The sequence below is a fragment of the Trematomus bernacchii genome, unplaced genomic scaffold (assembly GCF_902827165.1).
Source record: "Trematomus bernacchii unplaced genomic scaffold, fTreBer1.1, whole genome shotgun sequence".
NCBI lineage: Eukaryota > Metazoa > Chordata > Actinopteri > Perciformes > Nototheniidae > Trematomus > Trematomus bernacchii.
The window spans coordinates 3,678,293-3,822,471 of record NW_022988043.1 but is presented as its reverse complement, the minus strand read 5'-3'; the positions used below and the strand labels follow the sequence as shown (position 1 = coordinate 3,822,471).

The 144,179-nt window shown below is 39.7% G+C and overlaps 1 protein-coding gene across 8 annotated transcripts; it reads left to right on the top strand.

Moving 5' to 3' along the window:
* Positions 1 to 50,086: 50,086 nt before the first annotated feature.
* pbx3b (pre-B-cell leukemia homeobox 3b) lies at positions 50,087 to 107,341 on the top strand. 8 transcript variants are annotated; one of them, XM_034117627.1, is made up of 10 exons: positions 50,087 to 51,473; positions 52,077 to 52,156; positions 94,625 to 94,866; positions 95,864 to 96,054; positions 97,085 to 97,220; positions 97,962 to 97,991; positions 101,849 to 102,014; positions 102,620 to 102,697; positions 104,040 to 104,129; positions 105,665 to 107,341. In XM_034117627.1, the coding sequence occupies exons 1-9, from the start codon at positions 51,226 to 51,228 to the stop codon at positions 104,084 to 104,086; spliced, it is 1,218 nt and encodes a 405-aa protein (XP_033973518.1). In that variant the 5' UTR covers positions 50,087 to 51,225; the 3' UTR covers positions 104,087 to 104,129; positions 105,665 to 107,341. The 8 variants fall into 8 exon arrangements, with proteins under 8 accessions (XP_033973518.1, XP_033973525.1, XP_033973521.1 ...); XM_034117628.1 differs by having other exon boundaries at positions 51,226 to 51,473; positions 52,083 to 52,156; XM_034117634.1 differs by lacking the exons at positions 97,962 to 97,991; positions 102,620 to 102,697 and adding an exon at positions 103,119 to 103,231 and having other exon boundaries at positions 52,083 to 52,156.
* Positions 107,342 to 144,179: the final 36,838 nt, after the last annotated feature.

Genomic DNA, 144,179 nt, shown 5'->3' with positions numbered 1-144,179 from the left:
TTCATGGCCTCTGTTTCCTCTGCCTCTTGGAACATCTGCCTCATACATACATCACTGCACTGATAAAGATCGTCGACAGAATTGGTAATACACTGTGAATGGGAGACTGCAGCGCTGATTAAATAACTTCGGTGGCACACTCAAATTGAAGCGGCCGCGGGATGAAAGGGGACTTATCGGGGGCTTTATTAAAGGCAGCGGAGGATGATTTTAGGTTTAGGGTGATGTACACAATTTAAGACACAATGTCCTGCAACGCTGCCAAGGGAGTTATACACCAAAACAGAATTGGCCTTTGTGACCTCTGTCAGTGTTTTTTCCCCCTACAAGCACGCACGCACGCACGCACGCACGCACGCACGCACGCACGCACGCACGTACGCACGCACGCACGCACGCACGCACGCACGCACGCACGCACGCACGCACACACACACACACACACACACACACACACACACACACACACATATACAATGAGGAGAAAGTATGATCCTATATGTGCCGGGAATGGAAACGACTCTCTGGTTAGAGGATATGTAAGGAGGACTTTAAAGTTTTTGTAGATAAGTTCTTAACATCTAGAAGTGTGTTTTGATTGAGTCTTGTTGAACTTTAGTATTAATTACAACTGTGTTTTCTCAAAATGAATCTTGAAGTCAGATTCTCCTGGCAAAAGTGTAAAAATCGTCATCGTTTACGGGTTTTCTAATGCAACTAGGAACTAATTATTCATGTTTTATAGTATCATTTAATAAAAATGACTCAAGTCATAGTCTTGGTAGCAGATTTTGTGTTCCTGGCATTACATCTGATACAGAGTTGACCAGTACCTCGTATAGTTTTGAAACGCCTCCACTGGACTCCTTTTTTGACTTCCCTAAAGAAGTGACATCACTATGTAACACTCATACTTCTATGGGCTAGCACGCCAACACATTGTACATGATAGGCTTAGGGACGGGACATCTCTAAGCGGGCGACCAATCATAACAGAGCCGGGCAGCTAACCAATCAGAGCAGACTGGGCTCTGGTTTCAGACAGAGGGTGAAACGAGGTGCTGCAGCACAGGCAGAAGGAGAAAAATAAAGACCTTTTTGAACATTAAACATGTACACACGTCACAGTAGAGGCACACAATACAAATGTAAACCTAAAAATGAGCATAACAGGGATTCTTAAAGGTAAATAGTCAAAAGGCTCATTTTGGTTAAACTTGCAAATTGACTGTGAATACAATCAACATAATGTGACTCCAAAACTCATTGGATTTTAATATAAAGGACTTTAACAGGAGTTTTTCTTACTGTTCATCTTTTTTTTATTGGACCACTTCCCTGATGAGTTCAAGACAAACCATAAAAGCTTTAATTTTACACTTCTTTTTTTCCTGCATGTGTAAAGATTTCACTCAATTCACTTTCTATTTACATACGACTCAGAGAAAGCCTCAGAGGAATTTACCCGGTGCAGTTAATCTACACTGATGGTCTAACAGGGATTGTCTACGCAGTATCTCCACAGCCAAATCATACAGTATGAAACTGCATCAAATGAACAGATGGCAGTGACACGAATTAAAAGCACGGAACAATAGTAGAATATAAACCAGAAATGACACCCAAAGTGGCTGTTGATTTATAGCCGCGGCGAGTTTGGTACTGGGCTTCCATGTATATTAGTGCTACAAATCTGGGTCCATTTAGCAGGGAGATGCTCATACATACATCACCGACTCCTGCTCCAAGCCAAGGTCAGTCCTTATTGCATCAATCTTTTCAACAGAGGCTACTCCACACAGCAGCAGTTTTGTAACTGTCGCAGCTGTAATGGAATCTTTTTTCTCGCGCTTCATCTTTCTCTTATCACATGAAATATATATTCAACTTCTCTTCTTTCTCTCATTCTCCTGATTCTTTTTATTTTATCTGTAAAACATTCCCCGGGACCTCATCCCTTTTCTGGGAGGAGGGGGCGGGGGGTGGGGGGGACGACACACACTCCAAATAGCACCGATTTTAACCCGTTCAGGTCTCCATTGCAGCGGGTCACTCCTGAATACATATAATAACAGAATGAAAATTTAAAATGCATTACGTAAAAATAGATTTGTCTCATTTATAGGATGCTTTGCGTAAGTGACAAGGCATTTATTAAAAACCTTCCACTTCTCTCTGCTGTATATATTATTCACAAAGTCATTTCCCAAAGGTTTGACGGACGCAAAAGCACTTAACATCTATGCTCCACTCGAAGTAGAAATCGGATGTTTCTTTAAATAGGTCCTTTTTCCAACATGAAATGTCACTTTTCCTGAATTTTTATCTTAAATGTCATGAAAAACCTCCTTAGTGTGTTGTGCCTAAATGTTCAAATTGCATTTATGAAGAAGAGAAGAGTCTGCGTTGCTGATTTGTGAAGTGCCTGTTTTAGACATTCATGCTGAGTCAGTTCCTGTTGTCCTGATTACTCATGCTACAGGCTCACATAGTACTTTAATAAATGAAGAAATAATAAAATCAATCATTTTAAATAGCACTGGACCATTTACAGTGAAGGGAGAAAAAAACACTAGACTTTTAATTGATGAACTTGACCCGCTTTTCCCTGATAACAAATTTCATTTGTTCTATCAAAATTATGCTCAAGTGACATTATTTGACGGGATCTTTATCACCTGCAGAGTAAATAAGAGTAATTTATGCTGTTTAATTTTGAGCATGGATTATAAATCATAGCTCTATCATATATTACGGAGCTTGCATTGATGAGGGAAGAGAGAGCGGGGCCAGCTGATTGGGTTGTTAAGGTAGCAGTACAAAGCAACAGTAACAGCAGAGACTCATTCTCCCAGCGTGGCTCTTTACAGCCGCGCTGATTGATGCACATGATAAATGATGATAAACACCCAGCACAGCCAAGTGGTGAAAGATAGACTTTTAAATAAATTATAAAGTATGCATCATTAAAAATCAGACAACAGCTTGATGCAGAAACAAATTACAGGTGTGTATATTGTCTTCCTTGCAAATAATGTAGTTCAAGTTAATAATCATCACTGTAAATCCAGTTGTGTGTTCATGCTACATTGCTTCTGCAGTAATAACATCATGATCAAATGATACAATAAAGTGCAATGTGTAATAATAATAATAATAAAAAAGATATATTGTGCTTTGATGTGACAAAATGTAATGCAAATTAATACGGACATAATTTCATCTGCGAAGGCTGATTACAGGCATCGCTCTCCTGCAGGTGAAGCCTCGCAGCGCACTGAAGCAGTCACACTGTAAGCCGTCTCTGGGCTGAGAAGACCCTCAGATCCTCTGTCAAAGAGATGGCTTCTGACAAATATCAGTCTGCAGTCATGGAGACATGACAGCTGTCAATCATCTCCTAATAAAGGGGAAGCAGAGCAGCTCACTCACTGTGCATTTGACCTGTGAGGCCAGAGAGACACACACACACACACACTTTGATTTATCTACCTATCTATCAGATTTTATTAGCAAATATATAATACTAGGGGGCGAAACATGAGTAATATGTAAATCAGCAGTTGCACAGTTTAATTTACAGAGTAATATACAGGAAGAATCTTCAGAATATGCTTAAAAGTTTTCAAAATAGGATTATTCACTTTCTTTTTGAGAGTTAACGGGCTCTATTATGCTTTTTGGGGTCTTCCTTTTCCGTTAGTGTGTTACATACAGCAGGTTTGTGTGCATGAATAAGATAATATTACATGAATTTCTGAATGTGTTTATGAATGTTTTGGGTTAGACATCATACTCTACCATTATGGTTTAAAGTTTTGATATTTCGGGTGGTTAAACCACTCGGTAAATGATTGTAAAACTGTTGAATGTTGGCTGGACTAAGCTGTAAATTCAGCCCACATCTCTAAAAACTTTAAAAGTGTCCTGTTAAAGTCCTTTTCCATCTGATTTTTTAAGTGTCCATCATAAAGAACGCCATCTGCAATCAGTTAATGAGATGCAGCATAATACTGGTCTGAAGCCTTGGTGCTATGCAGCATGGAGCCTCATGTATACAGATGAAAAAGGATTAATAATGCTCTTCCTCCTCTCGTCTCATGCTGCAGAGCTTTATGAGTTCCTTCGATCCCTGCTTTCAGAAGCCATTAGCGCTCTTCCTCTTGAGAGATAGAAGGCGATGCCCGGAGCCTCAGTGAGAGTCCTCTTCCTGCTCTAACTAGAAATGACACAATGTCAATAAGTATACTGATTATTCTGCCCATTTGTTTTGCGCAATGCAGTTAACGAGCTTTATTATACAAAGGACATTGTGAAAACCCAATAACCATTCTTTATCATTTGTTTTGATGAGAGTAATAGAGTGGCTCTTGCGAATGGCCTGCTCAGTAGAAACTCCTGTTAGTGGAGCGCACAATGGATGATCTGGCCCATCTGTAGAGGTTGTAGCAGGTATGATGGTGAGCCGAGGAGGAACCCACCACATAGCGTAGCCGGATAGGAAGACCAGCCTCAGTCCACTCTATCGTCTTGAAGTGTTTGTGTTCCGACATCAGCTGTCCTCCCAATTCACCATTTATCTTCCCTGAACTGTCCTAACCTTTTCAAGCTTTCACTTATGACAGATTTCAGATACACTGGGCCAAGCCTCGCTGGGAGCCAGCTACAGTATCATACACACAACTGTCAGTATAAAAGGAAGCCTACACATGGCCTGGCACACTGGATTGGCCTCTTCCTATACAGCCACATAAATCTCAGCAGCATCAGACAGGTGGGAGGAGGCTCTGGCAGATGTAGCCATGAGGAATGGAGGTAGTGATGCCTCAGACAGGTCCTCTTCCAACCTCTGGCCCTGTTTCTCTGCAGAAAGCGAAAGGGTTGTGGGATTCTGAGACAAAGTGAGATTTCGGGCTCTCACTAAACTTTAGTAGCATGAATCCAAATCCACAGTAATCCCTATCAGAAGTAAATAAGATATTTGGTTTCAAGACAGAAAGGCTAACGGGCGGGAGTGGTTCAGTCTGTAGGGGATTGGACTTTGGACCGAAGGGTTGCCGGTTCACATCCCCGATCGGACCAAAAAAATACGGAGTGTGGACTGGTACTGGAGAGGGGCCAGTTCACCTCCTGGGCCACTGCCGAAGTGCCCTTGAGCAAGGCACCTAACCCCCAACTGCTCACTGGCGCCGGCTAGACTGGCTGCCTCCGCTCTGACCTCTCAACTGCATGTGCATGTGTGCATATAACTGTGTGTGTATTTGTATATGTATGTGCATGTTCTAAAAAGTGTGTACTGTGTGTACTATATGACCTGTATAAAAACGCATGTGTGTGTGTACGACAGAGTGGAAACTGAATTTCCCCCTCGGGGGATTAATAAAGGTCCATCTTCTTCTTCTTCTTCTTCTTCTTCTTCTTCTTCTTCTTCTTCTTCTTCTTCTTCTTCTTCTTCTTCTTCTTCTTCTTCTTCTTCTTCTTCTTCTTCTTCTTCTATCTTCTAAAAACACTGGTGGAAAAACAGGAAAGAGACACAGAGAAATGTAATTATACACGTTTTATTGCACAGCAGAAAGCAAGGAAAACATTTCCATATTTGTAACCCTCATTTAACAATCAACTAACATTACAAACATCATTATTAAACGGCACCACAGTTCTATTAATCATTAAAAAAAAACATTACTTTTAAAAACCTGAGAATGAAGTCAACGGAAAATCTTGTTAATTGTTGACATGACCTACTTGATATAGACTCATAAATACAGGAGAATACCGTAAATATAGACTACAGGGTCTATTTATTCCCTTCAAAAAGAAAAATGATTTCAATAATGTCTTAAAAATGCTAAATCATTAACTTGTACTTTTGTTTGGGTTAGATAAATATAGGTTTCTTTTTGTTGTCTTCAGCTGAGTTGGACACGTTCCCTGGTCTTGTCTTTGTGTTACAACAAGCTCAAGGAGGAGATAGAAACATGAGATCTCTTCTTGGATTTGTGCTTTCCTTTGGGGATAGCTGAAAACGTCATTTTCGAAAAACCGAGAGTCTTAAATGAGCAGTTCTGAAGCGTACTTGATTGACCGAACCTTACAGCCTGTCATCTAATCAGCGAGCTAACCAAGTCTCTGCTGCACTTACCTTGCCATTCACTCTCTGTTGTTGTTGGAAAGCTGATAGACCAATTCCCTTTCTTCACAGCTATACAGTAACAATGTCAAGGCACACATGCAATCTGAGAGATCTGGATGATTCAGGGTGCTGAATGAAAACTGACATTTGTGAGTACTTCATAATTTCAAGTAAAAAATATGAACAATACAATTATAAAAAGGGAAAAGATAAGCAAGATCTTAATGTGTGTGGTCATGAAATGTAGTGCTGCTCCGTGTCACCTACATTTGGTTTTCACGACATGGCAACTTGTCATGCCACATAGCTCGAGTCAAATGTACGATCTCCTCCTGTGGGCAAAACAGTGATGTTAATGTGTGTTAGTTACAAGAGACTCTGGATTGTTTACTTATCATATGAGCGATATGACAGGCTGACTGATGATGAGCTTCTGAATTTCGTTGGCCCTCCTTTAGGATGCAGCAACTATCTGACAACCTTGATTAACATTAATATACCCAGCAAGTTGTTTTGCCATGTGTACTTTATGGCATAATGTAAATGGACTGGCTGTAAACAGATTAAGTAGGTTAGACCAAAATACAAAATAAATGTGTGATATTGTTTTACTTCTGAGAAGAAATGTTTAAATCTGTAAGCATAATACACAAGTAACCTTTGCTATAAGTGTCATTTTGGTCGAGATAAAACGTTATGGTGTTCCACAAGGCTATGTTCGTGGTCCCATTTTATTCAGATTAATGTCATCCATAAACATAACAGCAGTTTGTGCTGGTATACATAATAACAGCTATTATTATGTTCCTTATTTGTTACTATTTTTGCTATACAGTACGTATAAAAGATACGCTTGTGAATTACATTTTGATGAATAAAATAAAATGTATCAAAAACCTGCATTATCTCCACCAGAAAGCAACGGGTAAACAACACGGATGTTTGCTCCGATGAACAGTGGGGGTTGTTGGGGGTGTTTCTCAGCCATTTCCTTGATGGGTTTGCATTTCAAAGACCTTGGTCCAATCCATTAGGGGTGTAGGAAAACAAGATGCTCCTTTCCAGTTGGACTAATTAGGTTTTTTTTGAGGGAACCTTCCGTATCTTTAAATTGCTGTGGGGATCCAGATGTGTAACTAGGCTAATGACTGACTGGCTAACAAAGAAAAATGGGCTGTAGTCCTTAAGCAGCGTAATAAGTCACCTTCTGAGAGGCAGCAGTGAATAGTCATTGTCTGCATAGCTCTGCTCACTGTGCCAGCCTACAGTATACAGCCAACCTTGATCTACTCTGGGGTCAAAACATATGCAAGCTTCTCATTAGATTCGCTCTAAATAGAGTGATTACAAGTTCATTTACATGTGGCAACATCCTCTGTGAAGAGACAGAGGCGATGACAAGTGACCATGAGAGGATGGGAGTGGCCCAGGGGGTGAAGGGTGAGAAGGCGAGGCAGTGTTGTGCTGAAGCCGTGTGTCTGATTTGAGGAGAAGTAGAGCTGACAGAGGCCACCTCAAGAGACTCTTCACTCTCCATCAAAGAGCTGAGAAGAAGAGGCAGGGTCTGTCAGGGGTTCCCAATTCCTACAGAGCACCCACATGCTGCACCTCCCACCCTAAACACCTTTAGTCAGTCTCACAAAGCTCCTCACGCCGCCACAAGCCTCCAGACTCATTGGCAATGCATGACCAATCCCCAGCTCAACCAGCCAAACATCACCAGAGTTTAGCACTTAGAACATGACAGACACGTCCAGGGGCTTCATTTCCACACAGTTTGCAAACACTGGGATCATATGTAGACACAGCATGCAGTGTGATAAAATCTTATTATGGAGGGTATCAGATTAAATGTACAGTACTGTTTCACATCATAATTATCAAACAATATTACATTATATCAGATATAAATCTATTGCGACAACTAAGATAAGAATTCTCCCAGTGCAAACAGCCTGACCATATGGACAACCAATTTGACTGGATCCTCCAGCAAATTGAGATTCCTTCACATGCACCCCCTTTTTGAACAAGGGCTATCAGTTTTAATTTCCCGAACTTTCTCTTTTCAGTCAAAATTGGGTAGGAGGAAAAAGGGGAATATAGAGGCACAGACCACCATTCCAAGTTTTATCTGCTCCACAAAATGCCGTTATCTTAGTGCGGTGTCAAGAACTCTATCTCTTTTTTTCCAGGTGACAGGCACAGACGAGAGATAAGATTGGAAAAGAATCCCACTCCACTGAGTAAATAAATAATCAATACTCATCTAAATGTAAATGAGAAAGTAGCCCCCATTGATAGGAGGGTTTTTATCAACCAACCAATTTTCTACAGGCACTCACTGGGCCTCAACCAAATCACCATCATTCAGCTCCCATGTAATGGATAAGAAAGGGGTGGAAGGGGGGCAGCTATGGGCGGCTATGGGGGGCTATGCGGGAGAAAAGAGGAAGGGTCATCTGAGATCAGCCATGTTCAGAGGGCTGCATCAATAGCACCCTGACTACTGTATGCACAAGATGTGTTTTATAGAGAGTTAAACTCACATTGGGATAATCCTGATTATTGTGTGACAAATAATGCTGCACAAGTTTAGGAGATACTAATAATCAAAAACGAAATAATAGTTGAGTGCAGGTTGGAGATATAAAACAGCCTGCACTAGACTTATTGTAGTATGAAGTTCCCCTTTTCTATCAAATGACAGATTTTCTGAACATTTATCACATCACAACTTTGTGTACCTGAACAAACTGTGAAAGAATATTTTCCGACATCCAGCCCATTGCTAACCAATCACATTCAATCCTGTCAAGTTCAATTCCCGCAGAGTTTCCCTCCAAAAAACAAAAAGGGCGAGTCAGTAGACGCTGCTATTATTTCCCACTCTCTCTTGTGTTAACATTTCTGATACCCCTGCACTTTTCTAACCTTTTTTGATGTTTAGTATACAGGATAATATTAGCATTTTATTGTCATCAGAATGCAATGCTCTGACTTTAAATTGATCCAATAAAAACCCTCAAATACTATTTTCCTCATCCTCATTGCATTAGGTTTTATTTCATAACTCATAGATGTCAATAATGGAAACCATTATATAGCAGTATACTCAATAACAGAATTTTCCTGCTTGAAATGCATGCAGTATTGATTTCATGTTTTTCTGGGTCCATAAGGGCAAGTAGCGTGGCGGAGGTTGTTTTACTGTACTCAGTCAGCAATGCAGAAAAAACACATAGAGAGCACACCAAGAGCTTTACTTTTAAAAAATACAGATTTAACCAAACTAATAAAAAATAATGATAAGACAACATTTGTAATGCCCTTTAATATTTCATATGTCATACATTACATTTTACATCCTTACTTTCATTTTTAAAGTAAAAAAACACAGACTATACACAGAGATTTTGATGCTCAATAACATCAAGCAACCAACATTTTGATATGCTTTTCCAGATCTATGCTACTAAAACGATAAACACTACTACTGTATTTTTAAGATTGCTGTTGATGCAGCATGTGAGTTATGTCTGTGTGTCTGTGCAGGAAAATGCTTATTTTTCAATTATATTCCACTGTTTTATAAAGTATCAAATGAATGTGGACAGCAGTATTTTTACAACATCTGTACAATGTCTGAGGCTGGTGTGGTGCTGTGCGAGGCTCCAGGTGAGGCTGTGGTCTGTGGCCAAGCTGCGTTTGATTTTTATTGTGCTGAATTGGAATGACAGAGCAAAGCATTTCACAGAGTGTGTCTTCCATTTCTTCCCTGGGATCCCTCCAAGCCAGCCTCTCGCGTCCCATGGGAAACAGACCCATCCAGCTAATATGCCATAAGCTGACAGCCCTCCTCTGAAATGTGTGTTAAAGAGCCGGGTTTGAAAACAACACAAGGCATTCTTCAGAAGCTGACGCAATTTCTGTAGAAAATCACACCTCCCAGTAAATGCAGAATGCTCATATTGTAGCACTGTATAGGACCACAAGACCACACACACTTAAAACAACAATGTCTATCTGTAATATATTTTCTATGGATGATAAATCATGAAACACAGACAAATTGTTTGAGATGATCTTCTAAATTCAGTGCAGGAAATCCACAGTCACAGTGATGCTTTGAGTAGAAAAAAATAAAATGTCAAGAAAATGGACTTTAAAGTATTATGTGCCTCTGACTCACTGATATTCATGCAATTTAGCAAGTACTGTACATGAAATTGCAAAGTTTTCCAACCTCAGCTGTAATCCGCTCAAGGAGGATTTGCAGACTGTTTCTCCGAACCGTTTTAAATCAGACAGAACTGCAGGGGTGAAAAAAATAACACTTTAAAAGGAAAATCCTGACAGGATAGTGCAATGTTAATGTTACACCACAGCTGCTTTTGTTTAAATCCTGCACATTCACACTTCTTAAAAACATTGCATCACTGCTGCTTTATAATCTCTATGCAATTTCACTCTTTGATGGTCTTAAAGAATAAATATGCGGCTTCCTGACTTATTTTCGTAAGAATTACTGAATACCTAATATGAGCATTTATCACGCCACACAGCCCAAGCTGAACTGCAACCTTTCGAATACATCCACACCTACCGAGACTCCCCTTTGTGCCGTTATTCAATTTACTCAAAAATATTAAAGCCAGAACTTTTAAGTACAAGAGGCAATATTGCTGTTCCATAGAGCAATCTTTCACTAGCACATTGTTCAACAACAGAATCACCAGCCGTTTAAAGACCAATACCAGAGACCATAACGCCTTTATAGTTGGTGTTGTCAACTCAATTTTCAAATTCCGCCCCACACTCGGGCTCTCCTATTGAAGTGTCATCTGATCTGCTGAATTACTGACAAGGCCACAGTCATCACCGTATCGCTCTGCCTCTCTCTCCAACAACACCCATCAGCAGCTGCATTACGGTCACCTTAAACCAGGGAAATAACAGCTCTGTGGAAAAAAAGCTGCTTGGATCCAGAGTGCCATCAAACTCTCAGTGCAGTGTCTTTCATCTGAAGGACGGCATTGCTGCTTCTTGCTGTATTATTGTGCTCAGATAAGATTTGCTATAAGTATTGAGATATCAATAGCACAAATGACGAACTACTGTACAGTACCAACCAGCAAGCTTCATTAAGAATGAAAAGGAAGTACTTCAAAATATTATAATTTGATAAAATATTAGATAAAACCTTTTAAGGATTTATATAGTTTAGTTGTTCAAATATATAAATGTGTGCCTTCCCAGCTGACTCTAACTTAACCTTCGCTACTAAGAAGGTTATCTTCTTGGTTTTCTTCTTTGTTTATCAACAGGATTACAGAAACGCTAAATGTCAGAATTTCATGAAACTTGGTGAAAAGGAGTAGTACGGGCCAGGGAAGATTACATTATTTAAGAGAAAATACAGAGATATATATTTTTTTGCTTATGGAAATTGCCTTGTCCGGGATATACGTTTTTTGAGTACCCTTCTAGTTCTGCCTATTACTTTCTTTATTTATATAATGTCACTTTTTTGAGGCCATTATTATCGCTGCATAGTGTTGTACAGGTGTAACTAGCCTAAAGTCAAATTATCAGCTCATAGGAAGTTTGTTGACTTCTTTGGTGCACATCAAGCAAAAACTAAGACACAATGCTTGGACATGAACATTGGTACTAAATAATCATTAGTTACCACAGTACAATATCTTTGTTTTTTGTATCTGGGTCACCAGAATTTAGCTCACGTTTGCAGTGGTAAGACCAAGATGACCCACAACTCATCACCTCACATTGATAGATTCGGCAACATGGGAACACTCAGGTCCCAGGGGCAGCAGAATGGCTGCGGGAGGTCTCCTGGGAAAATACCAAGTTCACTACATTTCAAGGACATCGAGTATGGCAAGGAGAGGTTTCCGATACGACCACTGTGGTAGAGGAGCGACAGACAATCCAAGAGAAGAGGTGCCATTAGCTGGCAGCGCTCTAACTGCTCATTGGTAAGGCTGTCAAGCATTTGCTGAGATCAGGGAATCAAACAAGGACACTGGGATGTTTGTGTTATTTCTGTATAACGACTGTTTTCCCTACACTATGATCCAGGAGAAAGCTGCCGTATTCAACACTTCAATACCGGGTACTACTCTATAATTTTGCGCCTCCTATGAAGACTGTGTGGGAGCTCATGTTTACCTACCTGCTGTTTTGTGATTGCTTTGTGCTAAATGAGTAAAAGGATTAGAGAAGTGTCTAGCATTTACTGGATGGATTACTTCCCTGTAACTGTCTAGGAAGTCATTCTTACGATTTGGGTAAAGAACCTTTCAAAGCTACAACCATAGTTGCCATTTTGGTAGCAGGTTAGACTAAAGAGAGTGTTGATGAGGGTGATTGGAAGTTGACATCAAATCCTTCAGACCAACATTTCTCAGCTCAGTGTCACATAGTACAAGAACACTATTCTCATTGTGTTCTAATAAAGCCCCGTCTCTCTGAATACAACTTCTAAATATGTTCTTCATAGATTAGGAAGCCCCTCTGTGCTTGTATTCTTTTTTTTATTTTAAGTAATTGCACTTTCTGCCTCAGGCACCATCACACAGCAGGTCATGAGAGTATGCAACTGCTTTATAGACTTAAGCCCCTCGAAGACTTTAGCTCCTCTATTATTCATTATCAAAGCTGAGTTTGGATGCACTTATGCTGAGAAAGACCTTTTGACCTGAAATATGGAAGATCCAAATAAATGCCAGAAATACTGTGCATGCAGTAAAGCCTCTTAAACTTTCTTTTTTTTCAGGACTGTTCTGAAAGAAAGCCTTTTTACTATAACTAATGACTTGACTTTTGATCACTCTCCAATAGTGCCTCTGCTTTGTTTGTTTCAAATGCACACACGGCAATGCTATACACTTTTCTGCAGTTACATTTTCACACACCAACAGTTGGCGACTGTAATTCACCAAGGAACTTTAAAATGTGCCAGTAGGAAAAAGAAAATGATAAGTTACATTTGCAAACAATGCAGGATTTATGTGTAAAAAAACACCTTTGTAATCCTTTTATTAGGAAATAAATGCATTCAATGCTTGTTATAGGTCACAATGCATGTTGGCGAGAGAATTCAAGTCCACACAGTACCTTTAATACGATCATTTCTATATTTAAAGGGCCAGTTCAACCATTTAATCCTCCAGATCATTTCCATTGTACTTGCTGAGGTTTGCACAGTGTGGACTGAGATTAACTCATTTGATTTCCCAACACATAATACATTTCACAGTTGGATAATATCTCCTGAGTTTATCAGTTTGAGCCCCAGAAGTGATATTCAGTTCACCACCACTGTATTAATGCGCTGGAGTGGCAGTTATCTCAAAGCCTCAGCTAATGCAACTGACACTTTCCACATCACCAGGGGTAATTGAGAAAATATTTGATATTCTTTTGTGATTCGAGTGAACTGACCCTTTAAGTTACGTGTGGATCCGGAGCTTGTTTTACAAACTGATGCTCCTCCACACATCCACTCCTGTTAATGCCATTTCCTCGCAGCATTGCTGATGCTCAGGTGAGTGTTCTCCTGGTGTGAATTGCAGACCTTGTGCTGAACATTGATGCACTGCCTCCATTATCGCTCTGCCTCCTTCCGAGGAGTCGACGCTATTGTTTATGACACTGACACATGCAGTAATGGGTATTTCACTTCTGCACCTATACTGAGCGCGTGTTGAAACTGGAAACACAGATAAATATGGTGCGTATCCACAACATCAGTAAATTTCTATTTCATCAACTGAAGCATTAGACTGATGACCAGGAAACCACAGTGTAGTGATAGCATTGCTCATTGGGTACACTGATATAGAAACTGAAATTATAACATTGTTTTAAAAGAGCAGGAAAGAAAATCCCATGGGTAAAACAGTTGCTACAAATTTACTATCACCGGTACCTCTGTTATTTCTAGGACTTAAACGTTAAGGGAATTCAAGGCACAAAACTTCTGAAAAGATTTAACTGGAACCTCTCTTCAGGAAAATCATCAAACATGCAAAGATGTGTCTCGGGGGATTTGAGGAACTTCAGACACACTGTACAAGTCAGACGAATCCTGGAGTACAGTACGTCCCTGCAGACTGGGGAACATGGCAGCTGTCACTAACAAGGAAAGTCACATGCCACTCTTCTCCTTTATGTTCAAATACAAACACAGACTCTGGTGTATTAGTGCCAGATATTTTCAATTATCTCGTGTCAACCTTTATCTCTTCACATTTACTGCCGTGCAGCTGGATTGATGCCTTCCTTTTTTCATATTTCAAGCATTGTTGTACTTCAGAGGAGAAGATCACAACAGTTTCATCCAACTTTTATGTCGGTGTTTTAGATTCGGGTAGCCTCGGGGTATATGGTGCACACGGTTACATTCTTTAACAATGCTCTTAGTAGCACAATGATTAAAAACAACAACGAAAGCTCAGAGGAAGTGTTTGTCTTGAAGAAAGCTTGTTCACACAACAGCTTATTCATTTCAAACACAGGAAATAGCAGTTCCCATACAAGCCTGATCCAGTTTTACTGATAGAGAAAAAAAACCCTGTGTTGTTGCTGTTGATGGTATATATTTGTATTGCAGAGTAGCTGTAGAGCACAGCATGGTTTTTACATCTCCTCAGTAGTTTTCTATTACAGTACAACAAAAAGCCTTTTTCTGTTTACATAGCAAGCTTGCATCAAGTGGAAGATTGTGCACATATAATTACCATAATAGGCGGCCACCGAGTTTGCTAATGGGCTTCTCTGGATGATAGCGCACGCAGAGACTTGCTGAGGGACAGACAATGTGGCAAAAACAGACAAACCCTCAGTATATCCTCATTTTTCCAGGCCCTGTTTAGTACACGGGTGTGCAGCCACCCCAGGAGCAGAGAGGTTACCCCACATCTGGAGAAATGAGTTTGACCCTCTCAAAGGGCACAGGAAGTTGCCCCTGAAAGCTGCAAACAAAAGCAGCAGTGGCGAGCAGGAGCCCAGAGCGCCATTCATCGCGGCTAATGACTTGTTCATTAAGAGTGATGATGGATAAAGACTTCTCACGCTGAGATGAAATCAAGATTTATATGCGTTGTTTCCTCACCCAACTTGTGGGAAGATCATCATCATTTAATTCTATCTCTGCGGCCGGTGATGGGCATCCAGAGAGCGGGCTATCAAACGGTGCAGTCAGCTGGCAAAATCCAAAACGTGCCGTTGGCACATCTGGAGCTTGCCGTCGCAGCTGAGGGTGAGCAATGGCTGCTGGCGGGTGGCCAAATTACAGGCAGAGACGCTTCAGGACTCCACAGCCTCCACCCTGGCTTCTCCTCGTTTGGATCATCATCATTATTTATTTGCTTATTTATTATTTTTTCCATTATGTGTGCTGTGTTGCATTTCAACAGCACTTTTTTTTTTTTCCTCAGCATCAGCGTATTATCACACTGCTCTAGACCCTCGACCCACCTCTCCCTGTAGGTTCTTATCTCTAGCTGGAAATAGGCCCCAAGACACTTCATCAGTGTCCTTCAACCTGCTATCTGCTGCTCCCAACTTTTATTAAAACTTCAGCCTTTATCAGCTCCTGGGTAATTCAGGCATGACAAATTGGGCACCAGATGCCACCTCCATTTGAGGCCGCTGTACATCTCTTGCTCCCCTATCAAGACAATGGGAGGTGGCGGGCTGCAGCGTTGTGGGATATCCACCTTCAGCTCACCACATCAGGTTACTTCAACAAACTTCCTTCATCCATCTGAATGCTGAAAACACTGTGCGCCATTGTAGAAGTTCTTCACTGTGCATCAATTCTATATCAGTGCAGTGCAACTCACTGAAGCTTTTTAATCTATAATCTTATGCAGGAGAATTAATCCAGGTCTCCTTTTTTGATGTAATACCAAATAGAAAAAATGAAAACAAATGTATCCCTTTTTCGCAAATATATATATTTTTTTAAATCTGAATTTACCGGTCATATTTTCTACAGAAGTCACACATAGTTACACATTTATTTTAGAACATATTTAAAACCAACAAACGTTGATTTCTTATCATAATCAAAGTAAAGTATATATAAAGTATGATTTACATCTAACCTTTGAGGCCACACTATGCATCTATGTTCACCAATCCAAATGTTACCACAATGTATATTTTTTAGGATTTACCTTTATGGTTTCTGTGGTAGAAAAAAATAAAAAGCAATTTTGAAGGTGACAAGTGACTTATTTAGCCATATAAATTCTTTTTTTTCTTTCTGTTTGAGTGCTTATGCATGAACTTCTAAGGCATTCATCTATTTTTATCTTGAGGACATGAGGTGTACAAACATTAAAAGCAGTAAATAAATAACACATATTTATGGGGGCTTGTGTTTCTGGGCCAGAAATCCACAATTAGCTTTCCATGGTGCTTTCGAATGCACTCATCTTGATGACATGGACAGGAGGAGCACCGGACAGCTCATATTTACGGTCTCCTCCTCCTGCACATTTCATTTTGGGCATGTTTAAAGATAGGACATAATTTATGATGCATTTAAAAAGAGGGAATGTGGAGCAGAGTTGTACGCTCTGTTAAATAAAACCACAGCAGCTCCAGGATATAGAAAAATAATCAGTCAATGCCGTTAGTTCATTTATATCTCTGAGATTAATAATCTGCAGGGTTTCATCTCACTCTGCTTCCTGAAACTGACAATAGGCATCTACTCACATGTGAAATAACCTGATTTTGAAGTAAAGAGGTTTTCAAGTTGACAGCTTTCATTGCCCTGCTCATGGTGACGCCAGCTGGATCAGTTACTGGAACTCTTGAATAGTATTCATAGTGATAGGGACAGTATTCATGGGATATGGTCTCTACCTAGACCTGCACATCATCTGCTCCTCAGGGGATTCAGCGAGGGTCCTGCCTGTAAATAAGAATCCATGATAGAGGGGCAGCAGGCGTGAAGCATGAGATTGGAAACCAAAGGCATCACACTGGGCTGTTGGATCTTAGTGATGTTTAGCAACACATAACTCTACACATAGACCCTGAATCTGGCATGAGCTAGTACACACTCGTGCACACAGCGGCAGCCATGCATGTGAGCACTCTCTCACGCACTGCATTACAGTGAACTCCCTCTTTCACAAATGTACAATGTCTTTGAAATTAGTTTACAATAATCAAAGCCTGCTCTTGCAAACAGTTGTTAGTTCAGCACAGGGGATGTGTTGGGAAGGAAAAGTGCACAAACACCTCGGCACACATCCACTCTCATCATTCCAACTGGGTTCCATTTTAATTTCGCTCTAACATCCACGTTTGGTCCTTCCATGCCCAACACAGCAGTGCTGGCCAAGACGCCAGCTGTGTTTCAGGGCTAAAATGTGTTTTAAGAGCTGCTGCAGGATGGTAATGTGTTGTGCAACCTGCCAGCCCATGAGCATCCTGAGGCAAATGGGAGAAGCAGTGGTTAAAAAGCAGGCTTTTTTGGGCTGGAGCCAGGGAGTAATCTACCACATAAAGGCATGGTATAACCGGAGGCTATCATATGGGAAATCCTTCCCAAAAGACGCAATTTTCTTTTTAGGAGACCTCTCATTATTTGGTGCCAATGGAATTTGGCACTGAATGCCTCTTTTAGTCAATTAACATTTTAAATTAAAAAGCACTTTACACAGCCATGTTAAGTAAATTAGCAAACAATAGATTAATTTGTCAGGGATTTTGCCATCATGATATAACCACAGCAGAGAACACACCCACAGTGAACAGAACATCCAAATGGAGCCTGACTTCAAAGACAGCACTGGGATGTGCACACATTTACCTATTGGTTTGAAAAATATACCAATTCCCTGGCTGACGAGCCTTTCATTTTGGCAATTTGTTATGTCAAATAAGTTTCCTGGTTAAACCGGACTTGGGTACAGAAGCCTGTGATGAATAGTGTCCATTAAGCAGGAATCTTACAAACCTTAAAGTGAAAACATACCTAAAACAAGAGCATCATTAGGAAAATGAGCTAAGACCTGAACCTGGAGTGTTTCTGAGCAGAGATGAATGATGGCATCACACCTCAGTCCATTATAGACTCTATTTATACACAGGGACACAGAGGAGCAACACTAGTTAGAGGCTTCTCTCCAATTAGGTTATTACTGGACTGGGAGCCTTTTTACTCAAGGAAATGTCAGAATAGAAATTGTGTCTTTAATCAAGAATAAGAAATCTGTCAAGGAGCAGTTGCCTTTTAATGCCTTTTCTTTTAATTGGAATCTAAGCACTAGCTTATGCTATCATAATCACGTATAGGATCAAATATTACATGTAGGTAAATATCCTACTGGTTAATTTGTACTTATATGCATGATTGTTTCTTTATAAATCTGTCACAACATTAATAAATGGATGCCTTGAAAGTCATTAATAGAGGATACAGAAAGAGATTATTTTGTGTGGTCATTTCGGTTCACCTGCACTACAATTACAAAAGATCCCCTGACAATAAAAAGGAGTCTTCCAGTGCTGTGATATCCCTACCAGCCCAGTGTTCCTTAGAATAACATTCATATTAAACAACTATCAGCTCATGTTTCATTTTTAACAATGACTGGTAATGCAGGAAGAAGCAAGTCCTTTATGTAACAATGCAGGAACTCAAACCCCTATCAAAACTCATTTACCATTGTGTTTGATTGGTGTCGAAGAGGTATCAAAACGGACATAAAAACATGTCATGTTTCTTATCTTTACTTGAAGATTAGGGCTGGAATTATTACACATCTTTTCTCATTGTCAGCCATGAAAAGAAGAAAACCAAAAGTGTTTGTCCGTCTCATAATATTTGGGTCTGTAGCTCTAAGTCCAAAGCACATCTGAAGATTTGGTTTGAGATGAATGGACAAGCAGGTGTTTATAGCATTTGTATGAGATGGACTCTGAAAGTGTGGGTGTTCATGGTAATAAAGCAACATGTCGCCCAGTGCAAAGCCGTGGCTCAGTGATATGCTTTTAATAGTGCGTGAACAACAATGGAGGTCTATTACCCCGAACAATAACATATATCACATTGGTTTGGTTTTTGAGGTCATGAGATTTGTTGACAATAAGAAAATAAAGAATAATGTCATATAGTCAATCCTTTGTTTTGAAGAATTATGATAAGGGATATGAGCACCAATGTTTGCAATCAAACAAGGGCCCAATGTGATGAGTAGTGTGGCCCCTCGCACACAGCCTGAGTGACAGGTCAGCGTTCAGCCCTGGAATTCCCCGGCGCTCCTCCTCATCGCAGGACATGGTGGCCTCACTTGAATTCGAGCGAGGAATAAAGGATTGCCTTCTGTATTTTTTCATTAGACTTTTCTTTTGTTACTGAATACATAAATCCATTGTGGCAAGATGCAATATGTATCATGGCGCTCCACCTGCGGACGTCTCATAATGGCTGCCATGTCCCTCCAGTCAGGGATGATAAGTGAACCCCCCGTGAATGTTAATGATAGTGATCATTCTGAACCAGCCCGCCTCTTCGTCTTCGCTCACTGCCCGGGTGTCACACGCAGGGTGGCAAGGTTCAAGGGACTAAAATGAAAACAAACACTGAGGGAGATATATAAATAAATAAAGAGGTAAATGAATGAATGTACATAGCTGCAGCTGAGGGAAAAATGGTCTTGACCAAATACATGCATAGACTTTTGGTTAGGGTTAGGATTCTTTTTATTTGACACACTGTTTTGTTTTATAATGCTTATAAGTTATTGTGTAATGGAATGATTTAATGCTGCTCTTCACATGTAGTTAATGCTGTCTGTTGTATATTTAAAGGTGTTATTTTTACATCATTTGTAATGTTTAAATTATTATTATAAAAGTACTCTTTGTTGTTACGTTATTATGATTATTAAAATTATTATTATTATTTGTATTTTCTTATGATTATGATGATGATGACATTTATTATTATTATTATTATTATTATTATTATTATTATTATTATTATTATTATTATTATTATTATTATTATTATTATTATTATTATTATTATCTTTTTAATAATAATAATAATAATCATTATTCATGCACAGTCCTTGCTGCTGCCGCTTGCTTGTAATGTTTTAATGAGTATTATAAAATTACTCTTTATATAAAATGTATCATTGTTATTATTATTATTTATTATTATTATTATTATTATTATTCATGCACATTCCTTGCTGCCGCTTGCTTGTAATGTTTTAATGAGTATTATAAAATTACTCTTTATTTGAAATGTATCATTGTTATCATTATTATTTATTAATATTATTATTTATTATTATTATTATTCATGAACAGTCTTGCTGTCTAGCTGTTTTATGCAGTCATATGCTGGGTTTCATTATTTACAGGGCCAGTAAACACTGGGGAGCAGGTGTGTTCAAACAGATGTGGCTGTTTACATGACCGCAATAGTCTGGGCTTCATATCTGGTCATTGCTCGTAAACAGCTTTGACAACATGCACACTTGCAGGGCCGGACAAAGGCTTGACTCAGCTAATCAAAACTGACAATACTGAAATCACAATGAGCCTCTTTCTATCAAGCACTATGAGTCAAATGGGAGATGAGCTTAAGTATCCCAATAATCTTGAACAGCACCCCGCACAACAGAGATAACCTGCGTGGAAAGACTCTGCTGCTTGTTACCAGAATTACAGTTCCACCGTCTAACGTGTAATGGAAACCGCATTTAATCACATTTCTACCCCCTTCTCTACGCAACTTTCTCCGTATCTGTCTCCTTCAGCCTTCGGTGGATTGTTTTGACCAACACAGCAGCCTCTCCAAGCAACACACCCCGCTCAAGTAACAGGCAGGGGAGAAAGCAAACACAGAGTCCTTGCCAGCTCATCCCCCTCTCTACATCTCACCGCTTCCTCCTTGTCTAACTTTGCCAAAGTCCTTGGAACTTGCCAAATCCGGTCATGCCTGCTTAGCTTGCTGGACTGATTGTGCCAGAAAAGAAAATAAGACACAGATGTATACAAACTCTTGGTGGTGCCAGTGGAGAGACAGCTAATGGCTTCATCTCGACCCTCCCATTGTATCCGGGCACAGGTGGGGATAATTAGAGATCTTTCTCTTTGTTCAAAGTCGATTCTCCAAGGCTAAGACGCTAGGCTACGCCCCTCCCGTCAACAACCTCCTTACCCCCGCCTCAGAGTCAGCCTTGGTAAGAACAACAAAACATCCTCCTTACAGATTCTCCTTTATAGTCCGTGACACCAGTGGACCCTGTTTGTGCTGGCAACAATGGAGGAAACTCAGAGTTTTCCAAATAGAAATCAAGAAACATCCTGTTGGGAAACAAAAACCTCCTTAGCAGAGCTTCTCCTGTCAGGCCGGGCTGTGTCATGGCAGTAGAAGAAGCACAGCCAAACCACAGGCAGAGGGGCTCATAGCCAAGACGAATCAAATGCTCAAAACAGCTCAAGCTTGGTAGACATGAGCGTTTAAAAAGAAAGCAAAGATATCTAATGTTTTTTCAGCCTTTGGAAATATAATTCCTTTCAAGTGCACCATGAAAAATAGTTAGGTGTCTCAATCCAGATTGCTGCCTCATTTAATAATTTATGTTGCTTAACTCCAGATGTTTGAATGAGCTCCAGAGTGTGACCTCTGTCCTCTCTCTGGGAGACTTTGTAATGAAATAATCCCGCATGAGAGGTTCCTGATGCAAAGCGGAACGCTATCATATAGCCCGTGTGCTTCAAAAGGCTGGAAAAAGCCCTTTTCCCTGCGTTAGCCTGAGTGACAGCAGAGAGACATGTGTCTTCAGATGAGAGGAGGCGAGTCTCATTACGCCGCATTTGGTTGACACTGAGTGATTCAAGTGTTCCTGGACAATTCAGACACACTGATATAAAACACATTAAATGTCTTTCATAGCACTTTACCTGACACTGTTCATCTACGCTCATCTGTTATCCCTGACGAGTCGGCTTTTGTCGCTGCTTTAAGTCTTGGATCAGGACTGTGCTGAGAAGTGAGTAAAACGGAGATGTGATGAAATACAAAAAGAAAATTACAACATTAGAGCGTCAAATTGTAAATATTAAATCTCTCTTTGAAATGGCTTTTTAAAGACAATTTGCAACTTTTATGTTTTGCACAACTGGAAGATGATTCAACTACTCTTGGTGCTGCAATGCACATTTTGAAATATACAGCCAGTATCAGTGAATGTACACCTTTTTCAAATTTGATACACCACATGAAGATAATATCAAACACATATCGTAATTCTAGCCGATGCATATGAGCATCTGACAAGGTAAATATCCCTAAAAAGGATATTTCATGTTGCACAGTAATCATACATGACACACCATGATATTATTTTGACATCCTGCATAGCAAAAAGAAAAAAACAGGAAAGAGTAACGCAGGCAGGCATTTATATGATGTACAGTTCCTCTTAGATTGACAGGCGCAGAGACAAGATGACACAGTGAACCTGAAAAACAATCACAGTGACGATGAGCATCTACAGCTCAGTGAGGATGATCTTCTACATACATATTCAGAAATACTCAATGAATTTTCAAGCAACTTCCCAACTGTTGTGTTGATTTAACATTCATAAAGCATTGAAAATGGTTTTGTTTTGATTACTTTTAGAAAAAACAACATTCTCTGTGAACTGAAGGAAAAACCAGATAAGTCACTTACGTTTAAAGCGAAGGTTTGTCACTTTGTCAGATTGGGAGTATTATCAAAGACAAACAAATAGGAGTCAGCATCCGGAACCGATACTTGTACGTCCGCAGTCGGAAATTGTTAGCCTACATCCCTCCTCTTTGACACCGAGGCGTTGATCCTCATTCTTGCTGCAAAGACTTTGAGGTGAGAGTGAGGCGAGGAATAGAGATATGGCGGAGGCGGTGATGGGGCAGGTGAGTGGAGAGGATGCCAAGCCCAGTGGTCAGCAGGTAACAGAGAGAGGGCGGCTGTCACATCCTGCTGACTTAGCCGAGACAGATGAGACAATCAGCAAGCCGAGGCCCGGACAGTTCTTCAACACGGCCCGCATCCTGTGTCTGAGGGCAGCTTTCCACAACATCTCAAGCCTGAACTCACCTTCCCCTCTGCTGCAATGTGGAGGTGGGGCTGCTGCTCGGGAATGTTCTCGAAGTCTTGTTAAAAGACAAGTTCTGTTGGTGATTATTCTTAAAGATGTCAAAAAAACGACTTATTTCCAAAAGCAACTATGGAATAAATGAGGAAGTGTAATGCATGAATGTGAAAATAACTGGATAACGTTACAGCAACAGGCTTTGAGCCATTTGACATAGTGGCCTTATAGCAACTCCCAGGTCTGTCAAATACATAGATTTTATATAAGATGTAGACATAGTCACTGTGATGTCATCCATTATTATGTGGACTATAGTTTAGAAGCCTTGCATTTGGGGTTTTGCATGTCACCATCTTGATTCATGCAACCATAAGCAACACAAGAGGGTTGAGGAAAGTACAACAACATGCCAAACAACACATTTTCAAGGGCCCAACATTTTCCAATAACTTTTATTTAAACCTTAAGAGAATAAGCAATGTGAAAGGGTTAAAGTTGTAAGAACAAAACACAGAGAGCAGCCAGAAAGGACTGCGGCGTGGCAGAAAACTGTCAATCACAAGGTAGGAACATCGACTCCAGCACGAACGCTGAAATTGCCCTTATTTAAATCATTATGTCATAACGGTTTTAAAATTCAATCCAAGCTATTTTATTTTTTTTCCATAAAGAACTGCTCTATCGGCCAGATGGCAGAGGAAGATCCAGGTTCAGGTCAAACCTTTTAAAAAAAGAAATGGGGTCCTGCCTACTAAACTCTATTCAGTTCTTATTTTTAACATTCATAGTTTCTTGTAGAGACAAACTCGCACAAATGATCCATGAGACAGACTATGGGAAATGTAAACATGTCAGCTCAATATATTGGTTTTCTGGCACAAACTTAACTGTTAAGGTTGACTAATAAAGCTCTCATAATCATGTTTCATGTATGTGTTAATAATAGATCAGTAGTATGAAGTTCAATAACTCAGTGTTGTGTTTTCAGTCGGATCTACTACTCCCCAAAAAATAACAATTATTGCTTTTCAATTTTGTATGTAAAAATAAGATCTAAATCATTTTAAATGGTTTTCCATTCTTACTTTTTTACCCCCCCTTACAGTAGTTACTTTGCTCTTACAAGTAACTGTAAACTCCTCAAATTACCTTATTTATTTAGACACAAAAGGAAATATATGTCTTTCAGAATACTTTATACAGTATAGAAAACAGAAAGCAGTTGCTTTTGTTCCAACACAGATAGAGACAAAGCTTCCTTCTAATAACAGACACTGAAATGCTGATGGCAACATCTGAACCGTGCAGCAAAGGTGTCGTTATCAAAAGGGCTTTATGGGGAATTTGGTCTTAATTTTGATAAGCGCTAACATCAATAAAGGTGATGTGAGACAGGGGCAACCAATCATCTGGACCGTTGTCTCATTTGTTTGCGGTAATTATACCAAGGTGTCACAATTAATTTGACAATGACATATTGACGTTTACAAATGCAACACACTGCACCTTTAAGCAGTGCTTCGGACATTTTGCTGAGTACTTAGTGGACTTTCAGAATTACTGTTGCTAATGATGACCTTGCATGTCCCAAATTAAAAAAAAAGAAAAGAAAGTTTTGTGTGTGTGTCAAAAAATCCCTAAAGACCACACTGGACCCCAGGCTAGCTTCCAGCCTCTTTCCTAATTGCATTGATTTTTAGCTCAGTAAATCTCGCTGTGTCACAATCTGCACTCCCCAGGCATGATGTACTGCTCCAACGCCAGGCTGCACGTCTGCTCCCAAATCGTCTGGCTTAAATTTTGAACTGTAATGCCGTGATTAATGGTTAAATTAATTAATTGCTAAATGTATGCTAATTGTTTAATTGGTTGCCTGATCTATATAAGATCATTTATAAATGAAATGAGTTGATTTACAAAGTTTATTGATTAAATGTGACAATGAGTTATTCGGCTGACTACCTGATTTGCAATTTTCCCAATTAAATTCACAAAGTGTGGTTTTGCAAAGTGTGCCCTATCCAAAGTGATCTATACCAGACCTGACACAGCTGTACTTATTTATGAAATCAGACAGCTGATAATGATGCATTAATATTAATACCAACTGTAAATTTTCGTATTGCTCAGCAGAGACAAATCCAGGAACATTTGTCACTGTAAATCTATCCATATTTCACATTTTCTATGCAAATTAAAGTGGAAGTCCTCGGTAAGGTCAAGTACCTGGGAGGAATCTGATTTTATTTTTTTTTGTTCAATGAGCTACAGGTGAATTATCCTGGGAAGACATGTGAAGGACACTTTTAAGAAAGCGTTCATGATTAAGCTGCATCTCTTTGCGGTGTAAAGTGTAACATATAAGTGAATATATGTTGCCTATGATCTCCTCCAAAGAATGGGTACCACTTTACAATATGACTACCCTTATAAAGGATTCATAAAGTGTTTATAATTAGGTTATGAATTAGGTTGTAAACACTTTATTAATCATTAAGAACCATTTATAAACCAGTTCTAACATAGTTTTCATACGTCAACACAGGCTCACTATTTGGCAAGATGACTAAGGCTTATATTGGCTACTTAGCGAGAATCAACTCAGTGAGCAACAGATACCAAGGATGCTGGCTGATGAAGAAGACGAAGTAAGCTAGGTAGCCAATATAAGGCTTAGCAGTACAGATAAATGTGGGCTCACTATTTGGCAAGCAACCGGTCACAGTTGCCCTGTTTATCTCATGTCTTATAAAAGCTTATTAATGATTTATAAAGTGTTTACAACCTAATTAATAAATGAATTACAAACTATTCGTAAACCCTTATTAAGGGTAGTCTTATTGTAAAGTGGTACCAACAAATGTAAGGAATGCATTGATATTTCGAGCCCATCAATTCCTTAAAAACACCCTATTATGCTTTTTTGGGTTTGCAGTGTGATATATATATATATATTTCTGCATGTAAATGGTCTGCAAAGGCTGCAGAGGTGTTGCAACACAGGCATTATGAGAAAAATAAAGCACTTTTTGAACATTAAAGCATGTAACATGTCACAGAAGAGGCACAAATACAATTATAAACCGGAAAATTAGCAAAGTGTGTTTCCCTAAACATTTCTTCAAACAAAAAACTGATGAAATACATCAAAAACTTTACAACAGCCCCAAACTCATGTGCTCATCTTTATCAATATTTGTCCGCAAGTCCTTACAATGATGGATGTTAAATGGCCCTGGTCTCCACAGATCTGATTCATGATGACTGAATCAAGCGATACACTTGATTCTCTCAAAGAAATAAAGAGCCACTGAAACAGTCACCTGTAGTACGACGGTAACAGGCTACACTCCACTTCCTGTCTGTGAATTACCATTTTTGTTGTTTCTCCCTTGGGGGCTGGAAAGCATTCAGGGATGTTGGGAAATGCGACATTATGGCAAGCAATACAAAACCGCCCCTTAAGGGGTGATCGTGGGGGATGTGCTACATGTAGTAAATATCTGTTCCAAGCCCAATAAGAACCCTTTGACCTCTGAATCCAGGTACTATAGATCATGTGGTATATTATTATCATAAAGAGATTGACTGTAATTCTCAGCATACGTTTGAATACATAGTGCCAGTGTTGGTAAGAACAGATGAGGGAGTTGTGAACAGATATAAGGCAATTTTAAAGTTTTTATTCAACATTTATTTTATCATTTAATTTATTATATGTATTTATTAAATACAATTCTAATTAATTAATTTTTTAATTCATCAAAAACGTTTCCTTTAAAATTGATTTTTTAAAACGAATACATAAATAATAATAATAATAATAATAATAATAATAATAATAATAATAATAATAATAATAATAATAATAATAATAATAATACACTAGTTAGATTTAATGATTAGGTATTTCCCTTTCATAAGAATTTAGCAAACTGATGGAGATTTTTTACTATTTCCAGTGGTCAAGAATTAACCTTTTTAAAATTCATTGTCATGCAGTTATTCAATATGTTAAAAAAAGTGTATTATATTGCTTATCAGCAAGTATCTGTTGTGCTTGTTGACGAATACATTAGACACTTACACATGTCTTTATGTCTTCTTACAATGTAGAATTATTTTATCCAAAACAATTATTCCAACATTACAAACGTTGGACAAATGGATGCCTTTTTAATTTCACCTCTCAGAGCCATGGTTGTGAAAGCTGTGTCACACTGAAGCTGGCAGGAGAACCAAAGGTGATAAACACAGACACATGTTCAAAGAGAGCGGGACAGGAACACTTGGTCCGTCCATGACCAGTTTGGCTAATTTGTTGTGGTCCACAGCCAAGGCTTTCTATATATGCATGAATCACTTAAAAGTGCACGAGCGTCTGGACAAACACTGGAAGTCTTTTTCATCCAAACGGATGGTCTACCAAAAATGAAATCCAGGTTTTTCACTGAATTCAGAACTGCCAAGAATCCAACCTTTCAGACACATTCATCTTCGTCTTTGTCTTGTCTCCCACCGTCTGTTTATTCTGGCATTCATCAGCTCCATTACTGCCATGCCCGTCACATCCCTTCGAGGGAAATGAAAAAGCAGTCATTTTTACGGTGCGGGCTAAAGGTTAGTTCATGTAGAGGGAATCTGGCACATCATTTCTTGTGTGCGTCTCTCCCATGCTGGTATATCCTGTAGTGCAGACCGGAGCCAAAGTACAATCAAAGTTCATAAAAGGCCTCCTAATTTGGTATCTTGGTTTTAGAAAAGGTTACTGCGAGGAATAATGGAGAACATACTAAACCGTTTGAGACGTTTTGGGATTTGATTTTATTGGCTGTCGGGATTAGTTCATAGAGTTGAAATAACCCAAAAGACAATATTCTACCACAAAAAAAGTGTCCGTAACTTTACACTAGACAGTTTAGAAGGGATTTAGTCTTTAAAAGGTTTCCATGTCATATTATCCGTCTCAAATGCCTCATTAGATTATATCCGTCCCTGCGAGTAAATGAAGAGCAATTAGCTCTGTTGAATTCTCCAAAAGGCCACAATGGCCATAAAAAGGAATGATTGTACAGGTGGCAAACATTGCCTTGTCTTAAAGAGAGGAATGCACTTTTGCTAATGTCTGTGGTGTTGGTCCAGGGGTTGCATGGATGCTTGTGGTGATTTTTTTTTCCAGCTTTTTGTAGTTCCTCGGAGGTGATGAATGGCAATGGGTATAGTGCCAGTAGCGATGTCTCTAGAAGTAGCTTATTCTGTGCTGCCAAGCATGATTTATGACAAGAAAGGGAGGGGGGAATCTCTGACTTCACCATTTGCCCTCCTGCACTTTTCCATATCGTCCAAGAGGAGTTTGGGGGTAGAGGATTGACACAGCAACTGCACACATCTGGTTTGGAGATACAGCCAGGCCCTTTACAAGCCAACAACCGTTTAACGGAAATCAGTGGAATTGTAAAAATGGAAATATGACGTGGCAAAAGAGTGAATACTATTCACAACAACACATATTATTGCTTTTTTTAAAGAAACTATTGGATTGTAGTCTTCTCTGACTTGGAACAGATGAATGTGTTGTGCGCTTTTCAAAGGAAATAAAAATCACTGGAATCAAGATACGTCTTTTAAGCCCACGCAGAAATACTGGATGCTGGCTGGTGATTCAAATAATACTGCTGAGCGCAGGTTTTCTGTAGGGTGTGTCATGTGAAATATGACTGAAACCTGACTGAGTGGAAGATTTAAGTGTGTTGTTTTTATTTCAAAGATGGAAATCACGTCAAAATGTGATGCCTTTATGGTTGCGTGAGCCACTCTAAATCAACAGTATTTTCCCCATTTCCTTTTTTCTTTAACAGAAAAGCGGTAAAGTCACTTTTGGCCTTTTTTCTTTTGCCATACATTTTATTGCAAAAGAGAGTCAAATGCTCTTAGTGCAATTCACTCAGATTCAGTGTTTCCCTGCATTGAAATCAATACTTGGACACTTGAGGAAAAAAAGTGAAAAGCTCTTTCCAAAAACGTACAATGTAAAAAGGCAGTTCAATTAAAATGTATATTTCTTTGTTTTTGTTTAGTCAAGAAGTTATAGTTGCATTTGCCAGGCTATACTGCACGTGATTTACTTATTGCCTTTACTGTATGTATAAAACGCTGATTGGGGCCATTTTGTTGAGAATACATTAGTTGAGTAAAGGTTGGAAAACATGACTGTTACTCACCATAAAGTATATGTTCATATTGTGGTGTTGATTTCTTAACTTTATTTGTCCATCAATGTTCATAAAAGGTTTCCCTTATGAAAAGACAGAACATAAAGTATTAGTAAACATTGGATAAAAATATAAAAACTGATTTTGTAATTTCACATTTCTGTAAGTAAGGAAAAAAAGGTATAATAGAGTTATGATATAGATGTGAACTCTGGGTTTACTGCTGTATTCAAACTCGTAAAAATATGGTAAATATCGTAACCTAAGATGCCAAAAAGCTCCTTATCTGCCCGATAAACTTACACAGATTTGTGGCATTAAAGAGGAATATGGTGTCCCTGTAACCTCAGGCCATTAGTCTGTTCAAACAGGAGTAACATTTTACTTTGGTTTGTTTTTCATCCCATCATAAAGCTTATAGACATGAAATGACGAAGCTCGTGAACAATCCACTGTAATATACGGCGGCTATGATGAATGTAATGCTAATGATGCAACTTCAGTCTCAAGTAATTCTGGTTGAGCATTTTATTGTTCAGTCGCGCTTTTAAGGACCTCTGTCTTCCTAAATAATATTCATAAAAAAATCAATGCGGTTAAAATGTTCAAGGAGGATTTTAGCACCATAAGGATGAATTAGACATTCAGAAACTCTATTAATTTCAGCAGATCGTGGCGTCATATTTAGATTTAATAGAAAGTTTTTAATGAAGCAGATTGGAAAAGGGATCCTTGCCTCCATTACCGGATGATGGATAACTGAGAAAGGTTAGCACCAACTCATTAACACTCTCTTAAATTACGAAAGTACTTGCCGCTTTTTTTCCCTCTCCCCACCTTTCATTTTCCCTTAAATGAGATAAAATAATATTGAGAGGATGAGCGTTGAATCAAGTCCAACCATAATTAAATACACTGATGGGGTTAAAGTGTTCTCTAGTGCTGCTGCTGTTGGAAAATGTTGCTGTGAGTAAAGATCATGCGAGGCACTTCAATCCACACGGCTGTCTGTGGGAGGCTGATGGAGAAGTGTAGACTGAGTTTAAAAATAAATACGGTTAATGCTTCTATACGTCGTTAACCCTTCAACACTCAGTGTTTTCGTTGTTTTGCATTTGTTAGTTTTATTTTATTTTAAACCTCTATCATACAGTAGATCTGAAAAAATGATTGTTCTGCTTCTTCTAATCATAAAGCTCCAATTAAAGTCTCTTATTTGCCTAAATATGGGTTTACTTGAACTGAACATATGGATGTATTTGATATGAAAGGTTCCATTAAAGATGTTTAGTGTATTTGTGGAAAATGTATTAAAAAAGTGTCACATATTGCATTTTTTCAGAATTCCTTAGGTGTCAAATATGGTGGATTATAAGATTGCAGAACATTCATTGAATGTATAAGTGATATCTTTGTTTATGGTAAAACAAACTAAACAAACTAAAAAGACTAAAATGATATTAAATAAAACTAATCATTATCATTCAAAGTAACTTTTACTCAGGTTTTATTCAAACATGTTACTGACAATTCTGATTTCATGGGTCAACTCCTAGAATTCTTTACAAAAACAACAAAGATAATACTGTAGCTCTTGATCCAGTCTTTAGAGCATCCTCACCTGCTACTGTAAGTAGCACAGGACACAACCAAACTGATGATTGTATGTCGATAGGAAATAAAATAATATCACACAAATAAGCATTATAACTCTTTTTCCTGGAAGTACAGTACCTGTACCTAGTACCTGAGCCGTAGATATTTGGATGCAGAGAGAGATAGATCACACCAACACCAACTGTTATTATCAAAATGACTCTGGATTTCCCTGATTTCTGACTGTATTTTCATTTAAAACATACAGAATAAAAAAAAATCCAGTGACATTATGCAGATTCTGGAAAATGGGCTGTTTCTAACGATTGATAATATTAAAGGGATATTTAGGGACAAAACATTGTTGCGTTTTGAGTCGGCAAATAGAGTAAGCTGCTCCAAATGTAATATAACACGTAGAAAATATGATGCTTCGAAGTTTTGTAGTTGTAAATGTTCTGAAAAAAGACATCACATAAATTCTTAACCTGTCATGGCAGGTTAAGAACTACAGTACATATACAGAAAAAGGAGCCAGGAGTACCAGAGCATCTGATAAAAATAGAGGTCATAAGGTATTCTTCATTTCGCTGAGTGCCACAGAATTGGAACCACTTGGGATGTTGCTATATAGGACACCCGCTGCTAAAACACCGGCATGCAGCACCATGATTACGACTTGATCCTTCCTCCGCTGAAAGCTCACGCTGGCGGAAATCAAGTACCCCGAGGCTTACAGCTCGCAGCCCAAGGCCTAAAAGGTAATAGCATGAAATATAGATACGGAGGTGACAGATGTTTACAGTGCGTCGCGAGATGGCATTGAGACACAACACAGTGGCTCCCTCCATTGGAGAGGAACCTGATGAGTGGTATATAGTAAAGAGATGGAGTGATATAGGAGGCGCCCCGGCAGTGTTTGCAGGCAGATCATTAGGGCCCCTCTTTAACTCAACCCCCAGTGACAATCTATTGCTCTCCTCCCCTGTCAGCGAATCATTATGGTCTGATCATTAGTGACATCGCCACATGCCCATCACTCAGGCTGGTGCCATATTGGCAGATGAACAGCCTCTGCCCCAGGCCCACTAATCTGCAGACTTCAGACAGGGAGGATGAAGGAATGTCTGCAGAGCATCAAAAAGACTGGACCATCACATCAAATGTGGGCCTCTCAGCATCAGTGGGGAGCAAATATATGTGTAATATTAACAGTCAAAATAAGGAGCACATAATTATTGTCTTGATGGTTTGTGCTTCATGTCATTTAATGTTGTTTTTTGAGCTTCAAAGATTATTTTCTCCTGTGATTTATGATTTATTTGCAGAACTGCATGTGGCTGCCTCCATGCTGGTGTCTTGTGATATGATATAAGTAATCTTTACTTAAGTAAAAGTGACAATAACATTCATCTGTTTGTAACTTATATATATCAATATTCCAATTACTTGTAGACTATTCTGCACAATTTACATTATATTCAATTTTATTTTATTTACTTGCACTATTATTTGTTGTATTGTGTTGCACTGTTGGAGGAGCATTTAATTGTCATAACTGTAGCTATAGATATGACAATAAAAGCCTTGAATCTTTAATCTAAATCTTTAAAAATACAATATTGGATTCTCAATTATAGTGCAGTAGAAGTATAAAGAAGCACACCATTAAAATACTCACATCAAAGTTGTACAGTAATTGAGTAAATGCACTTCACCGCATAAACCACTGCTGATACCTTTTAACAAGTCTCTCTGGTCAGCTGCTACTGTTTATAGCACAGGCTCCTTTATAGAGTAGGTGAGTATGGTGGCCAACAGGGGACAAAACACCCTAACACTTCCAATAGGAGAAATGTTCTGCAGTTTCAAAAACGATGCAAATATAAAAACACAAATGAGCCAAAACACTTGTAAGTAAAGAAACATCAGAAACAAAATGCAGCGCTTTTAGTAAACCTTGCGCATGTTTCGTCAAGTTGGTGAAAATGTTTCTTCATTTGCATGTGTTTTTATACATCGTTTCTCCTGAATCCTACGGGTTTCGGGCCATTGTAGAGCTTTTTCAGGCCTCACCAGGGATGGCACCTTTCTAATCTTTATACTTCACTGACAGCTGGAACTTTATGATCAATTCTAGGGGAGATTCAAAAAGGTCCACAGACACCAAATACTTTAGATCTTAAAAATTCAAACCTCTGATAATATTTCAGATTGATGAGATGGTGCAGCCATTAAACACATGATTTATTCCCCCCGTATGATTGCTTATGTTGTCTGTCCTACTGCCGTGTTTTTAATGTTATGTCTAGTTTTTGCACACTGGGAATCTCGTTTTTTTGTATAATGACAATACAAGGCTTTAACTTAACTTAACTTAATTTTAAAGGCTTTAACTTTAAGTCTGTTTTCACTCAGAGTAAACATCATATAGCTTCAGAGAAGACATTCATACGTAGTGATGTTGAATGTTGTGGAATAAAATGCTTTTTGGTTGGTTTGAATCAATCTGTACACCTTTTTTCATTTATCTCTTAGGTCTGCATTAGTTTGAGTAACACACTTTCAAAAAGATGTAATACCTACTCCTAATCTAATCATTCAATTTCAACATCAATATGGCAGAAACATAAAGAAAGGAAAGAAGGCAGTTTGATTAGTTTGAAAACTGTTGAGATTGAAGACGTATTTTCAGAAGTCCTGGGTAGTTAATGCATTGATAGAAAGTAACAAAGTACATTTACTAAAATACAATACTTAAGTAACATTTGGGATAATTGCACTTTACTTAGTATTTCTATTTTTCTGCTACTTTGTTCTTCTACTTCTACTTCCACTAGACATTTCAGAGAGAAATATTGTACTTTTACTTTGTACATCTATTCGTCACTTAAAGATACTTTTCAAATACACAACATGTGTTTTTAAGATATATATTTACTTTTAATGTACTTAGTACTATGCAGAATTTACTCCATAGTGTCAAATAAAAAACTTGTACATGTATTTTTTTAAAGAACAAACAGAATAATATAATATTGTATAATAGTACATTTTTATTAAACTGTAATTACACCCATGCTACACTTTTATTTCAACTGTAATACACCCTTATGATACACATGTGATTCCCATGTTACATTGTTATTACATCCATATTACAGTGATATTAGATCCATATTACACCCATGTAACACCAATATAGAGTATTGTGGTATTACTACTTTGTCTGAAGTAGAGGCTCTGACTACTTTTTACACGACTGAGTTTATTACACACTTAAATGATGAACCTTCACAAAAATGTAAATACGGACAACCCATTAATACCGTTATCATGCAACTCTTGATGCTATATATAAGTTTTTAACAATACATTTGAAAATATATGAAATCAAAAACAGTGGTTTATAAATGTAACACAATTGTTTTCTAAGGTCTCACAGATAAACATTATTCTCAAATTGCATACTCTGTATTACACATGTATTAATTGTGTTTATCTTTGATTGCTTCTTTCTCTCATCATCCACAATTACAGTTACTAGTAAAGAAACAAACCATGCATCCCACTTCAACATGTAGACTAATAAAAACACAAACAAGTCATTAGTTTTGAACATATTATGCGTGTTATGATTGATTTCATGTTGAGGAGCTGCAGAGATACTCTCATCTCTATCTGTATGTTTTGAAGGTGATGACGCGACAAAAACAGAAATGCATGGCCTCTGCTCTGTGACCTGTAAATAATTGAAAAATCAATTTTCTTGACTAGAACACCAAATAATGAAGCAATGCGATTCTTATCAATTAAATGTTCGTCTTAATTGTTGACTTCACTTAGCACAAAGCAGCACAGCGAAACACCATGCCATTTTTCAATTAAAAGGTCCAGATGTTTTCGGAGGCTTCAGTAGACACAGGCAGTTGTGAGAAATGCTTTATCTGCATTGTAATAATCACTAGAACATCAGCTCCAGGCTGCATTTACATACTCATGTTTTATTCCAGCCCTCTTTCTAATGCACCGCTTAATTATACTGAGCGCAGACAATGTCAGACCCCCATAGCCCCAAATTTATTATTGCACTGTGTGACGCAGGAACCATCAAACCTGGTGCCCCTCATCCCAATATACCACCCTCACTACTGCTCTCAAACTGTTAAATACACATCAGCTCTGAGTACATGTCAGATATTATGATCACACTTAATTCTCATTTCCTTCCCTTAGATAAGAGTAGAATGTTTACAAGAACTATTCAGATATATATTACATATTGGAAAAACAACAACACTTGATCTTTGCAGTATTACACTAAGTAGAAATGTCAGAATTGTTATGGGTAATATACCTGCAGAATCCTGTTTTCTATTCATCTTTAGTCTGTATTGACCCAAACATGCAATGTATAAACCACCTTGATTAAATATAATTCATGATGCACAATGCAACACTATCTCTGTCTAATGGCTAACTGCATGCTTATTAATGTCTATACAGTGTCTAAATAATTGCTATTGAGATTTTCTTTCTTCTAAACTGCACACATTTTTCATCAGAAAGATTACATTGTAGTGAGATTCATAATGTAAATTGGATTCAAGATGAATAATCATGAGATCTAATTACTTTTAAATGCCAAACAGCGGTCTTTTATAGAGCATCTCTGCCTCAATGCTATTTCTTTTCCAAATCATTACGATGTAGCCTTCATATAATGTTGGGTAGTTAAATCTATAACGATTAGATCCTATTTTAAATTTAAATATGTTTCATATCTTAATCTGCAAAGTTGCTCGGAAATACATTTAGTGGGACAACATGTCTGTAGTAAGGTAGAAGTTATGGAAGTTCTTCAATATATACAATTGTTAGTGCAGTGCCAAGGTAAATGTTTTTGTTGATTTTCCAGCACTGATCATATTATACTTAGACTTTATAACATTGAAATTGTATCTGTTATTATTTGTAAGTGTTTCTTTAAGCATTCTTTCCTTCTGTGATTGGTCAATATGCACTTGGGGAGATCAAGGGAAAGATTTTACGACAAAAAAAGGAAACTAAAAATAAACCTCTCTTCAAAGTACGGATTAGTCATTGCAACTCATATAAAAGGTTGATCCGTGGTTTGGTTCTCATACAGGACGGCTTCTCATATCTTAGGGTAAAACAGACATCCTAAGTGCACAGTACATAAAAAAACACTTCTTATGGCAATACAAACCGACATCTCCTGTTTGGTAAGGTCACATGTTCCGTTACAGTGAGCAGAGAGTGGATCCCACAGAATACACTCACACACACACACACCCATACACATACACATACACACACACCATACACGACTCAGCCCTGCTGCACACCAATCCTTCTGAGAACAGCGAAGCATGGAAGAAATATTCCTATTTAGATGAGGGCTCTGCGAGGGGCATAGTATGGCATAACAGAAGACGAATACAATGTACTGTGGCATGCATCGAGAGTGACTCCAATACAGCCCCTTTTACAGAAGGCAATCAAATCTGGCAGTCATGTGTAAAGATACTTATCTGCCTGGAGAGGATTTCAACACCATATTTCTGGGAGAAATGGAAATCAATGCTGACAGCAGCTTGTCAGTGTTATATATTCAGAACATCTGATCTCAATAGAGAAACTTCCTTGAGAAAAATGGTGAATAACGAAGAGATATTTCCGCAGTGAAAGGTCAATCCTCCATTGTGAATACAGTTAAAACACAGAGCAGGAGCTGTAAGTATTCTACAGATGATGATAAATATTTCAACAAAACCCACTGATCTTCAAGCAAGCTCTTCACACTTTTCATCCACATTGCTTCTTGTTTTTGTTTGAAATCTGGCGCATTACACGGCTCCACAAATGAGATTTAGCATATTCCTGAATTCATGAAGAAATACCTTTCTTCTGATTAGTTTTTTAAAGATATGTTGCTGTACAAAAGTCCCTTGACGTATCTATAAATTTAGTGTCAAAAGTAACTACAGTGGGGACTCGTGAAATATCACAATTCTCCAGTAAAAAGAGACTTTGGCATGGACAAAGGCACTTTATGAGCTGGTATTCCTGCAAATGTGGAATTATCGCCCAACAAGCGAAACGACTTCACAATTCCAGCAAGCGATGTTAATCAGATTTTCCCACCAGAGCTGTAGTTCATTGTCATTGCTAATGGAGCCTCCTCTGCAGGTTGTTGCTCTTCACTAAATTAGTGTGAAGTCTTATCCCAAAAACATTGACTAATACTGCACTTAATCTTCGAAACTCTCAACTCCTGAGAAAAATCTTATCTGGAATGACACTGATGCATCGGAGCGTCGCCCCGCACTGCATTCATCACGTTCGTGACAAAATTAATCTTGATAGACTGAAACCAAATTACACCTGAGTTCACACCCATTGCTCACCACAACTGCTGAATAAATATGTATTGATGATATGTGTAATTTCTTCTGCATGTGAAGTTGTTTTAGAAAATAAAGATGAAATAAGAATCAAAATGCAGAATGTATTTGCTTATGAAGAAGACGCTCCCAGGAAGAAATGCAAAAAAGAGCCAAGGGCATTTCCTCAAGGGGGAAAACTTGAAAGACTTTACTGAAGGCAAGTTAAACTGGAACAGTTAAAAACACTATCTATGCACTGTGCCTTGACCATACTGGAAGTTGATTTTATGAATTATTCAAATATGAACTGGTTTCTTAAGACAGTCTTTGATGTTCATTTAATGCTGCATTGTGGTAAAAGAAAAATAAATGTGCTTCTTTCACGATGTGTTTGTTCTGACAGCTCATGATTTTACTCAATATGAGAAACAAGTGAACAAAAGGATGACTGTTGGTCTCTGCATAGAGCCATTAACTAACCTTTCCAACATTTATCAAGTGGCATTGCCCATGATAACAGTGCAAATAATCCTGAGAATGTTTTCAATGAAACGCTTCTACAGTACAAACACTACCATAATATTTGCAGGCTGTAATTTTATATAATCTTAAAGGATTATAAGGCATCAGTGCTCCTCTTTAAGTAGTTTCGTAAACTGTGCAAATGGTGTCTCTCTCCTCTCTGTGAGACTGTGGTGAAAAACACCCGTCCAAAAACAGACAAGCATGGCTCCCATTATTTATCTTCCAAATGAACCCATTTTTCACTCCTAATTAAAACATGTTGAGATGAGGAGGAACATGGAGGAAGGGAAGCATTTGTTTGAGAACTGCACAGTCACTCATTTAGACACGTATGTTTGGCTTCTGTTTAAAGAAAGCAAAGTGATGTACGAACACAGAGCAAGTTGTTGTCACTAATAGCGAGAGGGACTCTCTTGTATTGTTGCGGTGATGCCGAAACCCCAGAAGGATTGACAGGCCTTAAAAATATTTGGAGGTTTGCCAACCTTTTTTAGGCGCCATGTTTTAAAATAGATCATCCCGACACCTCTTTAATGCACCTTAATCTATTAGGAACACAGCAAACCAACAAGAATATTTTAGATGATGGCGTTTTATGGCTTTGTGTTGGTGATTAATTGAATAAAAAGATGGCTTTTCACAAATCATCCCTTTAATTAGTCTGCGAGCGTCAGAGTGACGACGCTGCCTCCGTCTGAAGACACGGAGACGGGGCTGGAGGTACCAGGCAGAGCTCCAGCAGGGGCCGGGGGCCGTTAGGGGGCTCTGGAGGGGGGACATTGTGCTCGGGCGGGGGGGGGGGTCCACGTCGCCCCCGGCTGCCAGTGCTGCACACCCAGGTGCTGTTGTCAGCTGGAGTCCTGCTCCAGCTGCTCGCCAAAGATTGATTTAATTATTTCCATTCCCTCTGTCCCTGCATTTCTTTAATTCTTTGTCTTCTCTACCTTGTTGCCTTTTGGCTCCTCTCTTAGTCTTGACTCCATGATAACATGAATACCTAAAGGTCCATTGTTGTCAAAACAATGCATCATCTATATTCAAATCTGCGCATTTGATTTCATGCAAATGTAAAGCTTCCCTCACTCTGTTCTTCACATTTCAAAGCATCACACAGAACATTTTAAATTGAAAAACACTTGATAACTCCCATTTTCGAGGCCACATTTTGACTCTCGTATCACTTAATCGACTTCCTTTCATTCGCTTCATTTTCACACATAATGAGACAGATTCATTTTATAATTACGGATGTACTGTATTGTTACAGTCCATAAGTGCTGAAGGAGATTTCGGCTCCGCTCGCTGAGTTTGAGGTCGTAGGACTTGTGTTATCAATTCTCAATGATTTAAATTAGTAAAGTTCTTTTTCCCTTATCTGATCTTTTAAAGGGCAATGAAAAGGCCCATCTTTTCACTGAAACCCGTCCTCAATCACTGTTAATGTTAACTCCATGTACACATAAGAGGGCTGATAAAGAATCATTAGTCTCGTTAATGGAATCACAGGTCCAATCCGTCTATCCTTTACTATTGAAAAGCGCACCTCATTTCAAAGTTGTTCTGCTTTATTAAAGCTCATTACCATTTCTCTTTTAATAAGCACTCTTTAAAGTCATTACCTGCAGTGGAGTTAAAGGCTCAGCTATTAAAAGGTTACTTTAATGTGAATAATGGCCTCCCGATATACTCAAGTTAATTACTATTGGATCCTGGATCTAGTTTAATCTATTGGTTAAACCTTAATGAAAGATATGTCACAGCACAATGAAATGGCAAAAAAATTGTTCCCGATCAACAGAAGTGTTCGTGCTATTTCACCACACACACACACACACACACACACACACACACACACACACACACACACACACACACACACACCACACACACACACACACACACACACACACACACACACACACACACACACACACACACACACACACACACACACACACACACACACACACACACACACACACACACACACACACACACAACCAACACTGCTCCATTCACTGATCCATCGCATGCTTCCCTTTATTGAACTTCGATGTGCACTATTTTGCAGAACATCCATCGACACATGGTAAACAGGGTTAAATTGAAGTAAGTTTTATTAACGTTGTCTTCATCAATCACTTTTCGTAATTTTCTGTTACTACCACTAACTTCTCTTTCTCTTTATCTTAAGGTAAATATCTTAATCATTTAAGAAGAAAATGTGGCAAATGCTGTGTTCAAAGGAACAATATTAATTTTTTCCAAGGCTGACATTCCAGTCTCGAAATATATTTTATTATGACATTTATGTATCACGCAAAACAAAGCAAATGCTTATTTTAAACATAAAAATAATGCTGCTCCAATAACTTTTTATTTGACGTTATAGGGAAAGGTTTCCAATCAAGTCACAAAATGTTGTTTTCGTTACTAAATAAACCCTATGTTTCTCAGCCTCTGCTGGAAGTACTGTTTATTTACAAGTTCCTGCACAGTACGAACTTTGGCCAACCAAATCGGTAATTGCTGTTCTATTGTCAGGGAAATGCTGTGGTCTAGGTTATATATTTTATTAAAACATATATTTTTCCTAACGTGAACCAAAGTGTTTTTGTCCAGCTTTAAAGCCTGACATCCACCACCTCCCCCTGACCTCCATACAATAATATATTTAGCTCACAGAACACAAAAAACTCCCAACTGAATAAAATCCTGGCAGCAATTATTTTTCCTTCAAATGTTACTGGGAACAAATTGAGCAGTATATACATATACATAATTTCTAGGGGGTTGCATTCAAGGCAACTAATTAGTGCAGGATGAAAGGCCTGTTAAGCACACCGAATATGTGTGTATATTTGCAACAAAAACACTCAAAACCCAGAGGATATACATCAAATTATTCACCGCTCAGAATTCACTATAAACCTCGCTCTTTATGACACTGTTGAACTCTGTGTTATCTTCCTCTTTAAGGGCAGGCGGTCAGATGATGAAAGCTGACCTCTTTGCTTCAAACAGTTTTAATTCACAAGTGAAAGGCCTAATTGCAGTGAACTGAACAGAAGGCCAGAGGTAAAGGCTCCTAAGAAGCATTAACCTTGAGATCTTAGTGCCGAACACTTTTACAGAGAAATCAGCGCTGCTACTCGGAGATACAATTGAGATAAAGTGGGGAAGACATTTCTCCCAACAGATTACGTCAGGTGCTGCTGGTGTAAATCCACAATATATCAAACAGTGCTGTAAAACAAAACCTGAAAACCTTTTTCTCTGGCACACTCACACTTTCCACATACCTCCATTAAGACTGACATACATAATTGCTTTTATTAATTTCAAGATGCTCTTGCTGACACACTGAAAATCTTTCAAATCAGCAAAAAAAATTCTGATTCGCATATTCTCACAAGAGAAATAATTATAACTACGATGATATCACCAGTTAACAAATGACATGTAGTCCTAATTGCTAAAGAGCAGATTCCCTTAAGATAGAGAAACTAAACGCATCGCTCTTAAGCTCCATTTTTTATTTTTTTCTGAAGTGAAATATGTGTCGTATTCATGCTCAGAATTAATGTGCACCAAATGCATCACATTAGCATTTTCCAGTGATACGTTTTCCTCTCTCTTAAGGTCATGTGGCTTTAACGGGAGTCTTAAGTAAGACTCATGTGCATGTGTATGACCCATTTCATAAATCCCATCGCCTCCTCAGTGAGATAGTGGATACTAAATGTCACAATCCAGTGGGTCATCTAATCCCTTTTCCTCAACAAACTGCATTAAAACAATGATAAGGAATAAGTAGCGGTTGTGTTGGAGGGCTTCACCGTGTTAAGATACTCTGATGACAACAAGCATTTTCCATCATGTCAACAACAAGCGCACATTCATGAATAGGTTTGTTGAGATGTGCTGGAAAGATGTTGTTTTAGTCATTGGTTTCCATGCTTGACAGATTATTTGCAGAACTTCAATGTATCTTTGAAGCCCAGGGGTCGCTCACTGCCATCCAAACAGAAATGGCACTGTCAGAGAAAGGATGGACAAGCGACTTGCAGCAAAGAACGGCATGATGAAAAGACACAACATTGTTCTTTGATCAAGAGCTTGAGGCTTCTATTGAGCATTGGCTTTTAAGATCAAATATTTCAACTGAAAATTGGCTGCAGCACATGCTGTATGGTGGTGTGCTTCATAAATATTGTACTGTATGTTTCACATGAATGCCTGGCTAACAAGACGAACGGGACACATACAGACATGTTCACCTTGAGGTGTTTGAAGAACGCTGACAATAAAAAGTGTAATCATGTGACTTCATAGGAGCTAAAAATAAAGAATTTTTGCTTTCAGCATTTATTGAAAGGCTCCTGATTACACAAACCAGGCTGACTGCTGAGATGCACCTGATCTTTCTCTTGCTTTCTTTTTGTCTTTATTTCTTTTGTCTTTGAGCTCTCCATCCAGGACACTTAAGAGAAAAAAAGACAGCTTTTGGTGAGTATGGTCACATTCACACTACTGCTTGTCAGCAGTCCAACATTAATGAACTCACTGTTGAGTTGTACAATGGGATTATTTTTTTATCTGCCGTGTTCAATGAGAAATAATGGATGACAAATGTTTGGAAAGGAGAAAAACAACTGTCTTCACTGCAGCCTGACATGTGTGTCTGTATGTCAAAATGAGGAAAATTAGGAAGTAAACCTCATTACTTTAAAAGGATATTCAAAGCAAGAGTTCCTTCATAAGAATCTGGAACAAATTGTAAAAAAAAGACTATTTATCTTATGTTGGCTCCTTTTTATGATGCAGAAATGTGTGGATTGGGAGTACAATTTCAAAATATATGTTTCTCTGTCTATTTAAAATTAAAATCAGATTACAAGATGATATGGCTCTACTAGTTGCATGGTGTAGTGAAGTCATGGTCTGTAATGTTATCAAAACATCTCATAAGGTTAAAATGATCAGATGACATTATAAATACAAAGATTGAGTAATACTAAATGATGTGGTTAAGTCGGTTACATGTTTAAAAAGGTTTAAAAGCTATTTCATTGTTACTTGTTCATGTTAGTGTGTAAAAGTGTTGTGATCTACAAGAAAGTCTCAATCCAGGATCGATTGCTTTTGTCTCCGCCCATATTTTCGCGGAAGTCGCGGTATTTCTTCTCCATTAGTTTATAGCGGCATCTCTTTCTAAAGCGTTGGAGGAAACACGCTTTCATTATCAGGTATGTTGTTAGTGTTGAAAAAAAGTTCAGATGGTTGTAGTCAATCGTTTTGGTAGAGTTTATTGAAGTGTTTGTGTAAGCTAGGTCCCTGCTACACAAACTGTGTCAACTCACCTGTTTAACCACATGTACAGCTTTTATTGCGTATTCTGTTATCTTGATAAATAATATTTTGAAAGTGCTTTAATCACTTGTGTAAAAGTTAACAGATGTTAATTAGAGAAGTATAGAGAGGCGAAGTCCCGCCCTTCTACTTCCGCCCCATGGGACCTTATTTCGGAAAAATTATGTATTGAAGTCAATGGAGAGAGAAAGATTATCTTTCGATCCCATTTGAATTGTGCCACGAATTACACATATGATGTTTGTCAATCTTAAATAATAATTTCCATGTCAAAAAAGTCACAGTTTGTCGTAAAACTGTTGAAATATAAGATCATGAAAATTACGCAACTAGAAAGACTACAAATCCCAGAGTCGCGTAAGTGATGTCATTAACGTTACACATTACACTCGTGTTACTCACCGAAACCTTGTAAAGCCGGTCTCGCATGCTGGCTCTTACGGCCCGTCCACAAGGCGGCGTGCGTTGAAGCTTCAACGCAGCTTCCCATTCACTTTGAATGGGGTGACGTCAGGCTTTGCCGAACTGCATTGCGGTTCCGCCGCGTCGCTTTGCTTCGAAAGTTGAGAAAAGTTCAACTTTTCAAGCTTCGACGGAAGCGTCAGCCAATCAAATCATATGCCAGTACAAGCTCTAGCCAATCAAACCGCGTGCTTGTGTGTCCGGGGCGGGAGAATAATGTGATTGGTTGTTGGTCGCGCTCCAGACCCGCCCACCGGCAAGCTTCAACACACGCTGCCGTGTGGACGTACCGCTACGCAACCGACTAACTCCCCTTTTGTGGAGTACTCTCATGTATGGAGGTAGATTTGTCTTCATATTTTTTTTGCGAACACATCAATAATCCGTGTGCAAATGTGTAATCTGTAAATGTAAAACACCTTCCTCAAATGCTAAATATTATTTGTACACTCACAAACATGTCAGGCATTTGTATTACATTGTGTATTTGTGGATTGAAAATGTGTATGTGTATATGTAACTTTCAGCTGGTATGAACTCGGGTCACCAGAAATCTAGTTCTGGTGACACTTTTCCTATTATTTTATGTTTTATTGCATTATTTTGTAAATGCATTTTAATAGAAGCAGCTCTTCAATAAAAAATATATATTTAAAGTGTCAGTAAATAATTCAAAAGTACAAAATATCCAATATGCCTCCTTATGCTATTGTTTTATCATATTTTGATCCAGACTGTTTGGACCCCTTTTCAAAACGTTCAATACACTGACAGTTTTATGTAAGAAAAACTATTTCTGAACATTGCTCAATACCAAACTTGTTTCTACCGTGTAGACAAAAGACAGTACCACTGCACCTCAACAGGAGCCTCATAAAAACAATGCAACCCTGATGCTAACTGCTCTGCCTACTTCCAGCAACACTACATTTGAACCGCATGTCGACAAAGGAACAAAGTCATCACTATCTACAGCGAGCGCTTGCATTTTGTTGATGAATTGAGAGCCCTGCCAGATTACTTGATTTGATAAGCAGTACAACCCATCGGTAACATAATACATCACAAATTGTTTTGTCAACAATTTATGATACCATTTATCAAATGACCATCGCCGTGGGCTGAGTTATGGTGTCATAGCTGGCATAATGTCAATACTCAAGCTGAGTTGAGGGCAGTCTGGCCACAGTGATTTAGACACGCTACACCCTGACCTCTTCTGAGATTTCCTCTTCATTACCAGACAAATTGATGTTGAAGGGAGAAAAAAAGTTGTAAAATGTAATGTTTTAATCTTTACAATTAGATATATGAAGAAGAGTAAGTGCCGCAATTTGATGAACACTTCAGATTCATAAAACGGGGCACACAGTTAGCTTAGGAATCAATTATAAAACTGATTATGCTCAAAATAAATATAAATTAAGATATTTATTCTTATAATAGTCGATATTAATGGTTTAAATGAAACGGTTCAAATTTGTTTGCAGATATTTTCATGTATCAATCAATTTCCAAGACATCCCTTTCCCCCGCAGCTTCCTTAAGGTAATTGTGAAATAAAATATCTAAGAAATCTACTGAACACACGTGAATTTTCTCTACAAAAGCACTGCAATCAAGGTCTGATTTTATTCCACCCTAAAGAATCAATCTGGGCTGCAGCCTGGTAGACAATTAAAATGTAAGGCCTTAAAATGCCTCCCCAAGTCAATCCGTGTCTCTGGTATTGACCACGATATATGGCCCGTGTCCAAGCCACCACTCACTGGCCAATCTTAAAGGTTACTGCGACCACTACATGTACCCACATTAGCAGGACACTCACCTCTCTGGGTTTATGGCCTGTGTAATAATTTTAAGCAAAGAGAGAAGTGCATTCAGTGGAGACAGTAACAGCGAGCGAGTCGAGGGAGGACAAGTATAGTATGATTGATCGTGGTGAGCAGTGTAGCTGTGTACCTCTCACCTCCCCCCCTGATTACTGCCTGCTCCTGATCTCTCACATCTGTCTTGACTTCCTAAAGAAACAGATTCCTCAGATATGATACTTTTCACTCTTGGGATTTCAACTTTGTCAAAAGGTCGATTTAAAAAAAAAAATGTTCAAGGAACATCCTTGGATTCATGGATGAATTGTAAGTTACAGTAGTGTATTGATTAAGGGCATCTATTTTAGTGGTTAAGGGAGAGGATGCTTCTCCATTTGGATGTTTATCACCCCATATTTTTTTCCAGCATGTCCACACAAACTAACTAAAATGTCCCCGGCTAAATTTACTCCTGTCCAACAAACATGTTGGAGATGTATCAACTCTCTAATTGTGCATTTAACATTCTTAACAGTTTATTAGTTTACCTCCCACACTAACACTTGGAATGATTTAATGACCACAGAGGGAGTTAACACTCATTAGCAGATGCAATATTTCCTACATAGTTATCTACCTTTCATGCACACGACTGTACATGCAATCCGTTCATTGGTGCATATATCTCAGTGCAATTTAATTGTACTTGTACTTTTTCTCTTACTTTATACTTTTAGTCTTAGCAATATAGTACATTACATGACATGTCATGTCACTTGTTAGACGCTTTTATCCAAAGCAACTTACATACTCAATACTGTGGGCAATCCCCACAGGAGCAATTTGGGGTGAAGTGTCTTGCCCAGGGACACAACGACATGCTGACTGCAGTGGGGTTTGAACCTGTGACCCCCTGATCCGAACACCAATGCACAACCCACTGCACCACACGCCTCCCATGTACATGTTTAATCCATTGATACTATGCAATAGCTAATATTTCATGTATGACATTCAAAGATATTATCAGCTCATAAAATATGACACATTACAGTATATTTAACTACTTGCCACTATATAAACCATTAAAAAATAGTTCCTTCTTGACCCCCATAGCAGTTTTATTATAATTATACTGAGTACTTTTAAGAATTTACATACATTTTGCTATAAAACTTCACTCTAGACTTTGCTTTTGATATTCTGGTATAGCGATATTTGTTCTTAGAGCACCAACACAATACACCTGCTATATTTAACATTTTAAAGCCACCTTTCCTTAGATATGAGCTTACTGCTCTAAACCATGGAGTAAAATCTACAAATATCCATGCTCTCTCTCTCTCTCCTTTCACATGTGCAACTTTAATGAAGACAAAGTGCATCCACACCAGCGACAAATACCAGGAAGTAAATAAGAATAGTATCCAAACCAAATGAAAGACTGTTCATAATTGGGTTAGTAATATCTCTGGCACCGTCTGCTCGGTCATTTCCTCCAATCTCCTCGAGCAACAGGGGATCAAACAGGCGACACTCAAACCAGGAGGTATCTCTCCACCGCGTGACAGGCTGCCGTCACCGGGCTCCAGGATTCTTTCACCGTCTCCAGCAGCAACCAGGAAGCTCAAGAAAAAGGACGAACATCATCTTCAGATGTAAAACACGCAGCGATTCAACAAATCTTTGAATGATTTGTGACCCCTTTTGTGGACAGCGAAATCGGGAAATCATGCACCCATAACTTCTCACTTAATCTGTATTACTCTCATCACAACAGAGCAAGCCACTCTATCAGTAAATGCTAATCTCCTAATTAACAAGCTAATTAGGCAATTACAGCTTTGCAGAAGGATGCCTAAATGAAATATGACAACACAGTCACTTTCTACAGCACCTGTGGGTCTTTTCACATGTCACAATGAGAAGCATGATGACAAAGTGTTGTGTCTACACTCATAGGTGCTAATTCTTATGCCTCGCTTAACTCATTTGTTAAAATATTATCATTTTATTAACCCTATTGCACAGTTAATGTGGATGCACTTGTCAAATAAGATGTTATTTATTTATCTTTAAAGAAACTCACCTACTGCATTTTTCTTTTTACAGAAATATGATTTTTCAAATTGAAGTCTACAGAAAACAGTGGATAGCACAACCTCTTGGTTATGTAAACAAGGTTTTGTGAACTAGTAGTGCCACACTGTCTTACTGTTGGGAGCTGTCACATACGGAAATGAATTATGTTGACATATGGCTGAAAACAACGGTGAATAGGCCTGCTATGCAATGCAATGAAGAATCATGCACTGCAACAGAGGAGAGGAGCCGGAGCTGTACCTTTGAGCCCCTCTTGACAGGTGTGGAGGGTGACTTGACAGCTCAGTATTTCAATGATAAATGCAGTAGTCCTGGGACTACCATTCACTAAACTAGAGTGTGTTGCTCTGAAACTTCAAGGTCAAATCGATGAACACAACTACACAGACTGCTAACAACATCTAAATATATTTATTTCACATACTCAAATCTTGTGATATTATCATTTCTAACTTAGAAATGTAGCATAAAACCATTATCCGTGATGTTCTCGAGTTCACTTTTAATGTGAAATTCACCATCTTTTTCTTAATATGTATTCATTGATATTGATAATTAGGAGTGGCAAATTTACTGTGTGCTGTTCCACGTTTATTTTTGGACTCATCCTACTCTAGTTCCTGGACTTCAAATGTAGCTGCGGGGTGATGTTTTCATCCTTTACTAAATTATCAAAATCTAAAAAGATTAAATAATGACTCTGGGTATCTTAAGTTTTAGTGTTTTTTTTCCAGTCAGTTCTGACTCATGAAGATGAATAATTTCCTTAGAGCAGGCGGTCCATGATGTCACTTCTATTCTATACTGACCAGAGGATCACTGACTTATACCAACACAATATTATAAGGGCTACATTTAAACTTAAGAGTTGAGATGATTGCAAAGAACAAATGTAATTAACAATTAGGCTGCAATTGTTTTTCATCATCAATCATATGCTTTGTGATGTTTTCTGTGAACATTGAGTTCAAGTCTCATACACGTTAAACGTCCCTGTCAAAACAGTTAAGAATAATTAAAGAAATACGAGATTCCATATCAGCGATATTGTTTTTGTTCATCACATATAAACCCACATTTTCCATTAAACAGGAGCTTTCTGTCCAAGATAATAATCTTCTTCTCAGCGTCTACCTGCAAGTTCCTTCTTACTTAGTTTAAGTTTTGTGATATCTGCCTGTCTTTCTGATGACTTGATTTTGATATTGTCAAAAATATTTGTGTATTTAAAAGTGAAAGCATCACATTTGCCCGTTGAAAATAAATGTTTATGCACAACCATAATCAACATGATTTGCTCTGAATAAGACCTCTGATACATTTCCTTTTTTAAAACGTACTGACATTGCCTGCGAAAAAAGTAATTTCTTCCCCAGCAGATCAGGTTCCTTAGAATAAACTGCGGTCCATGATGATGACATTTGTCCTGACTTCTGTTATGCTCATCAGTGTGACTTCAAAAAGAGAGGATTGAGACTGAAACTAAAAAGTGGAAAAAAGTGTTGTAGACAGTTATAGCTAGATTTTCCAGGGATAATACTGACCTTTATGCGTTTCTTCAAGTGGAATTTTAGGTGGCTTAACACATTTATTGATCCCTGCTGCCTACTTTTGGGAGAAATGTCACCAACAAAGGTTATTTTGTCTGTTGGAGGACATAATAAGTTATCGTTTCCTGGCAATAAGTAGGCCTGCACATGAAGCTGCACAATTCCCCTTAAATACTATTTATGTTGACTTTTTTTAGTAATTGTCATCTTAAAACTGTATCAAACAAAAGTTATACTTCAAGCGTTCAATTGCACAAGCCCTTTTTACTGTCTTTCTTTAAAACTCCAGAATATCAAACCCCTCAATAACTCCACATTATTTATTCCCCTGAGTTCCTCATAAAATGCCCTCCTATATAAAGTCAAATCTTAATTGTTTATTCGTCTTTTTCAATCCACTATCTGCTCATTGAGGAGGTGCACATTATATGTGCAGCCTTGCATCCAGCTCAACAACGTGTCTGCTGCCATAGCAACTGCGGAGGAGCACCGAGCAGCGCCGCCTGTTCGTGCAATAGATGTCACTCGTAGCAACGACCAATCAGAAGTTCCCATCCTTTTGTGCGAGCGGTGCGAAGATGGAGGGATGGAGTGGGTGGGCTCTCAGCCTCATGCATCTGCCAGTAATAGGACACACGGGTCGTCAGTCTTCATCATTCTGGGCTGCGATTGGTCGAGGAGCTTTACTTTCCAATAATATAAACATGTCTACTGCTTGCCTGACTTGAACCAAGGCTTACAAGGGACTGTGCAGTTCTACATCAAACTGTATTCAAACTCTCATTATGCATTTGCCTGTGTTGTAGCAGGGCTAAATCTTTATTATTGCTAGAGAATATGCACATAGCTGCACGTGCACGCGTGAGGAAACGAGGATACCAAACTGTCGCCGCTGCGAGAAAGAGAGAGGGGACTCTGCCGTGCTTTCATCAATATAATCACCACCCTAAGTACTAGCTCTTAACATTTTGTTTTTCGGTGTTCAGGCGAGAAGTGACAAGAATATAGACCCCTCCTCTGCAGGGCGGAGCGTGCATTTTCATTTCGTATTTTGTATTTTTTTTTCTACCCCTGTTCCCTGCTCTGACACGTCTGCACTGAGTGAGTGGCATTGGCACACTGTCAATCGCTCACTATACCGCTGCCATCAAACAACATAAAACACACACAGGCAGAGGCTGGAGCTCATAAATTTCAGCAGGGCAAGATATTTTTTTGCGCATCGCCTTTATACAGCGTATCCTAATTAATTTCTTCTCGTGGTTGCTTTTTTTTTTTTCAACCAGAAATATCCCAACTTTTTTTGTATATTTCATATTTTTTGTAGTCACATTTGGACACCTTATGCCGCAGATTGTGTATTTTTTTTAAATATTGTCAGTTGTCGCAGGAAACATTTCTGCACATTTATAGTTGGCAACACCTGCAAGATTTTTTATTTGTTTACACGTTGGATATTTTTGTTGCCGGTGCATCACTAGGACGGTTTGGACATTTTGGAGACGGAATGCGCCGGGAATCCCATGAAGAGCGCTAATAGATGAGAGATCACCAAGGAGCGTTTCTGTCCATACCACCCGTCAAATCCCAGAGAAAAGACAGATTGGCATGAGGATTCGTGCGGGATACGATGGACCGTCAATTTTGACAAAGAAGTGTTAAGAAGAAGAAACAATTAATGCATTTTTCTACAAACATAGTCACGCGTTTTGGCACTTTGGACCGCGCGTAAAAAAGCGAGAGGACAGCGAAAACTTGGACATAAGATTTACGCAAAAATATCTCTGCTAGGTTGTTGTTTTTAAAACAACAACGTGTGCGCTCTTTTTCGCTAAAGAAACACAGCCGTGCAACCCCTTCTTGTCTGCAGCACTTGCTATAACCGATTTCGTATATGAGTTTTTCAATTTGTGTGGCTCAGTGCACAGACTCTTTAGCGTCTAGTATGGACGATCAAGCCCGGATCATGCAGTCCATCGGCGGTGTCAGCCTTTCTGGCCACTCGGTACAAGGAGGCATGGCACTGCCGCCTCCACATGGACACGATGGGTCAGACGGAGACGGAAGAAAACAAGACATTGGTGACATTCTCCATCAAATAATGACCATAACTGATCAAAGCCTGGACGAGGCGCAAGCAAAGTTGGTTGATTTATATGTTTTATTAACTTCGCCCTCCCCAAAATGATGAACGCACCATTATTAAGATGTGGCCCTCTTAACTTAACTCCCCCATGCATAACAATAGACTGGAGTCAGTGGCTTTAATGATAATCTTACACTGAGGTGTATTTACTGCCTCGCAAAGATTTAACACATGAGAAAGTTGTCACTTAGGGAACAACAGCATTTTTCTTTAAAGTGCTTGTCTGGCAAAAGTCATCCTGAACAAGCTTGTGTTGTTCAAAAAGTTTCTGTGCACACATAGAACATTTTCATATATCTGCAAAACTAACATGCTTAAAAAAAAAAAAAAAATCCTGTAAGTAGGTTGATTATATTAGTATTATATTTATAATGGAGTATTACACTTTTGTGACCTAAATAACAGATAATTATATTTAGTCATTTTGACTGTATTGTAGCAAATGATAACTTCTGAGAGACATGTGATGGTTGTAACATTGCAATACTTAGAAAAAGTGACAACTAAACTCAACATCTTAAATACTCCATTTACCTGCTAATTTCTAACATGTGATGTTTCAGTGAATTTATTTCAGTATATTATTTTGTCTTATACTGAAACAGGAAACATGGGCTGAACTGTCACAGAATGAAACCAGCACTCTTCAGCGTTCTCTGTGAAATCAAAGAAAAGACAGGTAAGATCTTTATATACAAATATTTTATTATGAATTTAATATAATAGTAGTGTCTCAATGCAACATCACACAGACACTTACCTCCCAGTGATCTGATGCCAGCCTGCACCCAGGTTATAGGGACCTCTGCCCATATTAATCAATCACTTAAAGAAAAGTCATTGTGCCACACAGAAAAAAACGGTTTCTGTCATGGAGGATGTTAGGTTTGTTTCATTATTTTTGCAGGAGCATCTTTTTTCCAGCAGTGTTTGCTTGTATTTAAACAGAAAGTGCGCTCCAGCTTTTCCCCTCTCTACTCTGGCAGCGAACAGGAGGGGGAAATCCCACAGCATATGCTCTACATAGCTGAGATCACAATGAATTCATCCTTTATAACCTGACAACAATTGTCACATTTTCAACATACAAAGACAACTACATTCTCTATCAAAATGGGTATTGCAATTGCATGCAGACTCACTCCTTTCCTCCAAATTAAGGCAGTTCATTCTGGGGAAAAAAGCAAATAATTGAATCCTCCTTGAGAAAATTAAAGGACAAATATTTATATTATATTTCATATTACGCAATTTGTCTAAATAGGCATCTAGTCTGCAGATTTCTAGGAACAGGGTTGAAAACTTTCAGTGTGTTTGCACATATAAAGAGACAGCTGAAATAATAGATACACTCATGTCTTATAACTTTTCTTACATTTCAAACTTTGCTATATATTTTTTTATAAATTAACCTTTGCAGAGACATATTTTTTCTACAATTTTCCCACAATGTTTATGGGACATATCATGTGCCTCGAAATTCTTAAACACATATTTGTATATAGTGATAACAGTTTTCACACACTGTTTATTATGCCTTACAGTTATGTGGTCGTTTTGTTCTTGAAACTATAAGAACAAAGTGCTGTTAAAAATATGCTTCAATTATTCAAACCACTGAGCATCCCTATTTATTTTTTAAAGTATAATATATATTTCTCAGTCAAAGAAAATATAAGAATATAAATAGAATTATGCTGTCAGTTTGGTGTAATTTAGCAAACCTGATGCCTTGTCAGATTTGTGACCTTTGTGCAGTTTATGAGGAAATCGTCTGGGGAGAGATCATAAAAGTTTATGAACTTCCCCGACACAGGTGGCGTCCACAGGGACAGACAGAGGGTCCACAGTCTAGCCGAGGTGCTCTTCTGTGTGTGTGTGTGCCTGTTGAGTTTAGACGAGAGACAGCGAGAAAAAACAGAGGCTGCAGATCGCACATCACACAAAATGCCAGCTTTTATTCTCTGCACAAGCATTGATTGGATATGAACGTGTTTTCCAGTGCTGAAGCAATGATACATCAGTAAAACATAGCCGTCATTGGATAAAGAAATCTGAGAAATCATATAAAAATACTATCATTACTCTGCAAGTAACTTTCATTTTATGTTTTACTTTGTTAGTCCAAACTTGCATGATGTCTTTAAATATTCCTGCTGTTGGATTACGTTTAAAATAGCCTAACATAAGAAAGTAAATGAACATTTTTATCAATATACTTACATGTATGTGTGCAGGAGAGTGTATGTGCCATGGACTGATTGTGTGTGAGCAAGAGATGAGACGGACAAGAGGGAGAACAGGGTGTGTGTGTGTGTGTGTGTGTGTGTGTGTGTGTGTGTGTGTGTGTGTGTGTGTGTGTGTGTGTGTGTGTGTGTGTGTGTGTGTGTGTGTGTGGTGTGTGTGTGTGTGTGTGTGTGTGTGTGTGTGTGTGTGTGTGTGTGTGTGTGTGTGTGTGTGTGTGTGTGTGTGTGTGTGTGTGTGTGTGTGTGTGTGTGTGTGTGTGTGTGTGTGTGTGTGTGTGTGTGTGTGTGCATGGTTAACCTGTGGTTTAGAGTCACAGCCTCCCCCTCTTAGCCATTGACAGAGCTCAGCTGGTCTGGTGGCCTTGTTGACCGGCCAGTTTTTGCAGCACACAGTGAGCCTTTCACTGGCTCCTGTAGCATCGTTCTCAGGGCTTCCTTGGCCCTTTCATGTCCGTTCAGATGGCACAGGGGCCGCTGTCGTTTAGCCATGTGATCCTCCGTTGGCTGAAAGTGACTTTTAATAATACATTTGAAAGCGTTCCAAGAATCATAGCTGTAATTACTGCACGCATGTATCATGTTATCCAGACTTATTGTCGAGTGTGCAGATGAATAGCCAGGTCAGGGTTCAGCTTCAAAGCTTCTCGTGTTTATGTTTAAAGTATTATTTTACGAGCGGAGACAAAATCAAAGAATGGTCTTTTCATTTTCTCGTGGAAGTAAAGAAGATTTTTTACTGTAATAGCAAGACATTGTGAAGCCTTTTGAATGGTGTTTAGAAGTTTCTGGCACTCTTCTAACTTGTTATTGTAGAGCTACAACATTTTTCTGCATTGCTAATGCCCTGGAAGTATTAATTCACTTTGATATGCTAATTAGAGAGCATTATGCAAGAAATGAGATTAAGTGGCAGCATGAAGTCATTTGCCTGTCACTAAATTGAGTGTTTTTAGCAGGAGGGTTTTTTTCCCCCCCAAATTTTCTTGGTTTTGCATTTAGATAAGCTAAATGTGAGATTTGGTCGGCGAGTGGAGTTCTTTGTCTTTGAGTGTTTCATGTTTTTCTTTTAGAATATACTTAAAAAATGTCAATTAAAATGGTTTTATTCTCGATGTTCTAACAGTTTCAGGACAAAGGTTACATTCATGTACCTTTTTGCCTGTAGGCTGCGTGAGAAGACAATGAATGCATTGAGTGAACATTGCCTGCGATTCAGATGAGTTCTGCAGTTATTCCTCTGTGCTGGGTTTGTGTTATCCTGCTGGCTACTCCCTTGTCTTGCTCTCGTGCTTGGAAGAGAGACTCACAGCAGCAGCAGCAGGAGCGGCAAGAATAACAAAGGTGAAAGATTACCTCCATATGGTATTTCTGACCAGGAAAAGAGAGGTTCTGTTGCAAGACTTCTCTTTGATGTGAGGTTTAATCAATAGAAAGAGATTACAGAAAACTATTACAGGCTAAATCACGGAGTGCCACAGAGAGGCTTAGCCCTCTCCACAGCTCTCTCAGCTGCATGGCGCTTCTTTGGCTGCGTATTGACTTGTTGTTTTCCTGACCTTTGACTCGTCAGGTTCAGAAACAGGGGGTCTGGAGAGGTAGGGGAGGGAGAGAGTGTGGCAGATTCAGCCTGATAAATGCTCCTATACACTGTTTAAAGCATTGGATTAAGGAGGGACTGCAATTTCGGAAACACTGTCTGGGTTTTGTTGCACTCGTTTGATTTGGATCGGAAAAGCAATTTCATATATGTTTATCAGTTTGTCTGCGTTATATGTAATGTCCAACTCGGAAAGACTGTGTTAATTAAATACAGTTCAGGATGAGCCGGTAATTAACCACATGCAAGGCCGACTAAAAGCATTACCTGGAGTAAATAGAGTTAGGACTGAGGAGGTAAGCATTTCTAAGATCTACAGGAAACATTCATTTCAATGTTGCCTGACAGAGTTAATGACCCCTCTCATTCCAATTGTGATTAATAATACATATGTATTGTTATTATTATTATTATTATTGCAGCTAAAAAATAAAAGACCACATTTTATGAGCAGGGAATATATATAACAAATTATATATATTTTCTTTGGTTTTCCTACCTTGTGTGTTGTCTTGGTGCAGGAAAAGCTCCAGTAAATGCATGTGTGAGAACAGAAAGCTATTCAGCAGGAGAGACAATTGACTTTGGCTGCTTTTTGTCTCAGAGAGCCCCAGTGATGCGGCTGCAGTGACTAGATAGTGTTGTGCCGAATGGCTCGCGCACAGCTGGGTTCCTGACTGTCTCAATGGCAGGGCCACTATTGCTTCCTCCTCTAAAGCACGAGGGGGACCGGGGAAGATGTGGCTATTATCTAAGTAGCTCCCAAATACCCTCCATTTCCCCATCAGCAAAGATGAAAAGAAGGAGAGCCAGACAAAGAAAAAAAGGAGAGAAAAAAACAAGAGTGTACACATCAGTTTCATTTGGAGGGGTAAATGCTTTTGTGCTGTGGAGATAGATGCCTCTGCACCGGTGCTGCCTGGTGTCTGCGCGCACGGCTCCTCAAAGCTGTTTTTTTTTTGTACGATGATCCAGTGCTGTCCCTCCATCTGCACACACAAGCACCCATCTTGCAAACGTCTCCCTCGCTCCCCCTCTATCGCTCCAAGCGTTTTCTGCGGGCTCCGGCGCGATCAACAGCTCATAATTGTTTTTTGCACATACGTTATGCAAATGAGTCTTTATGGCAACTGGCATAACAATTAGCATCCTCCAACAATATTTTAGTAGGTTAATTGCGAAATTTCTGAATTGTACATCTGAGTTGTTAATTAGGCATGACAGAGGTGGTGAAATAGTTATCTTCAGGCGATGGCAGCCAGCAGAGGCTGCTTGGGATGCAAAAAGGAAGGATTGATTGAAATGAGTTTACAGCAGTAGGAGCGTGGCTGGTGGAGACTCTTTGAATGCCTCTTTTCTTTTTGAAGCTGTCGCTGAACGTCGAAATATAAACCTGAAGCAGACAGGGAGAAGCTACTTCAAACTATGACCCCCTGTAGAAATAGATTAAACGTGAACGATACAACTTGTTGTCCTGTCGGCACGAGTTAGGACAGATTCTTTCATGCATCACTGGGGCTGCACTCTTGTCAAAACAGTGAAAGACCTTTGACCCGACAGACATAGTTAAACCAAATGTTTATTTTTTGCAATATGGAAATGTCCCTGCTTTAAAGAACGTTAATGCCAACAACACACACTTTTAATATTTAACACTTTTGATCTTAGGAGGAAGATTTACTGAAAAAAGAAAGGAAAAAAAGTGGTCCTCTATCATTTTTGGCAGAGACAAATTAAAAAGCCATCAACTTGCGTTAATGAAACACAAGATAAAATTAACTTTTATTGCTTTTATGATTAAGACAAACAAAGGTATTATTATGTACCTCGTTTGATAGGGTTTAAGATAAGGGTGCATATATTTTAAGCTGTATTTATTTACAGCTATAAAGAAAAAAAGAAACCGCTCAGTTTTTTTAACATGAAGTCTCTTGTGTCCTGATGTTCATTACTGTGTCAGCCGATAGCCGAGTCTTTGTAATGCCATAGAGCCAGTTATTAGTGCAAAAAGGGTTAGAGTGAAAGACTGGTGCAAAGCAAGTCCTCTCTCAGTAATGACTCTGCTATTTATAGGTCCCTATTTCATTAGCTCTAGTGTTTCAGGGAAGAGTTTTCCTCATGGGACAGTGGACACCATGATGTTCATTTACTCTGTACACATTACATGTGGACAACTAAATGACCTATCATTTGTGAGTGCAAGAACACTGAAAACAATCCTGCTTATTTCTTTATTTCCTGCCTTTCCTGTATTTACTCTTTTTGACAGATATACTGTTTCTTACATTTTTTATAGGCAGTTACATTCCTGTATTTTAGATAGTTTTGTTCTGTGTTTGTGGGGCTGTTACTCCTACAGGTGATAGATGTTTTGTAGATTAAGTGATAAATGAATTGGAGGCAGATGTCAGTAAATGTACACTTCTTAAATCTCATTTGTAATATTTTGACACAGTAGCAGTCTGCAGCTTGTTTCGTGACAACAGAATGATACATTGTTGTCACCTTTTCTTTTCTTTACACAAGATTGTTTTCCAAAAACGGGAAGAAAAGAGGATTTCTTTCCTCATTTACAAGCCTAAAAATGAAAGCCCTCTTCCCATTGTTCCATATGCCATTGTTCCACATGTTTCATACATTACAATGATATATTGAAGGCAGAAATGGGAAAAAGACTGCAATGCAATGAAATTTTAATCAGCGTCTTCTGCCGCTTTAATAAGGCAAATAATTCTTATTGGCTGCTGTGTTAAGATTTCTAATATTTAATTCATAACAAACCTTGCAATATTCTGCTTTAGCCCTAAGACAAGCTCCACTCTGCTGCCTGCCAAAAGGCAACTGTGGGGAAAAGAAAGATATAAAAGGAACTGCACACTGAGCATTTTTCTTATCAGTCTTGGCAAAATACTACCCCATTGTTTTTTGTATTGTTTGTGAATTTAAACATGTCTTTAGAATATTTTTAAATAATAATGTTACTGGATTACATGATAGAGAAGCTGGACTGATACTGCTGCTGTTTAGTGAAAAACACAGTTTAGTAAAATTCCACATTTTTCAACTTTGCCAGAGGTCAGTAAAGTATGACCATTCGCAAACATCTTTTTATTTTCTTAAGTCCTTGAAGTATATTCTTGTGTCTGAAGTAATGGAAAGATGGCGAGGGGCCAGCAGCTAGGTGCTGGCTCATGTTACAGTGAAACGGCGGGCCCTGTTTTCGTCTCTCGTGAAATGGCTTAATTGGTGTCAGAGCCCCAGGGATAAAGGCCTCTTGCTCTGAAACACAGCCACACAGGCCCTGTCTTCCCTCAAACCAGGAGGAACGGCCGGCGTCTGCTGGTGAATGAGGACTAAGCCGTGGCATAACAATACCAAATGATGTTTGGGATGACAGAAATTAATATGCGCTTGCTCCCAGAAAGCTATGATTAATGACGCCGAGCAGGGGAATGCTGTCCCTCCTTTTTGCTCCTCTTTGATGGGGATTGAAAAGCGGAAAAAAAAAAAAAAAAAGGTTTCTCCTCTCTTTAGAAAGTGGAGGTCATCCAGAGTACATTACTGCTATTATTTTTCCTCTAGCAGGAGGCAGGAAAGGGCCCAGCGCTTGTAATGAATTTTGGAATAATTCACTAACATTAGGATCTGGTGTATTGTCCCATGGCATGTGGCTCACAGACATACCTGTGTATCATTCACACACTACTCATGATTTTAACTGCAATAATGAATAGGCTGGAAACAGATATTTGTTCAATGCAGGATGATTTTGAAGTGATCATTTCTACTCAAAAAGAGGCAGTTCTAATTTGAATAACATAGTAAATTACTGATGTGCTGACACTGTCTTTTTTTTTTGTGCTGAATTTTATACACACACATTGATTTGGTGCAAAAACGTGTGAACAAAATGGTGGAGTGCTGTTGCCATGATAATGATCTGTATCTGTTGTGTCCTAGGAGGAGACACATGAATATTTAATTGTGTCTGCTCGAGAGATCCCCAGACCCTTCTGTTCATTTCTTACTTTCTCTAATGCGTTTCCACCCTCCCAGGTACGTCCTCTCTTAGTAATGGAGAATTAAAGCATGCATTAAATGATATAAATTGCAATGTGAGGGATTTCTAAGGACATTTGTCTACGCACAATGCGGGTGAAAATTCAAATGACAAGTTTTGACAACGGACATTCTGCTGACATGGCTTATTTGCCTCACGTTGGCTCTTCAAGTAAGCATTTCCTCCGTCAGAGTGATTGATATGTATTAAGCATGCACTTTTTTTACATCTGGAATATGATGTGGGTGCTACGATATGAGTTTCAAACTGTGGATGACTTCCCCTCATATTGATCTATTTGTGTTGCCGGAGTGGCAGGTGCTATACGGAGACTGTGTCAGCTTTGATTGTTTGTGTCAGTGATCCGAGCCGACACTGAGCTCTCTTACTGTTCGTCACTGCACTTGCTTCCTCTTGAAGAATGGCAGCACACTGCACAGATCCTCAGGAAACTCATGTCGACGCTGTCTCACCGACCCTGTGAATCAGCACTGGTCTGCAGAGATTGTTTATCACTTGTGCACCCTTCGATGTCTACATCCAAAATTGCGGGACATACCTGCATTCTTTACATGAAACGTCCCGAAGGTTGTTTTTAGTCTTTTAATATAATGCAATTATGTAAAAGCATCCCATGTGAATGTGAACATCAGTTGTTGAGAGACAGGAGGTGTGGTTTCTCTCCTTCTCTAAATATTCAAGATTAGTCGTTGACTTGTGTGTGTGTGTGTGTGTGTGTGTGTGTGTGTGTGTGTGTGTGTGTGTGTGTGTGTGTGTGTGTGTGTGTGTGTGTGTGTGTGTGTGTGTGTGTTGTGTGTGTGTGTGTGTGTGTGTGTGTGTGTGTGTGTGTGTGTGTGTGTGTGTGTGTGTGTGTGTGTGTGTGTGTGTGTGTGTGTGTGTGTGTGTGTGTGTGTGTGTGTGGTGGCAGGCCTGCGAGGTTGTGGTGTGAAGGTGAGGTGCGTGATGCTCGGAGCCTCTGTAAGTATGCAGAGCACGGCGGGCCTCTCGCGGGTGCTGAAGGAGAGCATGGAGTGGCAGAGTTAATTTATTTAATGACTGAGCGTCTTATATCTCCCCAGCCCTGATTAGAATCCATGCTTGATGAGGGAAGCGATAGAGGGGTGTGCACTGCCCCTAGGCCCTAGCACGTACGCTCCTGGTTTTCTTTCTCCAGTGCCTTTTTTTCCCTACCCCCAATCCACTGGGTTTTGAAATCATAAAAAAAAAGAAAAATTCACAACCCAGTAAGATAATTTCCACTTCTGTCTGTTGCGATATTTTACAATCATGTCGGTACGTGGGATCATTTTGTTGAACATTGACAGGAAATGCAACTCTGAAGCTGATTAAATGTGTTTGTGTGTGTGTGTGTGGCGTGCTCCGTGATAAAGACGAAGTGCTGTGGAGCTCTATGAACGTGGGAAAGCCAAACAGAGTGTGTCACTTTGGCAGCACGGGCTGTCAGCATTGGGGAGCTGCAGTTGTAAAAAACCATGACCTTCCTCTTTGCCAGCATGTCCCTCGCAGAGCCAAACGCTGCCCTGTAGATCTGGGCTGGCTGTGGGAGGGAATACAAACACAAGAGAAAGGACAGACAGTGGAAAAAAACGGTAAGAGCCATAATTGTGAAGGGGGGTGGCTGAAGTAATGAAATACTTCTTGGAGCTATCATGACTGAGAAGGTAAGGGAGGGAAAGCGAGAGGACGGGCGAAGAGGGGAAAAAAATACTCCTCGGCTTCTAACATTTCCATGAGCCATCATCAGTAATGCCGCAGCAGCCTCACAAACTAGAAATTATTTCTTCAGGCGTCGCTGTCAAGTGTTATTCAAATAACACCAGCCTCACATTTGAATAACAGCCGACATTTTGAATTAATTAATCAGACAAGATAGTCTGGGCCTTTTCTCATTAGTCTACAGGTCAGGCTGGGGAAGATATATGCGCTGGTGATGATATACTTGTCTTTAATAGTGATTTATGGAGATTTTGGATTGTACTCGATTTGTCAAAGGGCCTGGTAGCAGAAAAATAGGACAGTGCATATTTCATTACCTAATCTTTGATACGTTCCATGATGCTAAAAGATACAGCCCCGTTGTTTAGATGCACAGGAAGCTCTTTTACGTTCACTCTTCCTGAGTGAAGAGACACACACACACACGTGTTTTGCACGCACACACACACATTTAATCTCCTCTCATAGACCTCTTCCATTTTACTTTTCCTATGCAATTAAGCGAGGGCTGTAAATTATAACTGTGTCGTACTTTAATTATCATGGTGTAAAAATAGAGTTCCTGTCTTTGAGAGGATTTCATTAACTTACTCAATATTCCATGTCAGCTCAGAGAGTCACAAGATTGCAGCGGGGTGTGTGTTTAACATGCTTTGAGTCATGTGTGTTATTTATTTTGACGTTATATGAACTTGGTAAAAAGTAGGGAGGAAAAATGTGGTTTAAATATAAATATGCAGTATTTGTATTTCTTTGTATAAGCTGTGTGCTGGTTCGTGTGACAGATTGTATTTTTGGTTTATAGAGGATAGTGTGTGTCCATGGAGGTGTGAATGAAAATGTTTTTTTTTTTTTATTGTTTTAATTATGAAGTGTCACCTGCTGTTTTGGGTGTTAAATAATAATGAACACTTTCAATTTACAAACATTACATTTTTTTTACATATACAGGTTTTAATAATCCAAATGCAGCACCTTCAGTATGCATCTGTGGTTTGTGTGTCTGTTCTTGTTGTGTGTGTGTGTGTGTGTGTGTGTGTGTGTGTGTGTGTGTGTGTGTGTGTGTGTGTGTGTGTGTGTGTGTGTGTGTGTGTGTGTGTGTGTGTGTGTGTGTGTGTGTGTGTGTGTGTGTGTGTGTGTGTGTGTGTGTGTGTGTGTGTGTGTGTGTGTGTGTGTGTGTGTGTGTGTGTGTGCGTGTGCGTTTGCACAAGTGTCAGGATGCTACGAGCTGTTGCCATTCCGGTGAGCAGCCCACACAAAATGCACCAACACCAGTGTGACAAAACATTCAAATAAATTGCTGTCAGGCTGCCGAAACACCAAGTGCAGCGATTTTTATCTGACATGTGGAAGACCCAGACATGCAGTCCTGACAAGTAACGCCGCAGCACCTGTGAGAGACAGGCGATACAAATCAGTATATGCCTGATCCTCGGCATAACAATACCTATCATTACTTGATATTATTACTCTTCTTTAAGAGAGAGCTCAAGATGGAAAGATACGTACGCACGTGTTGGCTAAAGTCTGGATAATAAACGATCTTAGGCCATCATTTGCATAGTATGTGGACTTCAAATGTACGCTGAAATGTAATTTTGCAGTCTAATGGCACATCAAAAATGACTGAGATAGCTTTTATATTCATGTAGAATTACATATGTTTTTTAAATAAAAAGTCCAGGGTTAGGACATTTATTTATTATTATCCAGCATAATATTTAGAGAACATTTAATTTCATGTGTGCGATAACAGTGGGATTTTTTATTTATAATTGCTTACTATATATTGCACTTTTAGAAAAGCCTAAACATCTAATGAGAAATTGTACCTTGTTCTTCGCATTTAAAATAGAATGTTGTCGTAATTCAGTACGACTGATGACACTGATTGACTTTGTTTTACTTTTTAGGGCAGCAGGGAGACACAAATAAATACTAAGGAAGCCTGTGTTGCTTCACTTATTTTCATTGAGTCTACCAAATTGACTTAGTAATTCTTAAATCCAATTGAGAAGCATTAAAAAAAACGTTTTTCAGAAACTCTGAGACAAAGGACTCACTGTGGAACGCGCCATCCATTCTCCACTGTATTGTTATTTTCTCCCTTATAGGTTACTAATGAGGAATCGGCCCTCATTATGATTTTAAGGATGAGAGAGGAAAGCTTTTAATTAATGATATGTAAATGGTTCTGAATTGATTATGTTAGAATATCAAGAGAGATGGGTAGAAGCTGTGGTGTAATATATTTTAATTAAGAATTAATTAAAAATGATGGCAATTTTATAGAGGCTCACAGAAAATAGAAGAATGTATTCTCTGTCACAAGTAAATCAGCCCTTGATTAAATAAACAGACACATGCTGTATTCATTGACGAGTTATATTTATACTTTGCCAGGAAGAATTATCCCGATTATAAAAAAATAAAAAAAGATCACTGCGGTATGTCAGTGGTCGACCACAAGCTGGGTTCTCTGGGGTTAATGGTGATTTATCTCATTCCTAATTCATGAGATCCTCCTGGTCTGTGTTAGGTGGATCAATAAAGCTGTGTTTCCTTTTTGAATTCAGTGTCTACAATTAGATTTGCAACGTGGAACACAATTACAACTAAGACATGAATGCGTGTTTTTATCACTTGTGGCAAGTGAATGTGCGGCCCCCAAAAGATATCAATCTGTTTATGAGGTAAAAAGATTTGTGTGAAAAAGATGAGTTGTGACTCGACGTGGACCCTATTTAACCTTTTTAATTGCTATCTGCTTTCTTTCATTCATTCTTCAGGGCAGAGGAAAACAGGAGATGTTAGCTGCATTAACGGCGTGCGGCACTATTAAAGGGAGAGAGGTCTTTGTTTTTCTGCTAACGGTGGCATGCATGCTCTGTGCTAAACTCCGCGATCAATGGCAGAGAGGCTGCTATCACAGCAGTCGGAGCAGGCGTAGCTCAGGGGGGAGGGAAGGGGGGTCCCTGGTGGTTCATTTTGATTGGAGCGCAGAGTTTTGTGTTGAAAGGCGAGGGAGAGACAGGCTGTTGGAAGCAAATCCCCCTGGATCAGTTAGAGCTTTGCAACAAAAACACCTTGATATTCCTGGGAACATTTGCTTAGGAAAAAGCATGAATTTAAATAAACGGGCAACGATAGAACGAAATGATCTAAAGCATTTCTGAAGGTTTGTGTGTTCAGAGAAAGCTTATGTATCTTCGGCTTAGAATTAATTTAGAAGCCACGTTTCTAAATCACTGGAGTGTTAAAAGGGAATATCGAGGTAACTGTATTTTGTTGAAATGTTGTTCCACATTCCTAAAGTGCTTTTTTATATCTATACAAATATATTTTATAAGATGGTGTGATTATACTGTTGGGTGAAGAGCAGAGAGAGGCAGTGTGTGAATCGGTGGCAGCGGAGAGCCTTTATGAGCTAACCAATCTGTTATGGGCGGCAGGGAGAATGTGCTGCTTGAGATGGAGGGAGGGTTGAATGGATTATTAGCCCGAGTCTCCTCATAGCAGGTCACATGTAAAGGCTTAAAGGCATCATAAATAGTCACATGTGCACACACACATCAAATGTCTGTAACAGCACATACCCATGTACACATACACGATGTGCAGAGGGAAACACGTTCAGAAAAAACATGCAGGGGCACAGACGTGTGCATGCATGCATATATATAGTGCATGCACGGCAATGGCTGGCAGAGCATCTTCTTTTTGACACCTGCAACTAGTTGCAATACATCACTGTCAGGATCGCTTTCTCCACCTATCCGCATTTGTGCGTTAGTTATCCGCGGAGGCCTACGTCAAAGAGTTGAGCAGTCTTGACATCAGCTCCCATGTGGGAACAGGAGAGGTGAAGTTGTGTTGGGAGGTGCCACGGCGGGTGTCATCTACTCTCTGTACACAACAGCATCCTAATGACAACAGAAGAGAGAAATGGCTTTTAGAAATATTAATACTATGCCACAATTAATTCTGTAATCGACAAGTGATGAGATCTTGTTTTGTCGCCAGTATTTATCATGAGTTACACAGCTAAGTGCAATGTGCATGTGCTGTATTTATGAAAATAAGGCAGCAGCTGACCTAATAAAAAGCCATGATGAGGTTATTTTGTTTAGGGCCTCTTGTAGTGAATGTATGTGTAATTGACAGTGAGTGTAGCTTGTGAGGAGGAAGTGAGGGCACGGCGCCTCCTGTGTGAGCTCACAGTGGAGTCGAGGAGAGTCTGCCAGTGGCACTGCTAGTGCTGAGCACCAACAGCTCCGGCCACGACAGAGAGGAGGTGGGGAGTAAAGGGGGGGAGGGTCAGCGTCTGAACTGGCTGATGGGAGCCAGAACATGAAACAATGCCGGGGGAACGTCTGGTGGGTTCGCTGCACAGAATTACAAGCGAGGGAGCAGGCCTGCTGAGGCAATTACAGCTTAATGGGGTCATTTGGAAGGCAATTGCCAGGGGTTAATGTAGTATGGAGAGATGAGGTGAGATTGAAGTGAAATTTTTGGCTAGAAAATGTGTTGAAATGAAAAGGGAGCAGGCAGACAAGTTGTGCACTGATGGGATAGGAGGTTGATTGGGGTATCTGGGATGCAGGTTTTCGCTGCCACACAGATAGACGTGAGGCCTTGTGGTACACCGGTGCAAGAAAATGCACATGAGCATGTCCTCACAGGTGCTTCCTGCTTTTTCAACAAAGCCTACACTCATTTTACTGGCCCCTAAATGCTGCCTAAACCACAAGCAAGAGCTCCACTTCTACATGTACTACCTGTTGGCAGTTTTCTTTTGTCTTGAATCAGCTGTTATATCATTTCCTGTTTTGGATCCAGCAGGGCACAATATGATACTAAGTGATTTTAAGTGATACAGAGAAAGATGTGTCAGAGAGGCTACAAGAGGCACCTTAGAGAACGAGGATAAAAAGGATCATTATGCGCCGTTACGTTAGCCAGTTCATTACCTTAATTGCCCAACATAATCCGGTGTTGGAAGGGTGCACTGGAGCTTTGGGAAGGAGTCTTTGCCAGGACCTCCTTGCCCAGGACTCTTCTCCCCGATCCCCTGATCTTTATAGCAAGCAGGCCGATGGTGCTAAACTTTGATCAAAGCCAAACTTACTTAAGGTCAGCCATGTGAAATCCCCTGGGAGCCGCCGTGTTCGCCGAAGCGGACTGCAGTATAGGAAGTAGTACAGCACTGTGCCTTGCTGCTGCTGCCTGTGACCGTGCTGGATCACTGGACAGCAATAGCATTATCATCAGCCCTTTCAAGTCTTCAGCATTTTTTCGCGATTATGCTCAACAGTGGAACTTAACATCATCCATGGGTGGAGATTCCTTCAGAGTTTTCTCTCTCTCTCTTATCCTTCTCCGTCTGTCTTCCTCTCCCTCTCGATTTCTGTCATCTCTGTGAAGTCTACGCCCCCCCTCCCCCCTACACAGGGTTTTGGCCAAGAGCCGGCCACTTCACTGAGGCAGATTTTCCCAGGCTCCCCAAAGGCTATTTTACCAGGATTCCCATTAGGGCCTTACCCATTACCAATGTTCCAAATCATTTACAGAAGAATCTATTTACTTTATGTGGTAATGGATTCATTTGACATGGCTTGCTCTGAAGAAACTCAGCATTTAACATGCACTTTCCCTCTTTCCAATTGAATCTCTCACTGTATTCTCTATACGTTTGGTTTATTTGTATCTGTTACTGCAGCGATTATCACGTATTTGCCTTCAAATCGTCCCCACGCTATGCTTTCCATCACAGGGCAATATTGCACAATGTAGAGGTGGTAGGAGCATTGTGTCAGGGCTTCAGGAAAAACAAGTATGATGCAATTCTGTTGTCATTTAAGAGTGACAAATAGACAGTGGCAGACCATCAGAAAGGGGGAGAGAGTGAAATGGTGTCGCTGACAAACTGCAATGACCTTTGGGTCCTTTGGCCTCCAGAGTGCTAGGCACATGCAGTGTTTACCTCAGGTCAGCAGCAGTGTGAACATGCTGGTCCCACATGGAGAGAAGCCCAGCCTTTGCACTCATTACATTTGATTCGGCAAAATCAATAATCAGTCAGATAACCTTCCCTTAAATTGGATGCATGTGTCTGGAAAAACATAAAAAAGGGTTTTCTAAGTCTGTACATTTTAAAACACTAACAGCAGGCCATGCTAAATCATACTTAATTCACAAACGGTCCATAAAACAAAGCAAAAGCAAAAGAAAAGCATAGCGCCTAAAGCTACTGCACACTTCCCCTGCCTCTATTCCATGTCACCAAAGCATCCCATCAAAGCCTGCCTCTTTCCTGTTGTAAGGTAGGGGAAAAAATCAATGCCGCAATCTTTTCTTTTTGCCTCCTCCAATCCGTAATTGAAATGGAAAATCAAATGAACGGCAAGCAGATAATTGTTTTATCAATATTCCCTGCCTGCCCTACAAGGGTCAGTGCAGAATGATCATGAGTCGGGGATATGACGAGGACAAAATGTGAAATTGAACAGCTAGGAGGCAATAAATCAGCCCTGACAACTAAGAGTGACCAGCATGTAGCTGCAGCAGGCAGCTCTCCCTTCAGAATTTGTCCTAAAGCTGTCTACACTAAATGGGGAATATTCATCTCATTATTGTTGCACTTAATATTGCTATCAAATATTATTCTTAGAGTCCAGACAGGAAGTCAAGGTCACTGGTGCCATTATTGTTGTCATTGTTAGTGTGTGATATTAGGAGTATAATAGAGGGCAAACTCATATGGTCTGCAAGGCTCATGAAGACTCAGAGAATACATTTATTCATTTTGTAGGAAAGAAGTTGTTTTTCTCTATGGTTTCTTTTTGACATGTACTATTACTGCTGCTTATAAATGGCTGTGGTGTCTTGGAAAGCAACACAAATAGCCACCATAATCATCAATAATGAACCCTAACCCTTTTTTTATTTTGCCTATTTAACGCAATTATAAGGATTCAATGTCAAACTGTAGATATTTGCGCTTGAGTCAAAAGAAAAGACTGCACAGATTTGATTTGCCTAGTACTGTACATGTTTAACACATAACATCATAGAGAACTCCATAGTATAATAATAATAATAATAATAATAATAATAATAATAATAATAATAATAATAATAATAATAATAATAATAATAATAATAATAATAATAATAATAATGATAATAATAATAATAATAATAATAATAATAATAATAATAATAATAATAATAATAATAATAATAATAATAATAATAATGTAGGTCAAAGAAAGGGAGCACATATTGTTTACAGGCTTCAGTGAGGACATTTTTGGCAGGAAAGTTTCCTCAAAGATGGTTCAAATAGTAAAATGCTTTTCTCATAATGTCTATCAATGAACAATGTCATGACACACTGTTTCAGCAATGCACTCATAGCTTATTTGTCTTGTATGTCTTTAAATAAACACATCTTGCCAGCTTTCTACGTCTTGTAAAAACTGCAGATAAAACTGTTGCTTGAAAATCGACATCCTAAATCATGTGACGTCCCTTCCCATCTGGCTCATCCAGTTGCAAGGCATTGACAAAAATATGAAATTGATTTGGTTGAAGGGTGTTAAAGAGCCGACAGGAGAATGTCACAAACAATGAATGGTCACAGCTTGGAGGAAAATCAATGACAGAGGTTGAAGCCAGTCTAGAGTGCTACTTGGCAGCTTTGCACTCTTCCTGGAAAAGAGCTGTCCTCCTGCCTTGGTTGTCTGATCAAAAGAAGACTTGATAGGTTTAATGAAGGAGGATAAAACTGACAACGGAAATATAGACATTGCAGCAAAGATTGTTTGACTTCAACATAGATGGCAGCTATATGCACTGTTTGAAATTCATTTTAATTTGCTGTGGGATGATTTTCTGTAGCTGTACTTATTACGTATATGCAAGATGTAATTCAGAATCACAGTGACTGCCTGGTAGCTCGTATTTGCTATGCCTATAATGTAAAATGTGTACATTTCATTATGGTGTTTGCCGTACAATTTAACATTGTGGAGATCCATAAATCATACAAAATGTATGTATTCGACACAAGTTATATTAATATTACTGTGTAGATTATGATCCTTGGAGAAAAATGAATTGGCAGAGTGTCTTTCAAGTGGACAAAGTGATGAAAATCCCCCCTACTTTGTTGGGATTGCAGTTGTAAGCTTTGCACCATATGCTACTTTCCTCTTTAGCTGGGATTATGCCATCATTATTGCTGATAAAAGCTGTTTACTGCCTTGGCTCCAAATCGATGCTCGGGGCGCTCTGAAACTGGCATTCCCTCTCCAGAAGAGTTCATTCCATGCCAGCTGCTCAGGATTCAACCCCCTTTGTTTAAGATTTCACAGTTTTTGTAATGTTTATTTTCCATTTAGTTTATACCCCCCTCACCCTCACACATGAGGTTTTTCCTGCATTAGCATATGTTTGTAACAATTTGACATTCAGATTTGATTTGCTTACCGCCAATTGAAGATGTCTGAGACATGGTTATACAATACTCTAGGAGCTACAGCGCTAGTTAACACAGAGACTGTACAATTCAAATAATAAGGCCTGTTTGGAGGGGATGTTTTCTCTACCAAAATGCAATCCTGGCACTGGAAATGCTCTGAATTCAGAGCCCTATCCTACCCTATCCCTTCGCACAGTGTTACCAATCAATAGCATAATCAGTCAATGCAGATTCAGCCTGACAGCTGTGTTAAGATAACAACTGGTTCTCATGACTATAGCGGCCCCAGTGACCTTGTGTGCCTCAAATTAATAATATAAAATCAACACAAGACAACCACCCCCCTGGTTCCCATGTAGACAATGATGAACTACCTTTTCGCCTTACCATCAAAGGCCACTCAGACGAAGGCATGTTTCAAGGCATAGACCATAATGTCCCCTTTTTCTTTCCCCTTTTCCTTTTTTTCAACTTAGGCTCAATGTCCCTTAAATAATGTCTCTCACTCTTCCTCTACAGCTCCCTAGTACCCAGGGAAATCACACTGATCAATATTTCCCATTTTAGAAGAACTGCAGCAAACATTCACACAGGATTTACTGTAGCCCTCTGTTAGACCTTAATCAAGCTATAATTTAAATCTGACAAACAAAAGGTTATATTCAAAATCTACTGTATTTTTGTATTTGTATTCTATCTATCTATCTATCTATCTATCTATCTATCTATCTATCTATCTATCTGTCTATCTATCTATCTATCTATCTACATTTATTTATTTTTGAGCGACTGTGTGTGCTGGTGTTCATGCATGTGCTTGCATGCATCCATAATGACTTCACAGGGCATAAATCAGAACATGCTATCTCAGTACTTCTTTATATTGGTCAAGGGCCATTGAGCAAAACAGCTTAATGCGCCCTTAACCATTTCAGTCTTGGCAGGAAATGGAAAGACTGCTGACTGGCTGACACGAGGACACCCTTTGCTGTCTGTTTATTGTTTAATAAAGTGTGTCAGATTTTCCCCAAAATGTACCAAAATAACAGTAGCCAATTGAAATGAAATGACAGTTTATTTTAAGTAGGAAATGGTAAGCTGTTTATAGTAAGTGATATGTTTTAGTAAGCTAACTGTTTAATGAGCTGGCTGTTTTACTAAGCAAACAATAAGCTAGCTGTTTTAGCTTTAGCAAACATACTTTGCTGCCCATACAGTGATGTGGGCAAAACATTGGGGTCTTTTTCTCTGCATAAAACATTTAGCTAGCCTCAACTGAAAGGAAAACGTTTGCTAACAATATTTAATACATTGCAAAACGTCCAGCCAAGCATCAACGGTAGCCTTTCATAATATCAAGCGCTACTGCTAACATTAAAACTGTCAACCGCACAAGGCTAGCATTTTGCTCACCCACCATCAAATCAGGGTTAAATGTCGATACATTGAGTCTTGACCTGCAAAAATGAAACAACCCCCCCAAAAAAGAGAGACATCGAGAACACAATGATAAATGAGTGTTTATCTTGTCTTCTAATGCCAAGGTTTTGGCAGTTGATACTGCTTTCATACCTCTTGGGTATTGTGTAGCAGCTCCTCGTTCAAGCATGACTGTCGGCACACAAACTCAAGCTTAACCCTATCGAGCGAGGGCTCCCAGAGCTCCCATAGGTTTTGGCAAGCTCAGACAGGATGCGGAGGACTGTGTGGAGCTGAGGCAAATCCATAATGAACATACAGGCACAATTCCACAGGATGTATAAGGAGAGAATTGGAGATGTGTACAGTGAGGAGGTATGAGTAGGTATGACCACTGTGTATCTTGTTTGAAGAGTTTTATGACTTGAACCGAGTACAAGACATTTGGCTCTCCTATGAAATCTACTTGAACTTGGTGATAACTGGATGACCAGAGTGCAGACTGCTGTTGACTCTTTTCCATGGCAGGTGGTGACAGAGCATGTGTGGTCCCCATCACAGGTGTGTGCAATTAGCCTGACAGCTAACCCTGGATTGCCATGAAATAAGACCCTCAACTGTTTATGCGCCTGTGTGTGTGTGTGTGTGTGTGTGTGTGTGTGTGTGTGTGTGTGTGTGTGTGTGTGTGTGTGTGTGTGTGTGTGTGTGTGTGTGTGTGTGTGTGTGTGTGTGTGTGTGTGTGTGTGTGTGTGTGTGTGTGTGTGTGTGTGTGTGTGTGTGTGTGTGTGTGTGTGTGTGTGTGTGTGTGTGTGTGTGTGTGTGTGTGTGTGTGTGTGTGTGTGTGTGTATGTGTTCAGGGGTCTGCCTTTTGTGCGTTAGTGTGTGCATAGTAACCAGCACATATAAATGGCTGTTCATCCACAAGAGTGTTTAACAAAGCACTGTGGCGCTCTCAGTGTTGTATGATGTTACACAGCGCACAGTGTAGATCCAAATTGTCTTGTTCTTGTTGCGAGGTTGGAGAATCTGTGTGTCATTTATTCAGCCTGCTGTAATGGGGAATGGACTTGGAAGAGAAGAGAGGGTAATGTATTGGAAAATATCCCTTTCAGCACCTCAGCATTACTTGTCATAGGTCAGGCTTAAAACGTAGCTTGATACAGTTATTAACTCTAATCCGGGCATAAACACAAATCCTCAAGCACCAGCCCAATTAATAATTTGCATAATTAACATGCATTTTAAATAGAGGCTGGTCTTGTCGTTGCCAAAGTAGGGATGGGGGTAATTAGGGCTAACGGAGCAGTGCCTAGGGCCCTTACCCGCGGACGTGCTGCAGTCGTTTCCAGCGAAGGGATTGACAACTGCAAGACAAGCTCTCTCTGCTTAGAGCGAAACCCCCTTTGACAGAATTAATAGTTGACAAACTGCTCCTAAAGCCCTGGCATTGTTTCTGTCAGTTGTTTGGTTTGATGTCACTGTTAGACATTATAAATCAATAGTGTCAGGATTTAGTAATGTTTATCGCCATCCATGGTTTATTATTTCATGTGACTGTCATGGACAAATAGTATTTATCATAGCTGTCTATAAATTACTGCAGACAGACTGTTGGTTTACCCAAACCCACTCTGCTCTTACAGAGCCCATTCCAACGTCCACTTACATATTTAGAGTAATTTATTTTCTCAGCCGTAGGCCCACATTAACCCTATGCTTTCTCACACTCCTCTGAGACTTATTGTGGCTTGATTGCTGCGCCTCAGCTGACACATTAACACATCAAAAAAGCTGATCAAAGCTTGTTCAAAACTGCTTGTCCCATCTATTTCGAGCTTGAACATATTTTATCTTCAAGTTTGTTTTCAGAAGGTCTTAAATTGTGATAAACAAAACTGACAGCAAGTCCCTTTCATGTTTTTTTTACAGTATATTCAGTCAATGGCTCCTCTGTCGTAGGCAGAAAAGGTCTATTACATATTTAGTTTATTCAGAAATAAGTCATTCTTTAGTGTTGTGGAGGGAAAGTCCAGTCCTGCTTCATCAGTGTCACACTTTTATGTGACAAATTTATAACGCATTCATTCACCGAGCAGGCTTTCAATGGAACAAAATGGTCTTAACCTTTGCAACAGTGCCACACTCATCAAAAACAATTAGAATCATCAGTTTTATAATGACATGATTGATTCGTCAGCTCTTGCAACACTTTGTCAACACAGAGCAAGAAAACAATGGCTGTATTCAGTGATTGATGCTATCAGGTAACATTACTTACATTAACACATGGATTTGCCTTGTTTACATTCTCCATCACAATGAATATGTTACAATGAGACTTTATTGACTGATGCACTTTGTATTAAGCAGTCTCCATCCAGGTGCATTGATGTGTTTCAAGCTTGTTTTTCTTTTTACATTTGACAATATTAGGCATTTAAACACGTGAATGCTATAGAAATATATTGAATTCTTTCAAATGTTTTCTAAGGCTGTGGAAGGATTTCAGTGAAAACTAAAGAGAGGAAAGAGAGGAAAGAGAGGGTAAGCTGAGATGTATTGGTGGTATTGATCAGCTGTGCCATGGACTATAAGGTCCACTTTCGGCAGGGAGGTCATTAGTTACTCCTGTGTGCTAATTCATCCGGGGTTGAGGCGTATCCGTTAGAATGCTAATTCACTACTATGATCTGACAGCTGGGGTAAAGAAAGGGGCAAGCAGGCTGCCGCAGAGAGGGGAGGGGAGGGGGCTGCAGCGGCCCAGTGGTCTGGTCTTCTGTTTGGTTAAAGAGGACGACTTCAGGACATGGGATGTGGCAGTGTATGCATGGAAAAGGGGTGCAGAACTGACCCCTGCTGTCTTTGCCCCCCAGCAGTGATGATGTAAAAGAAAGATGACATTTGGTGTCCACATTTAACTTGCATTTGCAGTCCACTTGAGAGGTCCAGTATGCGTGACCTACCTTGATTAAGCCTGAGGCAGCATAGGACTGTACCCTTTAGACTGAAACAAAAAGTGGAAGCTCACAGGAGAAAGCTGAGCCTGTATAATTGGGCCAAGTAGAGCTGCGGGAGGCAGCCAGTCTCCGCTTTGCCTTTTGTATATTCATGACCCCCTCGACTTGATTGATGGAAGGATAGCATTTGGTGACACTGTCATTTGCAAGTTGAAAAGGTAGTGCAGTGGCTGGATCGGCGCTGTGGCTGTGCCTTAGAAGGGGCATCGAGAGGAGGCTCATTTCTATGCTGATGATATCCAGCCCCCTCTCATTTTCTTTGTCTCCGTTAGAAGGACATCTGCTGACAACACAGAGTTTAAAAGGAACCAAGTTGAAAATGAAAAGAGGGCAAAGAAACATACATCTGCGTGTTTGCATGTGAAAGGCACATGGTTACACCGCGATTTTAATCAGTGCAAAAGTTTGCTTTTCGATATCTGCATAATGTGTCTTGCATTTCAGTGAAACAGAACATTTTCAAGCAGATGGCTTAAGAAACATATTATATATTAATGGGAAGACTCACACAGTTTGTGTGTCTTGGCTTTGAGCTCATGTTATTTTAGCTGTCAAATGACCCAATCACAAAACATTACATCTCAGTGGAATTTCTTTCTAAGCAGTTTCTGTACTCATTTTAAGTTTTGTGTATTGTACAGTTGTCAAAGATATTATGCTTTTAAAATAATTAAATCCTGTTGATCTTTTGTTACACTTACAGTTGCACTTTGAAAGAACAGAAACACATAGAAGTAGAATTAAATCTGGTATTGTAACCACCATTAGTGTCGGTCCAAACTACATTAACAACATTTGTGTTTTTCACCTTCTTGTCCAAAATGACTTGGTGGTCTAGTACAGTATTTTGGATCATGCACTTTGCTTAAGACATTGAGAGATAAGACATAAATATATACCTATATCAATATAATATATAACCTAGCATATGTATCTAGCAATTGAAACAATAATATTGTGATAATGTGGCCTTCAGTAACTGTGTCATTTCACATAGAGAGACTTTCAAATCCAAACCATGCAAAGATGTCTTAAGCTGTCCAAATATTTGTAAAGCTGTACTGCACAGCACTGGATGTGTAAAGAAGGAAGAGAGCAGGTGACAGAAATATCAGTTTACTAGAGACACCTCTATCCCCTCAGCACTACAACCCACACTTATCAGAGCCACAATTTATAGCTGCGGTGTGAAGTGTTCGCCTGCAACTCCCATCTTTGTATTTACACCAATTAGCACATAAACTCTAATTACCGAGATCAAGGCAGCCGGGAGTCCATAAATGCAAAGCGACATGGAGAACCAAGTCAGCTGACAGAGAGGGAAGGTGACAATAAATAGGGAAGTATCAATTAGGCATCAATGACGCAATGATGCATGTGCGTACTGGGAGGTGTCACACAGAGGGAGGTGGGAGTGTGAAATGTGTGGGGGCAGCAGGGTCCACAGAAAGTTGCACAGGCTGTGGGGTCTTGTAACTCACACAGCGCGGTGACACCTTGACTGTGAAACACATTTCCACATTAACACCACTGAACAATCAGGCCCTTCTTTTGTGTCTCAGTGAAATGTAGTATTTATCACAGCACTGCGCTGCGTCTAAGGTAACAATTAACACATGCTAATTTAAGGGCACGTCGCTAAATCAGAAGGTATAAAAAGTTATTTCAAAATAAGAAGAAATGAATACGTTACAGCAAAGGGTCATTAAAGAATCGTCGTGATTGGAGGACAGATTTGACAGTTGAAATTTGTGTTTAATTATAAGGACGAGAAACTCAATCGCAGTTGGAGAAAAATAGAGGCTTCCTATAATGACTTGAAATGGATCATAGACCACGCTTGAACCTCAGGTTAATCCCAATAAATTGAAGTTGATCAAAGACTATAGCAGTAAAAAAAAAGTATGGCTCTGCACATTAATCCAACAAACGCATTAAACAGGACTGGCTCAGCTCTATAAATTAAACTCTGGCTGCAATAATGCTGATCAGGGGAAATTGTGCCAGCATTGGCTCAAGCCGCCTGTGTATGTCTGAAGTCTTGTTATCCCCTTGTCTTGATGTGGAATAGTGTTATCTGTTCCCCTCTCCTTGTGCAGCATGGAATTTCTCTTGCAGGATGGCCCAATGATGGATTTGCAATGAGGCTGTTTACAAGAGAGCGTGGAGCATTAAAGAGCTGCCAGAAGGTCCATTAACATAAATGTTTAAATCAGACACACAAACTTATGCGCCCAAAATGAAGATGTTTCCTGCATTAATCTGCCACATCTGCCTTTGGACCGAAAATGTGTCCCCATCCAACATTTCATTCAGTGACCAGTGTTTGTTGAAAAAAACATGGAGTATCACGCATGTGGTATAATGAAGCAGCCGTTCAAAGAGACTCCACCGTGGTTTTTAGAAAGCAATTGTCAGTCTTGTATATCATAATGGAGTTTGTGGCGTCACTGTGAGGTCTTGCAGACCTGGGGTGAAGCACCAGACAGTTTACTTCTTCTTTTTTCTCCCTCTATCAACACATGGCTCCACTGCTGATTTAAAGCCTTGTAAAAATGTCTCATTTTTAAATACTGTTTGCATGCGGGTCCCTGGAAGACATTTTATACTCAGCAGATTTACATTATGGCCATTATTATGATTTTATGATGCTGAAGCTTTAAAAGCTATTTCCCTAAAAATGCTTGGGAATCGTCAAAGTATCTGCAAGTGTAAATATTTGCCTACGCTATGTCTGAGCTTTACTCTCACCAAAAGCCGGAAGGTCCCAGGCTCAGACATCACCCGGTCACTTTTTCAGAGAGATAAAAGCTTCTCTCAGTGGGGGTTAATGACATGTTTCTCCTTGACCTGAAAATCAATCTCTCTGGTTTAAGTGGATTTCCCAGAATTTAGAGAAACAATGAAAAATAAAGTGCCACATGAATAGATTTCCTACCAGTTCTTAGGGAATGACCTTAATCGTGACAAATTCTCCCAGAGTTTCATGTTACTCACCTCTGAGCTGTGAAAGCAGATTGAATGGATCCTTATGATGCTAACAGCGGGGATAAAATGACAGGGGTAGATTAGAATAAGCCGTTTCTTGATCTTGTGTTTCTCTGTTTTATCAAAACTTTACAGCATATTCTCTAGCCATTTTTCTCTGTCTACTTCATGTCCTGGAAGCACTATTGGAAGCAACCGAACGTATCTGAGACGAATAAAGTATGTGAATTGATTCCTCCATCACCTGGATAGGCTGTTGATTTTGGGGAGAGTTATCGCTGTTTTCCTAAGTGTGGCGTGGAGATTTGCTGGAGGGCTGAGTGATCGATTCAGCAGCCTGGAGCATCCTAGTGTGTTTATACATGGCTTGTATGGCAGCTTTCATAAGACATTTACCCCATGATTTGCGATGAGCTTATGTGTGAATAATTAATGGCAATTAATCCTTAATTACAGTAATTAGGCAAGTCACAGGAAATTAGGCTGCAGCTGGAGAAGCCCGTGCCTAGGAAAGGGAGGACTGAGGCTGAGAGAACGTGCCATTTAGTGACAGAGGAGCCGCCGTGCAGTGATTGTGTGGCAGGCCTGCACCGGTGTGCTCGCTTGCCAGCAGAGATAAGAGTATAGGAAGACACAGATGCTGCTGGCCAGTGAACCTTTCAATGGTAAGCCAGACCGAGAAAGCAATCACAGGCTCAGAGCACCAACACACCCAATAAAACCCAACAATAAATGTCCCAGCAAGGTGACCCCTGACCTCAACACCGCTTACATTTCCTAGTTTGCTCAAAATTACATGCTAAGAGGTAGTGAACCACTTCAACAGCTTGTGACTGATGAGCTAACAGTAATTGGTTAATGCTACACATCCAGCTCCGTTTTCTCCACTTTTATAAAGCTAGATTTACCACTTATTGGGACCCCTGAGGCTGCACGCTTTAGCACCCAATGTGCTGTTAACACCAAGTTTATGAATCTGCTCTGTGGCTGGAAGGAGAGACACTCCAAGAAATATCTATTTGTACCTCTAATAAAACAATTAGCCTGCTTGGAATTATTAAAGGAAACTACAGCCGGCAGAGTTGTTTGGTGGCTGATTTCATTGTTTGGTAATGGAAGGGGAGATTAGGTGAATCTGTTCTGGGCAAAGACGGCGTAGAAGAATAGGGACGAGGCTCTCCGCGTGTCGCTCGGAACTCATTTGTGCTTTTCCATGCTTGCCTTGATGAATTTCCGCTTCTTTCTGCTCCTGTTGCTTTCAATTACACTCTTATTCACAATCCTAATTGATATGCCAGTCTCAGTAGATGAACCATGGACTTTTTACAGTCCATTTTTCTATTCTTAGACTAACGTTTCCCCATGACAAAATGAGACTCTGGATATCACAGATGTGAATTTCTTAGCCCTTTGTTTTTCTTCCGACGTGATTTAACAACATTATAATTATGCGTTGCTTGATTGGAAACATTTAAATATGAAATGCTTTTAATCTATCCCATTTATTCTCTCAAGGGGCCCTGTAGAAGATGATCTTTTTGTAATTCTTTTGGACCTTTTCGTAGGCCCTCTGCCGGTTTAGGCTCGCACAATCGCCGCGTCCTTTCAAGCATTGCATACTTTTTCTTTCTTTTTTTTCAGGGAAGGACTTTTAAGCTAACAGGGAATGTAAGTGAGTTGAGGAGGCATCCAACTGTGATATTACATTAACCCATAGTGCTTGGCCATGTCTGTCAGGGACTACAGAATAAAGAGAACATGCTCTGCTCTACTCTTTAGCCTTCACAAGTGCTATTAGAATTAATGAGGATTTATAGTAAGATAAAATACGCTCTCATTGCTCCTGAATTCTGAATAGCAGTTCATATTCCACCACCAAAATCTAAATGAGGCTCATTGGTGATGCATACACAACCATAGTATTATGATTAGTGTTTGCATTATATTATATATTGCATTGCTTTTCATTCCTCTTGTACTCAAGATATCGCCTTCTGCTATGATATGCACTCACACTGGATATGTAATAAAATCTTTTAATCAGAGCTCAATGGGCATGTTATGTTGCTCAGCCATTCAATAAGCAACCACTCTGCTGTCACACTCAGAGGCCCTTAGCTTCCCCTTTATGTATAACACGAGCAGGAAGCCACTGAGTGCTTGGGTAACAGTACCTGCACACCAGTGAGGCTCCTCACCAGCACGGGGGAGATGCCGCTAACAGTGACAAGGTCAGCATGTTCTACAGGCGCCGCACATACATTCCTCAATAGTAATATAATAATATAAATGAGGCTGTGTTAGCTGTAAACTCACAGCATGTGGCCTGTAAGCTAAAGGGTAACTGTGCAAACAGCAACGCCTCCAAATCTCCTCCTGAGCAGGTTCTGACTTGTCTTCAGATTGAAAGATAGAGCTATATCCTGTATGAAAGTTTTTACAAAATTCAAGAAATCTTATCCAATTTGGTTTAAATGCGATATATAAACAGAAGTTGCTGTTTTTGTTTCCATGATAAATGTGACAGAATGCAGTTTATTTGTAACATTAGCATGTATCTGGAGGCTCAACCGGATTTGTTGAGCGTACAGTTTTAAGTGGGAGCAGCAGGGTTTGTGTTGTTAGGGGCATCCTTGTATCTACAGTGGTGTTTACTCACATTGGCAATTAATTATTAATGCAGAAGCACTGAGAGGTTACAGTGATATGGCGCTCAGGCTTTCCAAGCACTGTCTATATATGAACAGTCAACACAGTGAGAGCTTCAAAGGAGCACTCTGAAATGTTTCAGACTCTCATGGAGAAAGCTTATTACAGTTGAAATGTTTTTCTAGGAGCCCCAGATATTCTTTGTGAATGCTGGAAAATATGGAGTATTTTTTGTTTGTCTATATCAAGAGACATGCGAACAAAGAGACAGTCAGCATTTGCAGCTTTACTTGGCGTGAGTACTGCAGTTCACAAGCAAGAACTTGTTTGTGCGAAAAAAATTGTTTTTGCAACAAAAAAACGGTGAAGATTCGACGTAGAGCAAAGAAGCAGGACTCCATTTACCGGTCCAAGAATTATCTTTTTTTGAAATGCAACTCATCACACGAGACATGTGCACGGTGCGAAGCTAATACATTTTCCCCATTAATTTCAGAGATGTAATGTCCAAGTAGACGCAGGCTGTGAGTGTTTTAATAATACGGCCAGAGATAAACATCTATTGGCAATCTGCTCTTTTTCGAGGCGTCTTTGTTGCCCGCAGAGCCTTCCTGATGACACCTCTGTGGATCTGCTAATGGAGGACGACCTGTAAGGCTATCCCCTGGCCTTTGTCTGACCCCTTTGTGGAGCTGAATTCTTCAGATGTTTGCAGGATCAAGTCACTTAATCTGTAGCACAGACTAGGGCCAGAAAAAAGAGGACAGGGAGAGCAAGGTAAGGGAGGGGGGGTTAGCAGACAAGCGCCTCACTCTGTCTGAGGGCAGAGCATTCAGCGTGCAGGGTAAAGAACTGCAAATGTCTGCCTGTTCTGTTATGCACCATTGTTTCATACAGAGCTCGAAATAGACAGAAACAGTGTAGCAGCAAGCTCTGGCAGGCGGTGCGTTTTATTACCGCGAGACCATAGACTTAGACATTAGTGAATATGGCTCATTAAATGGCATGGAATGTTACCATTTTACATAATTCCTCCTGTATCGTTGTTGTAAATGAAATCCTGTTTCTGTCTCTGACTGCACTCCACTCACTCTACTGCCATTACAGCTTTCCCATCAGACCCTAGCACTCCTTGAAAGCAGCTATCTATAATTTCAGGTCTGTGTCACACACAAAAAGCAGGCTCTACCAGCCCTAATGGTGCTGGCGTGGTTGATGTGGAAAGGATGTAGCGCAAATAGGAGGAAATCTGAAGAAATATTTGAGAATTAGGCAATGATGTATTCAGATGGTTGGAGAGACTATGGGTGGGCAACACATATAAATAATGTATGTGGCGGGCCTCCTAAACGTAAGCTGGAATTTTCCGCCGCACTTTTTGTTCTCAATCACCTTGATGAAACAATCCCCAAGCAATGGCTGCGTGAATGAGACCACTGACAAGCTGATTTTCCACCCCTGGCATGAGGCTGCTTTCTCCACTTAATGTTCTCCGATAAAGTGTAGCACAGAAGTAAACTAGAGGAGCCTCCACTCCTGACACATGTGACAGTATTTGCATCAATTATGCAGTCTACGGCTGCGGCAGGAGGGAGCGGGAGAGAGAGGGGAGGAGATAGGAGAGAAAAGGTTTGTGACAAGATGCAGAGGCAGAAATGAGAATTTCTCTTTTAAATGCATTCTTTAGAAAATAACATTCAAGATCATTTACATGAAAGAGGCTGCAGCGGCAAAGCTGCGACAAAGTCTGCGAAGCCTTTTGAAACTAAAGACTTTGGCAAACAGAGTACAGTATAATGGAGAGCTCTTTGTCTCCTCTGTATTCACTGTACGCCGAATATCTACCCTGAAGAGCAGTGGAGGAGACAGGGAAGTAAGGAGAGAGACCGGTATAGAGTTGAGAGGAGGCTTGAGTATCTTATTGCTAAATGCAGCTAAAGAAATAGGGTGTGCTCAGAAAATAAACATTGCTCTGCAAGCTGGACTGAGAGAACACACTCTAAGCTTCTTTAAATTACGAATACAAAATAGGATGTTTTTTAAGCAAAATCCAGATGCAGACAAAAAAAAGCTGCATTTGAAGATATCTTGCCTAACAATAGTTTCCAGAAACGTGCGTGAAAAACAATATTAGCAAATCCATGCGGTTATTATTCCATTAAATGCACAGTAGCAGAGGGAGATGCCTGCGTATTGGCAGAGGGAACAAACTTTTAAACCGTGTCCCAGTTTCCAACAGACTCCAACATTTCATTTCACTGTGTCCAACCCTATTTCACATCCTATTTAAGTACACTTACAAATCTGCTGTGCCATGGTTTCTACCCTCTCATACCCATGTGTATCCACACTAGCACCACACACACACCTCCACACACACACACAGTCACATCACCAGGCCTGTCACTGCCTTTTATCCATCGTCAACCTTCAGCTGTATGGTTTATCCGTAGTGACACTATAGCAAAGTGCTTGACTGCTTTTTGCCAACAGACTGCAACACTTTAACTGTACTTAGTCATGCATCATTATGGCAGAATCAAAGCGGTGTGTCTGGGAACGCCTGCAGATGGTGGAGGCTGAACCATTTGGAAAGGAAGCCTCTGTGACAATGATGCTTATTGCATGAGTAAGTGTGTATGGACACAGGAGTGTATCTGTGCTGAATATAAGAGGACAAAAAAACAGTGTTAATAAAAAGGGGTCACTGCGGCTAATCCAACAGGCTTGACAAAACACTCTGAGTGCAGGATCTGTTTGTGAGATATGATATATGAAATCTACATGCAAGTCTTTGTTGGAAGGATACTTTTATGTGTGTATTGATCAGTCATTGTTTACTCCAATCGATGCCGACTTTGTGAAATGCACCCTCTTCTCTGTTCTTCATAGAGATTTAACCCTCTTCGCGTCGCATTTCAGCGCTTTGTTCTCCCCTTCAAACCTCCCTTCAGCTGAAAATGTGATAGCATTACTGTCACTTGTCACTTTCTCTTTATTTCAACAGATGACAAAGCTTTTACATTCAGTATTCTGCTCCACACATGGGTATTTTCAACAGATCTCTTATGCTATTGAAAGATAAATGTTAACTTCATTCAATAGAAACCTCATTCAAGGTTCATTCAAAGCCTGACTTCTTTATTCTTTAAGGAAATGAAGAAACCATTAACAAAATATTCACTCACGGAGAAAGAGAATCTTATCTTTATTCCGCATGACCATGCAGAGCCATATTCCTTTTGACATCATTATGTAAAACCAATTTCTCTTTCATATCATTTCCGCTGTGCTGCATTACCACATCTATACACTCGCCATTCTTTATTACAAAGTAGGTGGCCTAGAGGAAAATATATGCATTCGTTCCCTATGGCATAAAATATGCATATAGGTGCCTCATTTCATCTCCAATCTGTGTTATTCCTTTAAAAATTCACCGCTGCCTGCAGTCCCTCTTTAATATTTAATTTGACAACTTTTTAATCTGTCTTTGTGCGATGATGAAGTAATAGTCAGCTGTCACAGAAATGATTGAATTATTCAATAGTATAGAAGTGACTCATAGGTTGTAGGATTCATTATTTGTTTTGCCTCTGCTCTAACGTGAGCTTGAGGGAAAGAATATCCTTTCACACACTAATTTATCTTCCATCTTTATTCATCTTTCCTCCCAGGCCCCCCCACACAAGGCAGAGCTATGTATAACATTCATGCATCGTTCATACTTTGTTTACTAGCTTTTAGTTTGAAGCAGATCAAAAAACCACAGCGTGTTGGTGGTGTATTTAAAAGACACAGCGTTTAATTGTGTATCCATGCTCTTCCAAAGCCCTTCACTTATTAGTGGGAACCACAGCCCAATGATAATTACACCCCATCTTTTCTTAGCTCTTCTGATCTTTAATGATCACAGATTATCCATCACAGCAGCGAAATAATTAGCGGGAATGTCTCATGAACGAGCCACCGACAGATGCTCCGACACCCACAAGGTGAACGCCGGCGACCTCTCTCCTCAGGAAAGGTGACCAGGAAAGAATTGTTGTGGAAAACAAAACAAATAGATAATGGAGCGACTTAAGTGAATGTTGCAGCAGATGAATGATCGGCTCGTGCTAACTGTGTAGCACCACCTCTACCAGGCTCTCTGGCAATCTGGCCATATTGGGCCCCCACTGTGGAACAGCATGGCACTGGGAGTTGTGGTGGCCAGTCCCCCCCATACCCCCAGGCTGCCTCTACCTTTGGTATGCTGCTCAAGGTTAAAGGCATCCCAGTTGGGTGTTTAACTGTGTTGTGCTCCGATCCAAATGGCTTTTTTTGACACTATCTTCTCTGTGGAAAGTGAACCTGAAAAACTATACAAAATCTTTGGAGCATTTTTACATCCTCCAAGTAGATCCTAGTTCACTATTCCAGCTGTAATATTTCTACAGCGGACCTTTAAATCCCCACACCGCCGTAATGCTCTCGTAAAGTAGCAAGGGTAAGTGATTTGAACCGTTTTACTGTGAGGATCTGCTGTTTGCCGTACACGTGCAGCTTCTGCTGACATTCATTTTGAAACCACTCGCAGCACTTGCGACTCAGAGTAACAATGCTGAGGGAAAAGTGCCTGCTGAGCTCTACAGTGAATATACCTCTGACCCAGACCGAGGAAAGGGAGATTTATGAAATCCACATGTTTAATACATTTCATTTTGTCCAAGGGATTTGTATTGCTTACCACAGTATTTTAGGCTAGAAACACTCTGTATAGTCACAGCTTGTATTGTCTGAGGAGAATAAACCCTGTCTGCTTCTGGCTGCTGAAGATTTGTTTTATAGCACCTCCTTTTGCCTAACACACATCAGCCATGCTCTGGCTGAGGTATTGCATTTTATTGTGCTGAGGTGTTAGGTGTACACACCCTTAATCTTTAATGCATAATCCCTTGAAAATCCGCTACATAAATGAAAAAGATAACCCTCATATCAGTGGGGTGACAGAAAAAAAGATAGCTAGGTAATTTAATAAAGGATTGACGCTGGCCCGGTGTGATACGGTGTGTGACCTCTGTGTATTCATTGTGTAGCAGGGAGCAGGTGAGCCACCGCTTGCATATTAGTAGTTCTTCCCCTCCTGAAAAACCCATCCCCCGAATGTAACATTAGCGGTGACAAACAGAATGCACCATATGGATTAAAGCGCAGGGAGAGTAGTCACTGAAATATTTGCTTTCCCAAAGTGTTGACACAGTATGAAAAAAAGGAGAACCACGGCTGTGCTTTCCCGCTGTAATCAGGCAGCAGTTATCGCAGCGAAGTGTTTGCCTACCTAATGGTGTTTCCATTTTGTGTGAGTCTGTGTCATCGGCTTCCCATTTGGAGCTCAGGCAAGAAAGGATCTGCCTTCTCATAAAGTAAGTGCCGGCCCTGCGAGGCTCAGTGTTTGTTCTGTCGTTGCAAATCAACAAAAAGACAAACTGATGAAGCGATTGAGAGATAGGAGTCTTTTTAAAAACATCATAACGTGGTCAGTCACTGCTGCAGGAGGCGTGAGGTTCGTTTAGCAGCTGACCACATCAAGTCATAAATACTCCTCCAGGGGAACGCTTGTTTTACATCAAAAATGCACTTGAGTGTAATGTTGACAGATATAGCTTGTGACGAGTGATAGTCAGAATGTATGAGCGCCTATTATGCCGCTGTCAACCTCTGGTGCCAGACTGAAAATAAGCAGTTCACCTCTGTTTTCATTCAGGAGAGTGCAGCAGACAGCACCGGCTTCTCTGCTGTATTTATTGACTTGTTTTACTAGCCTGAAACAGGGTGCTTTTATACGGGCCTGCTCAGTCTTAAGACTCTCCAGACATTTACATTATTCCTGACTGAGTTACACGCGCGTATAAAGGCGCACGTCCGCAGGCTAGGTTAGATATATGCTCCCTTTTCCACCTCTCTTTCTCTCTTACATTCATACACACTCATGCACCATTTTATTACCCCTCCATTTTAGATATTGTTACACTGTACTTTACTTCTATTACTGCTTCATATTCCGAACATGGAATATTTCTTGGTTGTGTAAGTGTGTATTCATGCTAGTTAAATGGATTTCTGTACTTCACATGAAAAAAAAAAAATAATACTGCATTAAAAAAACACATTTTCCCGTATATGCCAAAGCTGATCCAGTTGTATTAAAGCATATATTTCAGGAGGCTCTAAAAATCATCTTTCGCTGACTAATCTGCACAACTGCAGCGGAAGATAATGAATGCCAGCACGAGAGTCACAGCCAACACTATGATACCCCCCCAATCCCCCATCCAGCCTAAACCTCCAGCAGTATTTAGATGATATTTCATTTTTAGAATAAACCTCTTTTCTCTCCCACTGTGAAGATATTGAACTCGTTCACACAGATGTCATCTTAACCAAAGCTTATTAAAAAGATGGACATCAAAGTTGTGGGTGCACATTTATCTTATAGCACTCTAATTGGCCACCACAGGCAAGAGAACAACTAACTCCAAAATAGGAGGCGTCGAGTGGTCTGGCTAAAGAAGAGGATGTCTAAAGACCTCTCAGTGGATTCATTGCCAATAAATTCTCTGGAATGAAAGCAGGGCTTTTCTGGGGGGTATGGAATTTCGCAAATACATTATGAAATGTGATATGCTGAATTAACTGAACACTTATGGCCACAGGGTTTGATTTCTTTGTTCTGCCATGTTTTGTGGCTACATCGTCCCGTGCCTGACCTGCAACTTCAATGTTTGCTTGACATGAGGCAATGCACTGTGAAAAGGTCATACGGCGCAGCAGCCATGACTGAACCCGATATTTTATTCTGCTTACTCCATATTTTACACTGCATTGTTTTGGATAAACCTTTGGCCACAGTAAATAAACCTGATTCTTCAGCCAGAGTCACTCTTGACTGCTACTCCATCAAATGCCACACACGCTGGCCTGAGGTGAATAATGTATTATGTTTTCCACTCAAGTGGGCAATAAAAACACAAAAACAAAGTCATTAATTGCCCACATACAGTAACCAAATGCCATCAAGAGCCTGTGCTCTCATTAACCTGGCACCTAATTATCTGCCTCCAGTCTGAGTCCTGACAAGCCCCACCATCTGAACCCTCGGCTCGGTTGTGTTGTGTTGTGTTGTGTCAGCACTCGCCAACCGCAGCCAAGGCACCATTAGGTACAGAGAAGACAAAAGCTTCTTGCAGCAAAGGTTCCCTCTGCACGCGCCGCCACAATGTTCCTCCTGTTAATGCCTTCCCTTCCAATTAAATCTGCAACTGTTAATTATTGTAATTATGAGAGTGAGCTCCCAGCTTCACCAATCCCCCACCCCCCCCCCAACATCCTCCCAGCCCTCCCTCGTCGGTGTGCGGAGACGCTACGGGAGCTGTTGTGTTGCTTCAGTAGCGCCTCGTCTCTGCTCCAGTGAAGCCCTGGCAGGGAATTGGATGCGGAGGGGGACTCGGTACACATGACAGGGGTGACGTGAGGGAGATTGCACGGTTCATCTTGGATAACTGGGCGAGCAAGTCACAGCCCATGGCCACGCCTCCAGTCTAACTCATTAAATGGTGTGTAAAGTACATGCTGGGAATAATTAGCACCAAATAACCTTTTTTTGCTTCATTGTTCGCGGGGTATCACACAACAATAAAAAAAGGTGAAGTATCATCTGCAGGTGTTCAATAAAATGATTGAGCTGGTCAAATGAAATGAGGGAGACGATATTCTCCCTCTGATCATTCCCTTGCTTTGAAAACGCCCTCCATTCTTATGGTAATGCAAGACTCTATTCTTGCCATGTTTCTTTGAGAGACACTTGCGATGGATCCGAAGTGATGTGTTGAGTATAAGGATAAGGAGAGCTGAAAAAGAGTGGATGGCAGGCCGGCTGCCTGTTAAGTCTCTGCGTGTCTCAACATCCTCTTTGGCCTGCTTCTGTCACAAGCTGTTGTTTGGCCCGGGCCTGATCTGCACAGCCACTCCTTGCACTGTGCAGACCTAGCATAACCTGCAACATCAGGCTCAGGATGCTTGCAGAAACAGCACTCTTGTTCAACCTTAGACGCAGGAATGATTTTGTAAGCTTTAGCAGTCCTCACCCTCGAAGAATCAGCACGTCAAGCACAGTCTTAGTCCCGTATAACCTCAGTCCTTATACGCTAGCACAGCTAGCAAAGGATTGTGGCTTTACAGTTTGGAGCTGAATTCTCTTCTATAAAAGACACTGAAGGAAAGAGCAGCTCCTTTTGCTTCAGGCAATGCAGCCTTTTCGTGGATACACTGCAAAATCTAAATGATGGACTGTCAACTCTCGTGCAGAAATGCCACTGCAAAGAATAATCTCTCTGGCAGTGGATCATGTTTGGCTGTATGCTACCAATGCCATTTATTTGTTTATGCGTGCATGTAGCCTTCACACACACACATGCAGACATGAGCGTATGCACATGCCCACATATCACGCAGGCTGAAGGAAACACACAAATACAGAACACATACACAAACTGCTTCAAGCCTAAATCCTTTCTTTGGGAGCATACAGAGAAATATATGGGATTAATAACATGAATAGCATTATTTTTTCACCTCTAGCCTTTAAAATAATGCATGCTTGGCTTGCTGTCTGGATGAAGTTTTGCCTGTGTATTGGCCTGGTTATCGGTGTGTACAAGACCTGCTGTGTGACCTGGTTTCATGCAATCTCCATCTTCTAATTAGGAGGCTGCAGAAAGGCTGGAAAGAGAGGAGGAGTGATTAGTTGCCTTTGGGTATTTCATAAGTGGCTTTCAGTGCCACATTTGCATTATTTGCTTGGGGTCTGAATAACAAATCAGCCTACCTTTGCAGCAAATTGGGGCTAGCAGCTAAAGACCATCAGTACATGAAATATAAAATGAAAGTGAAGAAAATAAATAAGCAAAACATCTAACACAATACAGGGGGTAAAATGAAATATTGAGACACAATAACTGTCTCCAACGTTCCAAGTTTACCTCCAGCACGGATATTAATATATGCTATAATTCCTCTATTGAGTTTTCCTATATGTTCTTCTTAGATTTGTGATGCCCGGCTGTAGAACACACAAGCGTCTCAGTGATTGCGGCTCATTCTGTGACTAGCAAACCATGTGAACCATGTGAGCCCCGTGTTGGAGCCCCATGCTGTATGTGTCCTGTAGGGTCAGTCAGTGTGCTGATCTGTAGCGGAGGTCCTGTCCACTCATTTGGCCAGTCTCCCCAACCGCTGCGTGCGGCCGCTACCGCCAGGCCTGGTCAGCCATCACTACACCACTTGGCCGTTTGCCCACATTGAGACTTAAAGGGCACGGAACAAAGCGGGCACTCCACATATAAACACACATTGCACACACATGCACGCATGATCACAGCGAGTGACAGTGGCTCTTGTTTACCCAGCCCTCTTACCCTCCCTCACTCTCCTTTCATCCTCTCCCCTCTAGTCTGTCATGTTGTGTGTCACTTCCCACAAATGTCACTGCCACCATGGGACAGTGATTAATTTTGGTGTGCTTGGCAAAATGTCTTCAAGATGTTTGTTTGGGTTGTCTTGTCCCACCCCCTTCACCCACCCCCGCTTGTCTTGGAGTCGTGGGTCGAGAGTGGCGACCCCCCCCCCCCTCCGTCTTCACCCCTCGCCCTCACTGTCACAGCCGCCTCTTATGGAAGGGGGGGGGTCAATCATCATCGAGGGACAAAGGCTACCTGAACTGACAGAGATCTTCTTTTCTGAACAGAGCCACTCCCCTCCACCACCTCCATGCCGCTGTCTGTTTAGTGTGTGCTGGTGGTGTATGATGGGAGAAGTCTTGACCTAGCACTGAGGGGCTGTAACACTTCACTGTCAGCGCGGCTGATTAGCTTATCACTCACCGCACTGGGAGGAAATACATCATCATTCTAGACAGGGATTCCCCAGTTTAGGGCCAATTCCCTGCCTCCTTTTACTCTGCATTTAATCACCAGACGCTCCGTCCCCTCCAGTATTTCTGCCTCACCTTAGTGGCTTCAGAGAACTTTCGTCCTTTCAGGTTTGAAACAAAATCAGAACACTTACATTATGTTTGTAAAAGCACTTTTCGGTAAGATAGGATAGGCTTGAGGCTCTTTCTTGTAGGAATACTGATTTCTTTCTGGGTGCAGGAAATGCAAAATGAGCCATCTTCCCAAATGATTCCTTTCATCTCACTCAACAAAGAAAGTGAAACACAAAGTGGCAAATGTGCTTTGGCTTCCCCACAGTGCAGTATCAGGTATGGTAATTACTCTGCCATTAACATTGGGAATAGTTAATGTGTATTAATGTGTTAATGGCATGTTAATTACTGTACATGTTAGAGCGAGCCCGCAGGCATTCTCTCAGATTCTTTGTGCCATGTGGATGTAGGCCAAGCTTAAAAAAGCCTTTAAGAACGTCGATGAAAGAGGATCCTTATGTTTCATTTGTCAGAACAAAAGATTTTCAATGGTAATTTGATCCAGCTCCCCGCTTCTGGAGCTGAAAGTCACTGATCCAGGCGCCACGACAAAGGAGATGATATGAAGTCAAAGGAGACGTGGAACGCGGCAGTAGTGACACTGGCCTCTTTGTGAAATGGATACTCTAAGCCCTCTGTAGTCTCTAGTGTGTTGCTTTGGCAGCAGGTTTTAATAACACGGTGGATTAGAAGCCTTGGATCCTGAGTGCCAAGCCAGAGTTAAAGCTCACCTTGGACGATCCTCAGTTACAGGCTAGATGCCACGGTCCTCCTCCTCCTCCTCCTCCTCCTCCACCTACTCCTCTGTGCCGGCTTTCTGCTCACACCGTCTACTTCCCGGCTTTAAGAGAGATGACCTTTGCAAATATTGACAGAAAATAAATTCTGTTTCGATTAGTTAGCTTTGGGAGACCTTTGCGGATCAATGCAATTAGATGAACAGAGTGTCGATATGTGGCCGGAGCATGTGCACCGGACAGGGTTCCTTGTAATGAACAGGAAGTTTTGGAAACAATGGTGGAAGTAACAGAGACATAGTGTGTTTTTGTCAAACACAGTTAAACACACAATTTACCGCAATACACATGCTGCAAGAAGCAACCTTGAAGCACCTCACAAAAGCATTGAGAAATTGCAACAACGAAAAGGATATCTCTGGATTTAGCTGCAGAAAAAGCGCTGCTCTTCCAGTGCATTGTCTGGCATCTGACAGTGCATTCAGTGCAGCAGAATGAGGTGCAGAAGCCCAGAGCCAGCCCTTCCCTCTTCAGCAGGCCACATTAACCCAGCAGGGCTCTGCCTTTATGGCTCTCCTGCTCACACTTCAGTGATGAGAGTAAACAAGCAGCGGGCCAAAGGTCAGCTAAACCCACAGAATAAAAGAGGGCACAGGGGGGGAAAAGAGGTGGGAGGAAAGGAGAGCGGCCCGAGGCAGTGCTCAGATCACTGTCAGGTCTTCAAGCAGGGAATGATGTACGAGACAACAGCCCAGAACCGGAAATGATTATAAACAGAGAACAGGGCAGAGTATATGAGAGAAAAGGGCTGCATTGTCTTTATCTGTCAAATTTGTTACTTCCTCGGATCTGATACGGATGGTGAAACCTGTAAAAAATGAAAAGAAGAACCACCACTGACTGATAGGGATGGATTAATCACAGTGTCTCCTTTTGTCTCAGCCACAGAGGAGAAATGAGGAACAATCATATAGGCAAGTGCTTTTTCCCCAGCTACCCCACCTGTATTGTTGAATGACAAATGAGGCAGATTAAGGACATGTTACATTATTATAACAATTTCAGGATTTTTTTGCCCTTTCTTTTACATCATTAAATTCGTTCTGGTAATTAAGTGAGCTGGCATCATTAGAGTTATGTGAAATAACCAGACCATATATAGATTTTTCATTCTTAAGTTCCAATTGCTTGCAGGCTTTACCAAGGTGACACGACTCTCGCACTTTCCCTTTGCACTGAGATTAATCCCACTTTGACTGTGGAGGTGGATTAAAGCTAAACTCGGGTGCCCAAACTTGTTTTAATACCCATATCATCAGACAAAAACAGGATAAAGATTTGAGCAGGCAAGCGGCATGGCAGTGCTAGAATGTGACTGTGGCTTTGCAAGTTACTATACAGATTTGTCAACCACACAGCAAATTAAAGATATTATCTCGCTCAAGCCTATTTTGTGGAAGTCGTGTGATGATGCCAAGCTTAGACATTGAATCCCCAATCTTCAGCTGCACCAACAAAGGCTCACAGCGAGATACGCTGCACCTGTTTTTAAAATTGTTTATTTTTTCTGTAGGCTATGTGTTCTCATTTTTCAAATGTTAAGTATTTGTGTGCTTAAGTCAGACGCGCCATCCCTCCCATCATGTGTGTTATGAATGGCCAGCCGAAGCCGCTGTGGCACCAATACACCCTGGTGGACTCCTGCAGGGCCGTCTGCTTCTCAGGACAGCACAGTAATCATTTTTATCCTGCTGATTTCCCAAATAGAAATGGACATGTATGATAAAAATGTCACGGCCACTCCGCATGTCAGCGGACTAACAGGATTACATGTCACTTTCTAATGTCTCGCTCTGTTTTCCTTTGCCGTGAATGGCCACATTATTGCACACAGGAACTTTGAGGTAATATATGGTAAGAGACTAGTAGCTCTTTATGGCCTGTGATTATTTAGTTTGAATGAAACCGGTGATTTATGCCCATTTAGCTGAAAAGCCCTGTAAATTCCCCCAGCTGCATTTCCCCTGGATATAGACTGAGTGGAGTGAAAGTGACAACTGGGTTTGGTGTGGAAATGTACGCTGCGTCCCAGAGTTATATTTAATATACCTGACATGAAAAACATGCCTACCTACTTACCACCACCCGCAGCACAAAGGAAAGTGCAGCCTGCTGAGCTTGAGTTGAATCAGAGAGTGGGAGTAAATACTGAATTAGGAAAATATGAACTGTAGTGGCAGACAATCCACCAGCTATTAGAGCCGACTTGAGATATGTGGCCAGGCATCTGGTCAGTCAACATTTGAATCATGTGCCATTTGGTTTTCCTGCTGCACAAACTGGAATAGAAACAGTGGAGCCTGTCCAGAACGAGAGCTTTGGGTGGAGTAGCGCAGATGCAGTGTGATGTGGATGAGGGTTAGTGGAGCAGCGGCATATTGTCCACATGGATGGCTTGGCTCTGCAAGCCTGATGGAGCCTTGTCCAGCATCTCAATGTCTCCAACACAAATAGCCACATTCATCCACTCCTCTCACACCATTACACCGAAAAGACTCTAAGCCAGCCGATCCATAAATAGAGGCACATTTGTTTTTCTGTGGCACCGCAGTCGAATGAACACCAACACATCTGAGGAGTGGCTACAATATGATGTGTTTCCTAATTAGGTTTTATTCAGGAATGTGTTTATAATAATGACAGAACAAATAAAAGATTTTTCTCTCTCTAGTATTTCCTCCTGCGGATGGTTTACAGGGTCAGTCGGTCAAAGCGTGGTAAAAGGGCTCCTCTGATTGCATGCCTACTGGCTGACACAATAGAGCCACTAATCTTCTTATTTAGAATCCAATGGCTGGCCATATCTTAATGAAGCTGTAATGAGCTGTTGAAAATCCCTGAATTGCGGGAGGGATTATTGAATTGAAACAACTCTGGTAATCATAACGTTTCGAGTAGCCACTCAGTATTTACTGCCCATTGAGCCACATTTCTATCCACTTATTAGAGTGGATTGCTCAAGCTTGTTTTTGTTGTAATTCTGACCCGCAGTGCTCTTTTGTTTGTTTATTCTCTGTAAAGCCTGGCTTTGCGGTTGCATTGCCAGTGCTTCGAGGTGTGCTAGTATCTGCTGGGTGATTACGACTGGCTGACAGACCGGCATACAGAGAACCAGAGGAAATAAACAGCAGGGTCTGAGTCTGAGAGAGGGAGCAGCATTCATGAATGAGCAGTTAACACAAAATTGACTCCGCACTCATGTTGATGTAAGATGTTTACTTCAGCTGCACATTCGTATTACTCCTTAAAATATGGCAACATCTGGATTGCAAAAATAATAGAAATTCAAACCTTATAAGCGTATAGAAATGAGGTTCCTTTTTGAGTTCCCAGCATTCACTGTGTCAAAGACAGAGACACTCACTAGAGGTACAGTTTCTGTTTAGCATCCTTTCGCAGAGCAGAAGTGCCACTTCACCATTGAGCATTTGTCAGTTTATGGATGTTGCTGTCATGTCAGCCTTCCCGTACACACAGTGTGCAGCGCAGTGTGTAAATAAAAGAGAACAGGCAAAGACATGGGCGACAGGAATACAGCACATACACAGGAGGCACCAGTTCATACCTGCAGGGGAAACATCCACGATAACAGACTGCGTGACTACTACACTCCTAATTACGCTTAACAATTTGACCCTATTTAATTGTTTCAATAGGAATATTTGTTTCTGTTAGAAAAATATCACTCGTCACCGGCTTGAGCTTCAATATCAGGATACATGTATTTATTATCCTTGCAAGAATGGAAGTAGTACAAGAGAGGGGGTATCACAGTCACAAGATGCATGGATACCGGTTCAAAGCAGTATACAATGTTTAGTTTAGATTAACTAAGACCCACGTCAGAAATGATCATGCTTGTCACATGTCTATCTCCATAGAGGCTGAATCATCATGTTAATCATTGTCACATAGCTATCATATGCCTAAAACAGTGTGTCCTGACGCTCTTCCAGGTGATCATACTGTACATCCTGTTGCGTACACAGCTACAGTTGGGCCTTTGTTATCATCTGCTACTCTGAAAGAGTACATTCAGTATTTTCCCAACGGTTTCATTTTTGCAAATCTCATTGTCCCTGAATTGCAGTAGTTGACCATCTGTCTCTGTTCTGTGTGTTGCTACAGGTCTCAGCATCCGTGGTTCCCAGGAGGAAGACCCCCCGGATCCCCAGCTCATGCGTTTAGACAACATGTTGCTGGCAGAGGGCGTGGCGGGACCAGAGAAAGGCGGCGGATCGGCAGCCTCCGCCGCTGCAGCAGCAGCCGCCGGGGGGGCCGCCGACAGCTCCATCGAACATTCCGACTACAGAGCCAAACTCACCCAGATCCGACAGATCTACCACACGGAGCTGGAGAAATACGAACAGGTGAGGAGGAGATGCAACTCTAAGGTTCAAATCGTACCCATGATTTAGTTTTTTCCTTGAATACCAAACTGCTTCATGCACTATTCCCAAGAATAAGGAGAATAACAATGTTGTTCCTTTTTCATCAATAAAAGGTAAAATAACTATGTTCTCAGTTATTAGACATGTCATAGTCCGTTCAAATGGACCTATTGAGTTGTACTTTATGCTTCACATCCCTTCAGAACAGCGTATTCCTGGCATTAGCAGGAACATTGCAGAGAAGATGCATGATGGGGTTCAATATGTCGTCTGCATAGAAAAAAATGGCAGTATTATTCACTGTGTTGTAGCTGATTATAGAGATCCAAAGGAGAGCTTGAGTCATCTGTGTTAAATGAAAGTATGATCAGCTCCTTCACCTAGCACTTTGAGCCTGCCATTAAACACAAGCATTATGGGGTGGGGGGGGGGGGGGGGGGGGGGGGGTAGAAGGTGTAACAGTGATGCCTCAGCAAGCCAGTGAGGTAAATTAGACTAATTTACTCCGTGCTCTCTGAGAGAGGAGGTGGGTACGTGGGGGCACACTACACTTCGCCTGGAGTAAATGCATCTTTCTTAAGGGTGTTTCCAGGTTTTAATTATCTAAATGTAAATACTTAACGAATTTTACTCAGAGTAATGAGCTAAAGTGTGCACTACGTAAATGAGTTATTCTAATTAATCATGTATGAACTACTGGTTTAACGAAAAGCTGTTTAAATTCACCTTGCATTAGGGCCAAGCCAAATTGCAAATCTGCATTTTTATTCAAAGATAACTTCACCTATTGTGTCATCAAAGTGAACAGTGCACTCTGTTGATGCTTTGAACAAAAAACAGCTTGTGTGAAATATATCCCTAAATGAAAAATGTACACAACTTTAGAATATCAGTTAAAGAGCTTTTATAAGTTCACTTCTGGGACGTTTAGAGAACTCACGTTGGCCGCACTTTGTGTCTCTCTGTCACTTGGCAGGCGTGTAACGAATTTACTACCCATGTGATGAACCTGCTGAGGGAACAGTCTCGCACGCGGCCCATCTCTCCCAAAGAGATTGAGCGCATGGTGGGAATCATCCACCGTAAATTCAGCTCCATCCAGATGCAGCTGAAGCAGAGCACCTGTGAGGCTGTCATGATCCTGCGCTCCAGATTCCTTGATGCCAGGTCAGTGGATTGTGTAGTGTATAAATATATCTATATGTGTGTGTGTCTATGTGTGAGTATTTATATCTAGAAACTTGTATTGCATTTGTACGACCCAAATAGGCAAATCCAGTGGGCGAGGTCACTTTTTGGCTGTGTGCAGTTCGGAAGTTTGTTTTTCTTCCCTCTTTTCTGGCACAGCACACAGTATGAGCACTGCAAAGATGCATGATTTTAATTATGTCCATGTTCCATGTATTATCCATTTTCAAGACAATCATGGCCCAACACCTGAGAACAGTTAAGCCCAAATGAAACGGGGGGCGAGTCATGTGTAATGGATGGAGGGGAGGTCATCAGCAGGTGTTTAGGATTACTCTAATCACTAACAGTGTGGTGCATTGTGGGCGCTCTGCGAGGAGCGGCACAAGTCCTGGCTAAACAAGCCAAGTGGAAGCACATTTCGCTTGCCCACTGCCTGTGTGAAGCGCAGTAAACAAGGCAAAATAAGCAAATGCTCAACAACATGATAAGTAGTGCCCTTGGGAGGGAAGGGGACCCAGATCTAGTTAGAGTTTTCTTGTTTCTACTGGAGATCCCCGGGGCTGTGGCACTTCAGGAACAATGTTCAACTGTGCATGCCGTGATTTCTATAATGTACCGAGATGCACTCCGACTGGGCTTTGCGCTCCATCACAAAGCCCACCCATCCGCTGCACTAAACTCTACACATTACACGCTTGGACTGGAGATTGGAGACCAACAGACCAAATTAAACATTGTATGTGTTTTGTGACTGTGTGTGTGTGTTTGTTTGTGTGTGCGTGCGCTTGTCACTTTATTGGTTGGAGTCTGTTCTTCTGTGTGTTGACGAGACTCTTGAAGCAGGACACAATATTCTGCTCCTGAGGGCCCTTAGAGCCCATTCCTCATTATTTTCACCATTTATGTGCGAGATTGATTGTGCAATTTGTGCGATCCAAATGGATGAGTTAATGCTGGTCCGCTAATAGGCTTCCTTGGCCTTTCTCTGTTTCTGCTCCCCACTCAGGCGGAAAAGGCGAAACTTCAGCAAACAGGCGACGGAAATTTTGAACGAATATTTCTACTCGCACCTCAGCAACCCGTACCCGAGCGAGGAGGCTAAAGAGGAGCTGGCCAAGAAGTGCAGCATCACAGTTTCCCAGGTGGGTAGTTCTCATCTAACAGTAGCTGCTGGGTAATCAGGGTGGGAAAGGCTAGAGCCTAGAGGGATAGTTACCGTAGGTCACACCACCAAAACACAATGTCCTTAGCTAACCTTGACATTGTGGCTTCCTAATGATGCTTCAGTCAAGGCTGGTCCCAGTCAGTCAGAGCAGGGCCACAGGGAGGGGAGGCCTATATCATCTTGGCCTCAATCAAAGCACTATGCTGTCCTTCCTTACGCTGGGTCCCCTGCCATTTTTCCCTCTCATTCCCATCCACCATGTGTGCTCTATCTGTTGCCTGGTCAGCCGCTCAGGTCATAAGCCAGGAAAAAGAAATGGCACCATCCATTACTTTAAGAAAAGCAGTAAAAGTCTGGTGCTTCAAAACACTAGATGATCCTGGCTATTTATTTGTATGTTTGTGACCTTGCAGGACTCTGCTAATTCACAGTTATATTGAAGTTATAATTGGGTAAACCTGAAGGCAATATCTCTCACACCTCCCCCCCTCACATCTAGAGTATTATTATCCTGTGCTCTCTTTTTCTGCTATGATTGTGACTACTATCTAGATTTTTTTTATACTCTACTGTTCTATGTCGTCCTCATGAGACATATCACAGAAACATGAATCTATACAATAATCTGCAGTGTTTTTTCTGTGTTGGGAGGGGGTGTTTATTGAGTGTAGTCATGAAGAGTCAGATACTGTAAAAGCCCATTCTTTTTTGCCTTCAGGGGGTGGGAAGCACCATCACAGTATCACAGGTATGTCATAACTTCTCCTGATCCACTGTTTTCATTTTTTTGACTTCCTTTGTTTCTGTATGTAATAGCCTCACAGTTTTCCACTGCACAGAACCTCCCTCCCTCACCCTACTGGATCATGCTAATGTTATCATGAATTACAGTAATTCAAGTGTAAATATACATTTCTTTAAACGAGTGGATATTCAGCATTTACATCCCACCACAAGAACACAGACTATTTTTGATTGAATCATATTTTTTAAGCTACACCCATGTTATCACCATATTATGTGTGTACAAATGTCTCACATGAAATTGTACTTTTTGGCTATTGTTTACCACATGGTTTATTTATTTTGTTTGATTTAGAGAGTCGATTAATTGTGTGGTCTTTTGTATCTTCAAACTGCGCTCTGAGGTTATTTACCCCCAGCCTGCTCCGTGATTGCTGTGTGCTTTATAGCAGTTAAAGAAATGGCCACCGACCCTCACAAATGGAGCTCCACTCTGTTTCCTGAGTGCCTCGCGAAAAACATGCCACCGTTCCAGTTCCCATGAGAACAAATCAGTCTATGCAGAAATTAGAGGGCTTTTAAAAATTCACTTGAACTCATCTCAGGCCCCATTAGCGGCATACTCCTCGACCGGTGGAGGCCACGGCAGAGCTTCTTATTGACTTATTCTTAGTGCTTTGGCTCATTTTAAGTGAGTAACAAAGTCGGAGGCTCGACATGATGCCGAGTGCGCCGTAAGTGTGTTATCCCTCACCGTGCCCCGGCCTTTCAGGGGCGCAAACCGCTCGCTGTGGCCACTCTGAGGGCACTGCTAAGTAATTTTTCAAACACCCACAAAATCCTTTTTCTTTTTGTAGGCTTTGTTTATTGCACAAGCAGTTCATTATCCTTCCTTAATGGTATGCCAATATTAGTCCGCAGCTATGCTCGATACATCATCGCTGACGAAACACCCCGCATCATTTCAGCAGGGATCATTTAAAATGCAAGTGTTGCATGTTTCCTGAGAGCAAAGCCTCTTTACCTCAGGAGATCCCTGCAGTTTAAATCCAGTGTTTAAGATGTGTCAAAAATGCTGCGGGAATAACTTTAAACTGAAAAAGAAAAATGTCAACGAGTCTGATTTGATTAATCCTGAACACTGAATGTACAATGAGCTATTGACATTGTCACAATTGCCCAAGTGGCTCTTTAAATGCAGGATGCAGTCTTATTCCCTCTGTCACCCTGCATGCACTGTGCTGGGCTCCTGAATAAAGGCATCTGATTGGATGGCTGTGGTTCGTGTCAGGGTTTATTGAGGTCATATTTGATATAATGTGCGGGAATGGTTCAACATTTAACAGTTTCCTGTGCAGAGACTCATTGCTCACATTTTTCTTCTGAGTGACACTTTTCAATATTTCAAATCACAGTGAATTTAAAGAAGCTAAGACTTGAGCTCCTATCCATTATTAATGTGGACTGTATAATTGATGGTATCACAGCTAGTGAGACCACCTTTGTATTTGTATGTGAGGCTTAGGGCATTGTAATCTCAGATATATTGAGATCACGGACACATCATGCGTTGCCTTACATTCACTAGAAAGCAGTATTGACCTGAAATAGGGGGAAATACTTTGAATTATTAACCACAGCTCCACGGCCTCTCTAGTGGGCAGCAATGAAGGCAATGGTATCGTGTTCTTACAAGGAGTCTGCATGGTCATTATACAATCGCTGCCTTTGAGGCTGCTGATGTCAGGTAATTCAATCTCACAACCTGGCTCTCACCACACATAGGAGTCAATTGAATGCATGGCCTGCCACAAGATAAAAGGGAATTAGTTCTGTAGATTGGGTTGTGCTCCACACCTTACAGTACCGTGCATTTGTTCAATATTTAGCTGAACCCGAGAATCACTAAAGCCAGAGTTCAGTGGGCAGGAGAGAAATGTGCGTGTAGAGCAGAGAAAGGTGGTGTAATGTCCGCAGGATTTTATTCCAACACTGCTGAGCCTGTCCGGGCTTGTAACACCATATAGTGGTGGAACACAGTCATAACACACTATATCATAAAAGACAGATTGAAGTAATCAAAGTTTATGTTTCAACTGTTCCTACCTCATGAAATGACCACAGTTTAATAATAAAAGGGTAGAATTAGCATGCATCACTGCTGTATTTGATAAAAAAAGCAAACCAAAGTCTATCCACCACTTTCAATTTTCAGACTTAATGATACAGATATGTCTTCTTGTGCAAACACCCCAAATGACATTTTAATAAATGTAGTTCTGTGTAATACACTGTTTGCATGAACATTTGGGGAAATTAAACAGACTGATGAGCTTTGGAAAACATTTTCTATGATTTCGAGGGGTTTGTGGGCACTTTGTGAGCTGTCTAAAAGAGCGAGGGAATTGCATCGTCTTCGGCTCTACAATCCACTATAAGCAGGTTAAGTAAAAAGGATGATAGCCAGGGCTTTCATTGCTTCCAATTAAACCTTGCTTGTTAGTTTAACCTCTAGGTAAACCCATCAAACAATTGATGTCAAGGAAACCCTGCCAACAGTGGGCCTCGCCTGAATGGTCATTAATTTTAATTGCCTAGATATTAAAGATTTAGAGCACAGAGACGTGCAGGATAGAAATGATCTGATGTCCTGCAAATCCAGTCAGTTTTAACGCCACAGCATTGGCGGGCTGCTGGGGATATTAAAATGTAAGCGCATGGGTGGAAATTAAATAAAGCGTCATTAGGGGCAGCTGCTCTTTGGCTGGTCCAGCCGTGGGCTGCAGGCCCTGAGAGGGGGGCAGCAGCCCAGCGACAAGACACTCTAATTTATAGAACCATTAAAAACAAGCATCATCTCATTATTATTCCACTGTTATTGCAGAGCCAGCGTTCACACATAAGGTTCACCCCTCGTACAACTTGTCAGCGTCTGACTGATGTTGGGTGTCATCAAAATTAGCATTCCCAACTTCTCTTGATGTAAATATACCTCAATACTCAATTATTGCTTGCTCCTTTAGAGTTGCTTTTTCATTTTGGTACAATAATTATTTCAGTTTTTTTAACACGAGTTAAAAAAACTGATCATTTGTGTTTTCTGCTTCACATGGCTACACTTGTTTTTGATAATCACAAACAAATGTAATTTAGCATGCAGACACACACACACACACACAAAAACACACGCAAAAGTGTTGTATTGCAGTATTAAAGCACTCACAAACAATTACAAAGGCCAGCCATTAATAAAGTCCGGCTTTTTATGAGATTTGTATTGTGGTATGCATGTTTTCATAATAATTATAGTCAAATATTTAACACACTTAAGAATTATTTTCAATTGTTCTGTTCATGTGAAGTTGGAAATGCTGCCGTATAATGCCATATAATATGAGATCAAATAAATGAACTATATTTAACTGTATTTACATAATGTGTCAATCACCTAGACACTGATCTGGAGTCAGTGAGCATCCTTAAGAGGTTGGAATATGAACATTTTACATTTCACTATGGGAAAGGCTAGGATTTGTGTCATATACTGTAAGCACTCATATGATAAATGTATATAATATATTGACTTAAGTGTCTGTGCAAAAGGAGCCCCTTGTGTTTTAGTTTTGTCAGGAGACAGAACCGAGAGCATGTCAGGCTCCCATCCATGAGAAGACACAAGTGGCTCCTGATTATGGCTTAATTAGCTTGTGTACCCGGCGGACATTACTGCAGGGGCTGGGAATTGGGTACTTGATGGACCCAAACATGACATCTTGAAACAATCACACTGCTCAGTGCACGGTGCTGTGGCTGCTTGACGTCTGACTCCTCTGCTCCTCCTCCTTCTGCTCTACCACACAGGTATCCAACTGGTTTGGCAACAAAAGGATCCGGTACAAGAAAAATATCGGCAAGTTTCAGGAAGAAGCCAACCTGTATGCTGCCAAGACTGCTGTAAATGCAGCACACGCTGTAGCCGCTGCAGTGCAGAACAGCCAGGCCAACTCCCCCACCACACCTAACTCCGGTAGGCACTCCTGCATATAGACAAACAATAAAAAGATCTGCCCTCCACCTCAGCCCTTAACCCACTGCCTACCTGCATCACTCTCTCATGCACCATTCACACAGCCAAGAGTGACAGGCTCTGCTCCCAGCTTGGGGATCACAGTGTCTCCTGTCTATAAAACAGTTGATGCCAAGCAAACTCATGCATAAAGAGAGCGTTGCTGACTTGTGAACCGAGAACACATGTATTTTTGGCAAAATAAAAATAAATTGAAAATGAGAAATTCAGAAGGATGCCAGTGGGATTTGTTTTCCCTTGACTTTCTGTCAAATTCCTGTCATTTGTAATGTAATGGTATGTAGTCCCAGTGACTGGCAGTACTTTTTATGCTAAATAAAATGACACATAATTGCTGGGAGCATTTTACCTAGAGAGTCATACTATAATATCAAAATGGCATTTTACACAGTTCATATTGAATTAGAGTCATATAGAAACACAAAGCCTTAGAGGAGGGTATGTTTAGTCCAGTTTAATAAGAAATGTAAATCTGAGTTTGGACTAGGTTGAGCTGCTTCGGGATGTGGTAAGCTTATGAAGTGGTCCCTTTTTCTTGCACCCAGGATTCCAGATGAAAGATGAAGAGTTTCAGCTGGATTCTGCAGAGAGCAAAAACACTCTTTTAACCAACATGTTTACTGGTACTGGTCTTTTCATAAGCTTCTTATTGTCCTTGTCATTTACCATGTGATACCTCCCTGCCAACATGAGATTGAAAGTAGGTGATGTGGAACAATTGGGAGCTTAGGCAACCAACCACATATAGAAATGGCCCCCTCCCCTCTTTGTCGTGTGATTTTCATTTCATTTGTGTCTACTGCATTTGTAAAAAGATGTCCTCGGTCCCTCTGCATATCGTCCTCTTCTGTTTGTTTCTTTGCTGCCCTCCCTTTCCCTTCTTCATTCTTGTAGTTGCCTGCTTTATGGGAGTCTTTCTTCAGTTATTTGTCTGCTTGATTTGGGTCTGTGTATGCAGACACGTGCGTGGTGTGTGTGTGCGTGTTTGTGCTTTCCCTTTATAGCCTTCTCATGTATTCAGCTACTTACATCCTCCCTTTCCAGGTTCTTCAGGTTCTTTTAACCTCCCAAACTCTGGGGACATGTTCTTGAGCATGCAGAGTCTGAATGGGGATTCTTACCAAGGGGCACAAGTCGGAGCCAATGTACAGTCACAGGTAGGATCAACAATCAGGGACAGTTCCTGACTACCAGAGAGCTGTCCTTGTCTTGCCTGTGTACTGAGCCATCCACAGTGCAGTCTGAAGCACGTTGAAACAAAAATTGAAAATAAGAAAAATGCTGCACATGTGACGGGCAGTTCAAATTACCACAGCGAGGACTACTATAAAAATCCAATTGACTAAAGTGTTACTGGCTAATTTCGCTTTGGATGGAATATTTTGGCAGCCAAAATATAATCCCACCCCTCTGCTATCATGCTGCAAATCAATGTCCTGGTTACTTTTCCAATCTCACAAGAAAAACAGTTTGTGAATGCATTTGGCTTTGACTTGAACTCTTGGGTTGGTATTGGGTTTTTGGTACTCTCCTTTTTTCTGTGTCCTATATTGCTATCTTCCTGTCTCATCCTGTTATTGTTTGTTGTTGATGTCTTCCATTTTGTACGTTTTACGCACAACTGACACACAATCACAATGCACACACACATATATGCTAATTCACGATTCAAGTAAACGTAAAAGCTAATTCAAAACACATATATTTTATTTGTCTTTAAGGCTTTTTTTTATGATTCTATAGCCTCTATAGAAAACATACTGGATTTGAGCATGCTAGTAATGTCAGTGTGCCTTTTTCGTTTCATTAGGTAATTAGCAGTGTTACAAATGTGCTGTCTCAGGACTCCCTCTGTGATTTCACACTAGTCAGTATCTGTTGCTTCACTGAGCATGTTTACAGTTAGTGATGACCCGCTTTGAGACTCTGCGTTGACCAGCTTGTCCACCTTGTCTTTCCCCTCAGGTGGATACCCTGCGCCATGTTATCAGTCAGACGGCAGGATACAATGATGCTCTCGGGAGGAACACCATGTATAGTCCACACGGCTTACATGTAAGTATGGCTTTTATTCGTTTCATATAGGTTGCACAGGTTTTATGTTGATCATATTTCACTAAGGTGCATTACATTCAGATACAAAGAGACATAACCTTTGTCACCTGACACAAATACAAGTTGCATTTAATAAAGCAAATTACACAGCAGGGGAATACATCATTTATTAAACATATTTTAATATGTTCTATGAATCGAACCAAAACTTACTGAGAAAAATAAAAAAGGCTTTTGCATTTATCTGTTTGGAAATGCTTCATAGTAATTTCCATAGCCTTATCTTCATGATAAAATATGAACATGTGATCGCCCGCAGCCCTTTCCAGACACGGATTCCATCTTCCTTGATGAGGTTTGATATGGCTCCTTTTTGTAAAGCAGTGCACAATCTGAGGCTATCAGAGTAAAGATTCATTTCGTTGATGAGGGAGAAAGAAGAGAGAGATAAATAGTATCAGACAGCTCTCTCTCTCTCTCTCTCTCTCTCTCTCTCTCTCTCTCTCTCTCTCTCTCTCTCTCTCTCTCTCTCTGCACTATATCAGATCTGTATTTGCTCTCTTTATATTGTTATTACTGTTGGGTAAAATGCACGCATATTCACATTCTAATATTATAATATATAATATAAAATAAGGTATTAGATGTACAGCAGTGATGCTGGAAATAAAAAAAATATGTTTATTTATCAACTCATTTTATGTAAACAAATGGTGGGGGCTGTTGCCAGGATTCAATGCTTTTGGTGTCATTTCGGCTTTGCTAAAGCTTTATTGCTATAAGCTGTTTAGACATGTCAACTCCTACCAGGATCAAGCGTTTTTCACTTTCTCACAAGGTTTCTCACTTCCATTACGCAGTGTAGACCTGAGCCTACTGGCTCACTAGAGCTCAGCATGATCCCTACTAAAACTGCAACTGACGGCACAGAGAAACCCTGAAAGAAGAGGATGAAAAAACATAAAGTAATATGATATTTTAAATAAGTGAAATTGTGGAAAAGCTCCTTTTTTGCAGCAAACCCTACATTTCCACATAGATTTATTAGCATAGACTAACCTTTAGCTTTCTTGGTGGTGACGTAGAAGGATCCAGTAAAGGCTAGGTCATGCCTGGAGCAAAGCAAAGTCAGGCTGGCTAAGACTGGCTCTCTTGGAGAGGCCCTGCCCTGTCACTTTCACTCAGCTCCCCCCACCTCAAACCGGCCTGAGCCCTCCCTCTGCTTGACTGACAGGAGAATATGTAGCGACAAGCTGTCGTCCGCTGCCGAAATCTGCTTAGACACTGATTTCAGGGACTGCTCCCATTGGTCGGAACAATGGTTTCCAAGATGCTGATGCTACTGTAATGCACGGACTAATCACACCACATCGTTGTGAAGTGAACATGTTGATATCAGCTGACACATTAGTGCAACCACACTCTCAGAAGTCTCATTTTCCCCGTGTTGTGTTACATTTTGGGGATGAAAATGTACCAAGCTCATATTGCGGAGAACGTGATTTTAATCTCAAGATTTCCCATTTGTGTCCTAGGCTAATGGGGGGTGGCAAGATGCAACAACTCCGTCTTCTGTAATATCTCCAACAGAAGGACCCAGAAGTGTGCACTCCGATACCTCAAATTGATCCGCTTTTATTGCATCTTCGCCTCAAGCTGGGCATGGACTCTTTTCACTGGCTAGACCAACTGCAGAGGATTATACAAAAAACACTTTTCACAACAGTTTGGTTTTTCCTGTACCTTAAAATGTCCCATGCCACATTCAAAATGACATCATCACCAAGTGTTTCCTGATCGTTCAGTGTTTTCTTTACGTCTCCATAAATCAGAAGTCATCACCATGCTCTTATTTGTTTGTCGTAGGGGTAAGCACACACATGTACAAACAGAAAACAACCTTCAGATTACACTCTGTAAACCTTTAGGATAATTAGCTCCGCTCAACTTAAACTACTGGATGACAGTCGTGCATTTCATGTGACATTTTAAACGGCCATTTGTTTGTTTCTTGATTTAATTACCACTCCCATTTTGATAATTGGGTTCTCATTCAGTTCTTACAATACATAGATTAAAGCAGCTGTTTCTTTGACTGTAATGTGCTTGCAATCTTGTCCAGCAACTCAACAATGCTACTGTTGACAGCTCAATGGCAGCTTTGTTGTTACTTTCAAGATTTATTTTTGCCTTACAGCCGTATACATTAGTAGAAGGAAATGGTTATTCAAACTCGGGAACATAAAGAAGTGTAATTGATTGCTTGACTATAACATGACACCATTCCATATTTTATAATTTGATGTTTAGTATGTACATATGTAAACATTTTTTTTGTACTCCTTATCAACATATCCCCCACAGTATATCATTCCTTCATGACACACAGACGCAGGCCCACCTTACACAGGAAAAGTTGTACATAATATAGCATAAGAGTAATTATACATCCAACCAATCAATACACAGCTTTATTACCTCATTCAAATTCATAATAGAACAATAATTCCCAACATTTCTGTAGCTTAGAGTGCTCACTTACTACCTCTAAACAATACCACCACCATATATTATTTTTTCGCCCTTATTTAATGTTTTTGTAGTTATTTTTATGACATCCTGTAACACTGTAAACTCTTCATCCTCTATGTAATCTAATGTATATTGTAATCTTTTAATAAAATGCCGTTGCTGTACCGCAACTTAAAATAAAAAAAATTAAAAATGATAACATATTAATACGTTGAAAAAGAGATGGGGAGGGGAGGGGGGGGGGCGGGTGAAGATGTTGCTCTGTGGCTTTTACGAGGGAGTGCGATGAACATTGTTGATAAATTAACACCGAACAGTGAAACTGTTGTAAATATTGAAGGAAAAAAAACATTTTGAATGTTGCTCATCTTGTTACTAAATCATGCGGAAAAAAAGAGAAAAAAAATCACTATAAAAATGTAATGCATAGAGGTTTCAGTATTCAGAACTGTACATTTCCAGCTCTGTTCAACAGGGTTCAAAACTTCTTTTCTCTCTTTTTTCTATTGTATGTGATTCTGAAACTGAAAAAGTCATGACAAATGATTTGTGGCAGTGATTCTAATGTATTAAAGATGTTTAGTGTTACTTTCTAACCAGACTACACCCTGGACTGAAAAGTCTTCCTTGTGGTAGTTGTGTAATTTCAAACATGAATAAACCTTTTGCTTTCATGACAGCAAGTTGTGCTCTCTTTTGTTGAGTGAGCGGGAGAAGCCTTACACTTCTCTTCACTACTGTCAATTCAAATAAGCCTCTATTTGTGCTAGTTCTTTTTATACATGTATGTATTAAAGGTAGGGTAGGTAAGTTTGAGAAACCGGCTCGAGTGTGCTAGAATTTGAAAATACACAACCGGAGAAAATCTGCCACTTCCTTATAGAGCCCCTCCTCCAACACACACAAACGCGCACATGACCAATGAGGGCACGAGATAAGTTTGTGCACAGATGGAAGGCTGACAGGCAGGTAGGCCATCCAGTTACTTTAGCCGGGCCGGCTAAAATGATTGGTCGTACTTTTTACAGTACTACGGCTTCCACAGATGATATTTTTTAATGGATTTTTTGTCAAAGCACTTAAGATATTCATTGCTATCGGGATGTTAAGAGCATTCCATGGAATATAACAAAAAGTGTATCTCGAGCTGGTTTCTCAAACGTACCTACCCTACCTTTAAGCAATATTATAATGCTTATTTACATGCGATTTATTTACTCATTTTTCAAATATAAATCTGCTCTAAATGTTCAAGTAATGTATTCATCCTTTGCATGCAATTGTTTTGAAGAATAGGAACCTGGTTTGCAGCTACTTCAGAGCTGACATGGTTAGCGCAATTAACTGAAATGTCAGGCACTTCTAATTCAGGCTATTTTGTCTGTTTGTGTAAAGACAGCCTTAAATGGATCATAGGTTACCCATTCCACATGGAGATTGACATCCATTTAATCTCATTTTCTCAGGGCCGAGTTCTTCTTTTCTGTCTTCCTTTAGTGCTTGTTGTCCAGTGTTTTATATATCAGTCATTATCACTCCTGAATCAAAGTGTTTTCGTACACTATACTGCAAAAATAGAATATTCCTGCTCACAATGTGCAGCTAATTTATAACGTGTGTGTGTGTGTGTGTGTGTGTGTGTGTGTGTGTGTGTGTGTGTGTGTGTGTGTGTGTGTGTGTGTGTGTGTGTGTGTGTGTGTGTGTGTGTGTGTGTGTGTGTGTGTGTGTGTGTGTGTGTGTGTGTGTGTGTGTGTGTGTGTGTGCGCGCGCGTTTGAGTGTGTTTTGAGTTCAACATATGAGTGTAGATACCCAGGAAAAAGAGAAAGAGATGTAACAGCCTCGCATGAGTTTAATTCAAGCGCAGAGCACAGACGGTTTCCCAGGAGAGCACATTTGTCCACTCAACCAGTGCAGAACTTCATTGAACACCTTTCTCTGGAAATCATATCTTTATCCTGATATCACACACCCATGCCACACATGTCCAAATGCATCATAGCAATTTAAAATAAAAGAGAAGTGCCTTTGAGGTAAATAAACAAAAGAAACTTTATGGAAACTGCTTTGCATACCACAGTTTTTTTGTTACCGTTATTAAAAATGATTGCATTCTGCTTGAGGGAGGTTTTGCAGCAGTTCACCGTTGTTTTTATTTAACATTTAGTGCCTCCATACAAGCTAGTTCACTACATTGTTATGCTGTTTAAATGCATGCATATTTCCTCTCACAGGAATTATGAAACCATTTGAAGTCCATACTGCTGTACCCTGCCATTTGAATTAGGATCTATTTGCCTATTCTTCCTTTACAAATAGATACATTTACTTCCCCAAGACTTCAACTATTGAATTTTAAGTACAGCACTCAGCAAAATTGGCCCCAGAACCTTTTAAATAAAGAAGTTACATTTTCTGAGATTATGCCTATTAAAGATTTTTGTAAGGTTCATTAAAGACGACATTTTCTAAGTAAAATTCACCATGAAAAGCATGCATCATTAAATATGGAAATCCAGAATTATATTAGCAATATGCACATAGCTGCTGCCAATTAAATTAGAGAAAGATATCATTTATATTATAAAGGTACAGTTCATATTAGATAAATGTAAAATGTAATTCTTTCACGGTTTGATTTATAGCTCGTAGTGCGTTGTTCACAGACCCATGTTATTCTGTATTTCTAAGGAGAGATTGTTTATATTAAAATGTAAAAAGCTGTAATTGCATCACTATCGCTTAATTAAATTGGTAGGAGGTTCAAACTGAAATTCATAAGCTGGCACATATCTATTATTCATGTTTTAAATGTGACTCTTTATACACACAAACCGCTAACAACATGGTTAGTTTATGCAACTAGATTTATGGAATAATTAATACTTTCTGAAAAACTCAGAATAAAATAGGTAAGTCTGAGTAGAGTCAAAGACAATATACAATGTGTTTGATCCTTGATCAAAGATTGCAAAATGTAAAGTATTAGAAAACACAAAAACAGATCATAGTTCATTATAAATGATATTCCAAAAAGCAGGTTATTGTGAAAGCTGATATACATTTGTTCAACCCTCTCTCTTTTCCTCCGTACCCAAATCTCTAAAAACGGGGGTACAACGGAGCTGATCCAGATTTGCGTCCGATATGACGTCATATCGGCGACGGACCCACGGCACTATCAGAAAGTTGCTATCAGAAACAATGCCCGACTGTTTTGGACGTAATATGGTCGGTGTTTACATTAGCATCGCTAACACTCAGAGCTAACCTGTACTGGAGAGAGCATGTGTGTGAAGAAGCAGGAAATAAAAAGGAACTCACCTTGTGGTATAACCGGCAAGAGAGAAACCCTTTGAGCTCCATACTGTTTCAGAAATAATCCTTGATAATCCATGATATGGCGTTTCATCACCGCAGCATTTAGTTTAGACAGTAGCTGCCGGGTCCCGCATGAGCTCAGCCCCCTCCTTTTTATTTTTTTATCCATTTTTTTTTTTTTTAAAGCTTTATACCCAAAATCAGCACTTTTGAAACAGAAAGTGAAATAGAGGTATATGAGGCATGGCTAGAATGGGTGATCTGTTTGGTATTTTGAGCAAAACACTTCATAGACATGTTTTTTATATATGTTTATATATCTGAGACCTATGCTATTGCCTAAAAATAGCATGATAGCTGCACTTTAATAATTGAAACACTTAATGCACCTGATTTCAACACACATAGGCTTTTATCTGAGATATACCTGACATCCCCATACTCCAACTCCCAATTAATAAGGCATTGTTTTAAGAGACAGTCACAGAGAAGCATATATAATTAACAACACATAAAATAAAATGCCTAAACCAATGTGAAATAAACCCCACAGATTGGATTCTGCATCTTTAAATGTATTTATATTTCTATCAGACAATATTGCATCGAGACAAGAGTAATGGGGAGAGTGCTACTATCAAATAGGGATGCTGATAAAATAAAATACCTTCTTTTCATGTACAACAACGTATGCATTTATTCACTTTTTCCAGACTTTTCATGGTACATTTGTTCATTTTCTTTTAGATATATATTAAAAAAGCCATCTTTCCCCTTAATTTAACAGATATGGTTAACATGGTACTTCATGTATTCTGGACTCTCCCCTTTGCATAATGATTTTAGCTTTCTTAGAGCTTGCTTCATGAGATGCTCATAAAGCCATGAGCCTGAGAGTGGTGTACATTTGATTTACTTAGCAGGAGTATAATGGACCTGCACTGATCTCTTCAGCTGCACCGGCTTCTATTACTAGATGAGTCCTGAGTGGCCTTTGAGCTTAAAACAGTAGAGTTAATTAACATTTGATCCCACCTCTTCTTACATCTTAAGAAGTTCATTTTCAATTTCATTTCAGCCCATTCGCCCATTTTCTTGTTCGAAGATTGCTTTACGATCACACGCAGCCTCATCTCTGAACCGATGGTGGCTTATCATAGCTTGTTGGGCAAACGCAAGCATGTGAAGGCTTGTGACAGGAGACAGATGTTTGCCTTACCTCTTAGCAGACGCGTGTCAGCAAGCAAGGGCTGCCTTTGTGCTGCTCAAATACACTGACACCAAGTCACAACAAAATAAAAAACTGCCACAAAAACATGAATCCGTCTTTTCTCTTTATCTGTGTCTATCTCTCTCCCAAACATATACAAACACATTACATTAATATAATTTAATACAATAGAAATTAGATAATTAGATCATGTAACTTAAATCAATAGCTGCCTGCATATTCAAAGTTTGAGCCTCTCTACTGTAATTGGGCTTCAAAAAGACTTTATAACAAAGCAAGTCAACATGTCAGGTATGTAACCTACATTGTGGAGCACATACAATTCATATAAAGCCAAACAAGTAGTCAAATTAAACGCATTGTGGTGACAACACTATAATTACTTTAGGTGAATCAGGTTTTGATTAAAATACTTAATTCATTATTATGTATTAAATGTTTTTTTAAGATACACATATATTGTGTTTAAAGATGTGTTATTAAATCAACAAATAATAGACAATGTGTTAGACAGGGATATGTATACTGTCACAATGCTAAAAAAGCCCCTACAGTAGCATCCTGAAAATATTCCTTAAAGTGGTTCATGTGCCTACACTTTACACAAAGACAAAGAAAAAGAGAACATTAATGTGGCAAACATGGATGTACACAATGCAAAATGTGTAATATATTAGCAATAAGCATATTTTATATGGAAACAATGCGTTAAGTACATTTATTGAGACATTTTGTTTAGAAAAATTGACTCTAACCTTTGGTTTTTATTGTTTATTAGGAAAGTTGTGAGGCATATTTATTGTACAAATCATGGCATGCGACCATCTATTTTCCATGTGTACACAACACATATATAAATGGTATATTGTTACACCAAAGATTACTCATATTGTCTTTTCAATCTACGGCTAACTCTATCAGTTTATCTAAAACACTGCTCTTGCTCTATATATCGTATACAATGTTTCTTGTAGATAACATTTCTGGATTTCCTTATTTACTGTGAATATTGTTTATTCTTGGTATGTCAGCTAAGGGTTGGCAGGGCATGCCCACGGACAATTCCATACCTGTTAAGGCTGATGGGAAAATGTGTTAGATTGGCAAGGCACGGTATGGTGAGTGCATCCTGAATATTTGACTGGGCAGTGGCTGTGTCGTGAAAAATAACCTGTTGTTTGGAGAATGATCCGGTGACATCATAAGAATGGGACACACAGCTATCTGTGGTTTGAGGCTGTTTAGACTGGGAAATAATCATATATTTTGTCCTTCATAACGATATGTTAGGACACTTGATTTAATAATTTAACTATTATTTGTTTTAAATAAGTAGTGTAACTTTTGGCGTATATTGTTGAGATGCCCATCTCTAAGTTAACTAAATCTATCTTAAATCTAAGTATGTTTATTAAATATCCTGTGTTGAACTACCCCCCCTGGTTTTTGTCTCGTGTTTTCTTTCCCTCTCGCCCAGTGTGTCCTGTCTCTGTCTCCCTGTCTTTGCATGTATATACATCCTGACATCCAAACAAAAATGATCCTGTTGTCAACTTCTGGAAAACTGATAAAGCAGCTGAACCTGTTTGTTATCCAAGAAGTGGCAAGTGGGTCATTGCATAAGCATACCAGACAACAGACTAAATTCATGTAAAAGCTTTAAAAAGAAACATATAAAGTGACAAGTCTACCGAATGTGACAACATGTTTGTGACTGGATGCTTCTGATGTTCTTTTTATCCAAAACATGAAATGGCCTGTTAAATATCCTTGCTACATTTCCTCTTGCTTGAGGTGGCATAATTCAAAGAAGGATGACAACACGCTGAGAAAGATTATCAAAAGCTTCTCCGTTTATTCAGCGTCGTTTTGAGCTGCTGTACAGACAGACTTATATTTGAATATTATAACCAGTACGAACCTTATTGTTCACCCTCATCATTGTTAACTGCAGCAACACATTAGATGTTTCAGCATCTCACAGAGTCTGCAGAGAGCAGTCATTTCTTCTTAGTGCATCTAGTCTCTGAAACGAGGTATAGTTGTGTTGAACCTATCCTCTCATTGATTATTTCCAGCAGCAGTGCAGTATGCTTCTGTATGTTTTCTCCTGTGTATCTTTGTCTGTGTAGGCAATGTTCTGTGTGTTTTGTTCAATGTACTGTAGTGTGTCATCTGGGATGGCATCATGCCACAACTACCATCAATTCAGTTCAGAATAAAGATCAAGAGGGCAAAGGTTTGTTTTTTGAAAGCTGATCCATATGACCACGCTGTCTCCATTTATTATGAACCCAACAATTAGCTAAATGTGTGTGTCACTGTATGTTAAGGCAGTTGTTTTATTCAAGGCGGGTTGATCAAGTCAAACTCTAATTCCCCCAGGATTGCATGAGCGACATAAAGGAGGTGTTGGCACACATTGCTAATGTTGCAATGTAGCTGCTACAAACGATGTTTGTTGCTAATGAAGATTAGCTGCATAAAGACCTTTTTTGTCAAATGTGCTTGTGTCTGAACATACTTTAAAATGAATTGTTAGACATTGTGGGTGATATGCTTATTTGTTTTCTTTACAAGTGTTGGATAGGATGATGGATACCAGTTAGTAAGCTCAACATGAGGCTACAACTACTGTAGCAGTGAGTTAGCTAAGATTAGTGGGAAAGAGGGAAACAGCTAGCTTGGCTATCTCATAATCTGTCAAGGTTTTAAGTGGATTGCTGGACTATTGCAGGGAATCAGATCAGAATCAGAAATCCTTTATTATAGGGACTTACCAATGTTGTGTTTATGTTGACAAGGACTCAAGGAAGTTACTGCTGCTGCAAAAAAAATCAAATGATTGCTTAATTGTACCCGGTTTCTACATTGTAAACAAACATGCTATTACATGGCAATGCATGAGCTTTATAGTAGGTTATTATTCTCCGTTGGACGGAGCCAGGCTAGAAGTTTCCACATGCTTGATGTATTTAGCAAAACTAGCCTGCTGCTGGTTATTTAGAGGACAGAGATGAAAGTGGTAACAATATTACCATTTTACTGAAATCAATCCAAACCTGAAATCCACCACCCAGCTGCTTTGATTTGGGTAATTACTTGAAATAAAAACACATTTTTACAACACATTTTCACTCCTCCATGCCCTATCTAGTGCAGTTTGGCTATAGGCTACATTGTGTAATGGGAAGTCATTAGCTTTTGGTCTGATGCAGTTTGTTCTCAGTCCCTCGCCGCTACATTTATATTTCATATCTTATGTTTCACACTGTATTAACAGCTGTGGCTTGTTTTTGCCATCTGCAGACAATTACTTTAGTTTATTTGGCTTTGTAATAATAACATGTTTTCTTCTTGCAACTCTCTCAATAGACAACATACTGCAAATTCTTGACAGGTGCTGAGGCATTTGCTCGGGAGACATGGAGAGGAGGATTATTACTGCATTATTTAGTTCTCCTGAAATAAACAAACACATTCCCTTCCTGGCATCATGTGCGACTAGCAAGTCAGCATTGTGTTTTGCATCGCTCCGGCTCGGAGCAGCCAATTATGATTTACGTTGACTACCAAGAACCTCAGTGCCCCTCTTCACTACCAGCAAGACCCACTTAGTGTCGAATATTTCCCCCTCCATAGCCCCTCATTTGCTCAGTATCTCCTTCTTTTATGACCTTTTTACATTCACCTTGCCTTGTTTCACCTACTTGCTATCACCACAGTGGCTCAGGTTCCGCTCCACAGTCTAGTTTCAGTATAATAACTTGACACTTCACATTGCATTAGTCTTAGTCCCGACAACAAGGTTATGTGACCTATAGTGTCAGAGAGCATACACCATACTTGCCTGGAGTAGCTATTTATCAAGACAGCTTTGGGCCACCTATGATTCAGAGCAGAACAAATACAGATGTGAGGCGGTTATACTGAGGACATATTTGTCCAGCAACCAGAGTTTTGGCTAGCAAACAACATGTAGTTGTCTTTCACAGGAACTTGAATGGGACATATACTTCTTTACAAATCACCATTAAATAGTAATTGGAAATTACCATAATAAAAGCAAACATGTAAAAATTCAATTAATCTGGTGTGAAATATGGAATATTTTATAACTTCATAAATGGGTCTTCTTTTTTTATTCTCAACTATTGATGAAGAATAATGTGCAGAAGTGTGGAGGGCCATGCATTGAGTGGATAAGGAGAAGAGGGATGGAGGGAGGCTCTGAACCCTGAGGAAGTCATTAGGAGACCAGTGACCTCACTGGTGCAGCGCTCACAGAAGATGCCCACTGGCATGATGTCATATTTAACATGCCATCAGTCATTGTACCACCCTTGGCCATCAAACCTGACGAGCATAAAGATATTGACCATTTGAGATCGTGAAGAGGAAATGACATTAAGTGAGTTTGCATTTATGAGGACATATTGTGTGTATATCAACAGATTCCTGATCATGACATTTGGCCTTTTTGTCACGTTCATCCAGTGATGTGAAACAATTGACATTTGGGCAACATCCATACATTTGAGATGTTAAACTTCCTGAGACAAACATTCTTTACGTGACCGGGTCCATGAGTTTGCTTTGGGAATACAAAGTGTATGATTTAAAACTAACGTTGTCACAGGATATATCAGAAGATGTTTGATAAGCCAGTTTAAGGTGAGCATATACTGTATGGTTTTCACTGGAAAGTGGTACACGATAACAGTGAATAGAACACAACGCTTTCCCTGCCTGGCATTTACCAGACAATGATAAATGCATCAAATTGCATCATGGGAAATGTAAGTTTGAGCAATTATGAAGAGACAATGCTTGAATTGCCTTATGCATTATACTGTTTAAAAGAAAACAGAGGACATGTTTTAAAAAAAATCACATCATAAATATCAATAAATACACATTTATTATGAATTGTAGATTCTATTTTTATTTTTTATTCAGAAAGTATTTCCCCTTGCATTAGCCCTTAGAGCAAAGCGACAGAGATGGGTCAGTAAGCTTCTCAGATTAAACATCATTCATAACAACAGACAACAGCTGCACTGTATGTTGTAAACAGCAGAATATAGCAACAATGCAGCCCTCTTACACACCGACATCATCATATCATTATAAAACCAGATAAAGAAAAACTGTAGACTGACTGATAAACCATGTAGTGACATTAGAACAACACTGTGTTCATTTGCATTCATCAAAAACCCCTTGGGACTTTTCACATTTCTCTGCATCAAGCTTCATTGTGCTTCAAAAATCACCTCAGAAAGCAACGTAACCAGTGTGGCTACTTTGTTGATCTGTGCTACAATCTGCACCACTGTGCTGCATAATTTATTTTATTGCACAAGAAGTAAACCCCTATCACTCTTCCCCACAATCGCAGCCTTAGTAAATGTGTTTATCTTGTTTATTCCCCCCACCTCCTCTCCCTCTCTGGGTCTCTGGGGTCCGAGCGGCCCCTGTCTGCTTCCTGGTGGTGTCTGGGAGCCCAGGTCTGTGAGGCACCGGGATCATTTTCCCTCTGTAGCTGTTGTCACTAGCATGGACCCAGCTAATTCATCTTGCTAATGGCAGGTGGGTCAGTTGAGCGCTATAATTGTGATTTCCGTTTTTTTTTTCTCTTTCTGTCTCGCTCTTTTTGTGGCTGTACTTCCTTGATCAAAAAAAATAGCAAGAAAAAAAGGCAGCACAAGCTTTAAAAGCAGACAACTCTACATGTTTTACCATATCATTAGGAAGATATGAAAATTCTATAGTTTTTTTAGTTAAAAGCAAAAAAAAGACAAATTGTCAAGATTCAAAGTGAAGAAATTTCAAATGCCATACATATTGGGTTGTGCTTGTTGTTTGAATAAAGACGTCTATCCTAAACTGAATTAGAAAAAATCAAGTTGTGCCAGATCAGGATAGGATTTAAGGTAATTTAAGCACTAAGATTGTATCTAGCACAAAACCAAATACTATCCATGAGATAAATAATAAAAGACACATTTTTTCCAGAATGGTTATAATGAACTCTGTGCTTTTAAAAGAGTTAACAGATTTTTTTTACCAGAATGAATTCAGCAGCCAGTTGGAGTCACTGGGGCATGAATCTCTAGAGAGCAGTGGACATGGAATGAGCCCGGGCTGATTTCAGTCAGGAGGAAGGTCGTCACCACACAAATGAAAAACATGAGAAGTGGTTGAAGGTCTAATCAAGTCCTCAGACTGCACTCACTGGGAGCAATTAGGTTCCTCCCTCTCCCTCAACATAGGTAACCAGATCCTCCTATTGACATTCTCAATAAAAGGTCATTTACTTTATGGATAAAATGATCAGCCTCTATAAGCCTTAGACCTTATAGCGTAAAATGAACTTGAAAATCAGGGTCAGAGCTATGACCAAATACTGTACGATATTTTTAAAATTGAAAAGGACATAAAATCGAAGCAATGATTCACATAAAAGATCAAGAGGAATTTATTTAATGCAATAAATGCTTGCTCTTTGTGTTTGGCATCTACATGCAGGATCTTCACTGCATGAATTTCAGGACCTTGGCACCGAGTCTAAGCCAACCGCAGGAATTCATTACCATCATTGCTAGTCTGACACAAATTAAGTCCTGGTACTTTCTGTCTTGCCTCCCCGACCACAATACTTCATCATAAGTCATCCTTAATTTGTATGGTTGTCGCAGGCACTTGTTGTCAAGTCTGTTAGCTTGCAGCTCCCTTTGTCAAAGCCTGTCAGGACTGCACAGACTGGCGGGGAAAGAGAGATGATTTTCACACTCTGATTCCACCTAGATTGCCCACAAAGCCCCTTGTTTGCCTCTTAGCCATGCAACATGTAAAATACAGTCAATACAAATACAAAATTCAAATGTTTGTAGAACTGTTTCCCTTCCTCTTGTTAACATGTTTCAGGAAGTATGAAGTCATAGGGGGAATACTATATATGTTACCTCTATAGACTCAATTCTACACCGTCCAAAATGTAAGATGATGCTGTTTTGCTTCAAAACCCTGTTTCCAAACAGGATTTTATTGATGGTGAGAACATGTTTCCTGTCTCTATTTTTCACCCCCACGGGAGGGATCAACCTGTCTCTGTTCCTTCTCTGAGCATCTGGCTTTTACAACACAAATTAAAATTAAATACAACTTTGATGGTTACAGAGTAAAAATGAATAAGGGGTGAAAATGCCTGATGATGCTGTGAAAATTGTAATTTGCAAAGGTTTTAGTTGCACAAATGTAGGTGACTTATGATTTTCCTCTTGCCTGGGTCATTATGAGCAGTATCTAAATTATGTTAACTGTGTCTAGATTATCTTTAGCTGTAACACAGTGAAACAGAGTAACACATATTATGGCCCCCTTTGTGGGAAGCTCTTGAGGGTTAACAGCCATATGTCCCCAGTCAAGCACACATAATGGAAATGGGATGAGAGGGTCGCCAAAATCACCCCCTGCATTCTGACCAAAGAACTGACACTGTCAACGTTACACATATGATAATATTATCACACAAATCCAATGGCATCTAAAATAGCTTTTCACATAATACAGTAAGTAAAATATGATCTGCACTACAGGACAGCATTTAGAGGAAACACAAAAATGCTTCTGCAAAACAGCATTTAAACTAAATACCTGTTTACTTGTATAGCATATATACACAGGCTATATGTTTGAAAGGTCCTGTTGGTACATTTCTTCAACAACTCATAACATGCAATTGAAAGCAATAAAGGTGCTCATTCAAGGTTTTACCTTCAGACAGAGCCATGTTAGCTGCTTCCTCTGTAAATGAAAAAAAAAGACGTTAGATGTTTAAACAACCCTATTGATTCCTATTGACTTTATTATTATGGGTATAAATCCGTTTTCTCTTGTGAAATGACTGCTCTTTAACTAGCAACTAGTATAAGCAATCTGAAGCTAACTTATTATGCATGTAACCAAATCTAAACTCTGCAAGAGACAATTTTCATGCTTTCCTCAAATTCTCGTTTTAGTTTTCTTCACATTTCATGGTCGCTGTTTTGTTTTAGATTGAGGTAATTTGTGCCCTCAAATTCTCGTTTTAGTTTTCTTCACATTTCATGGTCGATGTTTTGTCTTAGATTGAGGTAATTTAATACAGAAAACATGAGATTCATATTTTACAGAGCACTACACATGTTGGCACTCTAACTCTATTGCAATGAGCAAAATCTCACGGAGCATTTATTACATTATGGGGAAAATTGCTTCTGGAGCAATAAAACAAATTCAGTGTTGCATGATTCTGCCTTCATTTGTTGAAATATTGTTTTATGTTATTTGGAAATAGTTTATCATCTTCTAATTGTTTACAACACCTGCAAACATGCATGCTTTATTTAATCGTAACGAGGTTATGTCCGGAAAGCAGCTTTGTTAAATGAGAGCACAAAGACGAAGAAAAAGGCATTGAGTAAATGGCAGATTTTCTTCATTGTTTTCTTTCATTTCAAAAACCAACAAGCAGCCCAGCAGGACTAATACAGTCTGTCTATGACCATGTCAAATAAGAAAGGTATTACATACAGTTTGTGAGACAATTAGGGCACAAGTTGTTTTAAATTCCATTGTGAATAATTTGTTATATTCTCATTAAAATAATAATTGTTGATATGGTTCGCTGAAATGGTTTGATTGTTAGAGTGAGCGCTACTATGAGCTTGCCACATTTAAAGTTATTTTACTGTAAAGGGTTTCGTTTTCGTTGCTGTTGTTTTTGGAAAATGTAAGGAAAATCACCTTAAATTATGTTGCATCGCTTAGAAAATGTACTCATGTTTAAACTTCCTAAGATGTTAGTCGAAGGTTTCAATGTAATCCTTTTCAGGAGGACCCTGACAGCAAAAATGTAAATCTGAAAACATTTTACCATCCTATTTCACTGCAAAATAGATTGAAGGGTTAAAAGTCCTGGATTGATACCAGTTTGATAATACACCAAATTTAAGCTAGCAGCAAGTTAGCATAGCGCAAAAGCTAACACGTAGAAAAAGTTAGCTTTAATCTGTCAAAAAGTAACAAAAGCTTAAACTCAGTGACTACCCATACAATATCAAAATGTATAAAGGTGTTTATTAAGGGGAGATAGACTATTTGTACTTGAACTGGAAGGAGCCACATAGCTGATTCCCCCTTTTACTACTCTTTTTGCTAAGCTAAAATAAGCTAAGCTGACAGTTACATTATGTATAGCAGGCTGACATATGATAACAGGAAGGAGCATATTTACAGCATAAATGTTTTAACCAATACATTTATTTTGGCTATGTTTATATGTGTTGATATTGCCGTTGTATGTGGCATTCAGAGGAGGAAACGTAACAGCTGAGTCTATTGAGTAAAGAGACACTTTTAACACAAGTTGGCCCTTCCAGCAATAAATGGTGGATGTGAATAAAGTCCTGTATTTATTTGAGAAAAGGACAAAAACTGAGAAAGGGTTATCAAGAAGTTTTTAATCTACTGATTCTTTTTGAAGCGAGGTGTACCATGAATGCATAGTCTATGAAGAGGAAAAGCAACCAATTGTTGGCAAAATCATGATCCTGTAATTGTTTATGGAGTAAAGCATTTAAAGTAATAACTGAGGTGTTGCAACCAAACAAGCCAGGCTTTGAGGTCCTTTTATTTTATTGTCCACGTCAACTGGTTTGTTCTGAATGGCTTCAATGGAAAAAGCACATTTCAGCAAAAGGTGTCACACCAATACATCTTGTTATGTGCTCATAGTGCTTACTTGCAAAGTGCCAGTCTTATTCATGTCCGAGTGGGCATATGCCACACAAAGGGCACCTCACACAGAATTGATTGTAGTCTCAGCATAAGTAGAAGTAAAGTAGTTGTAGGCCTACTGATGCATCGACATGACATCACAGCAAACCTCGACATCAACACATATCTGGCTATCTTTGGAAAGTGATGATGATCATAGCTGTGCTTCTCATCAACAGTGAGAAAGATTGCAATGTACAGCTGTCTGCGCGCCACATCCATTTGACATGTTGACACAGTAGCTCCTTAAAAGTGCATGTGTCAGGAACTCGGGACTAATAGCGCAATGTCTAACTCCAGAAGATTAGCCAAGCAGCGGCATAAGTTGTGGCTGCTCTGGTGTTTAGAAGCCGTTTTTGAAAAATGTGTGTGGCACTCGTACATGAGGAGAGAGAAATGAAGGCAGCGGGAAAGGCTCTGCAGGAGTGGAAAATAAGTGAAATGTAAGTCATAGGCAGCAATATTTTGATAAAGTAATCATGCTTCAGGAGCAAAGCTCGGACTCTGATATCAGCCTTTGGTGATTCCACGGAGCTCCTCCGAACATGGCAGCATCAGATTTACAAATTGAAAATCATTAATAATTCTAACCAGGATGTGATAAATCTGGAATCACTCCCGATGAACCTGGACACACTTTCATAAATCAAAAAGATTACTTGGACATTTTTTAAAATCTGATGTCAAAGTGTCAGGCTTACTAATGGTTTTTGTAGATCCCTCGCCGTGATATATCATTAATCTGAGATACATTTGAAGTGTGTCACCGGGGCAATATGTGATCCCTCTAATATTAGGAATATGCTGGTCTGTGTCAATACAGGAGATAGAAAGGATTAAAGCGGGTGGGGGTGCTGGGGAAAAAGTTGCCGTGGGTTACATTTTGATAAGGCGGTTCAATGAATATTTGAAAATGACCATAGCAGGAACTGAAAATCCTCACTTGTGGAGAGTGATGATAGTTATAATCATGATCATACATTGCAATCAAAACAGATAACATACAGTTAAAATGATAATAGACAGCATTTCAATACAGCAATACATGTTTTCCTCCTAAATCCTGAGAATATTCACACAATGAACTATGTATCCCCCAAATCCACATCACTGCTGAAACACCTTCTTTATTCTGAGAGCAGCGCTTGTGAGACTTAGGAGTGCTATTGTGGAGAAGGAGGTATTGACCGTGATGGTGAACAGGGCACCTCTGTAATCTAAATGTCATTCACTGAAAAGCATCTCCCACACAGCCAATGGCTTTCATCTGAATGTGCCTCCAAAAGATTCAATTACTTTTTCTCTCCTTCTATTTCTTTCACCCTCTGATCTCCACCCTCCTTCCCATGCACTAGTTGCTTATCTGCTGTGATTATAGTCATTATGAAGCAGCCGTGTCTGTAGTGAGATTTCATCAGGGGCAGACATGCTCAGCCAGCTGCCTCTGCAACCAGGTCCCGTTTAGTAACGGACTGAAAGAGCTGGAGATGACATTTTTCAACCACACTTGAATTACCTATAAGTAGTATTTGTATGTATTCTCTAAACATTATTTAAATTAAACACAAAGTGGCAACATGTTTAAAATCTGTTATATACTATGGAAATGCTCAACTCAGTACACTATTCTGGTGAGGCAAGGGGAGAAGTATAGCAGCACACACTTCTCCCCAGCTACTCTTTTCATGTTCAAAATCTGTTTCTCGCACGTCTCCGTCTAGGTTTCAGCAGAGGGGGTGGAGTTTAAATGCGATGGAACAAAACTCATTTTTTGACAATGACATCAAAGGAGATGGCTGCTTTTATGTTTGAAGTGCAGCATGTTTGAAGTGTTCTGAAGACAGTGGAGTGGTAGGGCAAGTTCATTGTTGCTTCGCTCTGGGGATGATTATCAGCTGCTATCGGCGCGAATCTCTGAAACAACTGTCAGCATGACATGTGAATAATGATCTCCCTTTTTCACCTGCTGACGCCTAACCGACGCTGACACCTAAATACCTACAGAACTACTCCAGTCAGACATTGCTTCCTTCTGTCTTTCCTTGGCTGCAGAGGCAGACAATTCATAGAAATGTCTGAAATGATGGCAACGTTTTATATTCAACTTTGCACTTATAAGCACTATATTAACACAATTAAACAGATGAAAACAATGTTATAAGATATACAGTGAGGACATTTTAAGGTGTATTTTTAAGTCCTACAGTATAGCCATAATTATAATGCTTATGAAGCATTTATAACTGCTGCTGGTTACATAACGTTATAAACAATACAGACCATTTATTAAGGGTTTATTTACTTTGTTAATTAAAGGCATTACTTTTATATTATTATATAAAGATATCTATTATAAATGAATATCCTGCTTGCAACCATTTTTAAATCATGTCCCTTGCAGATACAGTGCATGATTTCCTCTGCTGTTTGATAATGGTATGAGTCAAAGAGCAATGGCTGTCACCGCCCTTAAATATAAAGCAGTCTTTGATATAAGCTGCCATCATATAACTGTTTGCCCCTAATGGTTACATTAACCTAGTAAAATAGACAGTTAACAGTCCTCCCTATACGTGTAGTGAGCTGTAGATTTAGTTGGGCCTCTAAAACCCTCCTCCACTAACTATTATTGTACATGGGTTGGCAGTCTATAGTCCAGCCTGTAAAATCTTTCAGGAAGGGTCATTAAGGATATTTCATTATCTCCATATTGCCAAGGTCAGGTTGTCCATATATCCACTTTACGGCTGCTAGGGGAATATGCTGCGACTGTAGTATAATAGACCAGAAAATGTCCACACCAGGAATGATGGGAAATCAATATTAGGCCCAGCTCATCAATACAAACCCCATTTTCACAAGCAGGAAGAAGGTACTCGGTAAAAGAATGTTGAGGAAAATAGATTGAATCAGAGCCAGAAAATAAAATAAAACAATGTTTTATTGTTAATAAAATGTTTGTTTTTCTGGTGCACAATATGCTGTGAGGCTCGTCACAGAAGAGGTTTAAACCGGTTTGGCTTGATTTTGTTTTAATCTGCCAGCACTGGATCAGGCAGTCCATAAATGTCCCCGCACAGTCGTGTAACCACGTTAAAGCAGAAAGAAACATGGGTTGTGACAATGATTTGCCCCATTTGTTACAGAAGTGGCAGGGGCCTCAATCTGCCTTTGGTTTGTTAGAGGAATGTTGATGCCTTCAGTTTATTGCAGGGTAATGGCAAGAGGAAATGTAGGATACCGACAAACAAAGGGATGTTTATATCATTACAACTTACAGAGGGGATGTAGTGTCAACCATTTAACTAAAGAAATCCCATCATACATAGATTATTTTCACAATTACTTTATCGATTAATCAAAGCTTTAACACAACACATAGACAATATCCTTCTAAGGTGCAAGGTGTAAATATTGTAATGTAAAATTGTCAGTACATGTAGGCTACTTGTTAAATAAACATTGCAGAGCATGTTGTGGTCCAACAAGGAATTCACAATGTGCTATGGTGGAGAAAAGAAAAAACAGCCTGTGGTTGTTTAACCAGCCAGTGGTAGCCTTGGGCGTTGTTTGTTTATGCAGCACAGCTTCCAACAAATGAATATCACACTGGCAAACTGATGTTGGAAAAAAGGACTCTGCATACAAAAGCATCTCCCTCCCTTTCCAAACTACTACCAGCATCAAAACAATCCAAAGTACTACAAGTGAAGGCCGTTACTTCTCTTGAAATGTATATTTCCGCCTTGTGTTATTGTATGGCCCAAACACTGACTCACTCCAGTTACTGTACAGGAGACACATTGTCTTTGTGTGAACATTACACATTGTCTGCTGCATGTTAATGGCTTATTGACCATGTATGGTGTAATGAGACCTTGGGTGCAGGGGCAGTCATGATATATGAGGGTGAAAATTGGCCTCTGCTGCACTGATGACCTAATTTCAATATTCAGGGACTTGGGGATGGAAATGACACTTTTCACATTTAAGTGCTCTGTATTAGCCTCTGGCTTACTGTACCTCTGCCTGGTCCCACCTCACAGACAGAACCACACGCTGCACAGAGAGAGTGTTCTGGTTTGTGTGGACCCGCCAAATTGCAACCATTCATTGCGGACACAGCGAGGTGACACCATACAACCACCAGGCAGCGTGCACACAGAGAAAGCGGTTTCAGGAGTCACCTTCATCTTTTCCGTTCTGCTGGCTTGATGCATGCATTCAAGAAAATAAAGCAGAGGCAGATTCCAAAAGGGCTCTGTCTTCAGAGATAACCTTGAGGATGTATGGCATTTAGCATTCCGCTCAACCCCGACCATGGCTTCCTGAGAGCGGTCATGGCTTCCCTTAAGCACATATTTTGATCCCTAGCCTTGCGTAGAGGAACATTAATACCTTTTCATGCTAAATGTGAGAATTTCCTTTTTTTTTCTTCGGGGAGCAGCTTCAAACTGGAATTTAAAGACTGTCATTGCATGTTAGGGCAAACGGGGGATGAAGCTCAATGACCTATTTGCATTTCTGTCTAGGAGAGGAGGAAGAGAAAGGTATAAGTGTAGTGGAAGGTTGTGAAAATGCAGATTTATTTATAATTCATCCTTTATTTCTCTTGTATTAGTGAGTGGAGGTGTCATGTTTGGCACATCGAGACTCTGTGTTCTGCCAAAGAGATGTGACGCCAAGAGAAATAGGTGTTGTTTTAACCTTGAGCCTGATTTAAGCAAACATGAATATATTACGTGTAGTATCCCTCATCCCCCAGCTGACATGCTCACACTGTATTTTTGCTATGCTACTGTATATTAAGTGCAGTTTTTTACTGCAGAAAGGAATTTGAGGTGTCAGGTTCTGCACAAAGGACATGTGAACCACAATATGGCAGCTTTGCTCTCTTTCTTGATAAGAGAAGACTAAATCCTAAAAGATGCTCTGTTTGCTAATAGATAGATAGATAGATAGATAGATAGATAGATAGATAGATAGATAGATAGATAGATAGATAGATAGATAGATAGATAGATAGATAGATAGATAGATAGATAGATAGATAGATAGATAGATAGATAGATAGATACGTAAAGAATGTTTGCACTGTGTGTGTGTGTGTGTGTGTGTATGTGTGTATGTGTGTGTGTGTATGTTTGTGTGTGTGCCATAGGGACAGCGCAGTAGCTCATGGTGCTCCGACAGGTCCACCGTGTGTGGTGTTCTGCAGCATCAGCAGCCGGACAGGGGCCAGACGGTGGATTTATGATGCCAGCGAGCGGAAATGACCTGCTTCTGTCATTGGGTGTGTGCCCCATCACGAGAGGCCCTAAACTATATTGGCACAGCGCTGACAGACATGTTTGTCATCCAGTCAGTTTTGAAGATACCAAGCAAGGGGTATTAGTCCTTTGACAAGTCCCTCCACTCAATCTGTGTGTGTGTGTGTGTGTGTGTGTGTGTGTGTGTGTGTGTGTGTGTGTGTGTGTGTGTGTGTGTGTGTGTGTGTGTGTGTGTGTGTGTGTGTGTGTGTGTGTGTGTGTGTGTGTGTGTGTGTGTGTGTGTGTGTGTGTGTGTGTGTGTGTGTGTGTGTGTGTGTGTGTGTGTGTGTGTTACGCTGTCTTTTCTGCTCCGTCTACTCTTTCTCTGGCTTTTTACTTGAAGCGGCTCTTTCGCATCAGCTCTTTGTTTGTGCTCTTTGTTTTGTTTGTGTTAAAAGTGATTGAGAAATAGTCAAATGTGTACTAAAAATCTTATCATAGTGTTAGCACTCACTTTTAACAATATAGTGGCTTAATACAAATAATATTAATTTGGTTTTTGGTTTTCTAAACAGGAGTAATTGTGCTTTAAGACACTTTAAAGAATGCATTGATTCATCTTATCTTAAATAGCACATCTCATTATATCCTAAACAATAGTTTCAAATGTCATTCATGAAACATTTTTACAAACAGTCCTCACAAACTGCATCGGGAGGGGGCTTGTAACTTTCCAGGATTAAGTGTGGATGTGTTGCATGAACAGTGACACCTTCTGGCATTCTGAAAAGAGCCAAGAATGACTGGATTTAAAATGTTCCTCACTGCCTATTTCACCTTGAAAACAGACAGTAGTCACACAGGCAGAATTTTCATTAGCACTACAAAGTACCAATTAGCACAAAATGCTGCCTGTATCTTCTGAGGGAGACAATCCAACCAGCCATTAACATATTTCAGTTTTGCTCTATGCAGCTTTTGATTGTTGCACGTGAAAAGCACTTCCTTAAGGTCAACTAAGGACACCTTGAATAACAAATAGTAACACATTTATTCATACCTTTTTATTGAAAGCATTCATGATTAGTTACTTAGTGTAAGTACTTAAAGACAGGGGAAGTCGCTCAGTGTGTGTCTAGGTGATTACATCGCTCATATTTTAATAACTTACAACCAAAATGTAAAACATATGAACAAATGCACATGAAGATTGTGTAGGGACAAAGAACATATTCCTTAGTTATATATGCATCTTGAAAAAGCTCTTGATGATTAGTTCTTTTTTTTATAAGTGAGGTTGACATGTCAGGAACATATTTAAAGTGGACCTATCATGCTATATTTGAATAATGTATTGTAGGGCCATACCTATATAAAACATGTCTGTGAAGTTGTTTTTTCAAAATACCAAACAGATCATGCATTTTAGCCATGCCTCATTTCGCTCTATTTGCTCTTTTCCAGCCCTGTTTTTGCAAGGGCTGATTCTGTGAGAAGTCTTCTTCGCTGCTTTTGTGGCAGACTACAGCGCCACTTACAGGCCTGGCATATGTACTACAGCGTCTCCAGCGCTTTCGAGCGGCAATGGCTGTGGCCCAACCCCCCATTCCCCTGATAGGTGGAGAGTTGCCCATATAGGCGGAGCTCCCCGTTTCTGACGTCAGAACAATTTCAAATCTGCATCAGCTCTGTTGCAGCTCTCCGTTTTTAGAGATTTGGGTATGGAGGAAAATAGAGAGGGTTGTGTTTTCTGACACTTGGTGAGTTCCCTGACACACCGGGGACACATATTCATGTATAAAAGACGTACAAAAGTGCATTTTGCATGATAGGTCCCCTTTAATTTAACTTTTAGCATATATCCTCAGTTTTGAGAAATATACTGCAAAAGATCCATGCAAAAATACCTAAGTTTAACAGCATGCACTCCTGAGAGGACACTAGCTAATTGCCTTTGCATTCATGTTTTAAGACCTCATTACTCAGCACTCATTTTGTCAGACCGTTATCTGATCAACGTCTGTATTGAGCCCAGTTTGGGTTTATTTTTGCCCATTAGACAGGATGAACAGAAGCTCTAAGAAAGCTGGTGAAGAAAGCAAAGAGTGGGAAGTTGTAAGACATATAACAGATATTTCTCGTAACTTTAAATGTGTGATTATTGCAGGGAATATAAAGAAAGCACCATTGGCAACTAAGCCCATAGACTGCCAAGTGGGTAATAAAGGATCCAGCTGTAATTTAATCACGATCATATCTTAAATCAATCTTTTGTCAGCGTAAAATGGATGAAAGATGCTCTAACAAAAGCAATCTCACAACAGTAAATCACTCGATCAGCTCATTTACGAGATGCATAGCATTTATTAAAGGACCTAAAAAAAAGAGCACCTCATTAAATACTTTAATGGGAGTAGAACATTCAAACAGCTTTTTTTGTTGTTGCCGTTTTGGCTTTAAAATGCCTGACCTACTTATGGGATTTACACAGCAGACACCAAATTCTGTTTCTATCCACTTGAACTTCCAAAGATTTCCTCCATCACCAAGCAACCTTCTGCAGAGCCTTGCCTCACCCATCCACTCCAATGAATATTTTATAAAGATGCAAAGATTTCCTCCATCTCAGTGTGTAATCAAATGCACACAGTGCTGCAGGGATTTAAAGAAGAGATATAAAGTCACATCTTAAGGAAGAAATCCATTTTTCTCTAGCCTTGCATTCATTTAGGAATCAATGCGCCTCTCGAGAGACCGCCTTTTTGAATCACACACACACAATTGGAAACCTTTTTGTTATTATTCTGATCTTCTGAGCTTTAAATGGTTTCAGACGGCAAGCATTAATGGACTGCAGATACTTAAGAAGCTACCGTGTAATGGCGCTTAACTCAACACTTATGAAACATGTAACTGGGAGAGGAAATAAGGTCAAAGCAGTAAACAAAACACTGTACTCAAACATAATATATACAGCAGTGGCGTAAAGTAACTTTTACTCAAGTACTGTACTTGAGTACAAATTTGAGGTACTTGTACTTTACTTGAGTATTTTCATTTGATGCTACTTTGTACCTTTACCCCTCTACAATTCAGAGGTAAATCGTGTACTTTTATTCCACTACATTTATGTAGTACATTTAGTTACTTTGCAGATATAGCTTAATGATAAACAATATGATCAACACTTCGAAATTATTTTTAGTTAAACCTGGATTTAATTCACAACAAGTTGAAATAAGTTGAGCATTTAACGGCTCTGATGAACACTTTAATGCATCGATAACTATAATCAACATATCATATATATTATTTTTAAATAGGCTAATCTGCAGAATGAGTACTTTTGCTTTTGGTAGTTTAAGTATATGTTGATGCCAATACTTTTGTACTTGTACTTACATTTTGAAAGCAGGACTTTTACTTGTAGCAGATCATCCTACACTCTGGTATTTCTAGTTTTACTTAAGTACAAGATCTGAGTATGTCTTACAATACACCTCTGATATACAGTCCGCATTCCTAGTGTGTAAGTAATAACTGGTTTAATTGTTATACAAAACACACTTATATAACTTAAAATATCTAGCCTCGACTCCTAAGTTTCAAGCGGTTAATAACTTGTTGTCCTTTTTATTTGTGGTTAAATCTTACAATTTGTTTCCATTTTACAGAGAAACAGAGATGAAGGAATACACTAACAAGTGATTAATTTAATGACCATATTTTTCTATAATTATCAGTGTTTTCTGCTCAGCCATATTTTCATTAGAGTGAATTGCCCTTTGGATATCTGATACAGTGTTTTCCTCTGAACTATTGGCACAGTGTGCAATCCATTTGGGTCCTCTTGTTATTTTTATTGTCATGTTTGAAATGCTGTAAAGCTGAACTGTTTTAATTAGTACTCTGCACTTTATGGAGATCATTGTTCACGCTTGCCTAATTATGTTGAGATGGCCCAAATCTCCATCAAAGGAAGCCATTATCCTACGTCGATGGTAAAGCGACGGGATTCCATCTTCACCCCCCAGACAAGGCTATTACTGTTCTGCCTTGGCACGGACACGCTAAATAAACACATCAATTTCATAGGTCTGGAAAGTTAGTGATTGTAGTTATCAGCTGCATATGGTTGATGATACAGATCCTGTACTGTGTATCACAAGTGTTTTTGCTCAGAATGAATCGACCCGCAGATTTGTGCTCTGTAATTTTTTCCTAAACCACAATGCTACTTCCTGATGGGAAACCAGTAGAGAGAAATGAAATGCTATACTTCCATTACTTACATATTCCTTTGTAATGCCTTCCTAATGGCGGTATTTAAGAGCAGTGGGGGAGGGGGATGATTGGTGATGTAGTCTTTTTTTTTGTTTTTTGCATGCATCCTTGCCTGAGAGCCTAGTGAATGTGATGTTTTCAGATTTGATTAGGCAGCCCAGGGGCCTCAGCAGTGCTGCCCTGCAATAGGCCAGCAGGGTCCTTGTACAGGCGTCTCATTGCTCACCATGCCTCAGTGGTGATGTACACATCGAGTGTGACCGCCCGCTTGATTTAAACAGCAGTCCAGCCTCGATGTGGGAGTGCGCTCACTCAGTGCAATATTGTGGCCCATTCATCCAGTAACCACTGGACATTGGTCTCTGCCAAGTATGTCGGGCTTGCCACCACATTTGTGTTTGGAGTGAGAGAATCGATGGTGTACGAGCGCCGTGAGACTTCATGATTGTGTGCCACGTTCCCTTAACACTGCAGGAACACATTTCAACACATGTATCGACAAGAGCAGATTCAGTGCAGTGTCCCAGTGTTAAATCCAATCAATTAAAACTTTGCTTTATTTTCTCTTACTACCTGCTACTTTACTTTACTACTATTTTATGGCAACTATACAGGGCTATTAAGAAGCCCTGCTTGCCAGAATGTCATTATGAAAGAAGAAATAACCTACATGTTCTCGTTTAATAGGCTCACTTCAATACAGTCAAAAGTGTGGTGGCTAATATAAGCTAATGTAAACCAGCTTTAGAGATAATTTGTTTGTATTTACTATTATTACATATTCTACATGGCTACAGTTGTCTCCTTGCTTTAATGTTAGCAACTGAACACAACAGAAAACATATAGCTCAGCAAATAGTTGGAATATAAAGTACTACAAATATACAATGCATGACATTGTTGTGTATTGTTTTAAGATGAAAAAAAAATATGTCAGGGTTGTGAAGATATGGAAAATGTATGTTTTTCCTTTGTACATGAAGGAGGTGTTAGGATTTGGGTGGCAGTATCATATAACATTCAACCAATTCAATGTATTAAATGTATTTTCTCAGGGTTAAGAATATAATAGCTCAGCTTGACCAATTTCCATGGATATAAGAGGAAACTTTAGATGTAAAAGCTTTCAAAAAATGATATATATTTTTTTAAATATAAAAAATATGGGAATGGAAATTCTTAAAAAAGTACAACTTAATGCCGCTTAGTTAAACCAGAGCTTTTCTTTGAAGGAAGTGACCGTAGGATCTCATCTGTCATGATGTTTAACTGAATGAATAACTGCTGCTTTGCACCAGGATGAAATTCAATTCACAAGTAACATCCAATGGGCAGAAGACAACTGAAACCAACACAGCGTATCCCACTAGCATAGTTACACACAGCAGCTTGGGTTCTGCCCACAAAAGGGGTAATGAGAAAATGCACAATGAAGTTTTTTTATGCTTTGATTTAAATCTCTTATTCATTGCTCCGCACCAAACAATGATTCTATTTCCAATTTAGTGGCCATCACACCATTCCTTTATGTGAGAGCACATCAGCCTATGAGCACAGAAGTTATATTTAGAAATCCAATTCTTTACTCAGACCCTAAGCCCTACAGGCCTTTGCTTTGCACACAATGAGCAAAGTTATTTTCATTTCCTAATGGTCACCCCAGCCAAGCAGTAATGAGCAGGGCCGAGGAGGATTGTTATTTTCTTAAGGACCAAATTAAAAAGAAAGAAAGAAAGAAAAAAGAAAATCCTGAGTAGTTCCATCATCACAAAGGCAAGCCTAGAGGAGAGTTTGCAGTTCATTAGTCTACACGCTTGGTCCTGTTGGTCCTACAGGGTGAGGGAGTATGGGTGATAAATTGTGCATCCATTCACCTCCACAGTGCAGGTTGTCATTAAAGGCCCAATCTGGAATTGGAATATAGTGCCACCTTTGAGAACCACCTGCTGCAGTGGTGTGTTTGTATTTATTTTGAAGGGCTGGGGGCTTTTATAACTGCCAGAGAGAATGGCTGAAATAAAGACCACCAGGTATGTTAGAGCCCTTAAATGTATTTTGAAGCCAGGATGATTTAGCTTTGGTAAAGTTTATGAACCGTGTGAAATTGTTTTTTTTGTTGGTAATGCAGTTCAAAGAGTAACTGGTAGAGTTATATATATCACCTGTATTTCAGGTACATTATGCTGTATTCAAACTAAAAACAAGATATTTAATAAACTGTCGATTCCCCTGATTCTGGATCAGTGCAGTGTTGCTCATTGTTTGTTGGTACCGTACCACAGGTGGTGTTCTTCTGCTTGATTAATAGGTAAGGCCACTGCTGTATATCAACTGGAGGTAAAGCTGCCAGGTACATGATGTAGTTCTTACACTTTTGGACTCTTCACTGTGTCGCTGTGATGAAGGCTGACATGTGAAGTATGACATCATGCCTCTGGGCAGCTTTTTTTGTGCTCTGCACCAGCGAGGTCACTGGTCTCCTAATGACTTCCTCGGGGTTCAAAGCCGGCCGCCTTCTCTGCAGCCCATAGGGTCTCCCCCCCCACCCAGCTCCGCTCACCCAACATGGGCAGCTCAACGCTTGGCTAGCCTCTCTGCTCATTGTTCTTAATCAAGAAATGTGAGGCATAAAGATGCAGGAAGTCAGTTCATGCATGCCCACTAGGGTCCTCTTTGTCAGACAGTCAGATGAAGCCGAGTGGAAAGAGCCTCTTATGCTGCACACACACACACACACACACACACACACACACACACACACACACACACACACACACACACACACACACACACACACACACACACGCACACACACACACACACACACACACACACACACAGAGAAATGATGGCTACTACTGGCTGCTTTGTATGTGAGATGACCACATTTGTTTTGACTACAAGCTCCTGCTCATGATCTAGTATTGGATACAGTTGTTGTGTATTGTAATACTACAACTCCACATTCTCAGATCTTCAAAGGGATGCATTTTCAGCACACTAGATATTTATTCTTGGTCCAAGTAATAGACCACAGGCCTGGAGTGATTTCTTTCTTACTGCTCCTGCATCTAAAGGCAGGATGAGAGGCATGTAAATCAGGCAGCCCATGTACTTCTTTAATATTTAACATAGGTTATTAGACAGGGCAAAGATTTGACCCCCGAGCGCTTCTGCACATCACATGAATAACTAATGTTGGCTGATTATGTTAATCAGTAGTACCAGGCAGTGATGACCAGGACCACTGCTGCAGGAGAGAGCTATAATCTCAGACGCATCACAAAAACACAGCCCGAGCCCATCATTAGCTCTGAAACACAGACACTGCACACTGTGTGCAGCACAGGGTGATTTACACTTCACATGCTCAGCTTGAATTTTGCTTTAATATGTATACTGGAGATAAAAATGCTGCATTTGTGAAGCTACTAGCTGTGATATCCCTTAACAGATAATCAAATATTTGCATAATGATAAGAACACTGAAGATACACCAGGCAACTCTGCATGTCGGCAGCTTCAAATGGCAGCGAGAGGAAACAGAAAATGTGAAACTTTGATATCTGGAAATCATGTAATGTGTCTTCAACTCAAACTATCCAGCTTACCAGATACGCTTGATGTGAAATTATACCAAATACACAACAACAAGATTCGCTCATACATTTATATCTGTCAAATTATGTACGTACAATCCTCACCAGGAATTTATGGCGAGCACATATTGCAGATCAGAAGTATAACATCCACATTATAGTTTTGATAAGACCCCTCTGTAAAATTCTCTTACGGAAGGTTTCTTAACTTTCAATCAGTGCTTTTTCCGCTTTATGTACGGACAATTCAATGTGTGTCTGCATGCATTTAATGGCTATGCCAGCTAGGGCATTTTTATCATATGAGTAAGTGAACTTTAGATGAGCTCAACCAAAACACTTATTTTCTTTTCTTTCACAGATGACAGTGCTGATTTTAAAAGCTTATTGCTGCGTCATAAAGCAAGTGCCTGTCTTCACTCCTGTTTGTTTTGAGGCAGATAAAAACATACTCTTGGAAAGCCATTTAGAGGTAGAAGCGGCTTGATCGTGGCTATATTCCATCCCCATCACCAGAGTTCTTTGGCCTCCACCATAAAGAATTCCAACGAGACAATTTTGCGCAGTGTGGGGTGAGCTGACAGGGAGTGTTATTAAAGCGCAGGGTGCTGACCGCTCTCAAAGTTATTAAAGTGCTGTGAGATTGTGTCTGTGATAGCCCTGCCGGTCGGGATGTCCTTCACACACACAGGTACATTACAGTGGGGATGCGGTCATCGCGGGGAGAGGGGGGTGAGGAGGAGGAGGGGAGTAAAGATAGACATACAACCACCCACTATGGAGCAGTGTCATTGTCTTCATTCCCCCATTAAGGATAACCATAGTTAACTCCAGGCTAGAGATTCCCTCTATTATCAGTGTAAATAATTCAGCATTACAGCCTCTTAACATTTAGAAGTTGGGCTGCTCAATGGTTGTTCAGGACATGCGGGAAATGAAACGTATTCTAAATGTAGCATGCATACACCATTTAAATTGAAATATTTTAAACCTTATGACATTGTAAAGCATTAGCATTCAGGAAATATTGAATAGTAGGTCTGTGATAGTTAGCATTACTCTGAGAAACATTAAAGTGGCTAGGAAATGTTTGATATAAGGCTATGGCTGACACTGTTTGGTCTTTTCCTGTGAAAGGAATATTGGCATTAAGGATAAGTGTTGATTTAACTTCTTTGCTGAGTTAGATAAGAAAGGTTTGTATGACACCTTAAACGTTTGTCTTCATTTTTCATACTTTTTCCTAAGATTATCCAGCAACCCATGTCCAGGTGTAAACTATTTTTAAAATAAACCTAAATCTACACAAGAGGACATTGTTTGGTTTAGGCAACAAAAACGAGCTTGTTAGGTTTTGTTTAAGAGTCAAATGACAACAATTTATATTTCAGTGTTGGATGTCTTTTAAAAATGGACCTTGAGTCTCTTCAATAAAGCTGATGATGATGACAACAGCAGTTGATAAGTCAACATTTGAGTTAAAATAACAAGGAACACATAACTCCATTCTGGTTTCACATGGGACACCAACAGTGTTCTCCTGTGTTAAAGCCGGTTATTTTTGGAAATATTAGTATAGTTTACAGGGAATTGTGTAAAACTATCCCTATTAACAGGCTTGGCCAAAGGCAATGTCGGTAGATTCATATTTTAAAGCAGAGTTGAATCCAATTTCTCATCTAAGTGTCATCAAAATCAAACTACTTCTTTAAAATGTGGTCTTCTTTAACCTTGCATGGTGCCAATCTGGGTACTGGAATCCATTGAAATTAACTTTCTTTCATTTTAATAAATGTAACAGTAATTATTAAAGAAAGCATCACCTCCCAAAAAACCTAGCTAACAAACGATTATAAACACAAGAGGCTCAAGAAGCATGATTTGACATTTATTTACAATATTGTAAAAATCACATAAGAATTATTTTTTAAATGTACAGAAAGGACTACAATAGTATTGACCAAATTAGTGTGAAGGCCTCACTGGTCTAGGTGAGTCTCAGATTTGAGTGGGGGGGGGGGGGGGGGGGGCAGCTGCCTTTGTAAAATGATAGGCAAATGGGAGGAGGTCTAATGGACTGATTCTGTGTGTTTTAGAGGAGAGGAAAGAGGCCTGCAACATCAATCTGCTGTCGGCTCCCTCTCAATCTGTTTCAGCTCCGCTCTGACATGACAGCATGGGGGACTACAGGCCTCGATTCATCACCAGGTCTGGAAATAACAGGACACTTCCAGTTTGTCATACTAGATTAGTCTGTGGCCCGTAACCACTGTCCTTAATAGAGTATCCAGCGTTTCATCTGAGGTGTCCACTAGACCACCACTGTAGACCCCAGGGGGAACACAGACGCTGTATCGACATCTCTTGTCCTGCCTTACATGTCGAGACCGCTACACCGTATTTCACCTCTACTGTATAAGGGAAGAAAAGGAAGCAGAAAAATTCATCGAAATGTTCTTCTTTTTGAGGATTTGCATGGATTATCAATCATGAAAACTGACGTGTGGAAAAAATTTCCAACCAACAGAAAAACTTTGAAGCTTCAGAAACAATTCTCCATGTCCTATAAATCTATATCCTGTTCATACAATCAATTGATTGTAATCCATAATGTTTCCTAATTGGTGATTAGATCTTTGTGGATCACAGGTCCTGGCAGTGGATGAGCCTTGGTCTTTAATAAGTATTTGACCATCCAGTGGGGAGGTGTAATGGACAGTGCAGGGTTAGGCCAGGACCGTGATACAGTAGCTCCTCACTGCCTCCTCTCCTGACCTTGACTGGCAGTATTGCTCTTTGAAAATCTAAGTGCCCATCTTACAGTATGCCTGAAGCAATTTAGGAGTCCATACACATTCATATAAGTCCAACTTATTGATCCTTTGGCTGCTGTTCACACACAGTCTGGCAATGTAGAGTTTCAATTATCACTATGTGACCTGCCATTGTCTGGGGAAAGAGTGTGATCTATAGCCAGGGAACCTGAACGTTTGCAGAAAAGAAATAACAAAGAAAATGTGTGAAACATCGACACAACCAGCAGGTGTTCAATAAATAGATATTGTGACCTGGTAGACAAAACGTAAAGATAGCTAGTAACATTTTAGACACACATGTCATATGCTGTCTCCAAGGACAAAAGCTGGTATTCAAAGTAAACATAGACCAACCAAAAAGACAACATCATGATTCAACTATGTCTCAATTAGCTTTAGGGTGTAATGGATTTCATGTAGTGTATTGAAGTAATCAGATTACAAAAAAAGGCAACTGTATTACCTTACAGTTGCATTAAAACAGTGTTTATTTTTAAATGGTGATTACAAGCAAGATTACAGATTTTCAAAAAAAGGTTGCCAGAATTGTATTTGTGGTTTTAATTTCTGCTTCTTCTTTATTTTAAATATATTTATTTGGATAGTTCAACAAACAAATAGGTGTTGGCTTTTAATTCATTTATTAAACTAAAACAGCACTGTAAACTATACAACTATACATTTTTTAAGAGATGGAACGTTTTTGATCAAACATATCTTGTCTTTCATTTTTAAGGCTGTTATGTTTTTTTTTACACTGTTGTATTTATTGCCATTACATTTATAATTGAGGTAATCCAAATGTGAAGGAAATACATCAGGTTACATTATTTCGTGATCATTATATTGATTGGGTTACATTTTTCACATGTAACTAGTAATTGTAACGGAAGTAACCCTCCCAACCCTGATCTCAATGATTTTTACACATAATAATATTCAGCATTGTCTGCAGACATGGAGGCAGTGGAGTCAAAGCCCCCGATGGATACAGGGTTGGTGGGCGGTTGCTTATTTAGGCTGGCATGATGTGTGCTGTCTCTGGCTCCAGAGGCTGCCCCTCTTCCTGTTTACCTGGGAGTCCTTTGGGGTGAGGTTGAGCTGAAAAGCCCAGTCGGAGGCAGTCAAAGGGAGCGTGGCGCAGTCTTGACCCTGGCGCTCCACTCATTGTGTAGTGCAGCGGTGTAATGAGGCCCTGTGTGGATATTGATATGACAGAACAAAAGGCCAAGGTGCAGTAAGGACAGCAATCCACACGTTTCACACCATTTGTTTTTCACACCGTATCCATCACATTAATGGGTCACCTTTCTGTGACAGCTCATGATTACCTGCTTACCCATGGAGAGAAAAGGGGGTGAGAGAGAGAAAGGAAGGTAGAGAGAGGAAGCCTGGTAAGTGCAGAGAGAGAGAGAGAGAGAGAGAGAGGGATAGGCAGGAAGATAGGGAGCCAGGGTGCTACAGTACTGAGGGTAAGGGTGAGTTGGGGTTGGAAGGGGGCTCAGGGAGATGGGGGATGGGAACCTGGTGCCATTTTTTTTATTCTTTCATGAAGATTGGCTCCGGCCCTGTCATCATCCCCACAGAGTGAATTTATGACAGGTCAGCTCTCCATGTAGTCACCTGATGGATGGAGAACATCCAAGTTTATTTGGGGCACAGTGGAAATGGCTGAACAATTCCTCTAAGCACCAACAGATTTTTTTTCTTGTCCCTTTTTTTGCACGAGGAGAACACCTACAGTACATTCAACAAAAGAGATTTCCCCAGAAATTCCTGCTCAATTGTATTTCTCTATTCTCATTTATCACCTATTTTAGCCTCCTAAAGTACCTTTTTTATTGTAGAGTTTACATGAATTGTGAGTAGGTAATGGATTTATAATGCTGGGTAAGTGAATAATTATGAGCAATAAAATAATAGAGAGCAAATGTTTTTCTCCCATTGATCACATAACTTTATATGAAGTTTTATGATGTATGACTGTTTGCTCTGTTTTTCTTGCATCTCTATGCTGATTATTGCCCATGCATGGCTCATTTGCTGTTATGTCCAGCAATTATAAATGCTAAAACTCTTGACTTGGATACATTTTATTGCTGCAACAACGAGTCTGCTGCTGATACTCTGGCAGGATGATTTAGACAAAATATTTTTTTTTTTCTAATGAAAGTTGTTTTGACACCTGCTCTGGCCTCACTCTGAAATTACAAACTATTGCAGAGGAATACTTAAGTTTGATTTCCAAAAGACTTTGGCTTCAGAGAGTATACAAAGAAAAGAGCTTTTGTACTCAGCTTCTCTCAGTATTTTATTTTGTTTTACTGTTTTGCTTGTGTCTTGCAAATATGTTCTGCTTAGCTCAACAGCAATTGATGCCTTCCATTCCCAAAGCACCACTCCCAGTGTCATCTATGAAATCTTAAGTCACTTAAGACGTCTTCCAGTCATTGCTGCGAAATGGCAAGATCTCATTTTATGATAAAATAAGACTAAGCTATGTATCCCTAGAAAGACCTTAGCTCAGCATATCAGGTGAGAGGCAGGGGACGATAAAACAGGAGAGGGAGAGATCACTTTGTCCCAAATTAAAAGTCAGAGTGTCATCTTTCCGTCTAATTGCCTGGAACCATTATTGGACACTGCAAAAAATAGTGTCTGCATATGCATTTATTTTGTAATCCATTGATGTACTTCTCTCTGAGTGTAGTCTCCAGGGACCAAAGCCCAGACATGCTAACATGCTCTTTTTGTATGAATGGGGGAACGATTGCAGCCTGTACTGCAGAGAGACAGTTGGCCATATGTCATAGCACCCAGCAGATATGAGGTGATGGTGTCAATACATCTTGCGTCTGCCCAGTGGAGGCTTACTCCGCATTACACTAAAACATGAATAATATGAGTGGAACAACGCTGTGTTGAGCCCGGACGTAAATCAGAAGGGAGAGAAATTGCTGACAAGTTTTGCTATTAAAAGATAATTGTAATCAAGGTGCAAGACGAGCAATGAAGTGGTGATAGCAGATAGATAGACAGCTGCAAAAGATGGATTGTTTTAATTTGCACCAATTAAATTGAAGTTCACTGGATCATCTTCCTCAATCTTCATGAATACTTGATTTTGTGGCCGCTACAAAGCTATTAAAAAGAGTGATTGGACTCTAACACTTGGTATACTATATTTTATGCTATACTTTTATTAACCCTTTGTAATAATAGTTTTTTAATAAGAGGTACTAAAAGATACTATAAGCATAAAAAAGGCCTTGTATGCATATTACGATTATGCGTATTGCTTTGTCTTTAAATGATCTCACGATAACAACTCATGACTGTGTCACTGCTTCTGTCCAGAGAATAGTTTTACCTTTCTATATAATGTATAACCTCACTGTGTTTCATCTCAACATTAAGCATTATTAAAGCTGGACCAGCTGACCAGTTCTTCGTGTGGACATTTGGGTTCTTTAAGTGGAATGGTCAGTTATTCTATATTTTTCTTGCTCCCACCTAACTTCAAGGAAAGAAAAAAACCGACAATGCCTGAGTCCATCTCCCAATACTTTTTAACTTCCAAGCCCATTGGTTGCTAGTGAAGAGGTACATCTTTAAAAACGGGTCACACATTCTGTAAGTAAATAGTGAATTTGTTGTGGACAATTATTTGCCGCCGATGAGTAAATATTGGGCATTACAGCAGGAGTAACTAAAAAATGTATATAGTTACCTCATTGGGTCATTGATGTGTTTTTAAAACGTTCTGGACTTCAATTAAGCTCAGGAATACGATTTATAGAGCTTCGTCTGCACAGGCAATGCTAAGCCTTGATAGGGCTTTTTATGATTATTACACAATGAATTAACAATTCATTGTTGGTTTTTCATGAGATTTGTTGACACAAACGATGAGCAAGTTAGGTAAGTCAAGTTCTGCCTTATTTTTTGCTACTTAACAGCATATTGAACAAATTACAGAGCTCATCAGTCGTTAGGAACATTGCTAGAGGGGGAACGTAAGTGGGCATTATAATACCTTCCTTATGGTTATCCCACGGATGAGAAGAGAACAACTTAATGTTGCACAAACACACACAATCACACTTGCACATACATATATGTAAGACATTTATGTATATAAAACATGCACATATGCTTATGTATTCGTGTGTGTAAAAATTCAGCTGGAATACCTTTCATTCCTCAAATGTCAATCCTTTTATTCTGGTTTTCATGGTCAATTTAAAAACAATCTAAACAAAGAGAAATGTGCACATTTCCCAGTCTGAAATCGTTCAGTCTTAATTGATGCTGATCCTCTCTTGATGGTCATGTAATTTCTAAAGGTCAGTGATCTTTATGTTGGTTAAAGTCTGATATATAGAATACACTTACAGTATGGTTTGAACAACCTCAAAGGGAGCACACAGACCTTTTGGAGCAGAAACGTCATGTATTTAAGGAAAAGGTATTTGGTATTGGCAGATGTAAATTGATGTTGTAAATCACAATTTCACACACAGGAGAGGCAGTGTGGCTGTGAGTGTGGTGAAGCGTTTCAGCGGGGGCTGGGAGCAACGTTCCACAGCGCTTGCTTCTGAGCCAGACTCGCTCCGAGGCAGGGGTGATTAGTGCTCGTTGGTAATTTGGCAACCTTGACCATGTAACCTTGCTAAAGCTGGATTAACATTTTACCCTGGAAAAGCCAGAGATGCCTTAAAACATGTTCCATTTTCCTGCTGCTTGTTATGAGACAACAGCCTACAGAGGCTATTCACATAAGTGCCCGTACTATGGTGAATGAGCACTCAAGGAGAAAGTCTTATTAGACTTAAGCATGCTAAGTGTCAAAGAAATGTTGACATATCCATCTGACCAGTCACTGAAAACATCACACTTTACATATTGTGAGCAAATGAATCCCTGGGGTTAACAGCCATGATAACACAACAACGTATACGGGCCATGCTACCGAATTGGTGTAAAGTCAGGTTGGAACAGTTTTGAAATGTTGTATGCTTTTTCCCTAAAACTTTGTCCATATATATATTCTTGGTCGAATGCACTTATTGTAAGTTGCTTTGGATAAAAGCGTCAGCTAAATGCAATGTAATGTAATGTTTTTTAACAAATATTTCTTGAGGGTTTTCACAATTAAATCAATGCAATTACATTTTTAATCAATTTTAAAGTTAAATTTAAACAATTCATAAAAATCATAATGCAAACTTTCTTTGTAAAATGCATAATACTGATCATATTGATTCCAGAGTTGATGATTGTTGAAATTGAACATACATTAAACCAATCAGTATCATATCATTTTAGTTGATAACTCAATATACTTCATTTTTTACAAAACATCCAGTGTTTCGGTAGTGACCGCAGTATTTTGATCTCAAGGTTGTATCATATTCCCTCAACCTTATTGCTTAATCTTAACTCATAACATGCCTTATGTTGAAGTGTGAATGTTTGAAGCTACTGACCCAGAATCAGCACTTTAGTAACAGGCATAAATAGAGGGCTATGAGGCTAGAATGGGTGATCTGTTTGGTATTTTGAGCAAAACACTTCATAGACATGTTTTTTATATATCTGAGACCTATAATATATGCCTAAAAATAGTATAATAAGAGACCTTTAAAGTAACACACTGATTTTCAGACTTTAAAACACATTTATTTCAAAATGATGGGACTTACCTGCTTACCATTCCCTTTTGTCACTACCGAACTACTTACGATTCTAGCTCAAATTGAGCATAACTAAAGAATGCTAGCAAGTACATGGCTAGCATACACATATTTGAAGAGGTTTACACACATAAAAACCTAATACTTTGCATAAAACCCCAAAAAAGTTTACTTAATTGAAGATAATATGTGTTCGGTAGTGACAATTCTTAAGGTTACACGCCGATTTTCAGATTTTGGAACAGATTTATATCAAAAGTATGGGATATACTGTAGCTACTTGCCATTCAGAGGGAGGGACGCAGTGTCACTGCCTTGTCAAACATGCAGGGGTGTGGCTAAAAACCAGACTCAGCCATTGGACTAAAACCCCTTGTGTTTCGGTAGTGACATGAAAACTGGGGACATGATTTTTTTAGTATAGTTTTTTTATTAAAAAATTAAACCCACAATAAATCTAAATATTCCAACTTCTGTTTGAATGTAATCATAAAGATCTTCTAAATACACCATTGAACAAAATACAATAAAATGTTTTAAGTGTTATTTACAGAAATTGAAATTTAGAATTTAATAGAAAGTACCCAATAAATGTTGTTTTTGTATTAAGCTTATCACTATATCATTGAATGCCTTATGTTTGAATAGACCATAACATATTCTTAGTAAATATCTATGTCTGAATACTTAATTGTTTTTTTAAATTGTTTTTCTTGTTGTGCTAATTCGCTGGAATGCCCCATTACATGAATTCAATACACAATAATAAACAATATTTAATTTGCAGACCTGATTATGAAAGAATATGTTCTTTGCTCATACTGCACACAAAATGATTGGGTCAAGAGGATACCATTATATTCCTCTTTTAAGAAAGAGAAGCTCTCTAACACTATTGACCACTTTAATTTATTTTCCGATTGATATCTAAAAGTGCATGGAACTTGATTGCGTACTTAATAATTAGTGCATGTATGTCAATGGGAGAAAAACAAATAAATATGGAATACAAATTAAACTAGCCATTGGCAAAATGGTGGCAAAAATAACACAATTTTGCTTCATGTGATCCACATTTTGAATTCTGACACATTTTACTTTGCTTTATGTAAAGACACAGATTTAATTGAAGGTGAAAGACACTCAAAGACGGTGACAAATGACGTCCTCTCTGGAGAGATAACTACAAAGCCTCCCCCACTCTCCCAAAAAATGCAAAAATATCCCTTGAAGGACCAGTTTCGCATTAGCCTTTCATGGTAATTGTTCTCCATTTTGCTTAAAGTCCTGTTTTTCATTACAATACAAGGTTGTTTGCTAATTTCCAAATGCACCTCCTGTTTTTGTGACATTGGTATATCAATGGTGGTATATTGCCCTCCTACAAAAAGCGTGGGCTTATTATTGAGCCTCTTTATCTTTACTGTAGCTAAGTTGTTAATTAGCTAGACCTTGAATTAGATTATTTGCATGTCTGAACAAGGGCTAAGGTATTAATGCTC

Excerpts from the sequence above, each read along its gene's own strand:
- pbx3b (XM_034117634.1), top strand. The coding sequence starts at position 51,226 with ATGAGTTTTTCAATTTGTGTGGCTCAGTGCACAGACTCTTTAGCGTCT. Across the intron at positions 102,015-103,118 it reads CCCCACCACACCTAACTCCG|GTTCTTCAGGTTCTTTTAAC; the intron begins GTAGGCACTCCT and ends CTCCCTTTCCAG. Across the intron at positions 103,232-104,039 it reads GAGCCAATGTACAGTCACAG|GTGGATACCCTGCGCCATGT; the intron begins GTAGGATCAACA and ends CTTTCCCCTCAG.